The sequence below is a fragment of the Fundulus heteroclitus genome, chromosome 17 (genome assembly GCF_011125445.2).
Source record: "Fundulus heteroclitus isolate FHET01 chromosome 17, MU-UCD_Fhet_4.1, whole genome shotgun sequence".
Classification (NCBI taxonomy): domain Eukaryota; kingdom Metazoa; phylum Chordata; class Actinopteri; order Cyprinodontiformes; family Fundulidae; genus Fundulus; species Fundulus heteroclitus.
In genome coordinates, this window is record NC_046377.1 from 11,965,607 (window position 1) to 12,109,785 (window position 144,179).

General features: G+C 40.6%; 2 protein-coding genes across 18 annotated transcripts in view; both read left to right on the plus strand.

Moving 5' to 3' along the window:
• The first annotated feature begins 8,216 nt into the window (after nt 1–8,216).
• Nucleotides 8,217–112,637, plus strand: wnk1b (WNK lysine deficient protein kinase 1b). 14 transcript variants are annotated; one of them, XM_036149341.1, is made up of 40 exons: nt 8,217–8,842; nt 12,332–13,905; nt 61,501–61,673; nt 66,504–66,724; nt 67,266–67,423; nt 74,208–74,296; nt 74,595–74,734; nt 74,852–74,931; nt 75,049–75,234; nt 75,474–75,528; nt 75,916–76,109; nt 78,441–78,737; nt 81,164–82,564; nt 86,891–86,983; nt 87,293–87,364; nt 88,896–88,973; nt 91,200–91,442; nt 92,179–92,249; nt 92,347–92,497; nt 92,643–92,759; nt 93,406–93,516; nt 94,072–94,123; nt 94,248–94,379; nt 94,485–95,361; nt 96,348–96,676; nt 96,762–96,823; nt 97,383–97,439; nt 99,078–99,161; nt 99,258–99,294; nt 99,375–99,454; nt 100,527–100,799; nt 100,883–101,142; nt 101,233–101,308; nt 101,401–101,530; nt 103,202–103,399; nt 103,701–103,793; nt 108,083–108,124; nt 109,796–109,968; nt 110,713–110,775; nt 111,398–112,637. In XM_036149341.1, the coding sequence occupies exons 2-40, from the start codon at nt 12,970–12,972 to the stop codon at nt 111,812–111,814; spliced, it is 8,301 nt and encodes a 2,766-aa protein (XP_036005234.1). In that variant the 5' UTR covers nt 8,217–8,842; nt 12,332–12,969; the 3' UTR covers nt 111,815–112,637. The 14 variants fall into 14 exon arrangements, with proteins under 14 accessions (XP_036005234.1, XP_036005237.1, XP_036005235.1 ...); XM_036149344.1 differs by having other exon boundaries at nt 103,701–103,772; XM_036149342.1 differs by having other exon boundaries at nt 86,894–86,983.
• An 11,983-nt stretch (nt 112,638–124,620) lies between these two features.
• Nucleotides 124,621–144,179, plus strand: part of LOC105916443 (proline-rich protein 5) — a 21,039-nt gene continuing 1,480 nt past the window's right edge. The window contains exons 1-9 of one of the 4 annotated variants that reach the window (XM_012850976.3): nt 124,621–124,822; nt 126,643–126,725; nt 130,527–130,718; nt 130,931–131,011; nt 132,443–132,549; nt 138,532–138,623; nt 138,696–138,836; nt 142,536–142,680; nt 142,768–143,055. In XM_012850976.3, coding sequence (XP_012706430.2) covers nt 126,700–126,725; nt 130,527–130,718; nt 130,931–131,011; nt 132,443–132,549; nt 138,532–138,623; nt 138,696–138,836; nt 142,536–142,680; nt 142,768–143,055 — 1,072 coding nt within the window. In that variant the 5' untranslated portion in view covers nt 124,621–124,822; nt 126,643–126,699. Of the gene's footprint in view, nt 124,823–126,642; nt 126,726–128,344; nt 128,398–130,526; nt 130,719–130,930; nt 131,012–132,442; nt 132,550–138,531; nt 138,624–138,695; nt 138,837–142,535; nt 142,681–142,767; nt 143,056–144,179 lie in introns of those variants that run through there. The other 3 variants (XM_012850983.3, XM_021309702.2, XM_036149215.1) reach the window with 3 other exon arrangements.

Here is a 144,179-nt window from a genome sequence, read left to right on the forward strand (position 1 = left end):
AAAAGCTCAAAACACTGATAAGTGTATGTAAACTTCTGACCACAACTATCATTCATGCAACAAAAAAAAAGCAGAAAGAAGGTAGCGAGGATAAACATGTGCTTCACAACATGCAATGAATGCCTCACAATGTCAGATTTGGTATTTAATGTTCAGTCTGTTGAACGATACCCGGACCAGCAACAACAGCTATTAGTTTCACGCAGCTCATGAAAAAAACAAAAAACATGCGGCATGCTGTGGTGGCTGTAGTTGTAAGTCTGAAAGTAAAAGTGAGGAAGAAGTGAAGAGATGGAGATGACAGTGCAGAACCCAGAGAGCAGTTCCTCTGTTTGTACTGAAGCAGAAGGCCCTCTTGCATGCATGCAAACGCGCGCAGAAGCTACATCTGACAACCTGAGCTGAGTTTTGACAAGTCCTCCGACCTGCTGCAACTCGTCAGGTTGCACTAATTCTCACAGACATTCACAAATGAGGCAACACTAATGCCTGCTTGTTGACCTGTGAGATTTATGGAGCCAAATGTTTAACATAAGATGTTCTAGGTTGATATTATGACCTTTAGCCAAACGTCTAATGCTATTTTTCGCATTAAAATTCGTCCTTCTGAAGTTGATTGACAGTAGCCGACGGGAGGAGCGGAAAAAAAAAGACAGATTGCATGCAGAAGATGCAGAAGAGCACACATAAATACAAACATGCACATACATGTACTGCTATGTTCTTTGCATATTTTCCCTTGATGTATTCTGAGCCAGGCCTCACTCTTGAGCTTCCTCTTTTGCACAGTTTGTGTTGTTGTGCGGCTTTTGTGCTGTTTGTGACTTGCAAAACCACATTTAAAGTGCGGGTACATTTCCTGAACGTGCTCGTAGACAAATTTACGGCACAAAAAAAGCTGTTAATCTCAGGAAAAAGGCGTACTAGAAGCTGTGGTGCAGCGCGTTGCACAGCAGCCTCACAAATGCAAATGAGATTGATTTGTCTTCACCAGACAAAGCAAATGTAAATATGTTTGAAATGAAAATAGGAATGGTCTAAACCACTCCTTCATACGACCTAAATTTTGATTTTTCTTTCATCTTTCAAAGAAAAAAAATCTAGTTCTTGCTAGAAGTTGCTATTTTAAGCGCACTGTCACATCCTCTTTTGGTGCTAGAATGAAAAGATAATCCTGTAATTAGCAAAAGCATTACCGCTAAGGAAAGGTAAGTAGAGTTTTGGCATGACTTCAGTCATCACTGAAAAGTTGGTCTTGTGAAGGTTTTCATAATGTAAAGCTATTGGGAGTAACCCAAAGTACTGTAGAATTACAAAAGAGAGAAGAAACAAGCTTCCAGAAACTTTAAATCTGAAAAGGCTGCTGTGCATTTGCATTCAGTCGTTTTTACTGTGATGCCCTTGAATAAAATCTGGTGCAACCAGTTTTCTCATGAGTCACCTAATTAGCGAATAGAACACATCTCTGTGTAATTTCAGCATAAATCCAGCTGTTCTGTAAAGTTCTTGTTGGAGAACATTAGTGAAAAAGGTCAGGGAGACAGTTGTGGAGACGCTTATAGAAAGTTTAGGTTAGAAAAGAATCGCTCAAGCTTTGAACATCTTACAGTGCACTGTTCAATCCATTATATGGAAATGGAAAATTTATGGAACAACTAAAAACCTACCAAGATATGGTGTTAACTAGCAGGCAGGGAAAGAAAAGCATTAATCCGAGATGCAGGCGAGAGGCCAGTGATGGCTCTGGAGGAGCTGCAGGGATCCACAGCTCACAATAACATACACTCCACAAATCTATCTTTTATGGAAGAGTGGCAAGAAGAATACCATTGTTGAAAGAAAGTCATTAGAAGTCCAGCTAACAGTTGCTCAAAAGAGATGTAGGGGCCACAGCAAACGTGTGAAAGAAGGTGCTCTGGCCTTCATAGAAAATGCTGTGTGGTGGAAATCCAAAAGCGGAGATTTTTTGTCATAAACTGCAAGTATGATCACGTGTTAGGCGGTGAATACAATTGCCACACTTTCCAGATTGTTATTTGTAAAATATTTTTTGACATTTGTGTCAAAAACTTCACAATCAGACACTACTTTGTGTCAGTCTGCCATATAAAATCCAAATAAAATACATTAAAGTCTGTTGTGTCATGACCAGTGTGAGGATGTTCAAGCGGTAAGAATACCTTTCTAAAACACTGTATATGGACTGCATATGGATTATTCTTTGTCACACTGACTTAAGAACTATTTCAAAAAGTCTTTTATCTAACTCACTCCCCAAATTCTCCCAAAAATGACAAACCAAGCTGTTTAAGGCAGAACAGATTGAAGCTTTGATAGTGGTGTGTTTGAAGGAAGGAGAGTCGGTTTATTACAGAACGCCTTCCAAATCGGTGAGTAAAAGATTATCTTTCAGATAAAAAGATCAGAATCTTCCAAGTCTTACCGCTATAAGAGCTGTCATCTTGTAACTACATGTATGGCCATCATTATACAGTATTCGGAGCTCAAGTATTGCACTGCTGGTCTGAATATTTGGCTCTTGGTAAAGCTTCCTGGTTGTGTAAAATGAAACAGAAGGAAACAGAAGGAAATAGTCGAGCTGACTATTACTGAGTCAGCTCGACTATCTTTCAGAACTGCGGAGTGATTCACTCGGATACGTTCTGCTCTGTTTGACAGAAGGAAACTTCCTCATTCAGGAATTATTGCCAAAGCGGAGAGAGCATCTCAGTTTTTCAAGGTAAGTTTTAAAAAAAACTAATGGGTGGTCAAAGAACTCAAATAAATGTTGTCACCTAATTTTTTTTTAGGCTAGAATTACTTTTAAAAAAGCCATAATTTTTGAAGGTTAACAACAGAAGATTTTTACACAGGAAGAAAATGTTTGCTTTATCTAAATTCTTTGAGCCAAATGTCCAGCTTTTAGTGTTGTTTCCATAAAAGCTAGAATTAGCAAGCTGCTCCAGTCACTATAAAAATTATTTGCTGACTAAACTTGACTCAGTCTAGTCTACCTGTTGCTTTGACCGAGTTAAGTTAAATCAACTATACCTGTCGAGTTGATAACACTTGATACTTGATAGGTATCTTTGTTTTAACCAAACTTAGTCAAAGCAACAGGTACACTAGACTGAGTCAAGTTTAGTCGGCAAATGGGTTTTTACATAGCTGCTGTAAGGATTTTGAGAAGTAGCAGCTAGCATTAGCATTGGAACATGCTGAAATGTTAATTGAAGTTAAAAAAATAAACAGTTGGCATGTTAGCACTGCTACAGAAAGTATGAAAAGTATCAGTTTCAAATTCAAATGAATCATTACTTCCAGTTGTGGCATTATTGATCGTTATCCTATTTCATACGTCCCTATTTCATACAAATTATGAATATGATGAAACAGAATTACATGATTTTCGACAGAAAGATTTGATGATGCTTGTTCTTCAGATAAGAGTCACACCTTTTAACCCCAAAGCAGCAGGGGAACTTGCCTAAGAAACAGCGTGACTCCTTGGTCCACCATTGTGCGTTCAGGCTCAGTGGTAGCCACCTTCTGTTCTGGCTGATGGGTCGTATTAATCTCCAGCACTTCCATTGCTGCATTTGCCTTAGAGGTGCACAAGCAGATTCAGGCCAAGCAGTTGCAGATTATGCAAGAGACCCACTCCTTCACTGGCTCCAGGGATGGGTGCTAATTGCCAGCATGTCCAGCTGGTTTCTGACACGTCGATGAGGATCAACATGTGAATGCTGTAGTTGTTTCATGTAGGACAGCTCTGAGCCATGCCAGGGTTTACAACGCATGCTGTGCCTCCCCTCATTCATCTGCCACAAACATACAAGCTGGCATTCACAAAGGCAATGAGATTTTGTGTTTGAAACTTAAATATGTGGCTTAGAAATTGAAGCGTATAAGAAATGTGTTTAAAATTACCCTTTGAATCTGTTGAGACACATTCCTGCCTCCCATTGGAATTTCCCTCTTAACAAACACGCTCCTTTAATGCAAGTTTTGAGCTGTCATAAAGCTATAAATAACTTGGTTTTTTTTCAGGTTCATAGAGAAATGGCTGTATTGCTTGATTTAACTATATTTTTATTTTTAGATATTTTTTAAGTGATTAGATAAAGTATAGTCCACACAAGAACTATTTTCAACACATTTTATGCTTTATACAAGATGTCATGTGTATGGAGCTTTAGGCAGTGTGCTGATATCAGGAAAGGTCCCATGTTCTGAGAATCTGTATACGTAAAATAAATCACATTTGCAGACGTAACCTCTTCAAACAAGTGTTGCAAGGTTACGTCTTTGTCTACTGTGGAGGTACGATCTGCCCCCTGGCCCTCTAGTGTCAGCACTATATAACATTAGCAACATAGTTGTGTGCTGTCAAGGGAAAATATAAGTTGGCCAGTCAGCTTAATAGATAAGGACAAAGATTGCAACCAACATGCCAAGAGACACATTTTAAAGGACTGTTGTTTGTTATAATGCAATTTTCAATAAGCTGCAGGCTTTTTATGTCCATTTTAATTCCCCCCCCCAAATGTAAACCTCTACTGCTTTAGATTTTATTAAAATTAAGTTCTATTGGGACAATTTTCATTGTTTGAACATTGCAGCTTGCAGCAAAGTAAGTAAATGCAAGTTAAGAACGTTTATTTGTACGGTGCCATTCGTACAAAATGTAATTTAAAGTACTTTAGAGGAAAACAAAGGAGAAGAGGTAAGGACATTTACATTCAAATCAAGAGATATGTTAATAATAATAACGTGCAAGCATTTGACACAAAAAGCTACGCAGATAAGACACGATTGAACTGATAAAGTACATTCTGACCGTTATCGGTGAGCTGGAGTAAAAAGTAGTGTTGCACCGATGCCATTTTTTTGGCCCCGATACCGATACCCGATACCTGGCTGTGCAGTATTGGCCGATACCGATACCATCTGTTTGAAATTGATGTGTGAGTGTATTTATGAAGAACTGCATACTACTTAGGGTAGGAAAACTTTTTATTGCCTACCTGGAATGGGTGACAATAGTTCAATAAACTTTTGGCTCTCAAAAGCCACAATAGTGCAACATTCGTATAATGATAACATGTAAAAAAAAAAAAAAAAGAAAAGAAATTATAACATGTATAATAGTAGTGCAACAGTATGACAGTAAAATTACATTAATAATTGAATAATCTCTTTTAAACCCTGAGTTTTAGCTCTCAAATGCCAAAATAGTGCAACTTTCATGAACTTATATAACATGTATAATACTAGTCGGGAGAGAGAAGGCTGCGTTCAAGTGACATACAAACATCAAAATGGTATCGGTGCCCTATTTGTTGGTACTGGCCGATACCGATACCACCATTTTAGTGCTGGATAGGAGCTCCGTCCGATACTGGTATCGGTATCGGTGCAACACTAGTAAAAAGTAATGTTTTCCGTTTTGATGTAAATGAGGCAACAGTTTCTGCACATCTTAGGTTTTCAGGGAGCTTGTTCTAGAGCTTAGAAATGCTGCTTACCTTTGTTTACTTCTGGTGCTGGGAAGTGAACATGCCACTGATGACCTAAGGGATCTTCATGGTTCACACCTGACAAGCAACTCTGAAATGCATTTAGGTTCAAGAACATTGAGTGCTTTATAGACCAACAACAAGATTTTGAAATATATCCTTACAAACAGGGAGCCAGCACTGTGATTTATGGAAATTATGAAATATGGTCAATTTTCCTGGTATTGGTTAGGTGACAATGACAACGCTTTGAACAAAATATAGCTTCCCTGGAGAGAATGGCCTTCCATAATTTCTCAGACAGTCCATTAACTCATCCAGGAGATCAGAAAGGAACCAAGACAACCATCTAAAGCCCTGCTGGGATCATCTGGTTTAGTTAAACTCTGTGTTCATGATTCAACGATAAGAAAGAGAGGAAAGGAAGTGGCATCTGTGGGAGATTTTCAAGACGAAAACCACTGCTAACCAAAAAGAACACAAAGACCTATCCAAAACTTAATGATTCCCAGGACTTTTACGAAAATGTCCCTTGTACTGAAAAGACAAAATCTGAACACTTCCGAAAGTTTACGTCCTATTACATCTAAATCTTACACAGGATATCGGGACAACAGCATCATGTTGACAGTTCCACTCCTGGGCTAACCGTCTCCAAAATAAAGGTTTTGAAATGGCTTAGTCAAAGGAAGAGTTATATGCATAGCTCTAAAGATGTAAGCCATTTAAAACATTTTACCTGTGGTGTGAAGTGGTTGAGAATCTGTGGGCAATCCACTGAAGAAGTAGTTTTTTTTTATCAAAAATGAGTGTTCATAAATTGCCTTTGAAATAATCTTCCTCTAATATGTTCTGTAATTACGGGTTATTGTGGGATCTCAAAGGCAGTTTGATTTCTGCCGTTTCCAGGGCCAATTTAAAGTGATCTGCGAAAAGAGAAGTAGAAGTGTCTTGCTATGCTCTAAGGTCAGAAACTCAAGATGTTCAACCTACTCGGACAGATTTAGGTTAAAAATCATTGTTCTAGTTTATCTGTATCGTGTCAAGTAAACCAAAGATAACAACGCTCTGACAGAATCCCACATAGTGAGAAGGTAAAGCACAAGAGTTGCAGTCAGTATACACAGTTGCACGATGTGATTAGAGCAACTATTGTATGTAGACCTAGATTCCATGGATTCATTATATATAATTCCCCTTTTTTGCTGTCAGAACATGCTTTTTGCTGTTGCGCAATCCCCATACAGTATACCTTCAGTGCCTTAAGGAGGGAGCAGAATGTACAGCATGTATGTGCCCAGAGAAGGAAAAGAAACACCGAGCAGCCATCTCACACAGATTGTGCACGCTGCTCTCGTTTTTCAGGTCGGGACGCCGGAGCCGACGGACTGATTTGCTGCGCACTCAAACACTCTGACTTATTCCTGAACTGCTGGAATACTAGAGCAGGGGTTGTTATGTGAAGACCCAGGACAACAGGGTCAGGACCCAGTTTGGATTCCTGGTTACTCAACTGGTGCTGGTCTGGACTGTCTATGAAATGAGAATAGCCTGTACAACACTTTATCATATGCAGCCAAACTGAGCAAATCGTCCTCCTGTAAAAAAGAAACATACGTCATAATTAGGCAGTACTATGTGGGAATGACTTGCAAAATTAGCTCATATTTTATAACCAGCAGTTCAGTACATTTTCCCCCCTGTGGTTTTGGAATGAATGAAAGCACATTAAATAATTTTTTTAGACTTAAACTTTTTTGTCACATAAATTATTTAAAAAAAAAATCTGTTATATGGCAAAAAAAAACAACAAACAAACAGTAATCTAAAAAAAATGTTGATAGAAAGGAATCTAAATAATTGAGGACACTAATTTATTGGGAAAAGTTTTGACTTTTCTACTGTTTTATTAGAGGATTACTTTGATAAGAACAACTATTGCTCTCAAATTATACGTGTTTTCTTTGAAAGGAGCTTCTTCATTTCATTTAAAATAAAATAAAATGCAACACGTAACAACAAGATAGTGAACCATAATGATAAAATAAAATAAACATTGATGTCTGATAGACTAAAACGGCATATTTGGGTTCCAACTGGCGCTGTTGAACAACACGACGCCATTAAATTGGAAATGACAACACTACTTCCGCTTTGGACTTTCGGAATTGTAGTCCCAACGCTAGTTGCGTTTCAATCCCATTATAAATAAAATATCCGCGTTCTTTATGAAACAATTTTTTTCTACTGATAAGTTTCTACTATTTACAGCGTAAATTCCTTCATGGCGTAACATCTGTATTAATTTTTACTGGTATATTTAAAATTACTATTTTAATAAGTTATTAACTATATATATATATATATATATGTATATATATATATAGTTAATAACTTATTATGTATAGGTGTGTGTGTGCTAGAGACAAATGTTGCAGAACTTGAGTATTTTTTTTTTTATTAGTCTGTCACATAAACTCTTAAAGAAGTTTGTTGAAGACTATGGTTGTGACGTTTGTGGCGAGGTGCTGAAATATACAGCAATTCTTTAAAATATGTCGATGTTTTAGCGGTTAGCAGCAGTTTTTATTAGTTGCGAAATGTTTTTTTCAATTTTGGCGATTTATTTTGAAAGGGAGAAGTGTTTCCTCCGGGCACGCGGTCGGAACTTGACGCGTCACCTCCGTGTGAAAACCCAGCCATTGCCTGGACTAGTCATCGCCAGAGAGGACCCCAGAGAAGACGGAGCCGCCGCGGAGCAGCTTTGAACGGGGAGCAGCGCCTCATCACCGCGGATTTATTGCATCACACGCGCCTTAAAGCAAGGAGCAAAGCGGCGGTAGCAGAAGCGGACCGGACTTCCATGCAGCTCGTGGTTTAGCATCTTTGAGGAAAGCAGCTTTATTTATTTTTTCTTTTGGAGGTGGGGTGCCTGGACCCGAACGCAGATAACCCCCAAAAAGTAGCACCGGAGCGGCCGCTGCATCGGCGAGCGAAACTTGGCACCTCTGCGCGGCGCGCGGCGTCTTGTCAGTCGGCTTCGGCTTGCTGCACGTACCGCTGGCAGAGAGCTCCTTTTTTTAAGAAAAAAAAAAGGGGGGTTCATGTTTTTGTAATTTCTCCATCTTTGTGTGTGTTCTGCTTCTGCAACCAACTGTGGCTTTAACGTGACGCACCGTGCTGACATCTGTGCGGAGCGTCGGAGAGGACTCCCACTGCAGAGGAGTTCAAAAAAAAAAAAAAGGCTCGACCATTCAAGTTTCCCCCCCTCCTCCTCCGGTCATACTCCAGCGGTGCCAGCGCGACCCACACCAATGTGATAGGTATGGGTTCGTTGGGTTTTATGTCGGTCGGTCGGAACCGGCCAGGCGCTGTTTACGTCTGGCTCGAGTCTGCGTGTGGGTAAAGTTAGCAGCCGAGGCTGCTTTGTGAGTTCCTCAACAGGCTGCGGTGCTGCATCACTTCCAGCACATCTATCAGCTGCGTTCAATGTCATTTTACCGATGCATGCAAAAAACACTTCTGAAATCTCCCACTAGTTTAGTTTTGCGACCTCCCTCTGGTCGCAGTTTTTAATTACGAGGTGCATGTGGTTCATCCGACTCTCTCTGCCATTGTTGCTGATTGCGCTGTTGATTCCTTTTCATTACATCCTGATGCTGCCACCAAATAAAATCCCGTTTTCTATAAGCCAGTGAACCAGCTTTCACCCACTGAGAGTCTCAGGATAAATGCACCGATCCAGCATCTCTTTGGCCTTTACCGATTTTTCTTTCCTGCCAGCTTTGAGTTGTTTTTTTTAATGTTTTCGTGCCTCAGCACTGGAACACACAGAAGGGATTTTAATGCTCTGCTTTCCTCTTTTTATAGAGGTACTAGATTTGAATCTTGCAGTGAACGAAGAAATTAGATTGTTAATCTATTTACTGATAGAAAATGATGAGAGTTCTTAGTTTTGCTGCGTTTAATGAGTTGGTCAGTGAGAGAGTGATTGGTTTCGTCCAACTTTCCTGTGATCAGCAGGTCAGATGCTGAGAAATATGAACTTCCACTATTTTCTTTGTGTATTACAATCAGACACCGGTTGGAGACATATGGTTTGATTCATAAATGATTTTCAGTTTGGTTAAAAACGAATGGCTCTATTAAACACCCTAACTTGTTGTTAGCACTAAAGTATTGTTTTTTTTTCTTTTTATGCATCACCTTTTGAAGGGGAAAAAAACAATCTGAATTGGTCAAAATCAAAATTGGCAGCTAAAAAAAACTGCACATTAAAAATTGGTCTGATCGGTGCGCCCGCAAAAAGACGGCTGTTCCATCCAATTAAGAAATTGAAACCATAACGTGAAAGTAGTTTGCGAGTTTTGAAGCTAAAGCTTTTTAAAACCTTAACAGTGCGTGCATAGTGCATACATAACCAGCCCGCGTCGGCTTCCTTCTAGTTCTTGTGAAATATCTGCAGATCAAAGCAACCGGTTCCTCGCCGCTGCGCCGTCCTCGTAGTACCGTGATGTCATGTGTTTATCCGCGGCGAGTGTTTAGTGAGTCAGATTTAACGTCGTCCCAAATCCGACAGCGAGCAGGAGCCCAGGAGCTGCTCTGCTGGTCGGGCCGCGGCGCACAGACGAACCGGGGCACCAGGAGAGCAGCTGTCCACTCCCAGAGTGCTAGACGGCTGCCCTTGTTTTTCTCCGATCGAGGCGAAACGCTCTCCGCTAGTGCCCTTCAGTGAGATCAGCTCTCTCATTCGTGAGTTGTCTGTCTACTCAGCCTGTCTGTGTCGTCTCCTTCTGGGGGGGGATTACCTCACCTCGTCCGCGTGGGAGCCATTCACGGGAGCGCACCGTGCGGCACCCTGGGACTTGAGACATCTGGCTGAATAAAATTACCTCTCTTAACCTCCGGGGCGGCCTTGTCCAATCCGCGGTATTATGCCTCGCTGATTTGCAAACCTGCTCATTACACGTGTTCCTGACCAGCACGAGCAAGCCGGGGGGGGATTGGACCTGCTGGCCTTAAACGCATCTCTATCAGCTGAAAGATGCGATGTCGCCTCGATGGGCCGACTTCTGAGCAGCATGTTTTAAATTTAGCTCTCTAAAATCGGACATGCTTGTGCCTTTTTTTCCCCCTTTTTTTATGACATAAAACTCTTCTTGATTCGGTAAACAAGAGCGGTTTGTCGAGCTGTTAACTTTACTCACATTCGTGGAGGACTGGTTCGATCGCGGATGAGTAATTGGGAAACATGTCCAGAGAGTTCCCTCATCGCAAACCAGAAGCAGCTGCTGTTCCTGTGCGCCGGCGTTGATACGAGCAGAAGTTATCTGAAGGCTGTTCTGTAAGGCTACTGGGAAACTCACTCGGCATATTCCCTTACCCCTCGCGCTTTCTGTAATTCAGTATGCTGAGTAATATATCGAGCGCGCTATCCTCACTTTTGCATTGTGAGTGTCTCTCCCCCCACCTACCCAACACACACACACACACGTTAAGCTGCTGAGTTGCTACAGGCTGGCCTAACCTTGAGGTCAGTCAGGCTGCTGCTGTGTCTTTGGGCTAAATTTAGAACATGGAGCAATTAGGCACACACTAGTCCACATCACTCTAATGCACTAACAGCGCTTGGGATGCACATCATCTCTTTACATGATGGAACCACTCTATCATACTGCTCAAATTTCCTGATTTGCTTTATGTTAGTTGTATGGATTTCAAGTCTCTCTGTAACGACAACCACGTTACAATAAGCTTTATAATTACTGACCAAATGTTTTGTGTGGAAGGAACCCTTTTTTTGTGATGATCACAAACATTATCATTAAGTTCTTCCTCGCCTTAATCCAGGTTAAAGGTGTTTAAGAAGCCTTAAAATAAATGCATCTTTTTATTGCAGCTCAATATTGACACAAATGGAAAAAAATCCAACTTTTACTTTAAGCAATTTTGGGGAAAAACATCACATTAAGAAATAAGTTTTTCATCAAATCCCATGTACCATAAATAGTACTGCTGTACCTATAAAAAAAAAATTGAAGTTGAATTAGATCAAAATTAGATCAGGAAATACATTGATTGGAAGTACCAAAAAAAAGGGCAACAAAATCTTTATAAATACACATTTAGAATGTGAGGGAATGAAGCTCAATGCTTAACAAAAATAACGACAAGGTTGTAAAGAAGAAACTAAAAACCAAAACCATGTTTATAATTGTCTCAAGGACTCTAGAGTGGTGAAATATCCATCTTCTGTCCTCCGTGAAGAACCTCGCTCTCTTCAGATCAAGAGTTTCCGCCCACACATAAATCCAAGGAGGGGACCGCGTTTGTTTCCCCATCAGCGGATTCATCGTCCTATCAGTCGGAAAGCCCAAACAGTCTTGAAAAATTTGAACTTGGAAATCCCCGACCTCCTGTTTCAGTGTTGTATAAATACGAGACGAGAAAGTGGCCCGTTTCTTTTAATCCGTTCTCCTAATCCGTCCCTGTTAGAAAAATTGTAGCAAAGAGTGACGGCAGGTCTCCGTTCTTCACGCCTACCGATCGTTTGGGAAGCATGTCAGGGGAAAAAAAGTTTCTATGCCACCGTCACAAACAAACTATTAGTGTTTGAACGACAGCACTGGGCAAAAAATGCCTAAAGGTTAATGTTAGAACATTATTCAGTCACTTAATCTGGATTACTGCAAATTATTTAAAGGCTTTTATACTCTTCTTTCCTGGGGATGCCAATAAGCTTTAGATCTGTTGATCAATCAGGTGGTAAATTTCATTTATTTATTTATTTTGTCTCTGTTTTTGACTTTCAGTTACAAAGACTCGAGCAGACCAAGCCGGGCCAGGCCGGGCCAGGCCAGGCCGTGCCGTACCAGACGGGTCGGCTACCTCAGCTGTCAGCTGGGAGAGGGCACATCCTCGTCGCCGCCCACCATTCAAGGTTTAAAGAGATTCCTTTGTGGCCGTCGGCATCTCATCAGTTTCCGGTTCTTCTATGTTGTGGTGGGCCCTGTCTGGATGTCAGCAGCAGGATGGATTCTGGGCTTGATCTGACCGTTCACGCCTCACCGCAGCGTTGGCCGCGCTCCCTCTCCGACCGCCTGTCGTCCCTCTCCTCCCCGGTCTTTAAGCCCCCTCTTCTCACCTGGGGCCTCCCTCTGCGCTGCAGGGAAGGGCCTTATAGGAACTGTAGCGTGTCTTGTTAAAGCAGCCAGGAAGCAGAGCTGATAAGTCCTTACAAACTTTTACACAGAACAAGGGGTTGCTGTGTTCAGTTTTCTGATACGACCAGTTGCCTTTTTTTTTTTTTTTTTTTAACCATCTTTCAAGTTGAGTTCTGAAGTTTACGCCGGTAGCTCTGTCTTATTCCTCGCTTCTTACGCAAAAAAAAAAAAAAATCCTTATTTATGTTCGCTTTTTCGTCCTTCGTGGTCTGAGCCCGCGCGGAAGAATGTCCGAAAGTAGCAGCAAAGCGGTGAAATTCCTCGCCCCGCTTCCCCCGGCGTCCTCCGACTCCCCCTGCCCGTCGCCTCAAACCCCCCACAAGAATGTGAACGGCTCGGCCAGTTCAGACTCGCACGTCGTGGAGAAGATCGGCGAGGAGCAGCCCGAGGTGCGGCGGCGGCGCCACACCATGGAGAGGGACTCCAAGGCAGCCGAGCACCGCTTCTTCCGCCGCAGCGTCATCTGCGACTCCAACGCCACCGCTTTGGACCTGCCCAGCAAAGCCGCCGTGCTGCTCACCTCACCCCCAGACTGTGAAGGGCCCCCCCTCTTTATATCCACGCAGAGCCTCAGGCCTGAGGAACAAGAGCCAGAAGGTGAGAGCACAAGAGGGTCCTATCTGCAAAGCACCAGCCTTCAGCCTTACTCTACCCTCGGCGGGGCGGTTACACCGGGACACGTACAGCGTGCTGAGGGAGATTTGGATCTGAACGTTGTCACTGTGGCTGTTCCCCCGAGTAGTAGTGCTAATTATGGCGCCGCGGGGCCAACGACGGAGCAGATCCCGACAGCATTGGATGTTACGGCGGTAGGCAAGCAGCCCGTCACGCTGTGCTCCAGAGGGATCCAGGAATCACAGCAGGTGGCAAAAGGCGAAAAGGCGGACGAGGCCGCACTCGAGGGGGGCGTTGGCCCCCTGACCGAGGAGAAGGACCGGGAGAAGGAGGAGGAGAGGGGCCAGGCGAAGGCCCGGGCGGAGCAGAGGGAGGCCGAGAAACGGGTGCAAGACGACATCGAGGAGGCCGAGACCAAAGCCGTGGGGACTTCGCCGGACGGACGCTTCCTGAAATTCGACATCGAAATCGGCAGAGGGTCTTTCAAGACCGTCTACAAGGGACTCGACACGGAGACCACGGTGGAGGTGGCCTGGTGTGAGCTGCAGGTAAGCCTCGCCTCTGAAAACTGTCACTGTAGCCTTTTTTTCTAAGTCTGAAACCATCTAAATGTTCCCTCCTCTGCCTTTGCACGACCAGTTTTGACTTTCATGCAGCGAGTGCTTCCTGATCAGATGTTTCTGACCCAGATGTTTCGGTTCACGACGAGAGATCCGTCTGATAACGGAACATAAATGGTGGCGATTACATCTTGGTTGATGCAGTTAGCGTTTTTCAGGGTTTTTAGATCAACCATAAGAGGACAAGAGCTTCTGTGAGCTGCGAAAGTGTTCTTATCTGTTGAGCTCTTCACATTTTGTGACGCAACTACACAATTCAGCGTATCTCATTGTTCTATTTGGTTGACCCACACGCACCGCGAAGAGGAAGGATGAACTGCTTTAGAAATATGATTACAAATTAATATCACAGTATACCAGTTTGGATAAACTACTCCCACACGGTGGTGGCAGCATCATGCTGTGGGGATGCTTTTCTTCAGCAGGGACAGGGAGGCAGGTTCAGAGTTGATGGGAAGCTGTATGAGGCTAAATACAGGGCAGTACTGAAGAAAACCTGTTAGAGAGGCTGCAGAAGAGTTAAGACTGGCAAAGACTAACTGGCAAAAAAACAAAAAACGTCAGTGTCTGGTTGTGCCATGGTGATAAAGACGAGGATCAGTTTTGTTGATTTTTCTCATGGGTTCCATCAGCAACCTTTTTTCTTTTAATCCTCCAGGCAAAAATAAGACAAACTATGTATATAAAAAAACTCTTTGAAAAAGAGGACAATAAAGAATTCCTTTATTGTCCTGCAATGGGGAAATTCAGGTGTGACAATGGCATACACGCAGACAGTTCCATTCAGTTATTAGCAATCATAGTAATTATAATAATCAGAATAATACAGACAAGACTAGTTTGCTGGAAGTGAGATCAAATCTAATCAGATCTAATTTTAGTCCAGAGGAAGATGTGGGACAAATCGTAAAATTAGCCAGCGAGATTGCATCTTTGTATACAGGGTTTTTAGGTTGGGTTTGTTTTTTTTCCAGATATGTGTGGTTTTTGAGACTAAATGCTGTAATTTCAGTGTGGATATTCACTCAGGGTAAGTGAATGCCTCCGCTTTATAATCACAAGCTGCTTTCTTTTTGTCTATCAGCTACATCTCAATAAAAAATGTTAAAGTTTGTGGTTGCAATGTGGGAAAAAGTCTTAGGAGCATTTTTTTTTTTTTTACAAGGCAAAATGTGTGTAGGTCTGCTATGTTTTAACAGGTTCGCTAGTTGCAGAATTACTGCGTCTCTTCCTCGGTGCTGCAGCTGAAACGTTTCTTTTCGTCTTACTCATGGTTTGGAGGATGTGCCCTCAGAGTCTCAGCTGCGACTAGTTGATTTCTTTTTTTTTTTTTGGTCGTTAGTTTTGGTGAACGGAAGTTGAGGTGCAACGCACAACCACGATCACAAGTTTCATGATTGCGTTCTGAAAGGTTTCCAAACGATAGGTGGGCTTGAGTTCCTGATCGTGCCAGGTAATTACTCAACAAAATGTGCTTGACTTGTCTTAAACCTCCTCGGGTGAAGACGGGCAGCTGGGAAGCGTCCACCCCGCCGTCACTCCTGTTGCAGGTGAACGGCACTGGTGTGTGTTTAAATGCCGAGGCAGGGCAGGCCTTTTTTTTGGCTGTTGTTTAGAAGCAGGACCGGCGGCGTGTTCAGCAATCGGAGGAGTAGAATAACAGCGTCTACCAGTCATATGACATTCAGACCGAGCTGAGGTTTTAGCAGGAGAAAGAAAACACACTGACATGCACTCACGTGGACCTGCTTGTTGCCATGCCAAGGCAACAAACATACAGGACTTTAAACAAAGCTGTAGCCCATGTCAATCCTTAATAAACACCCAGTTTCCATCTACCTTATTACAGATGAATTAAAACCAGAAAGTCAGAAAATTGCCCTGTTTTGAAGTTTTGATTTGCTTTATTTGTGGGGAGCACGTGCTTGTTTTGCTGTCATCTCCATCACAAGATCCTCGGCAAGTCTTCCAGAATCCCAGGGGCTCAAATGAGCTTTGCCTGATGTGCCGCGTCAAGGAGATGCTGGTTTGTTTGTCAGAAAACAAATGTCCAACCCTGGCTGAGCTTTTCTGTCACACATCTCTCATTTTCTTTCTCTGTGTGCGTCAGCTTCTTGGGGAAAATGTGGAGACCAGGTGATCGTGTGTTGTGCAATACATCGCTATACTGTCATGATTTGGGTTTTGTTTGGTTTATGTTTATCATTTGATCAGCTAGTCTTGTCTTCCACCTCAGGTTTTGTTTCTGTTCTGTCTGGTTTTAGAGTCTTCAGCTTCTGTACTGTTTTAATTTATCCGGTCTTTGTATTTAGTTCTGATCTCCCTTCGGTGCTCTGTGAAGTCTTAGTTTATCTTCTATCTTAGGTTTGTTCTTCATGGTTATTTATGTTCTAGGGTTGGTCTAGTGTCTGTTCCTAAATTGGCCAGGAGAAAGACCCTGGCCAATTTAGGAACAGACACTAGACTAGCTGATCAAATGATAAACATAAACCAAACAAAACCCAAATCATGACATATACAGTCATATTCAGTCATTTAGAAGTAGGATTTCTAGGAGGCTTTATCAGAATAAAAGCATCTTAAAAAAAACAACTTTTAAGCAAGTGTTTAACATTATTTTTTATTAAGTGCCCATTTCTGCATTAAATTGTTGCATTTTTAATAGGTCTGAAGCAATATAGTATGTTTTTATTAGCTGGTGGTGGAAGAAATGGTAAGAAATTAAGGCTTTAAGACATCATTAGTCTATATAATGTGTTTCTCTTAGTGAATTGAGTTACTGAAAGAAATAAACATTTCAAATATATTCTAATTCACTGAGTATGGCTGTATAGTTTTCGGCTCCCCTTACATTTTTTTTCTTTCAAATGAGCATGACTTTCAAAGTATTTATTCATATATTTTTTTCAAAAAGTTTGTCTTTGTCTTCTGATTGCTGTATGTTGCACATCACAATCAGAATCAGAAATACTTTAATAATCCCAGAGGGAAATTACTGTTTCAGTACAACCGCCATCACATACAAACACAAACATGTAAATCCTTTCAGACAGAAATCTGGTTGTTATGGCTTCGTCAAAGAATCCTGGGAAAGAAATTTGTGTTTGAACTACAAGAATTGTCAGAAAATGTACAAAAGCAAAAAAAGAAAGTTCCAGGAGATAAATTAGGTGTAAAAGAAATACCTTTAGACAGCAAATTCTGTTAATCATCAATAAAAAAGTCAGGTGCATAAAATGCTAAATGCCAGGACTAACTTGTCATGCATAAGCTGGCCATCTCCATTGCATGAACTTTTAGGTTTTGGAACGATTGCCATTTGCATGCCTCAAAACTATTTTTTTATTACTTTTCATACATAAACACAGAATTTGTTAGACAGATGAACAAAACATGTTAAAACAGAAATTAGATGTAAAATGAGTGCTATGCAGCAGGAGTTTAACCATGCACTAGAAGACAAATGGACAATTGAAATATTGTACGTCAGACAAATGGTGTCTTCAAATGTGTGATGTTTTTAGAAATTCAGGATGAGCCCTCAGACACCTGGACATCCTGCAGAATTTTGTTCATAACCACACAGGCCTCTGCCGTGTGCGTCGTACCTCCAGTAGAACCGGGGCAGATCCATCTCCCTTTGATCACCCCTTAGACAGCGTGGGTCCTGCTCCAAAGCGCGCATCACCAATCAGTCACCTGCTGAGAGATCAGTGGCCAGCAGGAAGAGCACCTGTTGTGGGACCTCAGGGTTTCTGTCCTTAAATGCATAATGTTCAGCAGGATTGGATGGTGGGATCGACCCATAGCTTTTTATTTAAGAAAAAAAATTTGATCCTAAAAAGGAAAAACCTCTCTCGCCTGGGGTCACATTGAGGTCGCTTACTGCAGAGATTTGATGACTGTCCTAGCTTCTAATAAGTCTGTAAATTCAAACGCCTAACCTATCAAGATGTAGACAGATTATTCTATTACGTTCTGTCATCTTTTTGGTGCACTTGTATGGAAAGCAGTCACAATTATGGAGATATCAAATTAACGTTTATGTTTCCCTCTGTGGTAGTTGTCATGGTCTTGTAGCGTTTAATGTTTGGTGCAAAAGGTCAGCAGTTAATCACCCAGAGCATCGTTTCATGCTCCCAGGGGTCACTCCTATACATCTTTGAGGTTACTTTTTCAGCCTTTTGAGATTGTTGTGTTTACGGGGTACTTTCCTAGAACTTTCAAGGAACTTAATGGTTATTTACCAGGAACATAAAAGGCTCTTTGCTGTAATTTACCAGCTACATTTACTGAAGTTGCCAGGTACTTTTCTTTAACGTAAATAAATTACTTTCCGGATCTTAGAGGTTACTTTCCAAAACTTACCAAGGGTGACATGCGACATGTTTAGCAGGTTGATTTCCTGGACCCTATTTGGTATTTTTAAGGAAAGTACCTTCTAGTAAGTACCATCTACTAAGTAACCACTAAGTTCTGGAAAAGTAACCAGTAACTTCTGGGAAGGTTTGCGCTAAAGTGCTGAAAGTATCAAATATGTTCAGGTAAGTAACTTTTTGAGTTGTGGTAAACTATGAACACTTCTAATAATCGTGAAAGTCACTGTTTCTGGCAGGTACAAATTGTATTATGTAATTATCTATGTTTCATATTTCATAAAGTCTACACTAATTTAAACTTATGTAACCAATGCAGGACCTGGTGTAACTTTGAGCTATTCTGCCCTGATGTCTAAATTAATGACTATTAGCATTGTAATGACAACTTTAAGTGATGGGAGAGGGGAAAAAAACAAAATATCTAGTTTCTTAAAAGCTAAACTGAAGGAATTAAGGGATGACACAACAGTTGTGCACAGCACTTTAAAAAGTATAATTTGACTTCACTACTTGGGTTACACAAAGTTAACATTTGTGGTTGGCTGTCTAAGTGCTCGCAGGAACAAACAGTTTTCCACACTGCCCTCCTATAATCCCCCTTTAGTGCGTTTCTGTCAAAGATGACAGAGCAACTGTTGACATGTGGCAGAAAGCTGAGACCAAAGTTACATACTTGCGCACACACCCACCCTCCAACCAATCGCATTGGGCATGCCAACTGGAGATCTTTGAGGGCTACGATCACCTGGTGCTGGCTGGATTTTTGAACGTGCATATGTTCTAAGTCCTGCACGTGTTGGTGTTTGTGATTGATGGTCAGATTGAATAATACAGGTTAGCTTCTGTCACCCAGGAGACGGCTGGATGGAGGGGGAACATAGCCGGAGGGTAGCTGACAGTTTGCTTAAGCTTTAAGCAAACTCTGATGATGAATAGACGGTGGGAGTGGTGAGGAGGAGGAAGGTCACCCAGTAGCTTATCTTTACAGGCCTCGTTAGTTTGGATGGGAGCGGGAAGGCAGAGACAGGTGACCTGGGATGAAAAGGATCCCTTAAAATGTTTTATCCGGGGAGTTTTAAATGATGTGTGTTTCTTCTAGTTTCCAAGGCTACTGTCAATTTCTTGGAGTCGGATAGATAAGAAAAGCCTCTGGACGGCAATGTTGTAGTTTAAGTCTATGGCAATATAATATTTTTTGTGACTGCTGAGTTAGATTCCACCTATGGGTTCAACAGAGGGGGTTGAGTACACTGGACTGAATGAAATATAACAAACAAGAACTGATAGTTTTGCATGTTTTTGTTTGGCGGTTGGTCTGATAAATTGGGAAAGCTTCTGAGCGGCGGGTATGGGCAGTGAAAAGTAAACTTAAAATTGAGTAAATGAGGTGTTTTGGAGAAGGGAAAAGAGGGAAACATTGAGAACGGCTAAAGGACAAGGAGTGGGAGGATGATTGGGGGAAGGAATAATGGAGTGAAGATGAAAAAGAGGACTCCCCTGAAAGGAAGACCCATCATCAATAGAAAACGCTAAGATTTCTTTGAGAACCGCAGCAGCACACACCACCGATTAGCTTTCCCCCTGCTCACATGTTCACTTCATTTGGCCTATCGTAGCAATCATTTTACATAGCAGATTTCTGCGATTGATAGTTTAAGTCAAAATTTTACATACACCCATGTGCATGTCGATGCCAGCCCTTTTGAGCTTATTGGGTTATTGTCTGGCTTTTTCCTTTTTGCAGTTTGGAATTATATTGCAACAAAGAAATTCAGTTCAATTTAAAAGCAACAATGACTTAGTGCACAAGATTGAATGGTGCACATTTTTGTTTCAAATTCATAAAGGGTAAAAATTATACATGTACACAACCCAATTATTTTTTAGTAAATTGTTTTTTTTTTTAAAAAGTAGTAGGTCCACCCTATACTTTTTGCAGCCATTAACCAGCTGTTGGCATGATTCAGAAAATGTATTTAGTCGTGGTTCATTTAAATTAGTTAGGTTCCTAGCACAAACCTGGCTTTTAAACATTTAATTGTGTTTGGGCTCATTTGCTATGTTTCCACGAATCTGTCCTGCGACTTTACAGCGAACTTTCGCAAAAAGACAATTAGGTGTGAATTAGGTGTGAAGTATAATTTCGTTCGAAGTTGACGTTACGCATGGCTGTAATAAACAGGAAGTAGAGATTGCAAACTAGCATGGACCACACATCTGAATAAATCATTCCAGAAAACCTCTCCATTTTTCTAACTACTACTAGTTGTAATTGTTCTGTCATGTCAGCTAGTATAGTAGACAAAAAAATAGCTGATAAGTTGTGACTTAAATGTTTGCTATGTCAGAATGGCTCTTATTAGCAAATTTCTTTTTTGAAAAGGCCAAAACCCACCTCAAGCAAGTATAATTTGCTAAATTGAGGAAATAATTTTGAATTGTGCAGTTTCCATCAGCCATTTCTAATGTAATACTTCAAAATGTGCAGAAAAAAACAGTAGATGGAACCACAGCTACTGTCTATCTAGAGCACTCAGTTGTGTGAAGGTTTTAACCGGCTGGATGTCCATGTGAGTTACAGTTGAGATATTTAACATTAGTCCTCTCTCTACATTATATCTAATAACACAAGATAAGGTGGAGCTGACAGTTGGAGCAGAAAGAAGTAGGAACCCATAGCTGCTGTAGTTGATCGCTGCAGAAAGTATGGTGTAAAGTTACCAGAAAGGCAGAAATTGTACAGGGCTGCTAGTGAATGTGTTTGCACTGTAAAAAAAATAAAAATAGGCTGCATGCACCAGATCCATGTTTGTTTTGAAACATTTATTTTTGTTTAGAATGAGCCTTTACTTGTCCCTCTGTAGTTCAATTTTATTGTTTCGATATCAAATGACCAGGCAAATGGAAGCGCACACTGAAGATAAGCTATTATAATAAAACGCAATAACTGCATGACTGAATGAAAGGCAAACACTTCCATAAAGGATATTAACGCGTATGCTATTACTGTTATCTGTTATCTATCTGGTGATTTAATGTAAAGGGCTCGTCCAGGAGAAACATTTCTAAAAGACTAGACCACCATCTGCTGTTTCTTAGCTCATTCGTTTCTGTCGGAACGAGTGCAGGATTACGTGTGAATATTTTGATCCAGAAATTATTTATGAGTACACATGTATAAAAGAATGCAGCGCAGGATAAATCTGCTCAGATTACCCCAGGTCTGCAGAGCGCCGGGCGTTACGGATATCAGAGGTTCAGATTTCCTTGACAAAACGGCAAACTGCAGCAAAGTTAAACCTTTGGCAAAGGCTGCCTTGCCCTGTGAAGCTTGTGGAGTCGGCCTCCACTGAAAACACACAGACGTGCATCATAAAGGAATGGAAACTGTTTGCATTTAAGGGGTATTCTTGTAAATATTTTAAATGCCAGCTACAAATAACTTCCCTTTCCTTCTCACTATCTAAGAAAATGCCTTATATGTGCATGTAAACGAAGGTGTGTGTGCACAGTTGGGATTTGGCTCTCGCTGTGGGTTTATGTTTACTTACTGCTGCTGGCATTTTCCAATCATCGCCTTAATCATAAGTATAAGTCTCACTTGTGATCGATTTTAAAAGAACTTCCAGAATATAGGGACTCTTCTTGGACTTTTTAAGCATCAATACTAATTGCTGAGGTAATTTATGAGCCTGAAAAGAAAAACTAAAGCTGTGACGTCAGACTTCTCAGTGTGGAAACCCCCCGAACAGCTGCCCCGCAGTTGGTAAATGACTCGTACTTTTTAAAAGATTACCATCTAATAGTCATTACAAGTCAATTACGTTTTTATTTATATAGCCACAAACTACAACGCAAGTCATCCGGGGGTACAATAGGGTGGATGTGGGATGAATAACACACTTCAAGCGTCGTTGGTGTTCTCTAATAAATTCAACCGAATGCTACGTTTCAGCCAGCAGCGCCATTGTCTCTGCTGCCTCGTAAACTGCAGGAATGAAGGGGATCTGGGAGACTTTTCAGCACTAGCTGTCATTAATGGGAATGCAGCTGAAGCTTTGGCACACAATGCATTCCAACATCTTGGCGCTGGAACGTGAAGGCGCACGCGACGAGGACGTTTTTGCACGCATGAGCCGAGGCCACTATTTTTTTTATAAAAAATAATAATAATAATAATGATGCTTGGTACGTTGGAACCATGTCTGTTTGAGGTGAAGTTGATATTGGAGGTAGCCCTTCATCTTCAAAAACTCTCCGTGCTGTGTATTGGATTACAATAGAGGATGAACAAAAAAAACACAGCATGATGTTGCCGCCACTATGCTTGACAGTTAGTACAGTTCAATTCAATTTTATTCATATAGCGCCAATTCATGAAACATGTCATCTTGTTTTTTACAAAGTCAAAATCAGTCAGATTATACAGATTGGTCAAAAATTTCCTATATAAGGGAACCAGTTGATTGCTTCAAAGTCCCGATAAGCAGCATTCACTCCTGGAGAAGCGTAGAGCTACAGGGAGAGTCGTCTGCATTGTCCATGGCTTTGCAGCAATCCCTCATACTGAGCAAGCATGAAGCGACAGTGGAAAGAAAAACCACCCATTAGCGGGAAGGAAAAACCTCCAGCAGAACAAGCTGGAGGTTTCTACAAGCAATGTTCGATTTCTAATCCCACTTGGATACAGCTCTGATTTTTGGATAATCTGGTGACTAGCACAAAAAGAGGAAGCAAGGGGGAAAGAAAATCATCACAATGTTGATTTTTTTTTTTTTTTTTTTTTTTTTTTTTTTTTTTTTTTTTTTTTTTTTTTTCTCTTTACTACTTTTGGCTGTCATCCTGCTTTTGCTTGTTGCTTTTTATTGTCTTCTTTCAGTAAGCAGCTGTGGGTTGCAAAAAAAAAAAAAATAGAGGGAAAGAAAAGGGCAGGGAAGGTGGCACTTCCTCAAATGTAAACCATCCCAGTCCTCATCCACTCGTATTTCCTTCTGGTCTAATGTGTGTGTTTAAACTCCAGGGTTTCCCCCCTGACGTTGAGCGGAAAGGTCAGGCCACTCTGCCTTTTGGAACTTCATTAGTATCGATTACAGACTCGAATGGCCCAACCTTCAGGTTGTGTTGCGTCTTTAGCGAGGAGTAAAACCGTAATCATCAATCAAACAGCACAGAGGGTGAATTTGCGTTTTTTTTTATCATGCACATATTAATCAAACTCGATGACTATAAAGGCGTAACAACGTGAGCCAAGAGTGTTATGTAAGTGAACAGAAATGATTGAGCTTTAACTCCTCCCTGTCAGTGTTTATTCAGCAAAACAAGGATTCGTAAAGTCCGGACGTTTGGCCGCAACTGCGAAGCGGTGTGTGTGTGCGCTTGTGCGTTTCAGTTTGATGACGCCGCCGCCGCATTTTGACACCTTCTAAATAAAGTCATGCTGCAAATAAGAGGAGCTGAGAGATTGGAGGAGAGGGAGATGAAAGCTGCAGCAGGAAGTGGTCTGTGCCTCTCAGAATAACTGAACGCGTGCATTTAGCGATGTTGTTTGGGTGATTAGATCTTTGTTTAATTGGAAACGTGTGTGTGTGTGTGAGACGGATAGAAAGGCAGTGTGAGCTGACACATAATGTAGCTGTTTTGTGTGTGCGCGCGCGTACGATGGGGTTATTTGGGGACAGTGAATGCATCTGGCAGATGTTGGATGACTTCCTTTGTGAGACGTTTTTTTTTTATTCGCTGTCTTTTTCTTTTTTTTTTGCCTGTTCTTCATGTATATTTCCTTCTTTGTCTCAGTCTGGATCAATTCCTGTTTTTCTCATTACTTTTTCATCTTGACAGTGTAGTTCAGAGGCTGTGTAATGTATCTGGGTAACAAAGTAATGCATTTTCTTGGGAAAATTATTCGTGCCTCTGGATCAATACCATACATTATATTTATGAAGTGGGAAGGGCAAGACAAAGTTGTCAAAATTTTCTTTTATTTATTTTTTTTTACAAAGAAAAATCTGAACACTGCATTTATATTCAGTCCACCTGAGTCGATCTCTTGAAAACAACTTTCTGCTGCAACTACAGCTGTAGGCGATGCGTCTGCCGGCATTGCCTCATTTTCATTGCACCATAGATCAGCCTCAGTTGGAGGGATGGAGAGAGTCTGTGAACAGCCGTTTTAAAGTCCAGTCGCAGTTTCTCAATTTAATTTAGGTTTGGACTTTAACTAGACCATCCTAACACTTTGATCTAAACCAGAGGTCTTCAACCTCTGGCCCACTATCCTGCAGGTTTTAGGTGTTTCCCTGCCTCCACACACTTGACCTAAATAAATGCCTGATTAGCAGGCCTCTGCAGCCTTTGAGCTCATTTAATTCAGATGTGCTGGAGCAGAGACACATCTAACACATGCAGGATAGTGGGCCCTGTGGACCAGGGTTGAAGACCCATGATCTAAACCCTTTCCTTTATGTAGAAAAGCATCACACAGCACAATGCTGCGACCCACATATTTTGTCTTGGGGATGGTATGTTCTGGGTTTTCTGTTCTTCCCCTTGATTTCTGTCTCCCCTATATGGCTTTTGGGGAAACTGCAACGTTCTTTCAAAAATGGCTTTGTTTTCACCATTTTTCTATAAAGACCATGTTTCCGGAGCACGTAGCTAGGATTTGTCCCATCAGTAAATGCTTCCACCTGAGCTGTGGATCTTTGATCAACGCTGTCCTTACCCATCCATTTGGCTGGACAGCTAATGTCTCGATGGGTTTGCAGTTGTGCCATGCACATTTTTGAAGGATGATTTATTTAACAGGGCTCCATGCTTGGGTAAATTGGTTCATAACCTAATCCTGCTTTAAACTTCCCCCCGGTCTTCATGATGGTGTTTGGTCACTAATTCTCTTAACAAACGTCTGAGGCTGGATTGATACTGAGATTAATCCACAAAGTCTGGCTTTATTGGTGTATTAGTTGACCTTTTAATGTAATTCCGTTTTGTTTATGGGTATAAGAGTAACGTGACAGTACAACAGCATGCAACACTTCTCAGGTTTGATCATAGTCCTTCCACTTCTCAATTGTGCTTCATTATGTTGTCGGCTATACGTTAACATTCCTGTTAAATTTTATCAAAAATCTTCAAATATAATTTGTTTTTTTTTTTCATTTTTCCCCCCCCATATATTTTCTTCTAAACTTTTGCAAGGGACAGTTTCAAATCAGAAGAAAATTCTCCATTTTCCTTTTGTAAGTGCAGCCTGAATCTGAAAGTTCACACTGCGACCCAAAATTCTGCCTAAATGTGTTTTCTTGATTAGGGAAGAGGGGCGGAGTCTTGTGGTGTACGTGCATTGCCAGGACTTCTCTAAACAATAGTGCCATTGTGGGAGTAAGCACTTCCTGGAAACCCAGGGCCATGATTGGCTAACTGCTGCAGATCAGAAACAGGAGAGTAAGTCGCTTTATTTTTTAGCCTGAAATGACAAAATTCAGATCAGACTGAGGGTCTCCTGAAACTGCATAGAGTACAGAAGCTTTAGAGGTCACATCCTGCTCTTGAACTGTCTTGTAGCTGTTATCGAGTGATATTGAAACTGAGATAAAGTTCATAAGGGGTGTTTTACTTTTTCTGCACTCATTTTTTTTGGGGGGGGGGGGGGGGGTGACCCTTTATATCTCAACAAAACCTAATGTGGCCTGTTTAGCACGTGTTTATCAGCAAACTAAGCAAAAAAAAAAAAAAAAAAAAACTGCTTCCAACACGGCAACATTTCATTATCAACTGTTAACCGTTTTTTCTTTAGTTTATCAATGTCGTTTTTGTATTTATTACTCAATAATCTGTTGCATTTCTGTTAATGAGTAAGAAGTTTATTTCTTAGGTGGTGTGACTTCCTTTTTTTTTTTTTTTTTTTTGCACTGGGAATTATCCTTGCATAAATTGCCAGCCCGGTAAGAGAATAGGTTATTTGGTATAGGATTATAAAATTGGGATTTATGGTTATTGGGCTCTATAAACTAAAGGCACTGTTGTTTGATTAAAAAAATCAAATAATGCTTACAGCAGCCTTCCTCTGTTGCCTTATTTAAAGTTAAACAAAACATTTGCTTTGCTTCAGCCCCAGTTAAAGCTATGGGTTCTCTTTTAGTCATTTTTCTTCTGGGCCCTTAATAGAACGCCGTAGTAAGAACCCAGTTCCTCTATGTTTAGGTTCGTCTCTTGAACTCAGTCATTGATGGAGGTATTGTCACCCTTTGAGCTTTGTGCATTGGTCTCTTCTTTTTTTCCCATAGAAAGTATACAGTACATAGCCCAGTACTGGTGTGTTTAATTGAGTCCTTCCTGTAGAGAATAATTTCCAGATCTATTGCTGCCTTTAACTCTGCGGGATTTGCTGGTTTGCCTCACCAGGAATCAGGAAGTGAATGATGTACGTTGTCGTAAATCACAACCCTGTTCAGCTGGGGAATGGCTGAGAGTTCGAAGAGCAAATGACAGTTGTTAATAACGCGTTTTTAAAAAGGTCAAACAGAACGTGTGCGGTTTCAGATCGTGTCGGACCGAGCGCTTATTTAACGAACCTGTGCATCTCCTTTGAAATGTGGCTGGGAGGTGTGTGACCTCGGCCTAAAATAGACAACTGCCAGTTGTCTGAATCAGCGTAAATTGACCTGGGGTGCACACACACAGGCTGCTTGATCTACAACTGTGTGTGTGTGTGTGTGTGTGTGTGTGTGTGGATGCATGGGTGGGTGGGTGTGAGAATCTGTTGTGTGTCGTTTTATTTGTGTTTAGTCTGCTTTTGCTTTTGTCTGCACCCTGACTCTGCACAGGCTGTTGTGCTGTGTGCGCCTCGTTCTGTCGGTCGGCCTATAGGATGTGTGAGCGAACTCCTTTGTGTTAAACCTCTCGTTTTGTGTGTTTGAGGAGGGGGCAGCTCCCTAGTTTCATTGTATCCCTCCCAGATTCCCCACATTCCTCTGATAGGATGTCATTTCTCAGTAAAATGCTTTGGGGTGTGTGGATAAAAATATGACCCCACCGCCCCCCCCCTGTCCATTTTATACTTTCTTAGCCTCCTTTCATTCACTGCTGTAGTATATCTTTGCATTAATGAGCGGATACGTAGCAGAATGGACTGGCTTTTCTTAATCGTCTGTGGTAAAATATACTTTTAGGACCATTCAGCCGTGCTCACTCAACGCTTAGGATGCAAGAGCGCTAATCTAAAATGGTTTTCAGTTAAAAAAAAAAAAGTTCATTTATTTCTGGAAACAGAACTGAAGAGCAGTGAGACGGAGCGTGTCATGTTGATGCACGCTGACTGTGCAAAGATTTTCCTGTATTGTTGTTCTTCTTGTTAGTTTTATTTCCGTCCCTCTCCCTCCCCGCTCCGTTTGTGTTGCTCTGTGTCTGCTCTCCTTCATGACCTTAAGCTTTTGAGGGAGAGACAGAAAGAGGGAGCACAGTGAGAGGGGAGATGGGGATTTTTTTTTTCTCTCCCCTCCCTGTCTTTCTTTTAGCTCCATAAATAGCAGCAGAGCAGTGGAGTGTCATCTGCTGAGCCATAATTGGAGCAGAATGAGAGGGGACAGGGTTTGGCTGCAAACTAGGCTACATGTGTCTTAGAGCCTATTGTTTCCAAGTAGTTGCACTTTCTACACTTTTTTTTGCTTAGAAAAAATACTCACAAAGTAGGTTGGGAAAATATTACAAAGACCTGTTGGAATGTTACTAAACTAAGTGTTTAAATCAAATTAGAACGGTCCTAATTTTACTGTATATTTAATATAATATAATGTATTTATAAATGTGTATATATAGTTGGAGGCATATATATTTGAGCAAAAATACTGACTGTATTCAGCATCAGTTGAAGCTTTCTTGCTCCTACTTGTTGCAGGCTACCATATGGTCAGGGCACAGGAACAGGTGGGCAAATGGTCTATATCAGCATCTGCTGTGCAAAAAATATTCCACTGTTCGCTGACCGACTGAACAAAGGCATCGCCTTACTTTTATTCAGAGGGTTGTTGCTTTCAGTCCAGCCATCGTCTTTGGTCAGAACAACCAACTTTAGTGCACTGGTTTGAACGTATTATCAAAAAGCTTCACACAAAGATGCATGCATGCACAGCGACTGATATTTGGTGAAATTAAGCCTCAACAAGTTGCCACTTGAACACAGGCTGTATCCGTCAACTGCAGAATCCTGGCTTTTGAACATAGTTAGGCTGTTATTTTGCGGTTTTGTTGTGTGTTTGGTGTCGGCGTCCCGCTGAAATGCCAAATGGTGTTCATGTTTAAACTACCTAGCGGTTAAACTGAGGTTATCTTTATTTTTATTTTTTTTAAAGAGCTTGTCATCCCTTTACATTATTTCATCCACTTTGTGCATTACATAGTAGGGCGGGACAATGTAGAAAAAAAAGCATATGGATAAAATAGAAATTGTATTGATCGATAATTATCAAAACATTCAATACATATATTTTAAGTGCAGCCCTGGCCATTTTATGCTGTTGCTTGATGGCCTATTTTTAGATACAGAACACTGAATTCAAACTCAACCCTTTTATTCAACCAACCTGTTACCAAACCTGTAGGTTTTTGAAAAAGAAAAAAAGAAGGCGTGTTCTTTGAACTCTTTAAAGGGGGCGGAGCTTAGTGACAGAGCATTCTGGGCCTGCGTTTATGATTGGTTGGGAGGATGTAATAACTGTGATATTAACCTACATGAATAAACCACACATCTATTTAGCGGTATATATTGTTATTGAATTTTACGTCCAGCCCTATTGGATAGGAACCATTGGTAGCAAATTAGCAATACTCAACCCATAGCATAATTGTTTCACCACTAAACTATTTTCTATTCTTACAAACAGGTCTGATCACTCCAGAAGGCAGTTGGTTTGTTAATCTGGCCGACTGCAGTTCTACGTTGAGTATGAAGGTGTTGATTTTGGAGCAGGAGGCTCTTTCTTAGCCGGCACCATCTCAGTCCATGGTGACGTTAAATTGACGCTGGTGTTCCCGCTTCTTCCAGTGTGTGATAACTTTGAGCCCGGATGGTGTCTGGGTCGTTGTGAACATCCTATCCAAGTTTTTCTTAGCTGACTGTGAGCATTTGGCTCAGAGGGCTGAAATTTGGACAAAGTTACGTGTTCTGCAGGGAAATGAGCCCAAACAAATATCTAAGCTAAGTTTGATATGCTTCTGTAATACACTCGGCACCCTAGTCCTATAAAATATTTATGGACTATCAATCAATGTAAATAAGCACTACTAAATCTGCCTAGGAGAGTGATCAAATATCCAGAGCTATGCTGAAAGTAAGACGGGTACAACAAAAAGTGTGACTAAGGGGGAACTTGACAAAGGACGTTTATCCACATATTAGTTGGATTGTATCTATATGCTATGCTGGATTCCATCGTTGCTAAAAGTCTGAATTACTCCCGACGCTGGACGCCATGCTTAAGTAAGTGGGAAGTGCGTCAAAAACACACGGAAGAAAAAATTAAATCCCAGATGCTGTCGCAAGTCAGGCAGGAAGTTCTCCTCACCAGATTAGGAATCAATCCCTGGTAAGCCACAGCCTCATGATGTAATCACTGCAGAGCAAGATCAACTTGACGGTATGCTAAGCTCAATGGCATTGGGGTTTAGTGGGGGGAAAGCCCCCTTCTGTCTTTAAATGTCTGGGCTGGGGGCAAGGTCGAACAGCTGCACAAGCTGCAATCGTCTACAATCTGCCACCAGTCATTTGTATCACTGCGCTGGCGTTCATTATGGTTCAAAGGAAAAACTTCTAATAATCATGTTTTTTTTAAGTTCAACAATTGTTGAAAATCCCTGAATTTAAGTCTTTGCGAGTGGAACTTTGTACTTTACACATGAGCAATACGTACTGTTTGTGTACCGGTCACTCTCTGGGTTCGTGGACACTCTGGCCGATCAAAGTTTAAAGCTAAAGTTTACTTAGATGACAACAGTCTGGACCCAGAATTTTGTTTACAAGATCGAGCTGACAGGAAGCTTTACAGGGCGAACCCCTGCAGCGGAGCTGTCCTGGAAAGTTTTGATGAGTAATGTGATAAGATGGGAAGCGGGAATATCGCCATGTGGTGTTATCTCAGGATCAAACCAACAAACGCCGGTCCCTCACAGCAGATCATGTCCTGTCTCATTATTTTCCATTATGGAGTGATTCCATGTGGCTGTTTTGGTTTGAGGATGTTGGTGTCATGGACCCTGGCTCAACTCTGCACAGACTTGGATTGATCATTATTATCTAAATGTTTTACAGCTCAATAGATGCTAGCTTTTGCCGTGCAGTGTTTCTAAGACACTTTTATCTCCCCCCTCCCCCCCCCCCTCATATTATAATCACTAAGTTTAAGCTTGTTTTCATTAGGATTTTACGTGATAGATTATAGACCAGCACAATGTTGGTCTATTATCTATCAAAAAAGGATAGAATTATTCTGAAGTTGAATTAAATTAAGTTTTATGTTTTTTTTTTTTTAAACAAATAAACCCCCTAAAAATGCCCTGTGTACTTAAAATTCAGCTAACTTTACTGTGATACCCCTAAATAAGAGTCAGTGCATGCAATTACGTTCTAAAGCCATCTGTTGCTTTGTTACAACTATTAAAATCTAACGGCTAAGCTAAGAACTGGGCAATCAGGTTAGAAAACCTGTTGGAGGCGGCGAAATACTTCAGACCAAGTTGGAAGAAACAGCCAGGCATGCAAATACTAGGCAGTCAGATACTGAATATCAAAGCTTAGTCGTGTGATAGAATGTATTTTTTTTTGTATTGTCTAAAACATTTTTTTTAAGCTAACATTTGCCTTTTAATGTCTACCAATCAGCCTATTCCCACACGCAGAGGAAACCGACTTCTCTGAAGTGTTGGGGAAAAGAAAGCCTTCATCTGAGCCACAAAAGGCTGCAGTTCCTACAGGGCAGACGTACACAAAAAAGGGAATTTCCTGCACAAGATATAAAGTCTATGTAAAAAGGTTTTGCATCCTGGGAAAGTGGCTTGTTCTAAAGGGGTGTTTATTCGCTGAGAAATGTTTATTTCATGAGATTCCAAGGCGGCAGCATTATTTAAATCCTTTTGGTGCAAAAGCGCTGTTGCTCATCTCTTTTTGCTTTTTTTTTTGTCCCGTACAAAAAACAAAGTGCATGCTCTCTTTCTAGCAATGTGGGGGTTTACGAAGAGGTCAGATCCGTTTGCTTATTGTCCTTTCATTGTGTTTGTGAGTGCGTATGGAGCGTGCTGCCCTGTCTGTCCACTGTTTTATGAGTAATAAACGGCTCACCTCTGCCGCCCTGCTGTTGACTCGGGCTTAGTCGGGCTCCTTGGGGGTGGTTCTGAGCCAGGCACACATGGGAAGTAAATACAGGGAAGACTGCAAAATTCAGAGGATTGAGAGAAAAGAGGGAAGAGCTGGAGGCGAGTTTAGAAAGGAAGAGGCCAAGAGTCCGGCTCTTCTTTAGTGGGCTCCTCTGTGTGAGTGTTTGTCCCTGGGCGCGCCTAAAAGCCTCTGTCTATTCCAACCACATCAATATTTGATTCAAAATACTCCATTCTTGACTGCTGAGTGTGGACATGGATACACGTAATGCGATTAGCTAATGTGAATGTAATATAGCCATGCTCCTTACCCTGGATAGAACGCAATATTTTCTTCTTTTAGTGGAAACAGGAGTGCCACCTCTGTATAGGGATGCTCTGGTCAGAAAATCTCTGGTTTTTGTAACTCTTTTCCCTGTCCGTATCGATTTTTGGTCAATTCTGATTTATCACAAAATGCGATCATATGAGAAGCATTTTAAATATTTAAGTTTCCATTTATGTTTTTAAAAAATTCGGTCGCTGTAAAACAATATTACATTTGCTTAAAAGCTACATATTCATAGTCCACACTTCCAATATTTCCGTTTATCAGGGTTAGTTTGAATAGCAGTCCAAAAACAGCATTCTCAGTGTGTTTATTCTAGAGAATTGTAGGTCCTTACCTCGATTCTGAGATTTCAAAAATGCTGACATCATTTCCAAAGTTGCATCACAGATGGGTTGAAATTTTAAAAATGGGGTAAGCCAGATGAGCTTTTTTTGTATTCAGCTTAGTCTTCCTGTTATGTGTTGTAAGTCTTGCTTTGCCACAACCTGAATGAACTTCACATTTATTAACATGTTGGGGGAAAAAATGCAGTTTCCTCAAAGATTCCTCATCTTTGAGAACACGTTACACCCAAAGAAACAGGCTAACACTTGAGTTTTCTTCCCTCTGTAACAGCGCCCACACCAAAGGATTTTGTCAGTGGAACCATTTAATGTGATGCATTCAGTGATCATAAAAAGATTGGATTTTTGAGTGTCAGACTTACCCGGTCGGTATCTGGGCCAACCAAGCTGAAAATCGAAAACCAATCACCTGCCTGAGTCTTGGTGCATTTCTGCTATTGTGTCATAAAATAGGTAATGCGTTTCAAACTGTGTCTCCAAACGCCGTGTGAACAACCGGAGCATGGGCTTCCATTTAGGTCCCATCGAGTGAAATATCGGGGAGCAAATGTGGCAGAATCACAGGTAAAGGGAGGCGAGTCACGCGCAAAAACTTACAGACAAGGACAGGAAGGGAGCCAAACGGAGATAGTAAGGGCTTTTAACAATCAAAGTCAAACGGACTTATAATACTCGCAGAGATAAATAGGGATGTAGCAGTGAGATAGAGACAAGGAGTCGGGGAGAGAGAGAGACGGAGCGATAGAGGGGATTGCAGACAGTGTGAGCGAGGGTGAGACAGGAAGTTAATGGCAAGCTTTAGGACGTAATGGACTGTGGATCCCCTGCGGCCTGACGGCAGGCTTATTCAACCTGTGTACTTTAGGCATTGTCTTCTGCAGCGTCGATCCAATATCCAGATGCTCCCTTGCCCCAGGGCTTTTGCACAAGCGCACAGAGCAGCTCTCGGCTCTATCAATGGGGCAGGCTGCGGTTGGGTTTCAGCTGGAAGACGAATTATTTTACACTCAGAATATCCTTTTAATGCAGTTTGCAAGGTTTATTTATTTTTTTAACGCAGATCCTTTATGTATTGCGCCTGTAGTTTAGATCAACTCTGCTCCTCTGAATTTCTTTGTTTGTGTTGGTAACCATGCACGCACGCATGCATAGCCACGTGTCTTTGCAGAAGAGCAGGTTGGGTATGTTGACATTATTTTGCATGCTGACCAAAAACAGCTTCTGCATTTTAATATCATTTCCTGAATATGTTGGCTCTTTTTTTTTTTCTTTCCTAATGTGTCACAACTGTTCAGAAGTGGTAGTGGTGGTGTTGGGTGGAGCCAGCTCGAATCATCTTCTGCTTATGGCAAATTGAGCAAGAGGAAGGAACACACAACAGGCCCCTATCAGCAGACAACTGTGTGGGGGGGAAGAAAACGTTTATTGGTGTGTTAATGTTGCAGAGCCAAGCTGCAGGTGCCACTAAAGCCCGCAGTCTACTGCACATCCGCAGCCTGTGGTCGCCTTTATGCACACAGACACTTTGCACAGCGCTATTTCTGTATGTTGAAGAATGTGTTTCGTACTATGGTTAGCCACCGGTTATTTGCTTGCTACCTACTCATACCCTTCTGCACAGTACTTTTGCATAACATTCTTGACACATTGGTGCACCATACAATGGTTGTCTTGTTCTTTATTTCATATGTTCAATTCACTGCAGTCAAAAACTTTAGGTTCACTGTATAAAATGCAAAAAGAAAAAGCACAGTAGGATTACGTGTATCCTAAAGACTCCATTTCTTATCAGGGAGCTATCACATCACATCTTTTAAAAACAAAATTAGGAAAAATAAAGGATTGTATTGATCATTAACATCAAGGGCTCTTCCCTATTTAATTAAGTAAAAGTAAGCACAACCTGAACAACACACACAAAAAAATTTTAATTACTGCTACTGGAAAAAAAGAAACAAGGTTCCTGAGTAAGGAATGAACATATCGAAGCTGTTTATTCTCTCGGATCCAGCACACATCTCTGGTTCGGCTTCCCTCTTTACTTCTGCCTTTCTCTTCCCGCTGAAGGGAAATCTGCTTTTCAGCTCCAAACAATAGTTCTGTTTTCCCGGAGGTCACATGGAAAAGGCTGTTTGTTCGGATGCTTTCTCACTTTGAGTTGGAGCCAAATGAGTTACCAGGATGAAAATGAAATTTAAGCTCAGGCTCATCCCCTCAGTTCACTGTGTGGAACTGTTTTACAGGGGGGAAAAAAAAACATGGTATGATGTGAGGAAAAGATCTTGATAGGTTGATCAGTTCTGGGCCTGACCCGTTGGGCAAGGGTTCTAGTAGTTCGGATTTCTTTCGGGATGTTTTCAGCATGTAATCAATTTCCTGCATAATAAAAAAAAAGGCCTACATTTCAGAGCCGAGCATATTAATCACTATTCAAAGTGCAACTAACAATCAATTAATCATGCGTTAACAACGGGGGCATTTTTTTCCACGTGCTTGAAGGAGATGTTTAAATGTGTGTCTGGTCTTCAACCTATGTGGGATTTCTTGCTCCTGTACAAAGTTATGACTTCTTGCACGTCGCCCTGCCGGTTTCAAAACGATTCACTTAGAAATTCATCAGAGAAGTGGTCAAATATTGAGCAATAAGGCAAATATGTATTTGTAAGCAAGCAAGACCGAGCACGTAACACTTTACCATGGGAGGAGCCCGTCAGCCAAGGTAAACATGTGTCAGCTGGTCCAGCTCATGTGTGCGAGTGTTTGCCTTTCAGCCAAAGCCAGTTCTGGTTTACGATTTTCTCAGGAAGTTTCCCAGGTATATTGGAAGCTGCCTGTGTAGGTGTAGGTTTAGTTTTGCTTGGCATCTCTCTCAAAGCTTCTTATTCATCACAGTCCTCCTTTATGTTATCCCGATAAGAAAGCTGTATTATTCTTTTAGAATGCTTATTTATTTTTTATCAACCAAAACAAGTCCTGCGAGTCAATTTTTCTCATATCAGAACAAAACTAAACGAGCAGTAGTTACTTGTTCTTTAAACCCAGCTTTTATTTGATTTGAGCACACACCCACCTGCTTTTATTTCTAGGGTTTGGCAGGCTGACACTGAATTTGTTTGCCATTCTGGAGCCAACTGTAAGGTGCATAGTACTTCAAAAGACGGGTGCAGCATTTACGTGTTTGATGAATGATGTGGAAATGAACGATGTGCCTGGAAGAGCATAAATGGGAGGTAAAAACCCATGGCTTACACTAATAAGACTGATTACTCTGAGTCCATGCTTATATACAGATATATTCAATAAATTAGCATGTTATTGAGAAGTTCATTTATTACGGTAGCTCAGTTAACTAAGGGAAACGCATTATGTAGGTTAACGTAAACTCGTGATGTTTCAAAGCCTTTATTTCTGTTAATTATGTTTTTTCCCGCCTCCTGCCACTAAAAACACATTAGCTTAGAATATTGCATCAGTCCAATAAAAAGCAAACATTTTCATGCAGAAATGGGGATTTAATTTTTTTTCAACAGGTACTTTTAATCCGACAAATTATTCTCTTAGAAATGCATATTCTAATTTATTGAATGTGACTCTATATGCATCTAAGAGCGAATTTGCTAACACTCAATGTGCACATTTTTCAGTCCATTTTATCCTCAAATTGCTCTCAAAAGGAGGATCTACTCCTAAAATGCGACTACCGAGTAAGTTACTAGAGCATGTAGCGTTGCTTTGTGAAAGACCAGAGTTGTACGTACCACTCGGTTTTCAAGAAAAAGTACCGTCTGCTGAAAGTTTGAAGGTTTATGACGATGTTTCGCCCTCGAGGTCGAAGGTGGACTTGGAAATCTCAGACCTTTCAAGTGTTCCTCTGATCCCTTTGATCCTTTCTGCAGTAGCTGTAGTTGTGGCTGTATATCGACGGAAATTGCTAAATTATTCTGGAATTGATGGCTGTGATTAAATCTGCGTAGACTTAGTGCAATTTGAGTTATTAGTCCATTGTCGATTTATAAGATGATGCAAACCTGCAATAAACACAGCAAATTTCATTGCTTCTTGAATTTCCACTTAGTTTCTACTAGAAAAACAATAGTACTTTTAACCCATTAACCCAAGTAGTAAATATAATGAGAGTTACTTCTTTAGCTGAGCTGGAAAGTAAATATCTTTTTCTGTGTTATTGGCGACTTTTCGTGAAAGCACCAGTCGTTCTCCAGTTACTATCTTGAGGCATCAGCGATTGCTGCCGCTAGCCCCTTCCCTCCTCCCTCAGCGCTGTCTCACAGGCAGACAGCTGCTGCCTCGCCCTAAAACCCGCCTGCAAGTGGACAGAACCTGACCTCCACTGCCTCGGCAGCACCAGCTTCGGGCATTGCTGAGTCAGCGCCTTGAGCCGGCGGCTCAAACTGATAAAGAAAAGATTCAACCTCAACCTCTGGTGACGAGGGGGGTGAAAAATCCTCCACCTCAAAAGATCAAACCTGTGGCGTAACTGCTAGTTAAGCTAGCTGCCCCCCAACACCTCCAGCCTTTAAAGAGAATGAGCTCAAAATATAAAAGTTAAACATTTTCCGAGGGGTCAGTCCGTCTAAGGCCAAGTTTAAAGTGTAATTTTCCAGCATTTTATTTCCTACTGTATTAGATGGAGAAACTTATACTTGTTTTTCAAGTTGTTTTAAATTAATAACTAATTCCATTTAAATAGTCATATTACATTAGTTCTTCTGTCCTCTTTTTGTTTCTGTGTCTTTTCTCCTCAAGTGTTTTTAGCCATTCCAGCCATCCTCTAGATGACCTCTGCTTCACCCTGGTGTTTCCTCACCCTACTGTGTCCGTCCATCTTGTTGTTCTCCTATTCTTTGAGTGCAGTGCCTCTCACAAACTGCACATCTCCTCTTCTCTTTCTTCCGATCTCCTTTTTAGTCTGTATTTATTCCCCTCGCTCTCCCTCCAGATGTCTGCGCTCAGTGCTGCAGTGTTTGTCTCCATACTTGTCCTCCTTCAACGGTATCGTTTTGTCCTCCGTCTCATTCTTTCGTTCCATCTCTTTGTCTATAAATAGCATCCCCGTGGGTTGGGGGTGTTAGTGTCTGCAGTGACGGCGCCTGATTCGGTTATTTTTTTCAACCTGTTTTTATAAATCTTCACTGCTGTCAATTGTGGTTTCTTCATTTTACTGTTTGGTCTTTCAAAAACAGTCTTTGGACAGTTAATGACTTCTTTCATTAAACCATCTCCCTTTTAAACTCTCACAGGAACTCCAGCTCACTTTATTTAATATTTATACTTCAAACGGTCTGCCTAAAACAAGAAGTAATGGCTCAACCTTTTTTGTTAAGATGTTGAGTTACAGTCAGAAATGAGGCATTTGAACTGTTCTGTAATCAGTCCTCAGAACGGACTTTCAATGATTTGAAAAGCAAGAACCAGTTGGAATGTATTGTGAATTTTCCTTCATTCATCACCAGGTCAAACTTATACAGTATTTGGGTAGAATTTCCACTGCTGGATCCAAAGCTTTTTGTAGCCATCAACAAGCTCCCAGCATAAGTCTGGCCGGAAGTTAGACCATTGTTCTGGGCTGAAAGGATGGAGCTTATTCAAACTGTTTAGTTTCCAGGCTTTTTGGCTTTCTTTATAAATTGTCTGTGCAGTTGAGGTCAGGGCTTTCCAGAAGCTGATTTTAAGCCTGTGTTATCGACTCCAAAACCAGTATTGATGAGTTTAGAATCGTCATCTTGCAGGTAATACCAAACTGTATCTAGGTTTTATCATTTTGCTCCCATTGTGCACTTGTACCACAGCAAAACAGCACCACAGCATCATGCTGCCACCACCATGCTTGACGACTGCTACGGTTTTCTGAGATTTGGCTTTGAGGATGTTAAGCAGGTCTTGAGAACCTCTTTCAGTCCATGATGATTTGAAATCTCGCTTGACTGGGGCCAGTGGTACTGTCGTTCAGGAGGTTTCTGGTTTATGGCAAGCCTAAGCCTCGTCGGTTCCTGGGCCGTTCATCTAAGGGGGACATTCAACAACAATTGTGTATGTTCCTGATGGAAAATCTGGATAAATACAGCTTTTTATAGTGACTGCAGATACAACGGATAAACACACATGCTCCTGCCAACCTTCATGCAAACATTGATGTTTAAATATGTGTACATATCCACTTAAATACACATACAAATAGAACATGAGAACTCTCATTCATCCAACGGTCAACATGCGCTTTCACATGCTAACCTGCCTGGAATCACACACATGCACCTAATAAGGGAGAGACATTGAGGGTCCCATTGAGTACAAGAGTTTGAGGTCAGGTTTGGGGGTCGACGTTTACGTTATTCAGAGTTTTCATCAGAGGTGTCCTTCAGAATGATGACGGATTAGTTTAGACAGGCAGGAGGTAAAAAAAAAAAAAAAAAAAAAAGTGGAAAGGAATCTCATCTGACATCCTGTGCTAACTTGGTAGCCTGTAAGCCCTCAGTCTGGAAGACATTTTTAGTCTGTGTCTGCAGATGCCAATCCCTCTACACTGTTGTGTCTATATAACCACGCGGTGAACTGATGGGGCAGATGCATTGTCTATAAATCCATCTTTATTTGTTTTATATGTGGTCTTTTCTGTTGCTCATTTGCGCTCATTCATTTGTCAGGTCAATCAATTTGGGAGAAAATAATTTTGATGCACAAATGTGAGCCTACACATTCATTGGAACGACTGGACAGTTGTCCTGCCAGCAGTCTCTTTCACCCTTCACAAAGTCAGTGAGCCACGAAAAGTCATCGCTGAAGAAACGCTGTTTACAAAATTCTGGACCCGGCCACATTATTGCTATGGTAGGTTGAGTGGAATGAACAAGTGTGGTAGAAAACAATGCAGAAGCTACCAGGACAACCACGACCTTGAGAGGATTAGGAGGCAGAAATGTCAGCATGCTGAAAAGTATGCCCATGTAGATAATTTGCATCAACACAACATGTGGTCCGATGCCAAGTCCTGCTGGAAAATGTAATTAGCATCATAAAGCTTGTCAACAGAGGGAAGCAAAGAGGTGCTGTAACGTTTCCTGGTAGGGAACTGCAGCGACTTTAGACTTGATAAAACAAAGTGGACCAACACCAGCAGATGACCCGGCTCCCCAAATCATCACAAAATCCTCACTGAAACGCAGGAAACTCATGATATGCCTCTTCCCTCTTTCTCCAGACTCTTGGACCCTGATTTCCAAATGGAAAAATAACACTTCATCTTTCCTTTTTTTCTCCTTAAAAAAAGAAAGGGCCCACGATACACCTACATGTGGTGACTCTTGATGCCCTGAAACCAGCTTTAGTTCACCCCCTGTGAATCTCCCCCAACTCTTGAATGGGCTTCGCTTTATAAAACCTGCTCAAGGCTGTGATGCTGTTTTCTCTGTTGCTTGGGCATATTTTCCAGTATCCGTTTATCCTTCCTCTCAACTTTCCAATAACATACTTGGTTACACCCAGCTGCCTTAGGAATAACCTTTTGAGCAGATATTGTCCAAAAGGTCTACTGGACAACTGTCAAATCAGCATGTTTTCCCTGTTTCAGTCGTACCGTAAAGGAGCAGAAACTGCGATTTGAATAGCTATAATGATCAAAATGAACAGAAATGTGCTATGTACATCTATGTGATGAATCTGAGTTTCAGTTTTTGTTTGCTAATGAAGTTTTTGATGGCTTTCAGCCATTTGTGTTCCCTGCAGTCTAATTATCAAGCTATGCCCGTTGTTCAACAGGTAACCAGAGTTGAACATTCTTATCTTATGATCAGTCCCGTTTTTACATACAGCCGTGTTTTGAATCGAAGCAGCGCTTCTGTAATGCAAACGGCCACGCAGCACACAAGAGTTGCAACATCCACCTGTCAGTAACGCTGTCATGCCAACAATACCTGTGAGCTTGACTGCCGCGCGATGAAAGATTCACGACTTTTAGCAAACCTTACTGGACCCATCCATCAGGAGCACAGTCAACAAGTCGTAACACTTCCACGCCGGGAGCATGTGACCCACATTGTTTAAAGCTGTGGCCTTGGATCAGCAAACGGTGACAGAAATAGGCTCTGGCTGATAAAAATATCTCACAACAGTCTTAAAATGTTATAAATGTGAACCATTTGTCGGTTCCCACTTCCCAGCTGGCAGTATTGAACATGGCACGGGGTGAGGTTTTGCTCAGGAGATGAACCAAAGCTTAATGTTTTCAAAGGGTGGAGAGCTCAGAGAGAGAGAGAGAGAGAGAGAGAGAGAGAAATGTTTAAATCTCTCTACCCATGATACAGTAAGTGGCTTTTGAAGAGACGCCTACTTCTGATCTGCGGGGAATGTTAAACAGCTCTCTACTGATATGGTGTTTTCATAATTGCTACCTGTGTCAGAGCAAGCGTGTTTGTGTGTGTATTTTTCATATTTCTACCAGGGAAGTGAATGATTCTCCCAGACTTCCAGCCACAATATTTCACGCACGCTGATGTTGCTGTGTGCTTTGGCCCGGCGTTGTGTGTGAGCAGGTGTAGGAAGCGTTCGAAGCTCTTAAGGGTGCTCGTCTCCTCTCTTCTGGGGATTTGGACATGAATGAGTCCAAATCCCGTCGCAATAATTCACATAACCCGCTGCGCGCGTCAAACAGAACGGGTTACTGTATTCTCTCTTATCAAAACCCAAAATCAACACTCGAGGGGGAAATGTCCCACTTCAGCAACACTTTCGCCATCTTTCCCCTGTTTGTAGCTCAGAATGGACAGTATGTCTTTACAGTGGCTTGTTTACAGCCAACTCTGTATCTTTCTTAACTTTTTTTTTTTTTTTTTTTCCTCTTCACCCCTGTTTTTTTGACCTCGATTAAACCGGGAGCTGATGTAACGTTGGGCTCGGGTGTTTTTCATTCCAACCCGAGAGCGTAGTAGAAACATTTTTGTTGACTTTGCCCCCTCTTTTTGTGATCATTCCCTCCAGGAAAGGTTTTCCAGAAATGTCTTTTTTTTCCCCTCTCTCCTTTTACAGGCTGTGTTTGCGTGGATCATCGTACCTGCTGAACTCGTGTTTGCTTGTAGATGTGATTTAATATTAGGACTCATAATATTGTTTCACCCAACTTATTTTTGAACCTTAAAAGGCTTCTATCTCATTAGTATTTTAAGCATAACATCACATGGTCTCTTCCGTCACCCACACTCAAAAAAGTAAACGAGGGCAGTCGACCACTTTGTTAATATTTAATTTCCAGTTAACACATAAATTGTTTATTGGATTAAATCTGGTTTTCTTTCCTAGTAAACATGTTTTTTTTAACCCAGCAAAAGCCTTTTTTAATGCATTAACAGGAAATTAAACATTATTATAAAGACAGCTGCCCGGGGTTTACTTTTTTTGAGTGTAACTGTTCAACCATCACATAAGGCAAGGCAAGTTTATTTATATAGCTCTTTTTGGTAGCAAAACAATTCAAAGTGCTATTGATAGTAGTTTAAGCAGCGGTTTTTGCATGTGCAATAACACTATTGTCTTTCATATAAAAAGAAGGTTGAACACATTTCGTGCTGCGCAGTATTCGGCTCTGACACAGGTTATATGGGGTTAGAGCTCCCATGCCTCTAGTGGTAATAAGCGTTTTGCTATTGTAGAAGCTTATTGTAGCCAGATGTACTTTGTGATGAACTACAATGGTTTCATTCTGCAGTGACAGATTTGTACAATATTGTAATTATCCACCCTCTCTTCACATGAAAGTGTGCCAGCTATTAGACCAATGAAGAAGCAGCTGAAATAACAAGCCCAACTCCCCCCCCCCCTTTAGCTTCAGGCTCAAAATGACTCACAAGTTGGACCCAAGTGGGACCTGAAATCACAATTAGAAGTGTTTTTTGTTTAACTAAACGCAAGGCATGTGGTCCTCTGAAGTGCTTTTGTAGCATCTGGAAGGGTTCGTGAAAGAAGTGAAACCCAAAACAGTATGTTTGTCTCGATTCAGGACTTGCTGTTTGGTTTTGTGCACAGGCAGATAAAGCCTCGCTGCGAGGTCCAATGTTAGGCTACGCCAACAGTGACATAGTTAAAATCAAAAAATGTTCGGTCAGCATTGCCACAGGGTCAGTTCGAGATTCTCTGGTCCGTTCAAGCCCTCTTCTTTTCAGATCCACAAAAAAAAAACGATTTCTTAGCGATGTTGAACCATTGCGTATCACTATATTTCTCTGGATGTTCAGGTCGTTGGATGAATTATGGCAATAATATTGTGAATGACACCAAACTGAAAACCGTGAGCTTCAGATCCTGAACAAAGGTAAAAGGAGGACCTGTGTGCCTAAAACCAAGAAACGAGCTGAATGGGAAACTAAAATAATGATTGAAACCCTAAACTTTGAATCTAAAACTGTGAACCTAACTGAAACATTAAACTGTTTCATGTATCTGGGGAATTTAACCTTCATTAAATGTAATAAAAATTGAGACATTCATTAGTTTGTGGTGTTGGTGGATAAAGTCCCAGTTACGTAATGACTCCTTTTTTTTTTTTTTTACACATCAGCCAGGCTTAGAGTGAACAAAGGTATCGGTAGAACAATGGATTGGGGATTATTCACTCTATGAATAAATGTTATATCTCTACAGAACTGTCTTTGTTTGAAGTTTTAAACAGATGGTATAATGGCTAGCTTCAGAATACCGATGTGTGGGAATTGGTTTGGTCTCATTGGTGAAGGCCTGTTGTCATTATCATACTTATCTTTCCAGAAAACAACATTAATTATGGAGATATAATTGTTTAGCCCTTTGTCTCAGTTGACAGCTCATTAACTGTGGCGTCTTCCCTCCCACCCCATCCTGCCTTTCCTTATATTTCCCAGCCTTGTTCTCCAACATTTCCTCGCCTACCACATACTTTCCTTCTCCCTCCCGGAGCTCCTCTTCTTCTCCTCAGCCATTAGCGTCTGCTGAGCTCCTGCTTCCCTCTCATCTTCCTTTCCTCACCTCCTCCCTATCCCCTGTCCTTCCACCACTTACCTCCTTCTGTTTTATAAATTTCCATCTTCTTTTCAGCTACTGTTAGATGCTGGTCTTCTCCTACGTCTTGAATTTCTTTGACGCTGCCTCTCGATCTCATATTGTCTTCCGCTGTCTGTCTCAGGCAGGTTAGCTGGTTGTTCGCCCGTCATCAGTGTCGGTCCTGATTTTCCATGACAAACGCAGCTTGTGCCACTCGTTGATGCAAGCGTTAGGCCGACTAAGTCTCGGTGGCATTGACATCTTTGCTCTGAGTGGCTCACTAATGACAGACGGGCACCTCAGCAGAAACATGACACCCTGCGTGCGCATATGTGGGGGTCAGTGCATGATGTTCTCACACGTATTGCATCATTTTGCCATTTGTTTCTGTTTTTTTTTTCTTACAAAACATCTAAATTTGTATTTCTAGTCTCTATTATTGTCTGAAAACTTTATCCATGCGTCTGTCCATCCATCATTAGTTCTGTTTTGCTTCATCCCCGTTTCAGATTGGATATTTAAAGGCTGACTTTGATATACCTTAAAGGTGCATAGCCATGTTAATTGACTTTTTTATTTATTTATATGTTGCATACAAAGTTTTTATGAAAGATTATCACGTCTTGCTGGCGTATTAGTCATTATTTTTCTGTTTTGTTTTTGCTCAGTTTGTTAGTAAATAAAGCTTTTCGTGTTTATCTTTTAATAACAGAAGAACGTCGCTGCGCATGCACAGCAGGGCATAGAACAAGGAAGCAGCTAACGGCTATTAGCATCTCCCAGCAAAACAATAAGGAGAGGTCCAAGATGTTAAAAAAAGAGTAAATGTTCCAATGGTTGGTCTATACGTGGCTATATACCTTTAAAGTCATGGTGAACTTTGCTCATTTCTACTCTAAAAATGGCTAAAAGGGACTCAGAACTGTGGAAATGTGAGTGTAAAGGATTATGAACTTTTGACATAAATAATGTGATGAGCTCTGGAGGCTGTTACTGATTTTATTATCTGGCCTGTGCACTCCTGTCGGTTTAGGTCCAATTCTTCTGTCGATGCGTATTAGTTCAAGCACCCAAGTCGTTTTAACCATTTCGTGTGTTTTACTGAGCATTGAGAGCATTCAGCCTGTGGAATATTTTGGTGTCATAACAGGAAAAACTTCAGGGGACAAATATGCTCATTTCCTCTTCCTGTGACTTCACTTCTGCTCCTCAGGTCTCCAGTCAGGCTCCCCTCTGCTCCCCGCTTTCTGTTTAGTCGCTCATCCATTCAGCTTAACATCTGCACAAACAACTCAAGGGTGTTACACTTGCTGTGTTTGTGTTAAAAAAAGAATAAAAGATGAATTTCTTTACAAAGCAGGATTTTAAAATTTAAAAAGATAGATTATAGTTCATTCTCAAGCAGCTCATGTGTCCTAGAAAGGACCATGATTTAAAAATGCTAAAAAAGAAATCCAGGCTCTCATACCAGCGTGTGCTTTGGCACTCTGGGTCTCAACATCTGGAATAAATTAACCTCCAATGCAGCCTGTAACATAACCACAGTCACTCATCACACACATTCACAATGACATGCACATAAACTCTCATGCACACATGTTTGGCGGCTGGGCGCCCTGGAACTGACCCAGCGGTTTCCCCACAAATTGTTTTACGTTCTCTTACGCGACTCTATCTGTAGGCCGTTTAGCTGCACCCCTTACTCCGTCAGAGCTGGAGCCTAAATCAGTTTCCTCCCCTTCGTTTCAAACGAGCAGATGCAGAGGAAACATCGGCCTCTGCCGAAAAGGGCAGACGGAAACTCGGAGAGAGGAGGGAAATTGATTCACGATATTCAGTGTTGGTGGTTGTTGTTTTTTCATCGTATCCTCTCCTCTCCAGTTCTCCGTGTTTTGATGGTTACTCCATAGATGGGAATTGTGGAAATCAGAACAGTTTCCCTTAACAATTTTCCAGCACATTATTGCGAAGCCATTGTTAGTCTGTAAAAACAACACTGCGTTCATTTAGACACACAATCAGTTACAGTCGACCTCAAGTGGATGTTTCAGAGACAAAGCATAAATTTTGAAGACTGTAAATACAGAGGACTCCGCTTTAATTGCTCACTGATGGTCTCCTCCCTCTTAAGTGGCCGTAAATATGTTTTTTTTTTTTCTTTACAACTCCCAACTGGCACGTCTGTAAAACTAAATAAAGGAAAGGTCTCAGGGGTCTAGTTTTTGCAGAAAATTATGTTTATTATAGCCGTTCTTTAGTTTGATCCAGACTGGGGACATTTATAGTACAGCTTCATTGCTGTAATCACAGATAAAACTTGATGTTTATATACACTGTACAAAAAGACACTCTTTTCTCTCACTCTCAGGCTGAACTTCTCGGTTTTAGGGCAGTCGGGATGACCAAAGCTTAGCCTGTCAGAGTGGATGGAAAGATGGACGGCCCTTAGTGCAGGACAATCCTGAAAGAAAACCTGTTGGAGACCGAGAGACTTAGCTGTCTGTAAAATTAGAGTCAGAGCTGCAACTAATGTTTAGATCATTGACGCTGAGGACGTCACATCATCTATAAGAACGGTCCTAAAGACCTAAATCCAATTAAGAATCTGTGGCAAGTCCTAAATTGATGCTAGCAGTCAGTACTGTCTGTCAAAAATGGGTTCTTCAGAATGTGATCAAAAATCTCTTATTATTTGTGCTTATTTATTTACTAGATTACTTCATCTCTTTTGAAACAGAACCTTCTTACAACTGAGAGGATAGAAAATGCTCCTACACTGCAAAAATGAGAACTAAAAGTGAGTAAAATTAGCGTATTTGTCCTCAAATTGAGCAGGTAAATAGGATTATCTGCCAGTGGAATGAGCGTTTGATCCCTAAAATAAAATAGACATACTGCACTTGAAATAAAATAATGGAGTTGAGATCATTTAAACTTATCTGTTCAAATCAAGGACAAATACACTTATTTCAAGACATTTTACTTGCTTGTAGTTCTCTTTTTGCAGTGTGTCAGGGCTTTTTCTGCAGCCCATATTGCTCGACCAAGCTCCAACTATCCGTCTGCCTTCTTCAGCCATCCCTATTGATCCCTATCGAATTAAACACACAAAGTGCAGATATGAGATTGGATGCTGATGGCAGCTAATGCTCTTTGAAATGAAACCTGAGAAGTGCTAAGGGTTGAGTTTAGGTGTTAATAAGTGGAGCCCTAGATTTACTGCAGCGTCGAAAGATAGCCCACCCAGATTATGTAACGGCCTTATCTGAGACGACCCTTGTCTTTTTTTTTTTTTTTTTCCCCTGCTCAGAAACAATCCCTTTGTTTCCCACTAAGCAGATCACCAGTTACTGTTACAGTCTGAAGGTGCAAGTTGTCATTTACACCCTGCAGAATCCAGCCGTGCACATAAACACCAAGGAAGACCTGTTAGAAAACAGCACACAGACATGGGTGTAAGGTTTCTTGGTAATGAACTCCTGCTGGTAGCATCTGTTGGTATTTTCACAGGGTTTAGTCTGGGTTTTATCCATGATCCCCCTTAGAGTCTCTGGGATATTCCTTCTATTCTAGAAACCCTGCAGTCTCACTAAGCTCCTCTGTCGTGTTTTAATTTTTTTTCCCGGCGCTGGACGTGTAGCTCAGTGGGCTGAAGTGATTCGAAGGTCTGAGCTTTGTCCACACACGATTGGAGATGACTAGTGTCCATCAGCATGTCATTCTCTCCGACCTGTTTGCTTTATGATGTGTTAACAGTGAGGCAGGTGGGTTTGCACCGTTTTAGGAGCATAACTTTTTGCACCCAGAAACTCATGCAACCCATAATGTATAAACTAAAAAAATAAATAAAAAAAAAGGCCAAAACTTGACTTCTTTTTATGCATTTAATCTGCAGCTGAGTCTCGCGCAGCTGCTGCACTAAGGCGCGGCCTCCCTGTTTCCACAAAGGGGTCAAGTCCTTAAAAGGTCCGAACACTTTTTGGTGCGTTTGAGGCAGTCGGGGATGGTGATATATGGCACCCATTTCATTCAAGTGTCTTGGGTTTCAAATTAATCTTTGTTATAGTTCAGAGGACGTTTCACAGCTAAATCAAACAGAACCAGAGAAAAGTGAACATTTGGAGGGTTTACTAAGGGTCACTTAACCAACTTAAGTGAGCTAAATAACTCAACCTTTATCAGAAAGGCTGACATGGACTCTGTCACATCAAACTAAGCTTTGCTGGGGTTTTTTCCTCTCTTATAACTCAAAGATGACTTTAAAACATGGACAACATGGAAGAATGAGAGGCAAAGTTTTCCTTCAAAGTGAAGTTGCCAAAGCAAGCTACAATGTGGCTTTCTGGCAAGTTAGTGGTGGTAAAGTTTTAGATCCGATGAGAAAAAGGAATGTGTCAAGTCAAGTTATTAGCTCATGTTTCAGTTTTAGATAACTCAGTACATCAGCGTCTTATAAAAGTGTTTCCACCACAGTTTTCACATTAATCACCCACAAACCTGCAGCCTCCTGCCAGCTTCCCAGTCCCTGCTAAAAAAAAAAAAAAAACGATTACCACAGCACGAGGCGGCCACCACCATGTCTTGATAGGTTTTCACATGGTGAAATAAAATCTCTGTTTATGTCCAACGTCTGCGTTATTGTTTTATAACCTAACTCTGTTTAAAACCTTTCTAGGACTTTCTCCCTGACCTGTCTGCTGTGTTCTTTGGTCTACATCATGCTGTTTGTTCCCAAAGGTTTTCTCCAATCCAATCCAACTTTATTTATAAAGCACTTCAAACAACCAGCACAGTGCTGTACAGTTAAAGATACAAACGAAATACACTGAAAACATACAATACACAAATGTAGAGTGAAATATTAAAACAATATAAAAGAAAACAGTATAGAAATCAACTAAAAATGATTAATATAAAAATGATCTTAAACATATATCATGGTGTTAAATGTTGGGTTTAAAAGATGGGTTTTCAGAAGAGGGTTTCATTAAAGGGGTCTGAATACAAATTTCAAATTTTTTTGATTTCTACTAGTTAAAAACCTTATTATTTTCCTTTCACTTCACAAATAGTCACTGCTTTGTGTTGGTCTATTGTGTCAATCTCGTCACAAATCCCACTGAAACACATTAGGTTAGTGGTTGTAATGTGAGAAAATATGAGAAAAGTTTAACAGATTTGTTTTGTTATAAGGCACTGAACTTAAAAAAAAAAAGTCTCCTAATGTATCCATTAATAACTTGAAATTCATGTGACTATCAGAGCTGCATTTCCTCTTGCTTTTCATTGACAAAGGACACCATTCAGGGCTCCTAATCATTTCACTGAAAACTGTAATCAGTGAGTTAGAGCTTTTAGTCCTGCTTGAACAGATTAGCTCATCTGATTTAGGATCAGGGAGTAAGTTTGGTTTTTGATGGTCACAAAAGGAGACGTCGCATGAGTGCTTCACATTGCCATAGATCTTTTTAAAACCATGCTCAGAGCTGAAGCTTTTACAGCAACTTAAAGGTAGAAAATCATTCACTTGAACTTTGGGAACCTGGCGTTTCAGCACTTTGCTCATTAGCTCCTGGAATCAGGATTTTTTTTTCAGGTATAATAAGGTTCTTTGTGCGCAGCGTGCCGTTAAGGATTAACACTTTACACCAGAAGTTTCACTCATTATCTACAGATTTCCTCTTATAACGCCCCGGGTCAGGATGACCGGATCAAGCGGGGTCTGAAATTGTTTTTATTCTTAGAAACGTAAAAGTGAAAGCTAGACGAAGGCAGAAGCTCAAAAGAAGGGCAAGGGAGCTGATGCGTAGCCATCAGAGCAGAGGGTAACGACTCCGCCGGTGAACGCTTGTTCTGCGTTGTGCAGCCAGGCACAGACTTGAAACAATGGAGCACAATGAGTGACAGGCTGGGATGGGAGCCATTGTTAGACGATGAGTGTGCATGTCCACATGGCCTTGTTGTATCAGTCCAAAAGAATGGCTTTGTCTGTAGTGCCCCATCAGGGGCAAAACACAATAATACATAATGATCTTTACTTTGAAATTGCAAACATCAGAAAAGCTTGTTTCAGATCATCAAGCAAATCCTAATGTAAAGCATCACTTGAGTTTATCCAGAAAGCTGTTTTAAAAAAAAATGTATCCAAACCAACCTGTCACTATTCAAAAATAAAAGGCCCTGGTTATTGCCAGGTCTGTATAATTAAGAAATCCCTTAATTTGAACCTGTCTGGCAGCATGAAATACGCTAAACTGACTAAAAAGGACAAAGCACCGTCTTACTTTTGTCAAAAAGGCATCCTGATCATCCCCGAGCATTTGAGGAAATATTCGGGGAAAATGTTATGGCCTGAAGAGACAGAAATTGAACTGCTTGGAATATTTTTATCTCGTTAAATCTGACATAAAGCACAACCTTTCAAAAAAGATCATACATTCAAACATAGGTGTGGTAGTGTAATGGTCTGGGACTGCTTTGCTGTTTCAGGATCTTGCTTTGCAGCAGGCGAATGATCTGAAACACATAAACAAGTCCACCTTTAAAACTGGAACAAAACTAAGGTTTTAAAGTGGCCTAGTCAAAGTCCTGACTTAAATTCTATTAAGATTTCGTGGCAGTAGCCCTTACACAGGCTTTTCAAGGTCATATATTGAGTGGACCAGAATTTCTTCACCGTAGAAAAGTCCTCTCCAGATTGCGCCACTTAGTCCAAAAGGGTGACACAACCACTTATGAGCTTAAGGGGCAACTGTGGATAGCTTTTTACTTAATAAAATCAGGGTTCGAAAACAGACTTTTATATATACCTAGGTCATCTTTGTCTCACGTTAAAATTTGTTTGATCTGAAACATTTAACCCTGACAAAAAAAAGAGCAAAAAAAGGGAATAAATCTGTAAGGAGGCTAATCCTTTTTGACAGCACGGCATGTCTCACCCCATTTCCTACAGAAACAACCGCCTCTCAGCCACATCCAGTCCAGATATACATGCACTGACACAAGCACGCTGAGACATGGCCCCTTTTACTGCAATATGTGGAGTGGTGATTGATGGGAAACCAGAAACCATCTAAATGGGGGGCATGGAGGAGGGAGGACTGGAGTGTTGTGACAGGGAAACAAAGAGGGAGTTAGGGACTCAAAAAGACGGGCAAAAAGGGAGGGAATTAAGATCAATATGACATACGGGGGGAGTTTGTGACCAAAAAACGAGGCAAATTTTACTGTGTCCCTCCACTTTTTAGCACAAAATGCAAAGTTGTCGTCAAATATCGAGATCCGTCTCCATCACTTTCTCTCCGTTCTGACTTTTACTTGAACTTATTCCTCCTCTCTTCAGTCAGTCTTATTCTCAACAGATGCTCTCTCTCTCTCTCTCTCTCTCTCTCTCTCTCTCTCTCTCTCTCTCTCTCTCTCTCTCTCTCTCTCTCTCTCTCTCTCTCTCTCTCTCTCTCTCTCTCTCTCTCTCTCTCTCTTTCTCTCTCCATCCCTCCCTCCCTCACTCACTCAGCCTGGCTAACCATAACAGGCTGTGGTGAAGGTCTTGGTTTGTGTGTGCAAGTAAAGCAGTACGTGGGTCTTTTTGTTAACGTGTGTAGTTGTGTGTGTGTGTGTGTGTGTGTGTGTGTGTGTGCTGCAGCAGGGCTGTGCTTTGTTGCAGGGAAGTGTTTTCAGACCGTGGGGGGTCTCAGGAGCACACCGGGTTTTTTCTGTACCCCACCATGAGTATTCAACAAACCAGCCCATTCATGCAGCCAGGATGTGATTAGGATTTTTACAGGTCCTGATTTTGGAGTAAAAGACCGACTTTCTGAGAAATCTGGGTCAGAGGTCGATCCGATGAAAGCCAAATTGGGCCGATAAATCAGAAAGCTTGGACCGAAAGTTTACAGTTTGGTTTGAGGATGCTCCTTTAGCTGCGGCAATTAAGGAATAAACTTTTCCTCTTGCTTTCATGTCTCGTACTAAAAGCTTCTTGGCTCTTGTAAAAGAAACACATCCATTTATTTAAGGTGGAAATGTTGCTTTAAGTCAGTAAATATTTTAAACAAAGGAGATTGAAACACACTGACGCGCATGTTTCTGTGAGACTTTACCGTAATCAATAAAAAAAGTGTTACTCGTTTAAACCGTTTACATGCGTGTAGCTTTAGCTATAGCATTTAAATAACTTTAAATATTAGAAGTAAGACTTCTAACCTGAGGATGGCTGAGACTTTTGCAAATTTCCTTTTTTATTTTATTTTAGTCAGCTTTTTAATATGCATTTAGTTTAAAAAGAATTTTGTTAGATTTATTTTTGTTTTTTCTGCTGTTAATTTGAGCTATCATCTGTTTTATATGATTACAAAAGTTTAGCTTCTTAACTGTAGCCATTTTTGTGTTTGGATTTATCAGTATTTTTATCACCACAGTTGATTCTTCTGTTCCTTGTATTTATTTCCACAAAAGGTTCTTTTTCATTATTTTAGAAACATTTAAAGTATAGTTTTTTTTTTTTTGTGTGTGTGTTTCTTTGTAGATATGTGGTAGAAAATGGACCGGGTTTCTTCCACAACAATTTTGCTCACGTCTATTACAATTTAGTGATTCAGGCTCTTCTGATCTCTATAAACCTTGACATGGTTAAGCTGTTTGTTTATAGCAGGGTGATGTTTTTAACCATGTTGGAAACCAACATCGTATTTAACCATTGTATGAAATAGGGGTAGACAATATGAACGTTAAATTTTATCACAATATATTGGGGTTTTATTGTGACAACAATAAAAGGATGATAAGACTGTTTGCAGCTTCTTGCAGTCTTTTTTAGGTAACTGTGTGGCTGTGACTACACGTCAATTATCACCCAATAAACACAAACAGTCAATAATGTAACATATAACACAATTAAACAAAATTCTAAATATATGTAACTGCATTTGATGATATTTATGAATTCATTGATATTTCTGGACGCTCTCAAGAAAACAACAATAGAGAAACTAGCAAAAATAACAATCCTGACTATACTGGCAGGTTTTGGGTTTTCAAATGCCACTAATTGAATATTATCATTGACGAGATTAACTCAAATTCCTATCATAAGAAATTTATCACAATAGCGACAAAATGATATGGTACAGGTCCATCCCTAGTATGGAAGATGCTGTTCCAATCTGATAAATTAATGTCAAAAATGGTTCTGATTTTTCTTAAAACAGGAATTGTTGGGAATGCCAGTAAGTGCAACATGTATTCAGTCTCGTTAATTTGTGTTAAATTGAGGTTTTACCAACCAATTAACAGTTTCCTCTCATCCTGCCTTCATGGACCCTTTCTGTCCCTCATGTAAATAGGAGATAATTGCTTCAATATCATGGCTACCCTGAGAAACACGCAAGGCTTCAGACACAGATAATCAGATGCAATTACTGCTTCTAAATTTAATCTTCCTGGGAGAGATCCCTGTTTTTACCCTCGAACTTTCAGCTATATTGTTATTATTCGCTCATGCGCTAGTTTACCGCGAGAGACTTGTTGTTTGTCGGCACACGCAGCAAAGCGGTCAGCTGTGGCCTCGGTCCATCTGCTGCTGGGATCGCCGCTCGCGCCGGTCGGTGTGCAGCCGACCAGAGAGGGCCAGAGCAGATGATCCCAGAGTGTTAAAACTCAGCGGGACATCCAGACCTGCGTGAACTGATCAGTGGGTATCAGCTTTCCGCCTCTCTGCAGGAAACGGCATAATACTGTAACAGCGCGGATTGTGTTTCTGCCAGCCTCGCGGCCTGTTTGCTTGTTTGTCGGCCTGTCTGCGTGTGCGTGTGTGTGTGTGTGCGTGTGTGTTTGTGTGCTGTCCTTGGTTGGCTTCTGCAGAGCTTAAATAGGCCTTACAAAATTAGAGCTGTCACATACTCCGGGATGTATAGCAGCCTTCTTTGAAGCCCTCAGGTTGGCCGAGGGAAGGCAGCGACAATGCAGAGCCTCGGATTAGAGAGTGTGAACTCCTTATGTCGAAAGGAAGTGTCTGTGTGCGAGTGGCAGATAAGGCGCTGCAGATTTAAGCGCGCAGGCATGTCTGTGTGAGGTGGAAGGGGTTTATGAGAACCTGAAAGAGAGATGATCTTAACTGGAAAATGAGGGGATATTTTTGAGTCTGACAAACTCAAACCTCATGATGTTTTTGAAGCGAGGGAGTGAGGGAAGGAGAAAAACAACCGCTCTCAACAAGAGAACCTATGTATTATGGATCAGATTAACCCATACCCTGAGATCACTTCAGTTTTTTTATCACATACATACAAGCGCCTTGCAAAAGGTCTCATAAAGCTAGAATTACTTTAAATTATTTGCCCCTTTTGTAACAGTGACGTTCATACGAATGTGCAAAGTAGCTCATTATTGTGCAATGGATGGAAAAAGTACAGGATTTTAAAGATTTCTTACAACATCTGGAAAAAAAATAAACTTTTAAAGTTTGATGGCCTTAAAATCCAGTGCAGCCATTGATTAGATGCCACCAAATCAGTCATTTGGTGGCAACATTGTGTAATTTAATCTAATTTTCAATCCAGCTATTCAGTGAAGGTTTGTTGGAGGACATTGGTGAAAAAAACAGAGCTCAGGGAAGATGTTAAAAAGTTCAAAGCAGACATGGGTAAAAAAAAAAAAACAAGAAAAACATCTTGATCAAGCTTGGAACAAGACCCAGGGTATCTCTGGAGCAGCTGCAGAGATCCACACATCAGGGGGTAGAATTTCTTGACATGATGGCTATCAGTCAGGAACTGGACTAACTGGACTAAAAATTGGATGGAAAAAAAGGAATTGTTGAGAGCCGTATAAAGTAATTTTTGTAATTTTCATCAAGCCGTATAAGAAGCACAGCAAATATGTGGATAAAGGTCCAACTTTGTGCTGTTTGGTCCACATGCTCTACACCTATCACCTGGAATATACTATAACCCACCATGAAACATGGTGGTGGCAGTGTCATGCTGTGGGGATGCATTTCTTACGCTGGTCAGAGCTGAGCTTTAGCTGAAGCTAAATATTGGGCAATCTTGGATGAAAATATGTTGAAGGCCTCAAAAGACCTTGAAAATGGCCTGGCCTGATTCCACTTTATAATGACGCACTACTCTGTGTACACAAAATCCCAGATAAACATGTTGAAGTCTGTGGCTGTGATGTCATGAAATGGGAAAAAGTTATAGACTTAGAAAAAGCAAACATTAATGTTGGATTAGTGAGTCCTCTCAGACTTCCTGTCTGCTGTCTCTAGGCATGTCTGTGGATATGTACGCATGTGGTCACATTCAGTCTCTTCAGTGGACTTTAAGTTGACCCACACTGGAGACACGCTGCAACCCTAATCATAGGCACTGCATGTTTGATTTCAGAGTCAAGGTGTGTTTCAAACGAGGATAATTGTTGAGATTTAAGCGTACGCCATATCATTTCTCAATGCTAACAGATTTATTTGTGAGTAATACACACATAAGGCACGAAGAGCTGAATAATTAGAGAGAAGAAAAGAGAAGAGCCGCCCAATGCCCAGAGGAGGGGTTCTAAGTGTTGTGGGTCTTCAGGGTCTTTCCTAAGTGCTGCTCGGAAATGCAGCGTTGTCTGCCAGGCAGTCAGGTGACGAGCAGCTACAGTCATGTGACCGCAACATCGGGGTCATGTGATCGCAGCTGGGAAAAACTAGCCGAAGAAGAAGAAGAGTAGAGGAGTAAAGCTTAGCGAGCCTGCTGGTGGATGATTTGTGTTGTCGGCTGCTAATGGGTCGTCATCAGGAGAAGTGGATTCAGCCGCAGCAGGATGATGAAGGGATAAGCTTTTTCAGGCTGTCTCCTCCACACACATGCATTATTTCTGAAAGCTTCGCTGTGATTCAAAGCCCCTTAATGTGCTGGAGAGTGAATAAGTCATATGATGGAGACAGGGCTCTGGGTTATACAATATGAGCTCATCACCTCAGATATTCCTCTAATCTTGGAGGCGGCTCACAAGGTTTTCTAAAAGCTTAAAAACATTTCAGGAGACTTGAGCGTTGTGACGCCGTTTCCCTGAGTTGGTTATGGGTCTTATGCCCTGGGTGTCGATTCTGAAAGCTTGGATTATGCCGTGTCTTACAGGAGTATTCATACCCCTTTGACGTTTTTTTTTTTAACTTGTTCCAGACATAAACACGTGTTTGATTTTGATTTTGTCAAAGACCAACAAAAAGTAGAACATAAAAGTAAAAATAAAGTTTTTATGACTGCAGTTGAGTCCAAAATGATTTATGTTTGTGGCACATTTAGATCTACAATAATCTTTTAATTTTATCAATGTCTTTATGCTGATTGGAAGCAGTAGTGTTCTTGTTTTGGAGTGGTCCATTCACAGGCCTGACTAGGCAAGGCAAATTTATTTATATAGCACAATTCAGTACAGAGACAATGCAAAGTGCTTTACATGATTAAAATATAGGAAAATAAAACAGAATAAAAGCAAATAGGAATAAAATGTAGAAACAAAAAAGAACATTAAAAACAGTAAAACAGTTTATCTAGAACAGTCAAAGATAATCCTAAACAAATGTGTTTTTAATCTTGATTTAAAGGAACTCAGGCTTTCCGCACTTTTACACTTTTCTGGAAGTTTGTTCCAGATAAGTGGAGCATAGGAACTAAATGCTGCTTCTCCATGTTTGGTTTGTGTTCTAGGTATACAGAGTAGGCTGGAGCCAGAAGACCTTAGTGGTCTGGAGGGTGGATCCACTGATAACAAGTCTGTGATGTATAGACTATACTAGATTCTGATGGAGAGAGATTAGGTTGAGGTCATTGCGAATGAATAGTCAAAAATACCAGTGGGAACATGTTAGAAGCTGGCCCACCATCAAACCCAACAGTCCCCTCAACCCGACCTACCCGGTCCATACCTGTCCAGGAATTGTTAATTTGTTGATCACTGGGACCTTGTTGGGGCAAATCATAAAGATGTCTATATTTGCGAACCAACGCCAGAAGTAGCGCTTGCTCCTCCGCCATGTTTTTCCACGCGGGACGGTCCATGTAGTCAGGAATTTTCTTAGGTACACGGAATGGAAACTTGTGGCCGCGCAGAGGGGCGTGTTAGCCAAAATGACGTAATATGGACGCGCACACATCTCAGATGCGTCAAGCATAAACCAGGCTTTACACTCATACCTAAATAAAATTAATTGCAACCAGTTCAACAGCTCTGAATAGTTTTCTAACTTTTTTTCATATCTAAATCTGGAAGTTGTACCACGTATGTACAGTTCAGCTTCTGACTCAGTTCATTGTCAAACAATAACAATATATATCTGAGATTACTGCTTAAAGTCTTTGGGGGTATAAAAGCCTGACATTTTACCCATTCTTCTTTGCATAACAGCTCAAGATCCATCCATTTGGGTGGAGAGAGTCTGATGTTCTGCTTTCAAGTAGAACTTTGCCAAAGATTGTCAATTGGATTTAAGTCTGGCCTTTGGCTGGGCCACTCCTACACCCAAGTATGCTTTTATCTAAACCGTTTGATTGACATGCATACCCACTCACCCTACCTAGTGTTAAGAAAATTGGTGGCTTATGATTTTATTTAGGTGTTAAATGTAGGCTGAATACAAGTGCACTTGACACTTTTCAAATTTTAATTTGTTAAAAATGTTAGACACATATCATTTCTCTTGCATTATAAAAAAAAATCTGCTACTTTATGTTGGTCTAGCACACATATTCTTTGAGGTTTTGTGGTTGTAATGTAACAAAGGGGTTTGTTTTTTAAAATTTTGTAGACTTTCTATAAAGTCTGCAAATAAACCTTGTCTACAAATCATTGAAGTTGTTTTTTTCCCCTTAATTTTAGTAGTCCACTGAGTGTTTTGTTTTTAATGTCAGCGTCCCGTCAAACCTGGTGGTCTTTTTGTGTTCATAGTTCGACAACTACCCGTTTCATCGTCTAAAAGGGTCATAGACATCCATCGCCATAAAGCATTCAGTTTAATCATTGGTTTTATACATTTTAAAACGTTTTTTTTTCCCTTCCCTAAATCTGTTGCAGCCTTTTTTTCGACAGCTGTAGAAAGTCCATGTTTGGGATGAGGCTTAATAATTTGGAGTCATGGGGGTCAATGCAGCTTTATTTGAACACAAATCCCCTCAGAATTGAGCATCCGTCACCTTATTGTACGGTTTTTAGACAGCGTAGCTCGTGTTTTTTTTTTTTTTTTTTTGGGCCAGTGATGCGCCAAATGTGTAATTTACCAATTTAGGACTAAGACTGAATTGTTCAAATGTAAATGGACATGAACTGCCATGGAGGTATCTGTTTTTTAGTGTGTTTTTTCTTTTAAGTTTAATACACTGGTTTGTATGTACAGTTGTCCCTCAAAGCAACGGTCTGCACACACATCCCAGGACATCTATTTATTGAGCTATTATTGGTACAGACAGAATGCCCATTAAAGTGTGAGTGTTAGATGGAGGAATGTAGACTGTAACTTTGTTTACTTGGCTTATTTTGGTCAAGACCCTGCGTTGCCACAACATACAGAGACCCAACACAAAGCTGAGGTCCAAATATCATAGATTACCTCCTTCCTTTCCCGTATTATTTCTATTATATCTAGAGTACTTAAAAATGTTGGATTATGTATTTCTGACGGAAACTATTGATGTAAAAGCCAAAATCTCTTGCCTTAGTAATGGTCTCTATAATATTGTTTTTTCCTGTTTCCTGAATAATCTGAATTTCAAGGGGAAAAACTTGAACCTTAAAATTTGGCAAAGGTGATTGAATGGAATGCACTGCATATTTACTGCAGTGCATTCTAGTCAGGTTTTTGACCACATCACAGGACTGAAACAACACAAGTTTAAGACGAGGCAGGTTTAGTAGGATAGCACATTTCAGCAGAGGTGGGTAGTAACAAGTTACATTTACTCAGTTACATATACTTGAGTAACTTTTTAAATAAAATTTACTTTTAGGAGTAATTTTACTACACTGTACTTTTTACTTTTACTTGAGTTATAATATTTCTCAAGTATCGCTACTCTTACTTGAGTACAATTTCTGGCTACTCTACCTACTGCAAGTAACTTCATAAATAAAGAACATATTCGTTTTGACCAAAAATACACCAGAGAGACAAAAATGTAGAATTTATGTTAAAGTGAAACTTCTTATTTGTACACAAGCTTTGTTATTTAATGCGTTTTTCTATCTGCTGAGCTCATTGAGCCATGTGGAGGTCAAGTGAACATTTGGTTACCGGTAGATATAGTCATTGGAAGTACTTTGCAATGTTCTAACATACTGTATATACATTAACTGCTTTATGTCTTTCAAGTTTTAAGTTTTAATTCTCCCTAAATTTATTTTTGGAATTATGTTATTCTTTGTTTTTGTTTATTTGCCTTTAAAATACCAGCATTTGCACATAACCTTATATTTTTGTTGTTCCGATTACATCATTTTTAAATATTAACTCATCAGCTGTTATGATTAGTTACTCGGTACTTGAGTAACCTTCTTACTCAATACTTGTTTACTCTTACTTTAGTAATTTCTTGGCTGACTACCTTTTACATTTACTTGAGTAAAAAAAGTTGTTGAAGTAGTGCTACTCTTACTTGAGCACAGTTTTTGACTACTCTACCCACCTCCGCATTTCAGCAACAAAACAATTCAAATTGCTTTACATGATGAAAACATAGGAAAAGAAAAAGCATAAAGTACATTGCAGTGGCATCATAAAGGAAAGTAAACAAAAGTTGGACTGCGGACTAATGATGTTTCAGTTAATAGTTTAAATAGAACAGTGAAAGGCACCTCTAAACAAATATATTTTTAGCCTTGAGTTTAAAGAACGCAGAGTTTAAGCATTTTTGTCAGTGATTAGCGACTATTTGTTTGTTCTGCAACTTGAACCGGAAGACCTGAGTTGTCTGGAAGGTTGATACAGCGACAACATATCTCTAATGTATTTTGGCGTTAAGCCATTCGCTACACTAGTCCTGTAACGCTGGAAATGTTCTTTAGGTGACAGAAGGCCAACCCTGTGACTACCTTTATGTGCCTCTGGAGATTCGGCTCTAAGTTCATCTCTACACTCTGATTTTGGGCCTGGTCAGTGGTTTCTAGACTGGAATGAGTGAAGCTGTGTGCTAACTTTTGCTCCTCCTTCGGTCTAAAAATTAGTGTTGCACCAATACCGGTATCGGACAGGGCTCCGATCCAGCACTAACATGGTGGTATCGGCGAGTACCAACAAATAGGGCACCGATACCATTTTGATGTTTTTATGTCACTTGAACGCAGCCTTCTCTCTCCCGACTAGTATTATAGATGTTATATAAGTTCATTAAAGTTGCACTATTTTGGCATTTGAGAGCCAAAACTCAGGGTTTAAAAGAGATTATTCAATTATTAATGTAATTTTACTGTCTTACTGTTGCACTACTATTATACATGTTATAATTTCACCAATGTTGGACTATTTTGGCCTTTGAGAGCCAAACGTTTATTCAACTATTGTCACCCATTTCAGGTAGGCAATAAAAAGTTATATACACACACACATCAATTTCAAACAGATGGTATCGGTATTGGCCAATACTGCACAGCCATGTATCGGTATCAGGGCTAAAAAATGGCATCGGCGCAACACTTCTTAAAATATCCCTTTGCTTTTGTTTTTATTTAGCTAAAGAAAATGATTGCACATCCACACAAAGTTTGTTCTATGCTCGAATGGGTTCATGGTCTCCTTGTGACATTGTAACCTATACTTGTGTGTCATCTGTGTAGTTTCGGTAATTTATGTTGTTATAATCCGAAGAAATGGGAGCATGCAAATATTAAATAGGACGGTAGATATAAAGTCACCTATTTACACAAATAGGTCACTGTCCTTCAAGTAGGATTCAAACCAGTCAAGTTCTGTACTAGTAAAGACCGATCCAGTTCTCCAGACCCTCCACTAATATATTATAGTCAGCAGTGCCAGATGCTGCACTGAGGTCCAGTGATACCAGCACTCTGGTTCTTCCACAGTCTGCTTGTGTACAGATGTCATCTGAACCTTCACCTTGATGAAGTATATTTAACATTTCTTTTTCCATAATCTACTGATGAATGAAAGATTAGAAATGGGCCTGTAACTTTCCCATAAGTGTCACACATCTTAACACTGATGCATCTGAAACCCATTGTTTTAATCTGATCTGGATTTACAGATTGAAATAATGGGTGACAATTGCTGGCACTGTGCTGACTGGGAATTCCTTTCTGTCAATTGATGGTTAAAAATCTTCAGTGAACAGTCATGTCAGGATTGTCAAGTGGCTTTTACAGGCCATTTTATATCAACATCCACCCCCTAGGGCAGATTATAGATTATTACAACATCTATAACCATATGCCTGTATAGGTTTATTATATTTTTATTGTTTGATTTACAAGTACATGTTACAATTATTTCATGTATTTCTATTCTGCATTATTCATATGGTTGGTTCAATACAAATAAACTTACCTTGCCTTTACATTAAAATGGTCACAACAAGAGCTATGACAAAAACAGTGTTTTACATGTGGAGTTGATGAAATGATGGCTGGCAGAGTGTAAATAATACCTATTTTGACTTGAGAAAACAGTTTGTTGCAGAAACAGTCTAAACAACATGTTGCAGCCTGAAGGAGGCAGAGCAGGATGGAGCCTTAAACTCCCTTTAATGGATGTTTGTGGCTGTTTTGAGTGAAGATTATAGATAATTATTTCTGATCTGTTTTTGTATTTTTAGCTCTGTTTAGATATGGCATCGAAAACATGTGTTTTTTTTTCTTCTAACAATTGACTCGTTTTGTAAAAAAAAATCCTGTTATTCCTTCAGCTTCACCTTTGTCTCCTCTGCTGATTGACTCTTCTCTAAAAATATTTTATTGCAATTGCAGTCGGTATGTTAACGTGTCTGATTGGACATAAGAACCAGAGTCCTCGAATCGGATTTCTAATGTGCATTGCTGTATTTATCTTTGTTTTGCCTCCTCTTTACCTATTGTCCCTCTGTCCTGTGTGCAGGACCGTAAGCTGTCCAAGTCGGAGCGCCAGCGGTTCAAAGAGGAAGCCGGGATGTTGAAGGGTCTCCAGCATCCTAACATTGTCCGCTTCTATGACTCCTGGGAGGGTTTGTGCAAAGGAAAGAAATGTATTGTTCTCGTCACTGAGCTCATGACATCTGGCACGCTAAAAACGTGAGTACAGGAGTCATAGACTGAAGTTTGCAAAAAAGATGAAACCTTTTGTCACTTTTTCTCTTTGTTTGGTACAATTTCTTGAACGTCTTCACATACAGCTACTCAATAGTTGCTATAGGCGTCTTAGCGGTTTCTTTTTTTATAATATTGTTTTGCTCTCCTTACCTGCTCTTTGTTTTAGGTTGATGGTTGTTTGTGGTTGAGCCATGCTCTTTTCTATTTTCAGCTGATGGAGGAAACAGAGCTTTGTGAGCTGTTGTTTAACCTGACCCTGCTTTAAACTTCTCCGCTGCTTTGTTTCTGACCTGTCTGCTGGGTTCCTTTGTCATCATGACGCTGTTTGCTTACTGATCTAACAAACCGGCATAGGCCTGCATAGAAAAGCTGAGTTTAGAATGAGTTCAATTATTCATAAGTGAGCACCATTAACTTATTAGTTGACATTTGAAGGCAATTGGTTTTACTGGAATCAGTCAAGGCAGCTGAATACAAATGCACAACTCATGTATCTTTTTTGTCTTGATTTAGTGCACAACGTTGTGCTGGCCTTGCATAATATCCCATTAAAATGCATTTTGAGGTTCGGGGTTGCAACGTAACAAAATGGGAGAAAATGTTACAGGGTATGGAATTGTTGCAGCAGAGACGCATCTAAAAGTTGCAGGACTTTAAGACCACTGCTTTACAGCGTGCACGTTTGGATGCTAGCAAGCACGACGTCCGTCAGTCTCTGCCAGCCCCTCCTCAAAGCTCACTGTGAAGAATGGACGTGCCAGCGCTGAATGCCACTGTCTGCTGATGAGAATAGATGCGCATTCGTGAACGTCACTGTCACAAAAAAGGCAATAATCCTGCGCCACATGGTGCATCACGGGACACTATCAGCCCACCTGCCAGCTGCTGCTTCTGCTGCAGATTCCTCTCATTCCTGGCATTGTTCCTCTGTGCTGGGGGCAGAGAAGGGCTGATGTACGATTGGACTGTTACAGTCAGAGGGAGACGAACGAATCTTAGAGAGACTCTGTGTGTCAATTGAAAAAAAAAACAAAAAAACAAACACCAAAGGGAAACCACTGACTCACCTGTACCAGAGGAGGGAGAAATATTTGTCACACATTGCTTTTCAGGAGAGGGGCGCCCTCCGCTGGAAGACTTTAAAGGTTCCATGCGCCATTTCTGAACTAACAAAATCAGTATTCAAGTTTGAATTTATGAAATACTATTTGATAGACAGAGCTTTGCTTTGCAATTTCTTATAACATAGTAACAGTTCTTTCGACTTTACATGGGCAGAACTGGTATCTTTGAATGGAAAAAATGCAGATGAATATTATATAAAAAAACAAGAATGCATCACCTCTTATAAACATTAAACCCGTGCATCATTGCTTAAAACAACGTCCCTAATCAATCTATTATCAGGATAAGAACTTATTTCCTGCTGGCAATCTAGACTTTCTGAGGTTGTTTTTGCAAGAGCATACAGCCTGTGTGCTGGTGCGTTTGCGGACAGGATGAAATCTGCGCAGGGGGTTCGGCTTCGGTCCAGATGAGTCCTCAGAAAGGAGAGGTGCTGTGCTGTGCTGAGGCAGTGGAAAAAGAAGGAGAGATGACAGGAGGAAGGGGGGAAGGAGGTGGGACTGATAGGCAGGGAGTAAGATGGTAAAGATGGAAATGCTGACCAGCGCCGCTGCAGTGCATGAAGAGTACATGAGAAGCGCATGTAGATGTTTCTAAGAAATGTTTGGGCTTTTATTTTTTATTTTTTTCACACAGTTAAAAACATTTTCAAAGTATCTCAAAGGTCACATTCACATCGGCGGTACTGGGGGTTTGTGGGCTAAAACGAGAGCGAGGTTGTGCAACTTGTGTGTGTGGGAGAAGCGCTGTGCAGTGTCACTTCGGAGCTGCTGCATGCCACAGGGTTTAACTCGTCTGTCAGCGCTGCTTTGACTCCAGAACGGGGGAGAAATAAAGCAGAGGAGACGGGTGAGGAGGAGGTGAAGGGACGGGAGACGGAGGGGAAACGAGGTGTCATGTTTTTTTCGGAGATATGCGAGAAGTGGAAATAAAAGATGAAACGAGGAAGTCAGTGCAAATGTTCACTTTAAAAGTGGTCTGGAATAGTTGTGTTTAATTTCTTAACATCGTCTGGGATGTTTTAAAAGCTGATTTTTGTAATGTATGCACACCCACCACCTTGTTTGGAGCTTTTACTTTCATAGTGTAAAACATTAGTGTTAAACAAAGTTTTAATACAGTTCAGGAAAGTGAATCTCAAAGTATGACTCAAGAATCCAATTTAAAGTATTTTTGTCACTTATTCTAAAATTTACGAGACACTAAAATGTATTTTATTGGATATTGTGTCTTTTTATGTTGCTGTAAATATTAAGAAATGCTGAGGAGGAACAGTATATTTTATTCTTCAGATAATGTTGCTGTTATTTGTTAGCTGTATAAGTTAGTGACGCATCAGCAAATCCTCTGGTCACTGGAATCGCACCATTTTACGCTCGACATTCCCTGCCTATGATCAGACTGTCCGAAACAGAAACTCATAATTATTATGATCAGTAAACGCCCCACATCAGATCACCACCATGTTGCAGTTATAGAATGCTCTCTAGTAGGAAAGTTGTCTGTAAGATGTTAACAAATTAGGTTAGAAAAAGGCCAAAAGCTTTCAGAATTGTACTAAAAACATAAACTAGTGTACTCCTTGCTGATTAAAAATTGTAAATGCATTTCACAACTTGTTTATGCTGTTTTCAGTGTTTATAAAACTGGTGGCATCTTAGCCTGCACGCCATAACTCAGCTTTGTTTGGCGTGTTGAAGACTAGTTTGCGATTTTCTGACCAACGGTTTTTTAAGCCGTTTTCTCATCAGTTTAGACAGATTTGCAGCTGGAGGCGACCTGAAGCCGTCAGCAGCTCAGAATAGGGAAAGAGGGCAGATTAAGCCTGAACTGGGAGCGGACTTAATGGATCAGATACAAGATTAGTTTTTAGATGTTGAAATCAAATTACTTTAACAAATAAAATCACTCTAAATGTCAATGATCTTTTTTTGTAATGCTGTTTTAATAAGCTAATTTAAGCAAATAATCAAGCCACCTCCCCTATCGTTGTAAGGATCTGAGAGTTCTTCCCAAGCTTTGTGGTCCCTTTCCAAGCCTTGCCTCAGGAAAACCTTTTAAAAAAAAAAAAAAAACAACACATTTAAATTTGTATCCAACATGGCAGAAAACGGCTCGGTAATTAGTTATATGAGCTCTTGAACTGAAGCAGTAGTGTTGTGCTGTAAATCCTCGAGCAGATTTACTAAAAATGAGGGATTAAACCTATTTTTTAAGCTCCTGTTGTATACACGTGGGCTTTCCTCCTTCATTCCAGAGCCGCGGAAACCAGGTGACTCGTCTGCTAACAGGGTGGATCTGTGTTGGCTCTGAAAATCAGTTGGCAGCCGCTCTGTGGGTGTTTGCCTGCTACCACAAGGCGTATGCAGGGAAAGGCTCCAAAATCTTCATATATCATACAGGAATAAATGGTAGAAGCAACGAAGTGTTCAGTAGATTAAAAATGGAGCGATTACACAGTAAATGATTTGTTGTTTTTCAGCGGTCACAGTTTAATGGGTTCAGAATGTGTAGCATGGGAATTGCTTGTCTGTTTGACAGCGTGTATTGAATATTGTGAGACTTGCGCTGTTTAAAACCAAATTAGAGCATCTCCGACAATGTATGAATGGATCACTTAAGTTGTAGCATTGCAATGATCTGCGTTTATATTTGACTGAGAATGTTTGGTTGTTTTTTGTTGTTTTTTACATTTTTACATTTTTTTTCTAAATGTAAAACCTATGCAGTTAGGTGGCTTTAAGAGTAGCCTTTTTTTGTTGGTTTCTCAGGGAAATTTTTTTTCTTTTCAACTTCTCATCTTGAATCAAGACTCTCTATGCAGTCAGGAAAGGGATAATTATGGAAGATTTTATTAATTATTATCTGATTGGTTAAAAGTTTTTATCTGTGTACATCGCTTTGACATAATGAAATCAAAGTGTTCTAGACAAAAAGGTTTCATCCATCATCCTTCCACACATCCCTCTAACTAATGCACCAATTTGTCAATGTTTCCAACTATGAATCTGTCTGCCAATCCATTTGTTGTCTTTCCAATTAATCCATCCATCTCTCCTATTCATTCATAGAAAGGATTCACAGAAATGATTTGCACTTGTACTTTTAAATCTAACGGTATCTTTAGGTACTCTCTTATTTTATAGGCAGAAAAATGTGTTTCAATGTTGCCATACTCTTTTTAAGTTTGTGCATGATGACGGGGGAATTTCTAATGATCTGTTTAGACTTGGACTTGGTCAACAGTGGTTATGTAAGCTTTATTTTTTAACTAATGTGTTATGCCTGTTCCTTCTGCTCCTCAGTCGTTTATTGTCTGCGCTGCCAAACTTGGGACTCATTAATTTTCCTGTCTGTGTCAACGTTAAAAGTCTAGCTCATAACAGAAGGGCAGCTTTGTTGTGACGTGGGTTTTTTCAGATGGTGGCAACCGAGAGGGCGCATTTTCCAGCGACCAAAGAAAAGAAGGCTCCTTAATTACAGTATTTCCAAAAAAATATAAATAAAAACATCCAAGCTATTATTTAACAGTGAATAGTTGGGGTTGAATGAAGATTTTATACCACAAGAAATTAGTGAACAGAGGGGACAGATTGATGTCATCTTATGCAAAGCCACTTCTCCTCTTATGTCATTTAAATTTACCACAAAGTATGACACCATTTGTGATTTCTTTCCCTCTTTCAGATACCTGAAGCGCTTTAAGGTAATGAAAATCAAGGTTCTGCGCTCATGGTGCCGACAGATCCTCAAAGGTCTTCACTTCCTGCACACCAGAGCCCCGCCCATCATCCACAGGGACCTGAAGTGCGACAACATCTTCATCACAGGGCCCACGGGGTCTGTGAAGATCGGGGATCTGGGGCTAGCCACGCTGAAGAGGGCTTCCTTCGCCAAAAGCGTCATAGGTGAGAAACAGGCCTGCACACAAAATAAGAGCTTTAAAGGGGCAGAACGTAAAACAGCCTGCATACCTTGACTTAGCAGGAGCTACTTTAAATGCAAACATCCACACATGCACATTAATTTTACTGCTGGTTGTTAAAGCGAACCGCAGGTATTTGGAAAGTACCTTGAGTAGGTCTGCTGGTGAGTCGGGTTTACGCTGTCTGAGGATGTAATGGCAGCACACAAAAATGGAATAAAAGCTTGGCTTGTTTTCGCTCGAGTAGCCATGTTGCTGACCACAAGTATTTTCTTAGTGATGCCTCTGAATTCCCTCTCCTTCCTCCTCTACCTTTAAGTTAGGTCACGGATTGTTTGTAGTAATTACAGAGACCACAACTATATGGGTACATACAACTTTGTGGTTTGGGATATGTTTTTTTTTTTTTTATCTCATTTTATGGCCTAAATTTCACTGCCAGAAATGGGAACTGTTTCCTGGGATATTTTAAGAAATATTATGGGGATTTAGGCATTTAAACTCTCTATGTTTCTATTTTAAAGGTACTCCTGAGTTTATGGCTCCTGAGATGTACGAGGAGAAGTATGATGAATCTGTGGACGTCTATGCCTTTGGGATGTGCATGCTGGAGATGGCCACCTCTGAATATCCATACTCAGAGTGCCAAAATGCAGCGCAGATCTACAGACGGGTGACAAGTGTAAGTCCTTCTTCTCCATTTGGTCTGAGTTCTTCCATCATGAGTTTTTTTTTGCCTTTATCAGTTGGAGCTGAAAGTCGTGTTTGTCTTTTTGTCTCTGACCTCCATCTTCTGTCCGCTGTTTTCCCTCCACACTTGTTTACAGACTATATTAATAAGTTTGGCATGAGCTGCAGGAGTTTCAGTCATATGATGCTGTTTTTTTGCTCTGATTAGTCCTTTTTTCTATGCACTCTTCCCTCTCACGCCACCTCTATTTTGTTCTTTTGGCAAAGTAGATTTAAAAATAAGAAGGCCGCAACAACACAGAGGCTGATCATGTCGGGTCATAACGGTGTCATCCTAATTAACTGGGCCTCACTTTTAAAGTCTATTTAATATTTTAGCTTATTTTTTTTTACCCAAATGCAAAAAGTGAGGGACAGGGTTCATTAGAAAAGTCAGGATTGTAGTTTTACACATTTAAGCAGTATTGAAAAATAAGAGTATGAAAAAAAACAGACTTTAGGCCCCATGACATTAAAAGACATTTTGGCCACAGCTGATGGTGGAATGTATATGACAAGTAAATTTCACCACTGCGAGATCAATAAAGCCCATCTTATCATATCTTATCTTATCTTATATTGTGTCTAGATACCACTGGTAACTCCTTTTAGAAATAATATGGATGAAAACTTAAAGATAACGGCTCATCAACGGACTTGTAGGGACAATGTTTCCAGTTTATATATTGAGATGTTGATCAGCTACTCCTTGGTGTTAAATAGTCACCTCGTTGCTATAATTATGCATCACTACAATTGACCCAAAGTAACACCAAAGACCCTTTGAACTGCTCAGTATCTAAAACCACAAGGAAGATTCTTCAAAAAGCAATGTTTCAACCAGAAAAAGAAAGAAGAAATGAGAAAGAAACGACAACAAACAGAGCTGCTTTAGAATAGTTGAATCAGTCTGTGTGGATTCGTCAATCCACCCACAGATCAGTCCATCCATCTGTCCATATCTTATTTTTTCAGTCTGTCCATTCATTCAACATTACATCTGTCCATCCCCCCGTTTGTTCATGATTCCATCCAAACATACACTGATCAATCCACCAGTCGATCTATCATCTGTTCATCGATCTGTTAATCAATCACTCTGGCCAGCCATTCAGTTATCTGTCCATCCATCTAACAGTTCTTCCATCCATCTATCCTGTCGTCTCTCTGTCCATCCTTTCTCAGAGTCGGTTGTTTTTCAGGTTTCATATTAAAGGCCTGACCACTATAAAAATATCTGGAACAGATCTATATTGATCTGTGAGAACCTTGGATGGACAGAAGCAGGCACAGGGAGTGAGACTTTCATCAGTGCTTCAGGCCAGCCCGACAAACAAGTAGGCCGATGAGAGAGCAGCATTATCTGCGTGCAGACTCTATTTAGCTCTTTGGAGGCTAACGGTGAATGTTAATGGTCCTGAAGAATTTACCATAAATTAATTTTCTAGTACTCCCTTTAGCTGATTGTTCTCTTTGTCTATTGTTCTCAGTCTGTGTCTTCAAGTACACCTCAAACAAAATTTAAATATTGTGAAATGCTTTTTGTCATTTAAGTCACATATATTATATACATCAGGGATCTTCAATTTTGGTCCTCGAGTGCCGGTGTTCTGCAGCTTTTATTTGTTACTCTGCTTCAGCACACCTGAGTCAAATAATCAGGTCATTAGCAGGACTCTAGAGAGCTTGATGGCATACTGAGGAGGTAATTCAACCATTGGATTCAGGTATGTTGGATCAGGGACACATCTAAGGACCTAGAGGACCAGAGTGGAGGACCCCTGATATAGATCATTAGACAGAAAATTAACAATTTCAAGCCTTGTAAATTTGATGATTAAGGCTCACAGATATTGAAGAAAATCCCAAATCAGTGCCTCAGTAAATTAAACTAATTGTGAAAAAGTTCTATTCATAATTGTTGAAAAGTGACTGGAATGAAAAACTGTGATAGAAAAAGGTGGAACAGCAGTAGGGATCACCATAGATCTTGAGATGATTTTCAACTAATATATATTCTAAAATCTGGAGGATCTTCACAAGTAAGGGACTGGGGCTGGAGTCAACACATCAAGATTTCTCTGTGCAGCACTTTGTGATCTTTGTCTTGAAAAGCGATAAAGTTTTAATCATTTACTTACGCACAGACTGATCACAAACATCGTCTAGAAATGTTTTCAAGCCACGCCTGAACCAGAGACAACTTCAGAAGCATCTTGGCTGGACTAAGGGGAAAAAAACTGGACTATTGCTCAGTGGTCCAAATTCAGATGAAAGTATATTTTGTATTTCATTTGAAAATCAAGGTCCCAGAGTCGGGAGAGGCACAGAATCCACATCAATTGAAGCTCAACGTGATTTTTTTTTTTTATATTTCACAAAGTAATGAATCAATATAATATTACTTTCACTTTTTGTGTGACAGATATTGAGCTTTTTCCTGATATACTTTTTTTTTTAGATGTAGTTATATATGGGATTATTTCAAAACTCTGCTCATTCTTTGATCTTATTAAAGCACATGAGAGCCAGAGGGAGGATTCTTCAAAATCTTATTGAAGATTTATTGAATAAAATTACTTTGATGAAAGTTTAAGAATATTCATGTAACCTTTGGTTGCATACCTTTTTAATGTATTCAGATTAATTTTAAAGTTCCATTTCAGAAAGTATTTGATTTAATTCTAACAATTTCCACCTCTGTTGTTCTGCTTGCACATTTAAATTGAAAAGATTTAGATTTAGATTACCTGTAGAGCTTTGACAAAAAGGAACTTGTCCTCTGTCCTCCACCACCCTCTGTCTGTGAACGTCACAGTTTGATTTAAGATGCTACATGAGCAGAATAAATTCAGAAGGAATGGTTTAGATCTGATGTCTGGCTTCCAGCTCTAACACTCGTTTGCCTTCCGGTTCTTTTTTATCTCACTTTCAATTTTTTATGAGCTTGCTAAAACCTTATTAGGTTATTATGGTGACCCCAGCCCTTGGGATCACTCAGCTGTTTGTGTGTTTGTGGTTGTATAATACCTCCTCAGTAGCGTGATCTCATTTACTTTAATCAGCATGGCATTTTGCAAAACACGGCTCCCAAACCGCCGACTTTATTTTTCTGAATTTGTTGCTGTGTTTATCAGACAATACCTTGTGATAACCACAGGGTGCCTAATCACCAGCTTCCTTTTATTTCTTTGACTTATCCAAAGGTTACCTAAAGAAATGCTTTAACTGTTTGTGGATGTTTCTTTTCTTTTCCAACTTTCTGTCATGGTTTTTAGAGCTGATGATCTGTTCCTGTGGTTATATCACCAGTGTGCAAAAATGTTCAGCTGTCTCTTAAAAGGTTAAAGTCCAGATCATTGAAGGATTTGCTTCAATAGTTTTCTTCAAGCCTGGGTTTTGTTAGCAGCATGATTTGGAAACTTTGATTTAAGTAAAACTGCCTCCTCAAGCAGAGTCCTTAGCCCTAGGCGTGAGCCACTATGAGATTCTTGTGGAACGTAAATTATCTCAGTATTGCGGTATCCCGGCCTGGGGCTGTCCTTGTGCATGCATGGGTTCTCTCTGGGTACTCTGCCACAATCCTGCAAGAATAAGCACATAAACAATGGAGCTTATTTGCTTTTGATGCAAACCCCCCCCCCCCCCCATTCAAATATTTTATTTATTTATTTTTAAAACTACTGTCTGGACGTTGTCCCACTTCCTTTTGGATTTCTTCCACCCAATTATATAATTGTCCTTTGAACAAAGAGATGCATTTAGCTTGCTTAGTCTGAAACCTGATAAGAGGAGTGCTGCACTGATGCCACCAGTAATTAAGCCAGTTGTGAGGGAAAATTAGGGACTTGAGGAGCAGTGGGACAGAATATTTTATTTCTAAATTCAAATGATAAATGGGATTCTAATTAAAATTAAATCAGAAAAACTAGAATAGGGCAGGATGCATATAAAAGCTAGTTTTCCACCCTGACAGTGTTAAGGAAGGTTCTCAGAAATAGCCTTTGTTATCACAGCAACCAAAAACTGATTTCAGATGTGGGAATTAAAACTTGTTGAAGTTCTTAAAAATACCCAAATACTGTTTAAACTCGCATTATGTATAGACCTACTTTGATTGTATTAGTGTGTCAGAACCCTTTTTTGCCTTTGTAACAGCTTTACTTCCTTGTTGCTTAGATTCAACAAGGTGTGCGAAGGATTCCTCAGAGTTTGATCCATATTGACAGGATAGCATCAAATAGTTGAAGCAGATATTTCTCTTGTACATCCATGTGGCAACTGTCGTTCCACAGCAGGCTACTGGAGACCGTTGATGTACAGTGAAATCATTGTCATGTTCATAAAACCAGTTTGAGACGACTCGAGCTTTGTAAAATGGTGTATTGTTCTGCTTGCAGTAACCATCAGAAGGTGTTTACTTAATTTATACATATTTTTTTCAGCTGTGAGTACTCAAAACTGTACAAGTGGGAAATGGCGAAAGGTCAATATGTCAATCATCATTAAGTAACAGTGGCGCTTTTGTGTGTTGGGAGTGGGTAAACGAAAAACAACAAATTTCTTCAGTGCAATCAAGCAGGTGATTAGCATGTTTGACCTTAGCCGTTCCCACTTTTACAGTTTTGAGTATTCATACTCAAAAAGGTCAAATTTAAGTTAGGTGCTGACCAAAATCATGAAAGTATGGGTTACAAAGAATGTTATTTTCAGAGCAACCCAGGTTGCCTTATTCGATCATTTATCCATTGAGCTAGCTTTTGGTTGTAAAGGGATGCTACCAAAAGCTAAAAGCTAGCAAACGTTGTTGACTAACAAGCTAGCTAGCTTTTGCTTATGTAGTTGTTTGAGTTTTTTGTTATTGCTAATTTAGGGCTGATTAAAAAAAAAAGGTCTGCGAAACATTTTTATTCTTTCCTCATGAATTTGTGAATTATTTTATGTTCAAGGCGCTAAAATGATTTTTCTGTTAACAAAGTTTAAAATAGTTTTTTTGTTGTTGTTTTTCACTTTTCTCAGAGGGAACATTTTGTCTAAGAGACCAAATCTTTGGGTTGTGTACCCTTTGTGGCTTATTATCATCGTTTTATACCTTGCCAAGTAGTGTTGTATTGATTTAGTCCGTCTCCATGCTGAACATTCTTTCCTCCCAATTAGCCTTATTTAACTAAAAGCTAGCTTTCTCTCCTTCCCTCCCTTCCCTATACCAGACTTAATGCCATTACGTTCTCCATCAGTCCTAACTCTGTTTGGCCTCTGAATCCCAGTGGTGTGTGCGTGTGTGGAATGGAGAGATGGGGGTTATATAACGCGGGGCAAATAGCAGGAAAGCAACATGCCAAGGAAGAAAAGGAAAACGGGGTGGAAGAGAAGGACAATTATTTTCTGGTTTGAGAGTTGAGATTAACAATCTTTGACTTTATCAACTTGTTGATTCCATGTTTTTTCCAGTCATTTTTCTACTTTGTTGGTAAGTTACTTATTTGTTAAATTTTAAAGCCATCTATCGCTAACATGTACATACGGCATGTATTATGCAATTTAATCATCTTTCTAACATTTTCATTTAGAAGTTAGCTCCAGGTCCTATTTTGGTTGGTTATGCTTTTTAAATTCTGTTATTTACTCAGTAGCGGGGTTTAATGTGATGTTCAGGTCATTTTCAAAACTAAATAAACTTTTTTTTCACTGATAAAAAGACATTTATGTTTTCATTGCACACAGCTCTTCTTAAAACTAAATAAACTGTGTAGATTAGAAATGTTCCTAGAGATGTACCGATACGGTTAAAAGTTATTTTTAAAAAAGGGATAAGGTGAGATATTTTAAAAATGCAATATTTTATAATAAAAACAATATTGTGCGTCTACTGAATTTCTATTGCATAGAAAATGTACAATAATATCACTGTTCTGTGAGGTAGTACAAAACATTACTACATAATCCTCTGTTTTGAAAATGTTCCTATTTGCAAAATTGTATCTGTTCTGTTTTCTTACTTTAGTTTTTTCTTTTCGCCTTTTAAAATGTCAACTATTTTCAATGTTTTATGCTGTTTATTTTAGTTATATTTTATCTTTTTCATGTTAAATGACCTTTAGATTTATTCCGTGTTTTTCCAAAAAAGGCAGTATGTGCGTATGTATTATTATTATTCGGCCCCAGCAATCCTATTTGATGCCAGATCCCTGAACAGGAGTCCTGCTGATTATGTCTGTTTGCGTTATATCTCAAAATGGGTTCTTGACTTCTTAATTGCTCCTGTGATGCTGTGGTTCATTATTTTCCCCTTCAGCCGGCTTTATGTGGAATTTGTCTGGGGTTCAGTCTTTTACTGGGGGGTCTGTGACACTGCAGGTCCTCTGATCAACAAATATAAACCTGAACACCTAATTCAATTTGACTTGCTCGGTTAAACTTGGTTACTAGGATTAGACCTTTCAATCCAAAACTAAAAAACATAGCTACACATGCATTCAAGTTATGCATGAATAGAAACAATATGTACAGAGATAAAAAAAAATAAAATAATAACTGCACATCTGCTCTATAGAGAGAGAGCCTTAATGCAGTCCACATGTATATATGTGTATGAAATAGCTGCAAATGTACCGGTCAATTTTGCCCTGCTGAAAGCAAAGAAAGAACAAAGCTATATATTTCAGCTTTTTCTCCATGTATAATGTCTCTGAAAGCTTCTGTGCTTTCATGGCTCTTCCATTATTTTTCTTGTGCAGGGAGTGAAGCCTGCGAGTTTTGACAAGGTGGCCATTCCTGAGGTGAAGGAAATTATAGAGGGCTGTATAAGAACAAACAAAGACGAGAGGTGAGTCACAAGGACAAAAACTGCCCAAATATGGATTTTCTTTCTGGACTTGCTGTGCTTGCTAAGATTTAATTTAATTTTTTAGCTTGTTCTCCATACTTCTGCTTTCTTTGAGTAGCCTCTAATTTTAATAAAACAGAAACAACACCAGGAAAACAGATTCAGAGCTTATGCTTTCTGTCTAATCTCTTTCTTAATCGATGGACACTATTTCTTTTACATTAACAGGCATTAGCACCCGAAGCTAAACTAGTTTAGAAAAGTTTGGTGTTAATCTTCACGCCTCTGCTGTCTCTAGATATGCCATAAAGACCCTGCTGAACCACGCGTTCTTCCAGGAGGAGACGGGGGTCAGGGTTGAGCTTGCAGAGGAGGATGATGGGGAGATGATTGCTATCAAACTTTGGCTCAGAATAGAAGACGTCAAGAAGCTCAAAGGCAAGACTTGATATGTGTCGGAGCTTTAATTACAGGCTCAAAGAGGAGTGTTCACAGAGCACATATTTGCATAACCAAAAGCTAGTTACTGACCAGTACGATTTCACATCCTTACAGGCAAATATAAAGAAAACGAAGCCATCGAATTTTCCTTTGACCTGAACAGAGACGTACCTGAAGATGTGGCACAGGAAATGGTTTGTTCAGATAAAGAAGCATAATCCTACGCAATATGTGGACGTGTTGTGTAAAATTGATGTTAAAAAAAATATGCAGATGGACATTACCATCGTCTTCTCCCTAACTCCCCCCAGGTTGAGTCTGGCTATGTTGCCGAGGCTGACCACAAGACCATGGCCAAAGCAATGAAGGACCGCGTGTCTCTGATCCGAAAGAAGAGAGAACAGAGGCAGCTGGTGCGAGAAGAACAGGAGAAGAGGAGGCTGGAGGCAGAGCAACAGCAACAGCAACAAGAGGCTTTCAAAGCTTCACGCACCCAGGTTTGTTGCACGGGGGGTCTTTAGATAAAGTGGTTTAGGGTTTTACTTCAAGAATGAAAATACTAAACAATAGGTTCTGGGGTCTTGGTAAGATTTTCTTTTCTTTTGTTTTTTTGAGATTACGTTAGTCAAAGAGATTATTTCATTGCGTTTTACTCATGTTGAATGGATGATGGTCATTTTTGAGGGTACTGCATGCTTGGCATTTCTTTGACTCTAGTGTGTGTTTGTGTTTCCAGTCAAAGACGGAGGAAACTGAGGCAGAACAACTTCACCATCAGCAGGCTCACGCATGTAAGATCAGGAACTGTTTAATATACCTTCTAGTTCACCTTGTTAAGGCTTGTTAAGGCTGATGAATACGATCATGGAAATGTGATTCTTAGAAGTCTAAGTTGGGGTTTAGTAGTCATTATTTTAAAAGGGTCAAATCTACAGTATATTATATTTTAGACAGATTATAAGGTTGCTGATAAAAAATATGCATGTTTATGTTGAATCCACTGGGGTTTTCCATCGTTTAATTGACTTTGCTGCTAAGATGAGTCATCCATCTTTATTCAGAAAACACCCAAAGACTGATTCTTAACTTTTCTCTTTGACTTTGTTTAACTTTGTACTGCTGAAGTCATAAAGCCGCAGCAAAAATAACAGATTACCTCCTTGTCTCTCTAATTTTAGCCGAAGGCGCTTTGGACAGCGGACAGGGTTCATCGGTTTTTTCCTCCGACTCCCCCCACCTGGGTCAGCTGACCATGTCTTACAGCTGCCCCCCGTCCTCCCAGCCCCCCTCCCAACCCCAGACCCCGTACCCCCAAACTCCCTCTGCTGCGTCGCAGCAGCATCCAGGCTATTCCCAGCCGCCGCAGCCGATGGTGAGTAACGGCTTCACGTAAAAGGCCTCGTGGCGGTCACGTCACGTCCGTGAGAAGTCTCTCTGCTCACAGATGTGATAGAGATGACTCATCAGTTTGAAGTGAGCACTCTGGGCTGTGTTGGCGTGAGCTGGAGTGACACTTTGCAGTGTGTGGAAGTGGGAATGGAAATGTCGTTGCAACAATAACTTTAGACCTCAAAAAGCAGAATTTGTTGGGCTGTTCACTTATCCAACGCAGCATGGAGTTTACCACCTTTAATCTAATTTTTACCAGGGAAACAAAGCTTTTTGGCATTACCACTATTTAACCCATCAGTTGGGTAATGCAGTTAGCTGTTCCCTCTAATAGTCAGAAGTTAAGCCACTCAGTCACTTAGTTATCCAGGGGACCAGTAGAGTATGCCGACTACTGTGTCCGTTCACTTTATGTTGAGTCAGTCACTTTTTCTTCACCTCTTTCCCACAGCCTGCATCATTTCTTCTTGAACTCTTCATGACATCTGACAACATGCAAAGAAACCTTGAAACAGGTTTCCCTCATTTTCAAGTGAATTTAGTTGCTTACCCATCTTTTGTCACACATTATTGGATAAAACTTTTAAAAATGGTTTTATTTGTGCGTATAGCAAGGTTAGGGTGATGGAAATATCCAAGATAGGGTGCTTGGCAACACTTTTTACATTTTGTCATGTTAAAACCACACACTCCTATGTGTTTTACTGGAATTCTGGCATCAACACAAAGTGCCACACAACTGTGAAGTGGAATTTTTTATTTATTTATTTTTGTACATTTTTTACATATAAAAATTTTGAAAGTGTGGTAAGAGTTATTCAGTCCCTTCACTTTGCTCAAATTCACGCCTCAGTCTTTAGATTTTTGTAGGTAGCTGTTTTTAAAATCTGTTATGTCTTCAACGTTGCACTACTTTTTGGTGGTTTCTCACATACAGTCCCGATAAATACGTTGAAGCATTGTAGCTATACTGTGACAAAATATAAAAAAAATTAATGTGCAAAATGGCTTACTTGGAAATATAAAGATCCCTGTCACTCTTGGATCCCAGTATTGCATCATTTACACATTTAGATCTTGTTTTGGCTTTTAACAATAATCTCCATTCATGTGCAGTTAGAAGCAACAATGATGCAGATGAGTTCAGCATAGGGCTGGGAAATAAGTCGATTTAATAAATACATTTTAATTTACAATTTTTTAAGGTTTCATTTTTGGAAAATCTTGATTTTTATTTTGCCAATGCACTCATTGGGCTTCCATTGAAGAGAACGGCATACAATGCTAAATATATGTTTAGAAAACTATGGAAACTTGGAAAATTATGGAAACTTTTTTTTACCATAATATGAGGCGCTTTAATTTACTCAGTTATTTTTATTTTTTTTAAGGTGATTTGAAGTTACACAAGAAAACCACTAGCAGCAAACATTTTGTTATATTTCCATTGTTTACGACGGCAGGGCCGCCATCTTGTTCTACAAGCTTGTTTCACAGCTTGTATTTAGTTGCACTTTGAATTCTGGTCAATAATTTCTTTAATTTTTTGCAATATTAAAAGGAGTAAAAAAAATGTATTACTCTGATTTGATATAATAAAATTGGAGATTTTATTTTTAAGTCATATCGCCCAGCCCTAGTTCAACTCCTTTCTTAATGTCTCTTTCAACATGGTAACTTATGGACTAATGAGCCACATTAAACACAGCCATCTTATCCTTGGTTCTGGTCTGACTTATAGGAAAAAGAAAGAAAATACCGGCTCTGATGCAGCTGTTGAGTTTACAGATTAATTAAATAACAAACCTGATTTCACCATCAAAGGTTGCTTGTTGGAGCCGGTAGAGTTTGCAAATTAACTTGATGTATTGGGTTAGAATGTTTTTTTTGTTTTTTTTTTATTCTCAGCATTCAATGGTTAATTATTTAATTTTAATCAACCTTTCAGATGTTTGTTTTCTTCTTCTGTTTAAGATCTAACTTTAATTTTCTTTCACTGGCCTAATTATATGATGATTTATGTCTTTGTAATTTAATATTATTATTGTAGAATCAGTTTCTTTAATGGGAAGCGTTCTTTTGAGGACGCATAAAAATTATTCCCTGTGCAATAATCTAGGTTTAACAGATAAACAGGGAGGTCATTGGGATTTCTGCAAGATGTTTATTAAAAGCTGTTAACCTGCGTTATTTTTCACTTACGTTTCCCTTGGTTCATCCTGTTACTCTTGTGTTCTCTTGAAGTATTTTTGAGTTTTGTTTTGAGTTTCCATGTTAATCTCACCTTCTTCCATCCCCTCTCCTTGGCCTGCAGCCTGCGTCACACGGCCGTCGAAGCCGTAGCATGTCTATTTGCGTCCCCCCTTCCTCGTACTCCTTTTCCCACGCTCCTTTGTCCCTGGCCGTTCCTCCGAAACAGCCCGCCACGCCTCCTCCAGACCTGTCCTCCCACACCTCCATCTCCCCCTGCGTACCTCTCGCTGCTGAGGGGGACACGTTCGCTGGCCGCCTCTCCAAGGCCCTGGAGACGGTGCTGCCCCTTCACCCGGGCTCCTCGCAGCCCAGGGCCAGGCAGCGGAGGGCCAGCCTGCCTGCCCTGTTCTCCACCCCTGTAGGTCCATGTGTATAATCCCCCAGTCATGGGGAGACTCAGAGGGAAGAGAGAGTGAAAGATGAGAAACTTTGATCCATTTAAAATAAACATGGATTGAACTTCTTAGGTTAATTAATATTATGATACTGAAAAGATGCCTTTTAGTGTTTAAAGCTGTATAGTCTAAAGCAGGGGTGTCAAACTCATTTTGGTTGAGGGGCCGCATACAGCTTAATCTGATCTCAAGAGGGCGACATGAGTTAACTCATTGCAAGATTAAATAGAACTAATAAATGTGGAGTTGTTGTTGATTTTTATATTAAATTAATTTCACTTTTACACAATATATTATGAATAACCTCAGCGTTTTTAAGAAAAGTATGTGCAGTGTCAACAATACTTTTACTCAGTTAAACATTTACTTAATGCATAAGAACTGATTACAGTGATTATACAATGTTGAAAAACATTTATTTACATTTTTTGGAACTTAAAAACATTGGTTTGCATGACAAAATACATCAAACAGATAAAAATTAAGAAATGAGTTAAATTTTTCCACACCTGAAGCTTAATCTGCTAATTAAAACACAGCGCCCCTCGTGGACAATATAGGAACTGCATATTTTCAAATAAACAAAATACATGTTTTTTTTCAATAATTGTTTTATCATTCTCTTCCTTTTATCTTGTCCACTTGTGAAAGTCAAATCTGATGAGCTCTTTGTGGCATCTTATTGCCACATTGCCAGACAGGACACTGGAGAAAAAAAATAAAAAAAAATTTTTCTTTTTTTTTTATAATGATAATGCATTTAGCCACAGGGCCGGCCCGCAGGCCGTATGTTTGACACCCCTGGTCTAAAGCAAAGAATATGAATCTGACACTTTTTTTTTTTTTGCTCTCTGATTTTAAAGTCACACCCAAAAAACATCCATTTGATCATTCGTTCACTAAGAATATACTTATAAAGATGTTTTTTTATACTTCAGCCGTTATATCAGCGTTAAAGCTAACAATGGGGAGCTAAATAAGCAGAAAAATACTATCTCAGCGAGATGCATTTAAATTGGCATCTTTTGTTTGGGCTTCAGTTCGCTGGTCCTGGGACTTTCCTGCTCTGCGTGTTTTAATGTGACGGCAGTTTTTTTTCCCCGTGTCGTCTGGCTCCTCCTGCAGTCTCGCTCAGCTCCTCACACATGCACATCCGTTCATGTGAATTTACCGTCAGCCAGCTGCTGATGAGAGATCGCCAACAACATGCGTTAACGAGGTAGGAGAGCTAAAAGGCACTAAATCCCTGATATAACCGGTTTATCTATGACAAATGTGACAATATCCTACAAAAAAACATCAGAAAAGTGCCTCATCTTTTGATTTTTCTTTTCTTTGAAGAATTATTTAAAAAAAAACCTCTGGAAACATTTGACAGAAAGGAGTTAAGCAGTAGAGCTATCAGCAACTAGGCGTCTGCTTTTCTTTCAGCAATTATAACATAGTTTGATATTTACATTTTTTTAAAGTTTGGTTTTCTATTAATTGAAAATAAACTTGATATTAATAGTGAGTTATTAAGTTAGCCTTTAGGTGCTTCAGGGAATGGACTGACGTGTGTCCGAGCTGAGACGCATCTAAAGCATCCAGGGTGGGAATCCCCAGGATCATGGTGGTGTAGCACTGATGTATTTATCTCTCTTTGACTCTCCTCCTCCCTCAAGTTGACCCCCATGTGTTCATATTGAACAAAGACTTAGTGTCATGAGCCGTGATCATGCTCCATGGTCCAAAGGTCTCATACGAGGTGCATCTACATTCAGAGCAAACATCTAATTCTAGATGAAGGGCAAATCAAACTGTGCCGTTTATTCCTAATAATATAAGCACCAGGCTTAGACTGCCTCATGCCTGGTTAATTACGTCAATTTTTTTTTTTTAGCAGACTTTGTTGTCATTCAGCTGCACATTCACAATACACATTTGAGTGAAATGTCATTGTGAGACTAAAGAACAGGACTAAATAGTTTATCTGACTGGAGATGCATCTGGACTTTGCCACGCTTGGAGCCTTTTTGCCGTTTCCGCTTGCCTTCTCCACTTTCTTTCCGACTGTGAGCTTCTGTGTCTTTTCTTGTGTCAGGTCTTTTTTTTTGGCCTGCCTGTCTTTGTTGTGCAGCTGTACCACCGTGATCCATCTACTGTAACCAGCTTTACATCTACGCCTCACCCGATTAATTAGTTTTATGTTTTTTTTTTAGTAAACTTGCCGCTTCCTTACTCAGTCTACTTGTGTTGTGGTGGATGAATACATTTTCTTTTATTCTGGTATCTTTGTTTATAATTTCTACTTTTCCTCTTGCTCCATTTCGTTTGGTCCTTTTTTTATGGTCCTCTCTGCGATTCACTTGCTCTTCATTCTTAAATCAATTGTATCTCATTGTCGCAGCAGCATTCAATGCCACACCCCTTCGGCGGAGGAGCGAGCTCAGCCGGAGGAGTCCCAAGTCTCCCCGAACCTCCTGCTATTTTCTTCCCCTCCATCCCTGAGCGTCCCATTTCCTTCTCTCCTCCTCCCACCGGGCCTCCAAAGGGCTACAACACCCAGAGACGCAAGAGCACCTCCATTCTGGAGGCGCATACCCGGCACTTCCAGCCGGCCTACCCTCGCTACGGGAGCACCCTGCACCCGTTTTCTGGCATGGAGAGTGTCGAGGCTCCGCCTCTCTTTATGGTGAATCCGGGCTTTGCAGCAGCAGCAGCTCAGAGACTCGGCGCTGGCGACTCTCTGCATCTCCCAGGGCAGTCCGAGCCGACTTTGTATGCATATAAAGACATGAGAGAACACGAGGAAGCAGTGAGGCGGCTGAGTCTCAACCAAGCTGCTTTGTTGGACCATTATGAAGCAATGGCGTACGCAGGGTATCCAATGACTGCCCACCAGCTGGGTCACCTGAGCTTTCATCATCAGAGGCAGGCAGCAGCTGCGGCTGCGAGCATGGGCTTTGATCCTGGCCCTCCGCCTCAGCCAGGGTTCATACACCCACACATCATGCAGAGAATAAGCGCGCACAGCCCAATACCTCCACCGCTGCCCCCAATGACTCCATCCACCGGTGGGTCCATCTCCTCCTCATCATCCGACGGATGCTTTCCCCCACAGCACGCTTCCTCATCCTCCTTCCCCTGTTCTGCACCTCCAGTAATGGCTGACGCTCCACCTGCCGGAAGCGTGTTTGAGTTTCATCTAGCTGCAGCCGCCGCCGCCGCCGCTGCAGACCCGAACCTGCTGGCGTCCAGGATCTACAGAGCTCGGCGAAGCTCTATGGACCTCCCTCTGGAGGACAGCTCTGGAACGGGCTCTGGTGGTTCGGGATCCTACAGCAGGCTCCAGCCCGTGACCGAGGAGCTCTACACCTACATGAGTCCAGAGCTTCCATTGCCTCCTGGAAATCTCCTCCTTCACCACATTGGTTTAACCGCAAAGGACAGAAGCCCTGAACCATCTAGCGACTCTCTAGCCTCCTCTGATGCAGGAGAGTTTCAGTCACCTCCTCCCCCAAATCTCCCCGCTCAGTTTGACTCCTCGGCCGCTCAGTCCATCCCTCGCTCCTCTTCTTCTGCACACTGCGATTCCTCAGGGGGAGCGCTTCTCCAGGACCCCCAGGGACATCCGCCTTCAGTCCAGAACTTTTTCCCTCCTACTCCGTCGTCTGAGCTCCCTCCTGGCGTTGCACCGTCAACTCACCTGGAGAGTCTGCAGAGTCCCTGGCCCCAGCAGGGAGGAATGGCGCCAGCCCAACCCAATATGACCTACCACGAGTCGTTGCAGGCTGCGGTTCCCTCTCTGGTACAGAGTTTAGAGCTAAGAAAGTCCAATAGACCTCTGGGTCAGTTGCTAAAGGAAATCATTCAGTTATTGTTTAGCAGAACCTGGATGATTTATTTTCTTACAGGGTTCCTACAGTCTTAAAAACTATGAAAATATGAAAGAATGAAAACTATTAAAGTTGCCATATTATATTATTATCAATGAAGTCTTTCATCTTTGATAAAAGAGTTTTTGTGGGTCTTGGTGATAATTTTGAATTTAGAAGTATTGACAAGAGAAGAAAATGCAGATTTTTTTTAAAAATTAGAGGGACAATTTATTTTTCTTTAGACCTCTTTAGACCCTTTTAAATTGGGGTTTAAAACTGGACCTGTAGTTCCTAAACTGTGGCCGATTTGGAAAAAAAGGTAACGAAAATCAGAAACGGCAGAATCAACCGCGGCTCCTAAAAGTGTGCACACTTCTGTTGAAATGACAACTTTAGTGACATCAGAAAAGAAAATAAGACCTTAATAAAGCTTTTAACACCCCTTTTTTCACTTTTTATGTGAACTGCAGTTTGTCTAAAACACAAATTTATGAGGAAGAAAATTATTGTTATTTTGTTTTTGGGTAAGCACTGCAGCAACCTTTAATTGAATCTTTGCTGAAGCTCTTTTTCTATTGAAAACCAGCATTCAGTCTTTGGTCAAGGTCTTCAGCATACCCGTCTTCTTCAGCTTTTATAGCAAACACCTGATTTTTGGTTAAAACTGCTCTTTAGAGCTATAATATCATTGAATGGGGGGGAAAAACTCGAGTCCATCAGAAGAAAACTAACCCCAGATCATGATGCTGCCACCACCATGTTCTGGTGTTGATTTGCAGTGTTGATTGTGGCCAAAAATATTTAGTTTTATACGGGCCTGGATGTTTTCTTTGAAAGGAGTTGCTTCTGTCTTCAACAATATTCTTTAGGCGAGACAAGCAAAGACTACGGGAGATGGTCCTCACATCTAAAACATAACCAGCATCTCTTTTGGTGTTGCAGTGTGAGCTCCTGGCAAAATATGGCTTCAGCTAAGGGATGCAAATGTGATGAAAACCCTCATAGAACATCTGAATTTTGTTTGATTAAAATCACTGGAACTCAGATTCAAAACTTTCATTAAACAAACCCATTTAAAGGTGACGGAAAAAGTGTGAAATGACGATCATGTTCTGCCAGTTTCACAGGAGTGTGTACACTTTTGAGATCCCCTGGAAGTCGGCAGACAACCTGAAGCTTCATCAGTGTGTTGTTTCATAATTTATTAAACAATAAAATAAGGAAACCTTACACCATAAAGGTGCTGTACTCAAACATCAACAATGTTGTAAGAACTTCTGGAAAAAACCTTGAAATTTGAGTCTGGAAGACTGTGTAAAATCTAAGATTTGTTGGAACCCTGTATTTATTTGTCCTTCGGCTTCTGTTCATTTAGTCCATGAGATTCTTAGCTGTGTCTAAAACAGAGGATGTAAGATCTTAATGCATTTTAATCAAATTATATTAGTAATCTGACCCAGAGGCAGTCATACAGACCCCTGTTGTTTTCATACCCTGCTGACCCAGGCCCTCCCCAGCTGATGCTTATTATTCATCCTGTAGTCTCGCTGTGATTTTAACCCCCTACAGTCATATATCAGCACCGCAGAGAGAGTCTCACAACACTACCGTTATAATGACAAACACGCCCACTCACTGTTCTGTTACCCAGTAACTGTGTGTGAAGCGGGATTTTAATCTAATATAGTTCAATTAGGGCTTAATAGACGAAAGCTTGACCCAGATCAGATTGTTTCTTGTCCAATAGAAGATTCATTATTATTGGTTACATGTGATTAAGAGGTCGTGTTTGAGACCCTCTCTGGTGTACAAGCTTTAGAAACGGTCTAAGCCCCCTCTTTTCTATTCATTTGATGGTTATTTGTTTGCTTTTGTCCTATAAGTAAGTAATATTTTGTCTGTATGTTCATATATGAATGTATATGGAGAAATGTGTGTTTGTATAGGTATACTGGTTCTGTGGTATACTTACATGTGGATCATACAAATCCAAAGTCGGCTTGATCTTGAAAATGAAATAACCTCTGACTTATAAGCTGTTATTCAATAAATGCAACTATATGGAAAAACAGCTAATTTATTGCATTTTAGGCTCATCTGAAAGAAGAAAATAATGGTTATAATAATATGCGAGACTTTGCTGATTTGTATGGACAAACGCACAGAAACATACAACAAAACTCGAGGGGGCTTGGACACCAAGCAGTGTAACCATGTAGAAACCCATTTTATCTGTTTGTGGTAAAGGTTTCCTGTTGTAAATCCTTAGGAAATTTTTTTCTTATTATTTTATTGCAGTGTTCAGATATTTTCCGATGTGTTAAACCCTTAGAAAGCTGGTGTTTACACTGCCAGCAATACTTTGCTGAATTTGCTTCCAACCACTCATTACCACTGGACTATCTTTTAATTTCTACATTTTCCTGTCATTCACTCATAATTGGTTTTCCTGACATTCATCCTAATTAAAAACAAACTTTTTTTTTTTTTATTTCTCAAATTTATTTTGTCCATTGAACCTCGTCAATGTTTTGCCGCCTGTGTTTTTAGGAGGAGGTATTTTATAAACCTTAAGGCTAGCTTTAGGACAGAGTTGCACACGGCCTTCTAAGGGTTCAGTCATCCAAAGGTAGCCTGCAATTGTCTGTAAGATGCTGTCCTGTGATCGTTTTAGATTATGTGAGTAATTTTGAAAAAAGTACCGTTTTGGTGATCATTTTACACGCGTCATCATAGACTTGAATGTTGCATTGATTTTAGGCTTTTAAAGATTTAGACTATTAGGTTTTTTCAAGGGTGGAATGATTTTACCAGACCATTCGCTACATCTTGAAATCAACAGTAGCGAATGCCCAAATTTAAATTAAAATTTGTTATAGATTTTCTCAAACCCTTAATGCACATATACGTATATACATACAGTTGTAATATTTCCTTATATGTCCTGTAATCTGCACGCAGATCGTGCTTCTTGTGCTCATAAAAAAAGCTGCATGCATAATTCGATCTGGATATTTTATCATTCTTCTTGAAAGAGTTTGCAGGAGTATTTTAAAAATGCTGGTTTGTTTATATTAACCTGGCTTTTTAAGCACGGCCCATAACTTTTCAATATAGCCGACCTTTCGGAGGTTCCGGAAAGGTTATTCCAGAAATGTAATATTAACCTGCTTCATTATTCCACCCACTTTGTGCAGCCGTACTGTAACACTGGCAGCAAAAAAAGTCCCACAGCATGATGCAGCCACCAACATGCTTAGCTATTGGTGCCGTATTCCTTGGTTTAAAGCATCACCTTGACTTTTCAAAGAAATGCTACTTGTTATTGAGCGCAACAGTTAATTTTTTTTCTCATTCGACCATAAAGCTCTTATACCAAAAAAAAAAACGTGCGACAAGATCCTCGATTCATCCTTTTTCTTTTTTTATTTGATGAAATCTGTGTGCTGCGTCGTCATTCCACCCTGAAAAAACAAAAAAACAAAGATTGAAACGCGTCATTCAAAGCATAACAGTAATAGGATATTGCTGCCCATGATGTGTCTATGTAAGCTCCTGGCTGTGACTGTATCTTCTTGATCCACACAATTATTGGGGATCAGTAAGAATCAAAGATCAAATATTCGGGTAAATACAAAAACAACCATGACAGTAAATTTAAGAGAGAGAGCTCAAATGTGATGTTTTGGACCAGTAAGACTTTCCCTAATCATTAAAGGTGCCACAAGGAAGGTCATACAGAATGTCTTGCTTTGACTCTTTAGTCTAATATTCTGTTTTTATTAAACTCCAGCCACTGTACTGAGCTTCGTTCACTGCATTATGTAACAGTTATTATCACTGCCAATCCCTTAGAGTCTTACCTGCATGTGAAGTGTCCTACTTACACCCTGCCTAACCCCAGTTATGTGCCTGTACCAGTGCTGTATCTTCATCCAGTAGACGTAGATGTGCACACACGTCCGTCTCTGGATGGTTTGGTGTATATGTGCTGTCTCCGCGCATGTGTGCAAACACAAGAGGAGAGTCTAGCATTAAAGTGATCACAAGAGTAAAGGAGTATCTTGTGTTCGCACTCATGCTTGGTTTGGGTTTAGATCTACAAACATGTACTGATTGTTTCCCTTCTCCCCCTCCTTGTTCTCAATCTCCTCATTTCCCATCTACTTCCTCCATCTTTTGTCCTTCCTGCAACATTGGATCTTTTTCTGCTCTCTGTCTGTTCTGCGGTCTCTTTCTATAAATCTGTTTCTAAGCAGCAGGCTCAGACTCCTACCCCTAAACCAAGTTCAGGACCCCCTCTGGTCCCTTCAGCCACACAGCCTGATCCTACAGGGACGTCCCAACAGGTAGGAAAATGAGGCGAAAGTTAATTTGATACCCTTTTTATTATGTGAAAACCACATACAGTCAGAAAAAAGCTATTTCAATTTTTAAGAATGTCACCTTTCCTCCATGATGTAGCAATCTTTTTAAACAAATGTGCGTGATGTTCAACCCAATTGTGAAGTATTTGTTAGTAACTTGATTTTATTACTCAAGCATGATGATAGCCATTCTGTTTTTTCTTAAAGTAAGTTAAAACATGGAGCACGGTTCCCCTCTTATCTGTTGTTATCACACTATATCTGTATTTAGGTTGTCTCTTTTTATTCCAGGCTGTATTGTCTGGCCAGAGTTCTTCCCTTCAGAGCCCAACACACACAGCACTGCAGCAGGCACCTGCACAGGTACTTGTTGATTTCATTTAACAGGCCTAGACTTGCACTGGTTTTTAGCAGAGAGGTGGACTGCATTTAGTGCATTTAGCATGCGCTCTATAATTAGATTGTGTTCAGCAAATGTGCTACAGTATCTAATGCACTCCAATACAACAAATGAGCTCTTAAATCAGGGGCCGTGAGCTCCAGTCCTCGAAGGCCGGCGTCCTGCAATTTTCAGATGCATCTCTGCTTCAGCACGCCTCAACCATAGAATAAGCTCAATAGCAGAATCTATGAAGAGCATGACTGCGTTTTGAGAAAGTCATTCAGCCAATTTGTTCAGGTGTGTTGGAGCAGGGACACATCTAAGTCCTGTAGGGCTGGAGTTTGAAGCCCCTGTTGCTAAACTACTGTTTATCTAAATCCTTATGGTGCCATTTTTGCAAGCATGCTTCTTGATCACTTTGAGACTTAGGAACGAGTTTATTTACCAAATAAGCTGCATACAGAGCCTTCTGCTCTTATCACTCCTGGTAAAGATGTGGAAAAAGACTTAAAAACATCTATTTTATTAGTTACCTAATGTGACATTGGAAAAACATTTAGAAAAGTCCTCACTTTTCTCATTAAAATATCCCATTCCATGTTAACAAAAAATATTTATTAATACCAGAGGCGACGTCACACCATGTGTGTTAGCGAGAAATCGCTGTAAGATAGGGTTTTAATATTTATAACAAAGGCAAAATTATTAGAGTTGACATTTCTGAACTGACTTAAAATCATCTTATATTACCCATAGCATCACTACAACAGCAGTCTGCAGGTATGCTACTGGGAAAGAACATCTTTACCTTAACTGTGAGAGGCTGACAACATTTCTAGCAGGTTCTACAACAGGCAGGGAAAGCTCAAAAAGAAATAAAAGAGCAACTTTACTGTTAGCTGATAAATGCCACTCTCTCGCACACTTTTTTAATGTATCAAAGAAAATATAGTTTACTTAAAATAGCTTCTTACATCCCTGGGCTGCCTCTGACTTCCTTTTAACCTCCTCGCTGATACTGAAAATTGCTAAATTTGAGTTGGATTATTAAGATTCAAACCAGCTGGTGACCTAACAGGGCCGAGCTAGAACTCCTTGAGCTCCAGTCACACGTTGAAATCACTGTATGTCTTGGAAGGACAACTACTGGCCTAAATATACCAATATCTACAGCAGGAGCAACAAAGAAAGTTGACAAGTACGAGTACGAGGACCCGAGTGTTGCAGATAGATAATTGGGTCTCCATCAAAGCGTTTTTAATGGCTTTTTATGCATCTTTACCAGACTTGTCAATAATACTGTAAGTCCCAAAATGCTAAAAGTTATTTTATGTTATGTGCACATGTATGAGCTGTACAATTGGCAGCTTTGAAGCAATTTCTGCGTTTGTTCTGTAATAGCATGTTGTTTTTAAAAACACTTTAAACTCATTTTTTGTCTTTTGATCCTCTTGGCATGCTGCTTGTGTTTCACCACTGGGTTTGTGTCATCTTTCTGTGGTGCGTGTGTAGTTTTGTGATCTAAGCCCGTCTCCCAGTATAGAGCATCTTTATCTGTTATACCAGGCTGCCCAGCTAGCTCTGGTTCAGGTACTGTTTTAATACATGTGGGTGACCTGTATACCAGTGACTGTCCGTGTGTTTGTGTGTGTGTGTGTGTGTGTGTGTGTGTGTGTGCACACCTTTGAATCTAATTGCACATCAGTGTGATTTGTTGGTGGATCCGTTTGATGTGCCACAGATTACAGGCAGATTCAGCCCCCACAGTTGAATGAACTAACTCTGTCGTCCTTTGTTGGCGTTTGTCCTTTGTTTACCGAAGGCACTCCTACTAACTCCTGTCATTTAAAAGCATGAGTCACAAACGGAGGAGCATATTTTATGGAGATGAAGATGGGTACTACTTTCAGGATCAAAACTGATCATCAAAAGGTGCAATCACCAGGCATTGCGAGCTGTGTCACCTGTAAATGTGAAAATTATTCCCAGTTTCACAAAATAGTGTTCTGTATATCAAAAATTATGACTTACTCCTTTTTATTCATGGCTTTGATTCACTTGCACGTTTCCTCTCTTCTTCGTCACGGTCACAAAATGACGGCATGCTTTCCTGCACATGAAACCTTGTCTGGCCCGTGGTGTATGGGGGATGAACAAAAAGATTTTAGATGAATGTGCAAACATAAGTTGTATAGGAAGCTTTTCTCATTATAGAGTAAAGCGTTATTGGATTCTGGTCTTTTGAAAATGAAGCTAAACAAACAGCAGATCCAGTAATAAAAAGCTTTGTGCTCTAGTGATGTGGGAGTTTGGTAATTACAGCCCCAACCTTTCACTTAACCAACGGTATCACCACTTTCATTCTAACTTAAATATTTGGTGCCAAACACTACTTGTGTTATCTTGAAGATGACTCAAAAAATGTTATTATAGGCTCAAATAAAGTATAAAAAAATATTTTCTTGGACTTAGATATTTTTGCCACCATAGTAGAGGCCTCCTCCTCCACTCAACACTGATGTTGTGGCTTCAGTTTGTGGACTGAGAAACTCTATAGTCGTATAGAGATCAATCACAGATGTTGGACACACCAAACAATGCAGAACATAAGAAAAGATTGATTTTGTTAAAATGGTGCATATTATAGTATCTCTATGTAGTTTCTCTTTGCCTAAATTCATGAAGCATGCCAAACGTAGGACAGCAGCCAGCATAACCATTCCAAGTAAGTGCCAAACGTTCCTGTAGAATAAAATAACTTTTACCTCTTATTCATATGTTGATGCAGCTTAGATTTCATTGTTTTTAAATCCTAACTGATTTTACAACAATCCCAGAACTAGTCCTAAAGTCTAAGACATTCTGTTGTAGACTTCTGACTGACCTTAACGCAACAGCTCTAATCTCCATTTTGAACAGGATCATCTTGTCCAACTCAAGTTTAGTTTTCGGTTTCCTACACGGTGTTAAAAAGTATGAAAGTATAGCTGTATCCTTCGGAAATATTACACAAAAGTATAGGAAAACATTATATTCATGTATATATTACATTATATTATTGGTATAAATCAATTTCTAAAGGATATTTGGTTTACTGTATGAAAAGGTTGGATTTTTTAATTTTCCGGGTCAGAAAAATAAAATGAAACACTCTGAAGTCAGAATATCAACTTGTCAGCCCCAACCTCAAAATCCAATATGGCTGCCTGTCTCATTAAAATTAATGATGGGTGCCATTTAAAAGGTTTATCGCACTTTTCTCAGCGATTTAAACCAAACACTATATTCTCCAACTCCTGCTTGTCTTAAAATGCAGAGAAATTGTCATTGACCTGTATTACTAATAGTATGTTGCCTGGAATTTGAGCACCTCTACTCTAGAATCTAACAGGGTTTTTGCATGATTCGCCTTTTTAAATTGATTAAACCACATACACCTTACGTATCTTTGTTGTTTTTGAACGAAGAGTCGCCAACACTGCATGATTTACCGCTACACTGTGTGTGCCTTGTACACAATTTGCTGTTCAGTCTCGACTCTTCCAAGTCTCTAAAAAAAAAAAAAAACCTGTCCTTCCCAGGTTTTTTTTTTAACCCTCGGTCAGACACGTGTCAGGTTTTAATTTTCATATTTTATACAAGATAAGTCATATGGTAGAGAGACCACGAAGCCTAATATCCATTCTCGCCACATTTCCACTTCTAACCACCTCTTGGGGTTTATCTACCTCCTTCTCGTTCCTTCTATCCTTCTCGTTGATTTTCCTTCCTTCTTCTTGTCTCTGTCTTCCCCTTATCTCGGTACCGCCCTCTCAGCCCAGTTTACCTCCGCCAACCTCTGCTCTTCCCATGGCGACCCTCCCTTCTCCGTCGGCTCTTCCGACGTCGGTCGTGCCCTCCCTCCCCTCTCCTCTGCCAATCCCTGTTGGGGTGGTGCCTCCGCCCGTTCCCACTTCTCTTCCTGTGCCCACACCTGTGCCTCAGCCTTTGGCCACCGTGGTGCCAGTCATCAGCGTAGTCACCGCCCCTCCTGACACTCCCACGGAAGCCCCTCCCAAGGTACTGGTTCTGCTCAAAAGCACCGACTGGAGGTTACGGCGCTGGTGGGCTGCTGCTAAAAATAAACACGGCTCTACCAATAGATGGTTGGTTTACATGTACCCGAAAAAAAATATTAAAACTTATTTTATTTTGTTAAACTTTTTAAAAGTCTCTTAAATAGTAATGAATGAGAATTATTGCTATTTTTTTTTAAAAAAATGACCAGATGAGGGTTTCCCTCTGCTGATGGGAGCTATATACAGTAGCTGGTTTATATAAAATGTGTTGAGGCTCAACATAAACCTTTGCTAAGAGGTTTGTTTTTACAAAAAAAAGTCTTGATTTGGGATTTTAACCATGTTTCTATGCTCATATGTTTTAGTCGTTTATTATAAGGGACTGTGGTTTAAATGGTTTTTGTTACACATCTTGAAATTGGCTGATATAGTCCCCCTTTTGCTTTTATGCGCCATTTTCTGCCCTTTGTTAGTGTTTTGTCCCAGCTATATTGCCTTCTATCATGCATACTCTCTTAATAGCCAGTGTTCATTCAAATTTAAATTCTGCTTTAAAAAAAGTGAAGCTATATAGATACAATTTGTTTGGTCCCTTTTTTTTGGTAGACTGTCTGTTTTTTATGATGGTCTGCTCCATTTTCTGTCCCTACTGTTGTCCCTGGTGTGTGTGGCGATACCTGGTGCTTTTCCATGTCCACATAAGCACGTTGGGTTGTGTGTGTGTGTGTGTGTTTCAGTCGGGTTCACAATCTTCAGAGCTGTCACAAGGCCAGCTGCAGCCGCCTCAAGTTCTCTCCTCTATAGAGAGGTAAAATGTGCCTGCTGATACCTCAACACTCGCATGATTTTATGATTAAAAACCTTTTCTTACAGTTTTTCCTCCCTTGCCACTCTCTCTCTCTCAGCGGCCACTCGGAGACCTCAGGCCTGAGTGACGGGAACGAAGGAGGCGCCGGCCGCCATGATGGTCGCTCCACCAAACGGCATCAAAGGCGCTCTGTGCGAAGCCGGTCGCGCCACGAGAAGCTATCCAAGGCGAAACTTCACGTTCTCAGTGTAAAGGCTCTTATCCTAATCATTGGATTGTTTTTTTTTTTTTAACGCAGCATTTTACAGAATGGGAAGTCATTCATCTCCTGTTTATTTCTTTGTGTTCTGCTCGGTTTTTGTTTTTTTGTCGCCTGTGGTTGGGGGTAAACAGATCTCTAACCGAGGAGACAGGGTGGCAGAGTGTCAGCTGGAGACTCACAACAGGAAGATGGTGACATTTAGGTTCGATCTAGATGGAGACAACCCTGAGGAGATCGCCCAGATCATGGTACATACCACGTCACAGCGCTGCTCACCTGACTGCTTCAGTCCATTTTGTCTTTCTCGGATCATTTTAAGACAAAATGCAATTTATTTTTTTATTTTTTTTATGCTTGTCCTGGCAAAATGCAAAAATAGTATTTTCCCACTGCACATAAAGCCCCTAAATAGCCCGATACAGCCTCCCAAAGGAAGTCTTTTCAATGTATAATTCATGCATGACTTTAATACTATATTTAAACTTAGCACTTCTGTTTTTCTAATTGCACACACTGAAAGTTTAGTCTTAAAAGAAGTTAAAAAACTTTTTTTTTTTACTTTCAGTCTAAAGAAAAACATTCAGGTTGAAAGGAATCCTGTCAGTATCCAGGCAGATTTTTACATCCCAGCTCCTTCTTGTTTCAGTCAGTACACATCTGATCAACCTGGAAATGAGTGATGTCTGAATTTATTTAACCAAATAAACCTTCAGACGTACAATCATGAAGCATCCTCCAAGTATATTGTACTTTTTTTTTAAACAACAATCAAGTTAAAAAGACTGGAATTATTGTGGTGTTTCTCTGTTCCTCACATGGCCAAGAGCATGCAGCGGCTTTTCCCCTTTAAACCAGCAAAGATCTAAATGTGTGTGTTTGTTTGGGTTTTTCCAGGTGGAGAGTGAGTTCATCCTGGAGAGTGAGCGGGAGTCATTCATTGAGCAGGTCAGAGAGGTAATCGAGTATGCTGATCAGAAGGGTTTGGAACGAGACCCAAGCAGCCAGGTAAGAAAATAATTCTGGGTCTTAATCCATTTTAAAACATCTTAAGCTGCTTTCAGATCACACTGATCTACAGACATTCTTCACACCTTGATATGAGCTGAAAGATCCCCACACAGAATGGGGGGGGGGGGGGTTGAAGTAGACCCACCAGTATTATCTCTCTATCTCCGCCTCAGGAAGGACCGTAGAACGATCCTTGCATGGCGATACAGTAGTAAACAAACAGCAGCTGCATAGTCTGTGTGTGTGTGTGAATAGAGAAGAGACAAAGCAGATTAAATAAAAATATGTTAAAAGTGGTGCACAGCAGCTTTCCTTGTATTTTTACAGCACCTGAACTCATTTGGACAATCTGCATGAGGACCATAGCACAAGTAAATCATGTCAAAAAATTATCTTTATACTGAAACGGTGATCTGAGAGGAGCTTTTCAGTCTTTTTGTACATTTTTGCTGACATTTTTGTAACATATGCTCTTAAAAACCAGCTCATTTTCTGAAACGATAAGAATTTCAACCTTCTGAGTTAGTAACACGTTCACTTGTGGGTTTCCAGATGATGGGTGACAAGGAGGAGCAGATTCCTGCCATAAGTAGCCCCATGCCAGGTGGGAACAATTTTGTAAAGAAAACTCTTGTTTTAAAGACAAGATGCACCGAGCTCTAACATTTGTGGGTTAGCTTCTTGTTCTATGACTGATGGAAAGCCACTTATTTTTTTATTTATTGTAGACATTGCTCCCAGTGCAACTGCACAGGTGGTCCATTCAGCAGGACGGAGATTCATCGTTAGCCCTGTACCGGAAGGCAGGCTGAAGGAGCCCCACACGCCTTCTCCCGGCCCTCCACCTCCTGCTGAAACTGGTAACTGGACCGAATTCATTTTTGTCCTGAATCAGCTTGTCTGCATGACGTTTTTTTTAACTGAAGTTGGTTTCCTCGTCTTTTTTTTGGGGGGTGTCCCTTTAGATCCGTCTGCTACTCCCGGCCAAATGTTGGGATTTTCCCATTCTGCAGGAGCAATGACGTTGCAGCAAGCCTTCGCTGAGCTCAGGCAGAGCAAAAGCCAGTATGATGCAGGTCCTAACACGGCTCCAGCCTCCATCCACTCCCCCAATCCCCCCCTGCAGCCTGCAGCAGCGACGGTCTCCGCACACAGCAGCGTAGTCTTTCCCTCTGCGGATCCCAGTCAAAATCAAGTAAAAGAGCAGCTCCTGGAAGCTTCTCCTCCTCCTCACTCCCTTTCCTCATCCTCCACCCCCTCCTCTGCGCCCCCTGTCTCCTTCAGTCCCCCCTTTTCTTCATCTCCCCCTCCCACTCTGGTAAATCAGACCGCCCTTCAGTCTCAGCCCGTGATGCAGGCTGTGTCTAGACCACAAGCCCAGAGTCTGACACAAACTCAGCCCCAGGCTTATATCCAGCCCCTAACCGTTTCTGCTGCTTCACTGCCTTCCTCCTTAACAACAGCCAACATCTCTAGCATCTCCCAGACAGCGCTCACCTCCTCTCTCCTCGGCCAGACCCTCCCATTTGTATCCTCGGCTCTTTCTTCTGCTCTTACATCCACTGAAATCCCGTCAGATCATCCATCAGTCTCTCCCACCTCCTCCCTCACCTCCTCCATCTCTCTGGCCTCCGTTATCCCCACCACGGCCATCGTTGGTCCGCAGCTCTCTCCCTCTTCCTCCGCCTCGCCGGTACCCATGGCCGGCTTCCCCCCCTCTGTGGGACTCCAGCCGGTGACCACAAACGTTCCTCCAGTCCAGCCCACCGTGGTCCACTCCCAGCCTCAAAGTTCAGCCCTGCCGGGGCAGACGCACACGCACTGTGGAGAATGTGACGCGAGGTGAGAGTCCGGAGGAAATGCCAGGTGTTTATAAAGGGTGGGAAAATCTGTGGTCTGCCATGGTTAAAGAAATAACACTATTTGACACAAATTCATCTCTACCAATATTTCACTTCAAAATGTCTTAAACCAGCAGCTTTTATCCTTGTACTCTAAGAGTGTTTAGTCCCGTTAAAACATATTTGCTCGTGGGGATGTGAACATAATAATCGCCCCCAGGGTGGCTCTAAGCTATCGCTCTTCCAAACCAACTCTAGAGCGTTTCGTTTATGCTGTAAAGACATGATCAGACCTTGATCCAATACAGCTACCAGGTTTATGCTGCAAACCTCAGCCAAACGCCCTCCTGTAGCCAGGTTTGCATTGCATTGTGGGAAGCCGCAGAGAAAATGAACCAATAAACATGACTAAAGCTTTTTTGTAAAGCATAAAGCCCTCTGCTGCTTTCAAGAAATAATTTAGAATGTTTTTTTTATAGTTATGATTAGAATAAAAAAAATGTTATTCCTTGGTCAAAACAAAGCATCTGTATCCACATCTGGTTCTCCTGCCCAGGACACATTGGACCTAATACACAGACTCACATGGTTTTTATTGACAGGTTTGGTTCGCTTCTGTGTGAAAAGGAACCGAACAACCGGCAAAAATTTACAAGTTAAACTCATCAACTGATTTGGACCAAAGTAAACAACCTATAATTATGAAAAATACCTGAAATCATGCAACTTTGTTAGGTTCAAAAGTTATAATTGTTCTATATTTCACAAAAAAAGGGGGTATTATATTTTATGGGGGTATTATGTGTTTAGGAGTGGCCTTTTACACAGTTATAGACAATAACCAGCAACCTTTAAGTGTTCTACGTTGGACAAAAGTAAAACGAACCATTAGCATTACGTTTAAAAAGCTGGCAACAACCTATACAAGATAAATTACTAATTACTGTGTTAGCTTCCAAAATAACTCACCTTCATTTTGTCTGTCAGGTCTGAGGCCTCCTCTGAGTCCATAGGCAAGCCGGACGACATCCAGGCTCTGGACAAGAAGCTGCGCTCCCTCTTCATGGACCCCGGCGGAGTGGTGCCGTCCACCCAGGGTGACGTCTTAGCTGCTGACCCCGCCTCTGTGGCCTCTGTGGCAGGCACCACGTCCCCCGTTGGCGCTGGCTCTACCTCCACCACGTCTGTCACCGCTCCTGGCTCCAGCCAGTCGGTCAATCCACCTCTGCCCCCCACCAGCCTGGCGCTGGGCTCTCTGGGGTCATCTGCACCCTTGCCAGGCCCAGGGACTCCTATAGCCACCCCTGCATCATCCAGTATGTAGATGAACATGTTTGTGGAGTTACGCTACGTGTGATGATTCAGTGTTTTTACAGAATCTCTGATTTTCAATTTCGCTAGTCATCCCTGCCTCCTCTTTGGGCCAGACTACTCCATCCAAAACCCCCCTGTCCAGGACAACGGTGAGTTCCCCAGAAGATCGTATCTAGTAAATCCAGAGCTGATGGTATTATTTATTTGGATACACGGGGAAGAAGCATGAGCATGGTTATTTACAGCTAAAAGTAATGTATTTTCTGTTCTAATTGTTTCTTACTACTCTTACAACTCACCTGGCATGTAAGTCCCTTTTTAACAGGATTCCTGCACGGTCTTAAATAAGCACAGACATTTCTTTTATTATTTTCAAATCCCCAGAAAAAGCATTGTTTATCTAGACTCTACAATAGATATGCAGATGGATGCACATCCATCAACTGTTGTGTGCGAATCCGCAAACTACAAAAAAAAAAAAAAACAAATTTAAACATTTGCTCGAAAATGTCTGAAACGGTCTGGAAACTGAATGACATTTTTGAAGATTTGAGTGAGGAAAGGTCTGTAATTTTGATACAAATGTGCAGGAACCCTGTTTTTACATCCTTAGACACGAGCAGTACTTCTGTAATCCTTTCTCCAAATATCGGTTTGTTTTACTTTCTGCCACTTTCTACTCATTTGCATCTCTTTCTCTGGGATTAGGCCACTTCTCCTTCTTCAGAGCTCCTGACACCCTTCCCTGGACCTTGTCTAATACAGGTGTTTGGTTTATTTTATTTTTTTGCCCATTTTAACACTATTGTATCTACTGTAATGCAGCTCTGTTTTTTTTGTCTTTGTTTTAAACGATATAGCCCAACTAATTTGTGTGTCTGGTATGTGTGTGAGGTATAAATCTCCACACCTAACATTTCGGGACAAACTACCATCCATCTTTCTTAAAGCTTAAATAATTTAGTGGAAGTCGCTTATAACAAGTCACTCGTGCCGTTGAGCCAAGATAATAGCAATCTAATTGCCTCTGAGAGTGGAGTGCATGCTTGAATAAGAAGCCATCTAAGCGCGAGGGGGGAAAAAAGGTCCAAAAGTATAAGATAATTGCTGAGGCACCAGCAGAACACGGGGAAGACGAGTCACTTCAGGCTAGAGACAGTCATTTTTTGTCTAGGCTTTTGTTGTTGTGGCTGTGCCCGTCTAAAAATAGACCTTCCTTCAACCAGAACAGCGTACTAAGTAGCGAGACATGATTTGCGGCTCCTTTATGAAAAATCTGACCTGCCTGGTTATAAAACTCACTCCGTGTTTCTTATGCAACTCCCTCTGGGCGAGACCTGTCCTGTTATATTAAGCTAATCGCGCTATAGTCCAGGTTCACCAGGGATCGGATTTTAAATATGTGCTTTTTTTTTTATTGTGACTGAATGGCTCAAGGGATTGGGAAGGCTTTGCCTTTTTATTCTATATTTCTAGTTGTTGTTTTGGTGATAGAAAGGAGAGTTGGTCCTTTATGTAATCTTGAGTCATTAAACAGTTTTTACTTTGAAAATTATAAATATTTTTATATGATATTTTGTCAGTTGTAATGTTGTTTCAAATCATACGTCCCATTGGTAATTAGATTGTGTTTAGTCAGGCGATTATCATTTTTCACTAATCCAACAGGACAGATTGGTGAAAAAATACTTTTTCTTTAAACTTTTGCAGAATATTTTGATTAATTAAGATTGTGCAAAGTTACAGTTTCAAAAACTCTTTTTCTCATTCTAAAAACACTTCTCAATCATAAAAAGGACTAAATTAAAAATAGTCTTGAAACAAACATGATTTGATTTTTTTTCATCAATAGTACATGATATAGAATAAAATCAATAACTTTACAACAAACAAAAAAAGTTGTCCAATTAAGTTAAGTACGTATATGTAAAATATAAATTAAAATAAATAAAAAATAAAATATAGAACAAATCAGCATACAAGCATGTATCAACTAAGATGCTTTTTTGTAAAGATACTAAATATGTCTCTGATTTTGTTGTTTGGAGGTTGTTTTGTTTAACATATACTCTTAAACGTACTAGTAACTAGTGGAGGTGTTATTTCTTTGATTAAGAAGCTTTTCTGTTTAAAAAGATTTGTGGTTTTGGTTCAAATATGTTCATGTTACACAGTCACAAAAGGTGGTAGTAGCTACGCTACTCTGGATATTTGTGTAATCGTATGCTTTAAGCTTATGTAGATATATAGATAGATGTACATCAAAATAGTCATGGTGACAGTACACACCCTTGGATACACTAAACCAGCCTTGGAAAAGCTTTTATTTTGAAAATCTGATTCTTAACACAGTTGCTTTACTAGTGCGTGAATGTCTAATTTTACGTCTACCGACCCGTTCAGTCTCAGCAGCCTCTAGAGGACCTGGACGCTCAGCTGAGGAGGGCGTTGAGTCCAGAAACTGTCCCTGTGAGCTCTCACACAGCGGTAAACGCTCCTTTCACCGCGCTGCATTTTAGTAGCCTAGACTGGTGCTGATGGAGCTCCTCAACCAGTTTATTTCTCTCCCAATACCTACCACAGGTCTCTCAGAGCAGCGTTCCTTCCATTGGACAACCAAGTATGTACAAAGTATTTACGACACACATTAAACAATTTCTTTAATGTGTTATTTGTCTGAAATATTTACCTTTCCTACAGTCCCCTTCTCCCTGGAAGGAGAGAAAGCGCCTCGCCCTGCTCCTCCTCCTGCAGGGGGAATTAAATTAGGAAGATTTCAGGTAAAGTTTGTTTTAGCCTCTCATGGTAAGTCCACGGTTATTGGTACGTCTGGTAAAAATGTGTAAAAGGATTTACCTTTTGTTGCTGCATTTTGAGTACATTCGAGTACATAGCAGAGAAAATCAACTGTCCCCCCTCACAGTTTCTATGAAATAAATGTAACCAAAGCATATCTTTGAAATTATGCTTTACTTTTGATTAGTGATCTATGACTTCTTGTTTCCCTGGGGTATAAATATGATCTGAGGCAGACTCATATCTCTTCAAAATAAGAAAGACAGGAGAACATTCTGATCAGACCAAGATCGAACCATTTTACACAAAAACCCCAGGTGGATTTAAGAGAAGAAATCCTTGATTGTCCCACAATGGGGAAAGTCAGGATTTGGCATGACACTTGTATAAATATGTGGAAAACTATCACAACCCACATGTTAGGCACACCTGAGGTTACCAGGAGTATGTAACATCTTGGTGGAGGATCTGCTGGTCCTGGTTAAGAGTAAATGGCAACACAAACTGTGAAAAATGATTATTTTAATACAAATCTGATCTGGCATCTGCCAGTACAACTAATGGTTCTTTCAGAAGAAAAATTACCCAAAATATTTGTCCAAATATACAGGAATGTTTCACTAAAGACTATATCACTGTCCTTGCAAGCTAAACACAGCCACTATTTTTTTTAACTATGTGGTTTACATGTCTAAAAAAAAAAAAGCACTAAAACGTATGAGTTATGTATATTTACAAAGTAAAAAAAAAGTTCAGTTGTGTTATACACTTTAAACCAGAGTTAATTTAACTTGCCACATAAATAATTTAGTGAATAAATACATAAACCCAGTGATAAAAACCCAACTAAGAACCCAGGTAATAAAAGAAGTGAATTTATGTTGAGGGTTTTTCACACATTTCTGCCAAGAGGTCCAAATCAGTCAGAGAGTGCTGTGCACAGAAAACCGTTTAGGCTTTTGAAATCATTGGGAACGTAAAGCTCATAAATAAGAATACATTTGATGAAGTACAGGAAATTATTTTAGCTCCGTATCTCTATATTTATCTGCTCAGGTGTCCTTGGCTGCCGAAGAGCCGGCTGTTCAGCGTCCGTCGTGCACCGAGTCTTCTTCCACCACCTCCTCCACTTCGTCGTCCTCGTCATCCTCCAGCCTTTCCAGCCCGGAGAACACTTTGCACAAAGACTTCTCGCCCCGTCTGAGAGGGAAAGGAGTAAAAGGCGGAGATGTTGTGGACGGGCTCCCTCAGAAGACTCCAACAGGAGGATCCCACCACGCGTCCCCATGCCACTCCCCCAAACCCCCCACCACCATTGGCCGCTTCCAGGTGTGCATTGGTTCTCTTCTTGTGGCACGCTCTATCACACCTTCAGGTCATATATTTACCTCAGACGCGTGCTTTGAATTCAGGTTACAACCAACCCCGAGACCCGTGTTGGACGGTTCTCGGTCAGTCGTGCCCAGGAGCAGATCCAGGAGCAGACCCCTCCACCTGCTGCTAACGGACCCAGTGATGCTGGACAAGTCGTGTCTCCAGGCTCGCCTCATAAAGCCTCCCTGCCCAGCCTAAACAACAACAACTCCTTCAACAACTCCTACATGAGCAGCGACAACGACTCCGAATTTGAAGATGAAGATTTCAAGCGGGAAATCAGGCGCCTTAGAGAAAAGTAAATAAGACCATAGAACAAGCCAGCTGGTATTTTCTGAAACCCGTTATTACATCCTTGCATTAAATGGCTTCCCTTTTCTTCCTTCAGGCACACACATGAGATTCAGGTCCTCCACTCTCGCCAGAAGGAGGAAATCGAGCGTTTGTTTGCAAGGCTAGGAAAGGTGACCTATTCTAGTTGCACAAACTGTTGCCACTCTTAAATGGACCACATAAATGGTAGATAACAACCAGTCTTCCCTGGGCTTGGGTGAAGGTTCCTCCAGCTGCTGTGATCCCGCCGCTCATCGCCCTGACTGGCAGGAGGCGGCGACCCACCAAAACTAAATCTTCAAAATCATCCAGAAGCAGCTCCACTCATGGCAGCAAGAGCCCTTTACAACCAGGTAGGCTTGTCTTTTTTTTTTGCATCTGTGTGACAGAGCTTCACATTGTGCCACTTATTTATGTAGAATCAGTATCATTCACCACACCTAGCAAAAGTTTTAATCGAAGCTTTTCATATTTTGTCATGAGACAATCACAGATTTCATGGCGTAAGCTTTGGATTTTAACACAAAGTAGAACCCAGTTGTGAAGTTCTAGCAAAATGATGCGTAGTGTTTCATTCTTTTACAAACAAAAAGCTGAAAATTTTGCATGCATTTGCATTCAGCCCCTTAAGTCGATACTTTGTTTTACTTACTAGCTTTACACATCTAGAGGCCGAAGTCTTCCTTGCAGGTAGACCCGATGAAGCACATCTGTGGACAGCAAGCTTTGCCACACACTCATTGTTCTAAGTCATGATTGCACTTTGATCTTAAGACATGTACTTGTAGCTCTCGCTGTATCATTTGTTTTTTCTTTGTCTGAAGTCTTTTTAAGACATATCTAACATGTCAGCTTCTATTATCACTCTGTATTTACATCAATCCATCTTCCTATCAGCTCTTACCAGCGTCCTTGGTCCTGCTAACAATGATGCTGCTAACACCATGTTTTGTCATAGGAATCGTGTGTTTACTGTTATATTCAGTGTAAATTTTCCCCCGTCTAACGAGTTTTGCATGTAGGCCAGACAACTCCACTTTCTTTTAACACGTTTTCCCTAAATGGCTTGTGGCAAATTGCAAAAAAGACTTGCTGTGACTTACTGACAGTAATGACTTTCTTCTTGCTCTTCCAAAAAGGTCAGTTTTGTAAAGTGCACAAATAACGGTGTTCTCGTCAAATCCTCCCACACAAGCTCCTCCAGACCCAGACCTGCTTTAAAACTTCCCAACAGCTTCATCCCTGACACGTCTTCTGTTTCTCTTTTGCTCTTTGTGACGCACTAACAGACCTGATGCTCGCTGCATTTTGCTAACGTACTGGAATCCATTTGCTCATTAGGTGACCCCTGGAGGCGGCTGGTTGCTCTGGATTTCATTTAGCTCATCGGTAATTCGGGGTTGAATACAAATGCACAATACACTTTTCAGATTTCCTTTTGTGAAATGTTCTGCTAAATGCAAATTTGTCTTTTTACTCAGAGTAGCTCTTATCAAATCCGGGTTCAGTCCTACGCACTGAAGTTGGTGCTTATAATGTAACACTGTGGAAATACAGTGTGTTATGATTACGTTTGCATAGATGTGTACATAGAACTGAAGTAAAGGTGTAGGTATATGCTGCTATAAGTTGCGTTGCCTTCATGCCTGCGTGTTTGTAGGAAAAGAGCCCACACGAGGTTCATGTGTTTACACCTGTGCCGTAACGTCACGATAAAAACCCATTTATAAACATTTACTCTGTTTTCACACCTTTTCTATGTCCATGCCTTCATGTGCACATATTTGTCGTGTGGTCATGTGTTCTCGTCACTCGTGCATGCGGCCATTGACTGAATCAGGCTCGAAGCCGGACCACCTCTGACTGCTTCTCCTGTCTGTTTCTCCCTGTGTTTCTGTCTCCGTGCGTGGGCGTGTCCGTCCTTGGGGCGACGCGTCTCTCCGTCTGTCGTCTCTGACGTGTCCTCGTCTGCTTTCTGCGTGTGTGTGTGTGTGCGTCGTGCCGATGCTTCCTGCGATCTCCAGACAGCACTTTATCCGCCCAGAGCGTCCCGGCCGTGTACCCCGGCCAGCTGCCTCCGTTAGCCCCCGGTGGGTTGGCCGACTCGGGCAGCGGCGCCGCGCTCCAGCCCCTCAAACAGTCTCCCTCCAGTGACAACCTGTGTTCAGCCTACACCAGCGAGGCGGCGCTGTCCGTGCCCAGCCTGTGCGCTCCGACCCCGGGTAAGCATGTCACCGAGAGCTGCGGGCGGGCGGCAGCAGACCTCTGCGCGTCATTCCCACCGGCGACTCTTTGCATGCAGACAAAAAAACAAGTGCTGCAAATCAAGGAGCTCGTCTATCCTTCTTGGTTTGTCTTTCTCTGAGTATAAACAGTGTGACAGCTTATTCACTCTAACATCCTCTCTTTATATTCTTCAACTCCTTTCCTCTGTCGTATTTTCCCCTTCTTTTCTCGTCTCTTGTCTCGCCTTCATCCCTGTTCCTGTCCTCTCTCTGCATCTTCCGTCATCCCTCTCTTCAGGCTGTGTAAAGTTCAGCTGGGGTTCGGAGCGTGTGGCCTTCAAGCCGGGCGGCAGGAGGACGCGCTTTCTGAGTACGCCCTGCTTGGCTCTTTGTGTGTAACGCTTTATTTCTTTGCTCTTCTCTTTTATCCTTACTTACCTTTCATTTTTAAAATATCTTTTCTTGTGTACCTGTCAAGTCACAGTCATCATTTCTTCCTGTTGGTTTTTGAACGTCTGCAGCCGATATTTCAAGCGTCAGACATAAATGCGGTCGGACGCGCCGAGATTAAAGGAAAACTTTTCTTTACAGTCGGGATACAAAGCTTTTCTGTCAGGTTTTACATCTAGGGTTGTTGGCTGTTGAAAGGAATAACTTAAAATATGTTGGTTGGTAGAAAGAAAATTAGAAATGAGAATTGTTGGGGCAGATTTACTTAGTTTTAGGAATGTAATCAGAATTTGATGTTTTTTTAGAATTTTATTTTTGACCATTGCCAGAATGAAGCATATAAGCCAGGTGTGGATGTTTTTACTGAGGAAAGGTGTTAGTTGGCTGATTGGAGAAGTGCTGCTGGATATTAGGTAAATATCTGATCTGTTATCTTGTTGATAAATGTGATGAAAGTAGTAGGGGCCATAAATCCACGTTGTTCACTCGCCTCTCTGCTCTTGTGATTCTTCCCATCCTCCCTGTCGCCGTTAGTATCCTGGACATTGTTCTCTCTGTCAGCTGGGATTATCTACTGCAGTGAGACTCCATCTATCAGCTTAAATATTTGGGTTACAAAGTGTGAATTCATGACTTTTTAAATATTCTAGCCAACAAATACTGGATTCCAAAGAGTTCCTATGCGGTCTGATAAAGTAAGCAAATGGATTTAGGGATTTTCCCTATCTTGATAAGTATGGAAAAACATGTCTCAGATTTTATACTCCTGTATCATTCTGTGTTTGTCCATCCATTAGTTTCACACATACATCTATACGTGCATAAATGCCTCTGTTCATCTGATGTAGGGCTGCACAATACATCGCAAATGTATCTTTATCGTAAAATCACAGATCGCGACGGTCATATCGCAAAGAACCGCCTGGAGTGCAATAAGTGTTAGCTAATTGACTTTCAACATCTGTCTAGGGGCTGCAGGTAAAAAATCAGCCCTCTGGCTAACCCTGGCATATTGACAAAAGTTATTAATATGCCTCTCTCCTGTAATAAATAAATTAAAGATAAATAAAAAAGTTAATTATTTAAGAACCCTGCATTCAGGTTTAGTGCCCCTCATATATTTGGTGATAATTGTTGTTTACTGCAGCATAAAAAGTTTGACAACTAAAGATGATGTGAAACTGCAGCTCACTTGCTTCACTGTGAAAACATCACAAGTTAGACAGAGGCAACCTTTTCATTAAAACCTTGTATTTAAGATGGAAATTATGAATGTTTTGAGGTTTTTTAGTAGCAGAATAGACTCTTCATTGTTTGGGGTCTATGTTTGCAATGATCCTACAGCAAAAAGACTGTAACACTTTAAGCTATACTTAAGTAAAAGTGCAACCTTTACTGATATTTCTGCGTATCACAACTTTTCCTAATATGGTGAAGCCCTGATCTGAAGCTTTATCATCTATCCAGCCATCCGTCCATTTTGTGCCCATCACCAACGTTGCAAGGATATTTCAAATACAGTGTACAACCTTTACTTGTAAGTTCTATGAGATGTTGAAATGTCTGCTGACCAATAAAAAAACAAGTTTGTCAGAAACTGGAATCAGTAAATCAGAGTTTTATCAAAACATTAGGCTTTAGAATCAGCCAAGAACACCGCAGTCATCTGCAGAGCAGTTAAAGTTTAGGTGCACCAGCTGAATATTAGCGAATACTAGCAATAAATCTTTTCAACACCAAAACTTTCTACCTGCCGAAATTAGAATAAACGGGAGAGCAAATACAGCTGTGACATGATGACTGAAAACTCAAAATCACTGTTACCCACTTCTTGTAACCATCTATTAATCAGTGACCACAATCAAACTCAGTCAATCAAAATGGTTTTGTTTAGCGTGGACAGCTGACAAATCAGTGCAAAACTGCCACCTTATAGGACTGGACTGTGAAACTGTGGATCATGAGTCAAAGGCCGTAAGGGGAGCATTATTAGCCCCTACAGCTCTAATAGATTTCTACCCACAGATCAGAACCCACGTAAGGTTTCAAAATACATTTTCACCTCTTAAATGTCCACATTTTGCCACTTTTGTAACTACTGTGATTGTTCTAAAGACAATAATTGGATCCTAGTTGTTTTAAAGGAACACAAATAATTGTGAGCTTTCTTCAGTTGCACCGTGAGATAAAGGTAACAAAGAGACAAGATGATATTAAATTAACCTATTGACTTGTTAATGTTCTTTAGTGGTCTGGAAATTAACCAGCAGAATGAGGTTCTGTGAATCAAAACCTAAGTAGCTAAGTTGTTAAATAGTTGCCAAAGTTGTGAAAGTCATCAGACTCCTTGCTGGTCTGGTAAATCTTTTTACAAAACCGTCTACAGGTGGCAGGAGTCAGTTGAGTTGAGTATTTCTGAGCAGCTGCTTTGTTGGAAAATAAAGAGAAGAGCAGCTGTTGCATCTGTTGACTGTGGGACTAAACAAAGTCATGCTCCGGCTATAAAGTCATCAGGCCACGAGCAGCCATGATCTGATTTCTGGGCCATTTGCAGCTTCAGTTTTCCCCACCATAGCAGGACACGGTGGAGCACTGACACGCTGCTCCTACACCTCATTGCCGTTGCTCGTTTATAATTAAACTTTCCAGTGTTTGGATTAATAGCATTTGGAGCTGTTGTCCAGCTTTTGAAATCTGTGATCAAGCAGGTTGTGACACGTATTTTAGATTTAGTCTGCAGCGTGTAGAGACTCTTAGGTGTCCCATCTGGACAAGGCGTGCTTCCACTTTTTACTCTTTTATGTCTATAAAAACAAACAGGAAGTTGTGACTTGGTGACTTGAGTTTGTCTCAGATTTTTTTTTTTTATTTCAATGGAAAATAGACTGTTTCTTTAAATAATTTGGCATTTCGTTAGTATTTTCTAGTTAGCAGTAGTTTTAATTTTTTAGTTGTTGCTTTATGAAAGGATTTTTCTGAATGCTTCTGAACCCTCTGCAGCTCAAAACCCCTCCCCCCTTCCTCCCTCATCATCCTCAACCCCCCTCCCCCCCTTAATCCCCCCCCCACCCCACATACCTTTATCCCATCACTACATCACCGGGGGGAGGAGACACAGACCTGGGTCTTAGTAACTTGATTTGGCTTTAAAAAAAAACTATATGAAATTCTTGACTGAAGTCATATGTGTATATACGTATTTATTGTTTACTGGAACTATCAGAGGAAACTGGAAATGATTCGGACCTCTTAGTAAAAAAAAAAAAAAAAAACTTTAAAAAAACGGTACAGGGCCTCATCACGGCGATTGAACTTTTACAAATTTATGGTGCTTCTGAAAACTTTTATTCAAGTAGGTGTTTACACAATAGACGGCACAATATAGTGCATATTGGTGAATGAGAAAGAAAATGGTATTCTTATATTTTCTTTACAGATAAAACTGAAAGAGTGGCTTGCATTTGTATTCAGCCCCCTTTACTCTGATGGCCCTAGATCCAGACCAAAGCTAACTTTTGGTACATGGTGTTGGCTGCATCATGGTGTGCAGGTTCTTTTTTTTTTTTTTTTTTAGCAGAGACGGGGGAAATGCAGAAAAGCTTTCCCACACCATTATACTGCCACCACCATGTTTGTAGGCAAATTATTGCATCAGTGGTAGGGGCATCAGTGAATGGGACAGAATACAAATGCCACTCTTTAGAACTTTCCTTTCACTTTATATTTTTGCCCTACTATATGCTCCTTTATCTTATTAAAATCCGTGTAAAATACATTCAAGATTCTGTCTGAAATACGAAATATTTGAAAAGTTTCGAGGGGTGTAAATACTCCTGCAAGGCCCTGTATGTTCAGGCATGGACCCAGTTCTGGTGAGCTGTAGAGAGGACTCAGAATCCCATGAGAATCTGTTGTTGTGTCACCCAAATGCATCTTAAAGCTACAGAGAACAGACTTTAGCACATAAATATTTAAAGTCTCTTACTGTGCAATATGCAGCTAAGCTATCGGGCATCTTTGTTTCATTCAGAGGTTGTTGCCGCACTTTCTGGGGTTTTAAGATGATTTACCGGTGACCCTGACACACCCCAATACTGTCTGTATCGTGTATATCAAGTGCTAACAATCATACTCAGATGCACTGTGTTTGATTGTCGGGTGATGTGGACGGGGTTTTAACTCTGACTCTCTCCCAATCCTCCAATTGTTGTCTCCTGGCCCCCCCTACAGGGAAGATGGTGAAAAAAGTCTGCCCCTGCAACCAGCTCTGTAGTAACTATCTCTCTTTTTGGTCTTTCCTCCCTCCATCCATCCCCCCTTCTTGCTTGCTCTTGCCCTGTGTAAAATCAAATTTGACTGTTGGCCAGATTTGGGATCAGATCAGTTCAGTTACTTCAGTTTTTGTCTCGTCTTTTTTTTTTGTTGCGATGACTTTAGAGGATCCGATTTGACCTTGAGTTTTAATAGCTGAATTGATCCTTCGCCACAGATTCAAGCTGACGCTGCATGCCCCTGCAGGCCTTTCCCCGAAAACCTCTGCCTCCTCTCCCTCATCATGGCGTGTAACCTGGACTCCATTAACCAGAATCCCCTGCTGCTGCAGCCATACGTGACTCAGCGTCTCCTCATTCTTGTTTTCCCCCATTTTGTTTTGTGTGAATTGACAGTTTTAGTTGTTAGACCAGCAGTATGGTTCTCTTGCCTTGGGTCCCTGCGTACGTTTCTTGTTTTTGAACAAACAGGCCGTGCAGAGATGTCTCCCTTTTGCTCCTTCTGTCAGCATGGCTCAGACTTCACTCTGTCTCTAAAGCTTGTTTTACTTTGTCTGGATTTGTTAAGCTTTTCTGTGAACAGAAGAGCAATCTGTATATCCCTCAGTAAAATTAGGGGACATTTTTATTCATTCTTATAGACGTGCAGGAAGTCCACTTGCAGTGCATGCTGTATTGATGGTGAATTTGACACTACAGGTCTGGGGAAAGTGTATTTTCTGCTCCACTAGAGCTTGGGGGCCACCTAAAGGTTAATAAAGGGAATTACAGCCTAAGGATAAGATTTACATAATACCCGTTAGAGTTAATGATGGTAATTTGGGACTTTTAAAGGTGCATTTGAATGTTCAGACCGTTTTATAAAATCTTCAGTAAATGGTTTAAACTAAAACTGGATGCACAAGCTTGAATTTAGTTAAATTTCCAACACAAGATCTCAGTTATACACACATCCCTCAGTTAAATGACTTAATTTCTGGCATATTTAAGCAGTTTTATCCATCCTTCAGTTCCATTTGTCCGTTTTACAACAAGATAGAAATATTCTTTACTGTCTCACAGTGGGGAGACATTCAGGGGTACCTGCAGCAATGAGCCCATTCATCTACATGTTATGTACAGTTATTAGTTATTAAAAAGGCTTACTGAAGATTTTAAGGAAGCATTTAAAAGCATTAGTATGAGTGTTTTTAAAAAAAACTGCAAAACAAATGTTTTTAGTGCATCTTTAAAAGCTTTAACTTACTATGATGTTGATCTCTGTAATCTCTATAATAAGTGGACTGGTTGGTTCCCCAGCTGCACGATAAAGGATGGATGTAAAAATAGTCAGCGGATTCAATCAGGTAGGAGCCGAACCAGATTGAGGCACTGTCCTGGGTGCATATATGGGACATATGGTAGATCTGGACTGAACTACTGTCAGTATTTGCCATTATTCCTTATGTCGGTAAAAGTATTTTTTTAATTTAAATGCTGGTCCTAAAAAAAAAATAAGTGTCATCCGTTCATGTTCTTCATCCTTATTTTCCATCGGAGCTAAACGACTGTATATGCTGACTCGCTCTAAAATCCGGCTCTGCATTCATACTCATCCAGAGGACCTAATTTCCTTCTTTCTGTCCAGCGTCTCACTCTCTCTTTCTCTCCCGCTGTGTGTCTCCCCCTGCAGGGACTAACAGCACTAACGCAGTGAGCGGTTCAGAGGGCTTGTGTCAAAGCCAGGGCGGCTCACAGTGTCTGGCACCCAACCTGTCAGCACCTCACCAGAGGAAAGGAACCTTCACTGATGACCTCCATAAACTGGTGGACAACTGGGCCAGGGACGCCATGAACCTCTCACAGGTTGGCAGTGGCGATCGTTTAATCCTCCCTTGTTTAAAATCCAAAATGACAGCTCTAAACTGGCCTCTAAGAGGTGAATATTTCTGTAGTTCTTACTGAGATCTTAATCTTTATTATCTTAAATAGTAAAAAGTGCTCTTTTCTTTCTTAATAGTTTTCTTAAAGGAAGTGGGGGTAGGGTAAAAATGTAGGGGCTCACCAAGTTATTCAAGATTCATGTCTGCAGCATGGTCACTAGCTTCTCAGTTGGTTTTATTCCAGTACGATAAAATGGGACTCAGAAAAATCACGATTCAGGTTTGAAGAATTTAATCATCAGAGGTGATAAAGTTCAGAGGGGAATCTAAATTTGCAAAGCAAAGTGCCGACATAAACTTCTTCGGATTTAGATAAGGCTGTGAGACTCATTGTGGCTCATAGGATGTAAAGCTGATATATTTAATCTTTATATAGGCAGTTAAGCACTTTATTGTACACAGAAAATATATGGAGACAGACAAGACAATCTGTAAGTCGAAACATTGGTGGCATATTTTGACTTCTCCTACTTAAAAACGGACATATTCTCTGAAAAATTGGTTATTTATTATTTCATCACAACGATGCTCATTTAAATACTAAATAGTTTTATGTTGAAGAACCTAACCTAAACAAAAGCTCGACCACTATAGTGAAAAATAATGTGCGTTCACAGTATTAAGGCTGTTAATGATATAAATTGAAGGTTGCATTTTATCTTTTTAGGGTAAAAGGGGTGCCAAGCAGCAGCAGCAGCAGCAGGCCCCAGCACAGGGACAAAGTTATGAGGTTTGTTTAAAAACACACCCTAACACATCATTCAGGATATAGCTTAACCTAGACAGGGCAAAATCTAAAAATGTTTTTATTTGTTGCTTCCAAACCTATTCCTGGCTCATGTGAGTCCATTAATTAACATAAAGATACAAAAACGTGAATAGGCGTTGCGCTTAGATGAATATAAACTCAATGGATATTTCTGGATCCTGAAACTTTTAATCGATTTTCTTGCAGAACCTCAAAGACGTACGAAGACATGATGCTGTGCATATCTGGTGCTTGTTTGCTTTGCTGGCTAGATTTTAAAATGCGTTTTTTAATATTTTAGATTAAAAATAAACTCGAGCTGGTTTCAGTGATAACTGGTGAGCACAAACAAATGTTATTGTTATCCGTCATATTTGTCACATTTTGTAAAATTAGAATAATAATATTTAATGTATTTTAAAGTGGTTCAATGACCAGCTATTGCTGTGTGTTGTTTAAAATCGAAATAATATATATTAAAGGTTGTGGTTAAAGTGGGATGAAACATGAGGAAACGTTCGCAATTTAAAAAAAAAAATGCATTTTCAAGGCACTGTGAAGGATGAGGATGTTTCTTGATCAACGCTGCTGTCGCCCCCTGCAGGTTACCCAGTCCGCCAGTCTGAGCAGGAAGTACTCGGCTCCCGGCCAGCTTTGTCCCAGCAGCATTGGAGGGTCCACCCACCTCCCTGCAAACCCCACCAGTGCTACCTCTTTGGCTTCCAGGAAAGGCTCCCTCTGCCACCCTCCTGCCTCCTCTGCTCTGCCCCAACTCCAGCCGCCCCAGTTTATCCACTATGCCCCCAGTGCCGCCTACGCCGCGCAGTGGTGCGGTCCCGCTCACAGCATGTCCAACACACAGCAAGCACCAACGCAGCCTCTCTTGGTCAGCACCTCTCAGCCACTGGGGCCCTATCCCCCTCCGCAGGGCCAGCTACCAGGACAGGGGCCCTTCCTGCTCGCTGCCACCCTGCAGAAGTCAGTGAGCAGCCCAGGGGGGCCCAACTTGAGGACCACGTAGGGGTTGGCGCCAGGGCCGGTTCTACTGACAGACAGCCCAGCTGGACGGGTGGAAGGTGGCTTGTTTCGCAGCTATTGGAAAAGGAGATGCACTGGAGCGGAGAAAGACAAAAGCGAAAAATATCATCCGTGTGTGTGAGTGAGACGCCCTCCCTGCTTCGGGGGCCGTGACAGACAGCCAAACGATCAAACGTAAAGGAAAAGGAAATGCGGGCTGTGTTTAGTGCATCACAATAAATAAGAATATCTAAGTTCATTTATTGACGTATTTTAAGTCTAAAAGTAAAACACTAACATTATATAGATTCGTTACAATCGGAGTGAGATATTTTGAGTATTTATCTGTAAGGATCGTGGCTTATAGCTGATGAATACCAAGTTGCACACACACACACACACACACACACACGGTAGAGTTTTTCCTCCAGATGCCCTTTCCTGAAGCAACCGGGATTCGATCCCATGTTCTGTGTATCAAAGACGTGGATTTAGCCCGCTACTTTTCAGTCTTACTGTAGACAGATAAAAACAATGAATTTTATTTCAGAAAAGTAGAGCTTCAGCCTTATTAGATCTTAATATCAGAAGTAACTACTGTTTTCCTTCCACTCAACTTCCCATTGGTCAAGTCAGTAAAATTCAATATTTCTGAGAAACAGAATTTTGCGTTTTCATCAGCTATAAGCCAGAATTGTTGCTATTGACAGAAACAAAGGCGTGACGTATATCCCTCTGTGTAAGGAATCTATATAACACATTAGTGTCACATTTTGAATTGAATTCTTAAAGTGAATAAACTCTTTTTTTAGAGTGGTACTCTTTAATTTGACTTTTTCTTTTAAAAAGAAACGGTGAATCCAAAAAAAAAAAAAAGGGGGGTTATAAATTCTGTCGTTTGCATACAAAAACATGTTTATCTTTAATAAGCACAAAAAAAGATCTCCGAACACATGCATATCAAGAAGTTGTAGCTCAGCGCCCTGCGGGATTGTCCTGTTTTTTTTTTCCCCTCTTTCTGATCCGTTCCTGAACAAGATGGGGAGAAACGGGCTGATGAAGAGGACTTGCTGCGTTCACACTGCAGGTCTTGATGCTCAATTCCGATTTTTTTTCCGTGAAATCGGATTTTTTTGCGTGGTCGTTCACATTTCCAAATATATGCGACTTGTATGTGATCTACTGTGTGAACTGAATGCGTTCAACCTAAGTGTCCCGCATGCAACACTCGAGGACGCGATGACGTCACACGTAGCAAGCGTCCTCAGTGTTTGCGGAAGTAAACATGGATTATAATGCTGGCGCGCATTTTGCGATCATTAATTTATTTTCTAACCGGAGCTTTCCCTTCATTGACTGCTCTCCTCATTTTTGTCCGCTATGGGTGTCGTCATTCTTCCCGCTTCTGCATAGCAGGACGCAGAATAGTGTAGCCTGGGTCGCATTTGAAAAAATCTGATTTGTGTTGTTCAGACTGTCATGAAAAGATCAGATCCAGGTCGCATATGGGTAAAAAAATCTGAACTGGGTCACTTCAGGCTGCAGTGTGAACGTAGCCTAAGTGCGTTTGAAGCGGGTTCTCATCGGGCCTCATCTGCTCACCGCCTGGGCCAAACCGCTGCCTCTGCACTCCGGATGCCTCCTCGCCGTCACGTCGTCCTCCTCTCACCTTTCCGTGTCGCCATGTGAAGCAATAACAGCAGTAACCTTTCAGAGGGGGAACAACGACAACAAAAAAAAAGAGCTCGAAATGAGAAAACTAGTGGCCTTGTTATCAGAATAATATCAGTCCTTGAACAGTTTGTGTCTATATTATTTTTTTTTCTCTGAATGTCTGCTTATGATGATTCCATTTTGGTGTTTATTTTGGTTTTGTTGGGTTTGTTTTGCTCGCTGCCGCAACACACACACACACACACACACGTTCACATACACACACCTAAATGCACATACATGCACACAGACGAGGCGTGGCAGCAGTTTAACCGACTTAGACTCACGGATATTATGCCTCATTTCTGACTAGGCTGGTTTCAACGTTTGGGTTGAAATGATCGCAAATGTAAATTACTATATTAATGTTATTCTATTTAAGAAGAGACAAATACAGAAAAAAAAAAAAGCGTGTTCTGTCAACGGACCTGTTATATGTGCACATCGCTGTACGATGTGGAGACACTGTGATTATTCTTGTTTATTCTTAGCAAAAATGTTGTTGGACACCATTAGTTTTTAGGGTGACGCGTCACAAAGAGCATTCAGAAAGCAACTCGGGAGTTGCTTCCTTTTTGTTTTTTTTAGTCCGATGGCTTTTCATCAAAATGTGAAAAAGAAAATTAAGAAATAAAAACTACGCATGTGCCGGTAATTTAAAAGATAAACGTGGTTTTTTTTCCCCCGATCGCTTTAAAACCACCAAAAATCTTTCATCGCGTCGTTCCCACAGTTTCTTGTTCTGAGATGCCAGAGAAAGTCGCCGAGTCAGCCAAGCGTTCTCTGTCCCTCTCCCACAGTTTGCTGCACACTGCTTGTCAGCTGGCTGAAAAAAAAGGCTAATTCAGTTGTTCCACACTTTCTAGAATGATTCGCTGTATTTCTGGTCCCCAGGACCATGGGCAGTCAAATCTTAGAGATAACATTTTAAATATAATCAATATTACTTTCATTTAGCAGCACAAGGAGTAAAACATGATGACGTTCTGATTATGACGGTTATATAATAAAACGGCCCAATTTATTGTAAGCAAGTAAATGTGTCATAGCTACGTGTGGGAGAGGAGCAACAATTTGTTACTCTACGCTTTAAGCAAAGTCTAGCATTTTCTTAGAAATGCTGTCATTCTGGCTCTTTCTCTAGCATATCTCATTAAAAGGACTTTAAATCACGCAGAAGTTGTTTTGCAAACCTTATGGTACTTAAAACCTTGAAACTGATGGCTGACCCATGCCTAGTGAAAATATTTCTTTTTTTTTCTTTTTTTTAAAAGCATCCCGTCATCCATTTTAAAGTTTATACACTGCTCAAAAAAAACTCTTTAAAAACACATCTGATCTCAATTGGTTTAATATTTAAAAATGATGTAATTGGTCAGGCAAAACTTAAATTATGTACAAATTCAGGCATTTTAACGACTAACAAAAGAAATTACGAACCATAGCAATTACAAAGCAAGAAATTCAGGCAAAAAAAAAAAAACCTTTTCTACACGATATCTTTGAACATGAAACTTATGAAACCAAGCAGTTAATGTATGCAGTAAGTTAAGACAAGTGCAACGCATTTCCAATAACAATACCTATACCATTAAAACAACAAAGCTTCAGAACAAACAAGAAGTTTCACCTTAATATAAACTGGAGATGTGTGTCTCTCTGGGGCATTTTTGTTCTTTATTCACTAAAGTTACTCACAGTAGATGGTGTAGCCATAAATTTTACTCAAGTAAAAGTAGTGATATTTCATAATAGTTGCTCAAGTAAAAGTAAGAGGTACAGTGCAGTGAAACTACTCCTAGAAGTACATTTTGTTCAAAATGTTACTCATTTTGAATGGGTGACGTGTTGGGGACTAACTGAGGCCACATCAGATGATGAAAGTGATCAACCTACAGACAGCTTAGTCAGAAGTCATTGAAAAAGTTGAACAGAAAAACTGATGCAGCAGGTTAGTCCAGTTTGCAGCAACTCCAAATGGCCCTCAGTAGTTATAGGGTTGGCAAGTGAAACCCTCAGCTTCACCCTATTCCTTTTTTTGGTAAATTATCGGTTTGTAGAACACTTTCATGTTGTTTCCTTTTCTGTAATGTTGTAAATTTAACCAAAATAAGTTAAAGTGAATAAAGTAGTTTGTTTGGCCCCTGCGTCAGTAGTGACCCAAATGCAAAACTACTGAAAACAGTTCCTTTGGTGCCCCTTTAGTGCACTTCTTGTTAATATTATAAACAGCTGACACCGATTAACAACCCCTTCTACTGCCGGCCTGACCAGATCAATATTCAAGACGTTTAACTGACCTGATGTATGTTTTTTTTGAGCAGTGTATTAAAAAAAAGACCGAATGCCTTATCAATAACTTCTCTGTTCAGCATCGTCACTTGTTGAATTGACAGTGGAAACTGACCTCGTTCCTGCATTTGAACGGCAGGATAGCCGATGTTTAGATAATAAAATAAAGCTAGCTATTTTTATTTTTCTTAATTCAGTACTTGTATATCAGACACTTTAAACACACCCTCCTGTTCCCTTTCCACCCTGGTATTGTTGGATGAATGTGAATGTATAAACCAATGGTGTCCATTTTGATGTACTTGAAAAGAAAAACTGTTTTGTCTTTTTGTTTTCACTATATTTCCCTCCAAATCTTAGAGCCTCTGGTTAAAACCGGGGGAAACTTGTAGTGCCTTGCATCCTTCCTGTTGCTTGCCGGTTGGGTTGAAGGTGGCAGAATGTGTGTGGATTTTATTGAAGCTGATGGCTGGATGTATTTTTGAAGGTGTGCTGGTGGTTAATGATGAGTGTTCAAACCAGGAGCTGTTAAAGGTTAGAAAAGGCAACCGTTAATCGTCAGTGTTGTTGTTGTTTTTTTTCTTGCCGTGTGTCTTTTCATTTTTAAGGAGGGGAGTTGTTAAAGATTGTATCTGAAGCTTGGACCACTCTGTACTCTGCGAGTGCAGCATACTGCTTTCTTAAACTAAACGGTTCGACTTAAGGTTGATTGGCATCAAAAAAGCTAAGTTTGAGACATAAATTTTCACCCGAATACTTTGTATTAGTGAGCGGCTAAGTGGTTCTCCAAAACCAAGTGAATGGAAGCAGCTGGAAGTCTCACTTTCCTACACATAACCAGCCTGTGTTTCAGCAGCGGGGGTTTAGCCGCACTACATTGAAGTAGATGTGTAAACAATATTTGTAAGTAATTTTGGAACAAATCTTCAGTCCAATTTAAGGTTGAATAAAATCCTCCAAAAATATTTTAAGGCATACATAATTTCAACAGAGTATTTCGTATTCAGTTATTAAGGGTGCAGTGGTTGTGTGAAACGTAGCGGTAGTGAATAGAAGCAGCTAAAAGTCTCACTTTCTGTAGTAAGGGTTTACCCGCACTACATTAATGTAGTTTTCAAAATGTAATTTACAAATAAGGACTTAGTCCAGTTTTAGGTTGATTAAAAAATCAAATCCATTTATCAGAAACACGGTTAATGCTTTGGTGTTTTACTGCTTACTGTAAGTTTGTGGAATATTTTAAGAACTTGAGGCTTAGTGTTTTTTTCACCCTAGATTGGTTTGTTTTGCATTTTGTTTCACTAAATAATACATTTCCCTTAAATACAATTTTTTTTTTTAAAAAGTCATCAATTATGAATTTTGCTCACTGGTAAGCATAAAGTTAGAAGTAAAGCCTTTAAAAGTCGGCCACTGAGTTCTTATCCCAATAACATATAAACGTAGTTAAAGCTGCACAAGTGGGAATCCAGCAGATTTTACTCCAGAAATCCAAGCACGGCACAGTTGGTGTAAGCACACTGGTGACTTTGATGGTGGTGTTGCCGGTGAATGTGTTACAAATGGGTGTAGCTCCAAAGCCCTTTTCTTCAAACATTTCAAATATATCTTGAACAAGCAAGGTTCGTATTCTGATACTTTCTTCTACAAACAGTTTTTCCTATGAATTTCTTAAGTTAAAGCTGTGAATGCTCCCTGAGCCAGATTCCTTTAGATCTGTGGATGAGTTGTCCTCCAGACCTGTAATAATACCACTGTGCAATGACATTTGTGCATTTTTAAGGTGACCTTAAAGATAAAAAAAAAAAAAAAAGAAAACGGATTTAGCACCATTTAATCACTGGAGCTGCTTTAGTTGCCATGGGAAAGTATTACAAACTATTTCCACATTTAACATTTGCTTTCCATTAACATAAGTACATACTGTGCAATGCTGTAATGTTAAAGTGACCCCATGTCATTAAGTTTTAAAAGTAGGGCTAAAAAGCACTGCAGCTTTAATACGGCCTCAGCAACTTTGCTTCGGGGGAAGTCTTCTAGCTGTGCTGAAGGACTCTTACTAAGAAAGACTTATTTTCAAGGTTTTGGTTACGTCTTAGTTCATTAGAGTCAAATTACAACCTTGTATTAATTTTACTCTATAAAGCACTTATAAGGATTTTCATCTTCACACAAATACAAGCACACCTTGTCAAACAAATGGTTTCATTTTCCCGTTTCTTTTTAGAGAGTTTGTTGATCATAGCAGTAGTTTTTTCTTGTTACTTAAACATTCTTTTTCCAACATGCTCATTAGGGTCTATCTCTCTAACGCTCTCCTTTTATCATTCTTTTCAAGTCTCCCTTGTTTTATGTGCTGTTTTAAAGCATGTTTGTCTTTTTCCGCACTGTGTTCAACGGCGTACAGGAGTGGTTGATAAAACAGAAAAATGACCCACAAAGAGGCATCAGCCACTTTGAGCGGTATGTTTTGCACTTAGTATAGAGTGTTCAAGCTTCCAATTTAAAAAAAGAAAAAGAAAAAAAGAAAATTTGCGCTTTGTGCTACAACACAATGAAATTTGTTACTTTATTTGTAAAAACCTAAATAAAGTTGTTTAAATGAATGGAAGCGATGCTTTGTTCCATGATTGTGTGCTATAGTTATTTTGGATTTGGTTTCAAACGGATCAATCAAATGGCTGAACTCTCAGCGCTCAGTGAATCAGCTCTGCAGAGGCCTGGTAATTCATTAAATTCAGGTGAGTTGGAGGAAAAGTTGCTTCTAAAAGTTGCAGGAAAGCGGCTCTCCAGGACTAGACTGGGCCACGCCTGATCAACTTTATATTTAGAAAGTAAAATGAACATTAACCATAAATCATTTTATTGACAATGTGTGAATGCACAGCTGGAATGAGCCATGGTCTTACAGGTGAGTTTATTTGTATTAATTTAAAGGCACAATGTGCAATTTTTCTTTTAAGTTGCATTCAGTTGGATAATGATGGTGGAAGAAGTTAACCAAGAGAATAGTTGCCTTAGAGTCCTTAGAGTACTTTTTTACCACAATGGTCAATGCCCATTTGAAACATAAATTGTAATGGATAATAAACTTTTTTTAATAATAATTAAACCTTTTTGTAATATTCATGAAGGCATGCATTATCCTCCAGCACTCTTTCTCAGATGCCAGCAATTATCAAAACACTTGATCATCTGGATGCACAATTCTAACGCGTAGTTCATATTAATTAAATGCGACTGCCATCTGTCTGAACGGTTCAAGTCCCCAAAGAGACCCGCTCTACTATGTGGAGAAATCTGTTCAACTTTAGTACTTCATAAACATTTTTTTGCCCCTTTAACTGGCAGAAATGGCCGTCTATAGTCCTATTGGCACTGTTTCAGTATTTCTTTTACTCCCCACATGGCTTTGCTGCTTCACTTCACCTTATAACCCGCCGCGGTTTCCGTCACAATCTGCATCCTGTTGTATCCAGACCATAAAATAGCTTCTTGCCTCAGATGTAATCAGGAAACTGCTCGTTGTGAGGTGTGAATCTGTGCTTATTATCTGTCGCCATGGATACGGTGGGAATAGCTCGGCCTGCCAAACGAGAGGCCCGGGGAAGGAAAGGAGGAAGGAAAACGAGAATCGCTGCAACATAAAAACAATAAAAATCTATCGCGCGGTTTTCCTGCAACGATATGAAAACTGAACTGCAAAGAAAAACAATCCGTACACGGACTGGGAGTTTTAACTATGTTTTTGTCCTATACTATAGACTTTAAACTTTAGAACACGATGCATGATAACACTTTTATTAGAGTACAATAGGGTCAGTAGATCCCTATAAAACATTTTATTTCTATTTAGCCTTCACAAGTGTTAATATTACAACATTTGATCCATGCAAGTCAAGTGATTGTGCCAAATATTAGTGCAACACCGTTTCACCCATGAAGCAAATTATGTTTCCAAAGGGCAATCCCTTCAGTAATATGTATAAAATACATGAAATTTACTGGGTAAGGTGTGAGTAGATTCATTGTAAAACAATTTGGCCTGAGAGGATGTTATCAGCCCTCAACCTGCCAGAAACAACACGGGCCTGTGCTTTTCAGGAGTGAAAATAAAAAAATCAGCTGGTGAGTTCCAGCTTTGGCCTAATCCAGATAGTTTATAATGTTCCTCAGCAGCCATTAAAGTCCATTTTTAGTTTTAATGTAAAAAATAAATTAGAATCAACAAAGCCAGTAATGGGAACCCGGGGGCTGGCACTGAAATGGGGTGGGTTTTATTTTTAACTTCCAGAACAATTTTAATGCCTGGAATAAAGGAAAATCTGTCTCAGATTTCTGGACATTTTACATCTGGTAACCAACTGCATTAAACAAAACAAGTAGTTGTAGTTCAGTCAACTCCTATCAGGTTTGTTTAGATGTTTTGAGCTTTTTTCCAGGAACTTTCAAAGCTTATGCCAACGATAATCAGGCTGAATTCTGTCTATTGGGAGTTTTATTCAGAAAGTCAGCCTCTATTTGCCTCTGTTCCTTTAAATCTGCACCTTTGTTTCCTAAAACGTGTGAGCTGGCCTTTATCCACAGGTTATCAGGGGCCACTGAATGGTGGGAAGCATTAAAGTGATGTGACATGTTTTCATCTTTCCAGATAATAAACATCTTCATTTATTAAACACCGGTGAGATAGGCTGACACCAATCTGCGCCTTCTAATTAAATGAGGGATATCATTTGGCTGCACTCCGTGGTGTGGTGGATAGAGCAGGCGCCCCATGCACAGAGGCCAGACCTAGGGGAGCCTGTCTGGATTTGATTCTTGGCCTGGCCCACAGAATGATGCTGCCACTACCTTACATCCCTGCAGGTATGGAGTGCACAATGTGATGTGCAGCTGCGGTTTTCCACAACCAGCTCAGCTGCCTTTAAATGAAACATTTAACTTCATGACCACAAATGGAACATGACGAAAGCTGACCTGAACGCACCTGAAGCAAAACTCCTGTCGTAACCCACAAGGAGGGTACAGACAGGTTAGTGTTGATATTTAGAGTTTATGGATGCAGATTGAAGCCTTTATGTTCTCTTAAAATCATTCCAAGCGAATAAATGGAGGTGAGGGTGACAGCTCATGCAAAGATTTAGGGAAACTGTTTTGATGCCAATTTTAAATGAACGCCACAGATGCCTAAATGGAGCCGCAGCTCGTCTGCAGACCATATGTCTGCAAATAAATCAGGCATTTCTGGGAAAGGTTGGTGTCTTTCCATGTATACACATTTGTACCTTCTTAGCAAGAATTCTTGGCAAGATTTTCTAAAGATAACAACGGGTGCTCCAAAATAAATAAAAAAGAAAAACAGTGCAGAAATAAAATCTGTGAAGTAGTTTGTTACTTTCTCATCCTAAAGCTGACGGGATTTACTGCTGTAAGGAAGCATGTGGGAAGAGTGAAATGCAGAGACTTAATGTTGTCCTGAAAACACACGTGAAACTGGTGTGCTTTGTGGTTTTAAACCAGAGTTACATTTGAACCTCGCTAAAAACAACTTTATGGCATCCAGCAACACCGGAATGATGGTCACCACCCAGGAAAAGGACTGATTGAAGGAAATGAGGCAAAAATAGAGATAAAACCAGATATTAAGATGCTCTGTATAAAAAGAAATTGTCGGACATTAAATCACCTTAAACTTTTCATGTTTCTGGTTAGTTAGGATTGCCAAAGTAGTTTGCTAAATGTAAATAAAAATAATAACTGGTTTAATTTATGTGTTGTTTTAGAGAAATATGTACTACATTTTTCAAAAGGTGACATTTACATATTAAGATTATTTTAAATAGCCTAAATAATGATGACACGGGTTTGTAAGTTTCTAGTGGGTTGATTCACAATATTTGAGTTAATTGGAGGCAGAACTGTAGATATGTTTGATAGTTAACACCTCAAGCATACCATGTCCTTGTATAATATCAAAGTCAATCAATCAAAGTTTATTTATATTGCACTTTTCAACAATCCACATGGTGCACAGTGCTTAACAAGTTCATATAAAAACAAGAAGATGTCGAGACAAAATAGATAAAATATAAAAATGTATGAGCAAGAAAATAACAGGATATTGTGTTAAAAAGGCATCGGGAAGAGAACTGTGGAGGTCCACAAGTCCGGATCATGAGTGGATACAATTTCCAGATCCATAAAACCATGGAAATATACAATAATCATGACATTGTGAAAGGAGACTACTTCTTTGGTGGAAAACGCGGAAATCAACCCCACAACCAAAAGCTGAAGATCTTGGGAGGATATTGTCATTTCCTAGAGGTAAACAAGTCTTGTACTGATGTAGGCTGACAGGCCACTCAGCGAGGAAGAAGCCCCCACTCCAAAAGGTGCGTAAACGCCATAAAACGGTTTGCAAATGCACTCAGGGACAAAGACAGAGCCAGGCCCATTTGTGTACACCATGTATTTACATAAAAAAAGGAATTTAGACTCTTCGAGCATGCACAGTTTAGGCTTTCAAAGTTTTTGACACATAGAGGCCCTATACACTTAAGATGTTTATAGCCGTGTATGAAAATGTACCCATTTGTGGCACTTTTGGAACCCCATATTTATGGACATGTAGGAACTTGTAGGAAATTGGTGGGACTTTTGGGACTTGATCAAGAACAAACAATGTTTTGTCAAAGTCTTAATAGAATAGAAATGTGGATGAACACTGTATTCCAGAGATTGAGCTTTTCTGAATGGATGATGGCCCTCTGGTTAGTGGGAAACTTTATGATGCACCTGTTTCCGCACAAGGAGGTTAGACGATGAGAGAGCAAAGGTTCGTCTACTTTCGCAACTTACAGATATGCAAGACTTAATCGTCTTTCTTGGTATATAAAGGAGTTTATGAATCAGGTTTGCCTCATTTTAACCCATTTGAACTGACTCATAGTTTATATTCATGCGGCAATGCTTGAAACTTTAAAGACGTTCAGAGTCCTACATAAGTTTGACTTCAAAGTGAGCAATAAAACTGTGCAAAGAGCAATAAACCATATCAGAAAAAGACGAGGAGTTTCTTTTTTATACCAGCTGTAGTTAATAAATAATCATCAGTGTCAATCAGCTGTTCTTTCACCAGTCAGGGTTAAGGTTTTAACAGCAGTTGACGTTCTCCAAGCAGTTTGTCATAGCAATGATGTTTTTGCCAGAGGTTGGTCCTGCACTTTGATGTGAGGGAAAAAAAAATTTCCAAACACAAATCCAGTTTAGGTGGTGAGGGGGAAAATGTCCCAAAGCTAAAACTGCATGAGAAACCACCCAGACCCATTTACTTCAGGGCTTAGAGCTCAACGGTGGTTGAACATGTCTACTTTTTCTGTCTAAACATGGAGTGATGACCAGTCGCTGCCGTTTATGTCGCTGTAATGGGCAAACGGCGTTTTCCAGGTTATATATCTGCGTACGTGAGGTTTTAAATGAACCAAAGGAACATTGAAGCACTGTGTCCTTGGCCAGTCAACTTTACTGCTATAAACAGGTTCCTTATTGCATTCATAAGGGTGGGGAGGGATGCGTTCAGCCTGCTGGTGTGGGAAACATTATCGGTAGCCGAAGAACAGAGCTGCTGGAAACACGTTTCGCCTCTGCAGACGCAGTTTGCAGAGGCGACGTGGCACAGTGAGCAGGAGCTCTGTGGTTAATGCGTTGATCAAAACATTAGATACTGAGGCTGCTGAAAGACCCAGAACACTAAAGCCATGCAAGATGTCGCCATTCAAACATTGGTGTATCATCCTGGATTTTTTTTTTTTTTGTTTTTTTCATTTTTAGAATCCTGTAGCTTCTGTGCAACATGTTTGTACTTCTGTTCACATGCATTCAAGTGGATACAATGAAAGCTGCTCGCTGGCCTCTGCTTCTGAACTAAAGGAAACCAGAATCTGGGTCAGTATTTCTGTTGCTGAGGAGAAAGTTAAATATAACCTGAACCACAAAAGTTAGACGCATTTCATTAATGTTTGAGCAACATTACACTCCCCCTTCCTCCCCCCCAAATGTTTCAGAGGAAAACCGCCTGAAGGAAGGGTGTGGCGATTAGGTCGGACCAGGCCAAGTATCAAAGCAAGGTGAATTGTGCCTTTTAAGATCGTAGTTTTGGATTTTCAGGCGTGATTGAATAATTGTCCTGCTATAGCTGCTATAGGTTAAGTTATTTTAATGAGTCAATTTATCAAATCTGGCTATTATTTATTTATTTTTTTAGAAGTACAATGCTGTAATTCTCCACAAGCATTTCATGAGAACCATCATGCATGGTGCTGGATTATTTTAAGGACAAAATATTTAGGCTTGTTTTGTTTACAATATATACAATTCACAAAAATATCTATTAAATAATTACTTTACAACATTTTAGAACTGCAATGTTTTCTTGAGCAAGATAAGTTTCTTTTGCAGCAATTTTGGGAGAGGGAAATATTTATACATGTATGGAAATCCAAACACTTTAGCACAAACACGTTAAATCAGCTGTCCACGGATGTTGGACGTTTAGAATGTGGGCTTGCCTTTTAGTTTTCCCACTTCCATGTGCATATACATAAACACACACTAATGATGACTGTACAAACTGGGCTGTAACAGTTTATGTGTTTTAATTCGATTAGAATGTATTTATGGGGGAAACAACCTGCAGCTTGTTATATATCCTATAAAACAGAAAGAGGGTGGACTTTATTTGTACTATACGAACCCGTCTCCATCTCATCCACTGAGGCGAAACCTCAGGAGCGCACGCTCACCTACGCACACACGCGCGCGCCTCTCAGTTTCAATTTTTTTTTTTTTTTACTTCCTCCTTGTCTCTCTCGCTCGCGGACAGAGAAAGCTCAGTTTGACAGCTCGCGGTGGCTCGCGCGCGGGGATTCTGAATATTATAGCGGAGCTTTTCTTTTCACGGGGACCCTTTCACGCGCCGTTAGAGGAACTCATCGGAGCGCGGAAGGTAGGCTACTAGTGTGTTTAATTGTGTTATTTATTTATTTTAGCTCATACAGGCGGCAGATAAGTGAGTATAAAAGTATTCAGACTGAACCTGGGAGGTAAGTTGTCACGTGGGTGTCATTTTGACGTCTCCAGGAGGACACTCAACACTGGAAGAGCGTTATCGTCATACATTGTGTAGTATATCCCTGGAGCTGCCTCGTATAGACGCTGTCACCCCTGAAGGCAGACTATTTTTTTTTTTTTTTTTTTGTAAAGAACACCATTAGTTTGCCTTTTTTAACAGCAGGACCCCCAGCTTGCGGTTTCTGCCAGTAAACCTAACAACAAAGCTCCTGCATGTCACAGACATTTATTTTAGCGCACGTCTGCGTGCTGGGTTATAATTTGCCTGTAGGGCTGCCAGCCCTGTGTTCGCGCTGATTATGGGTGTTCATTTTCAGCGGTGCTGCTGTGCTTTGGCCAACTGCAACATACCCCTTGAACTTCTTCACGTTTTCTCGTGTTACGACCACGAACTACAACCTATATTGTTAATATATATATATATGTGGTGTATGTTGCAGACGAAGAAAAAACGTCATTCATCTTGTTTCGGGGATATTTCAGCTCCCAGGCAAAAGTGTTTCTGGAGAGAACAGAAAGGAGGAAACGCTCAAGTTTATCGTGGCCTCTCCATCCAGGATGACCCTGTTTTTCTATCAATTCTGGCAACCTTCTCTGCGCTCTGCTAAAGAAAATCATTTCCACATGCCCTGAGCTGCGGATCTTTGCAGCTCCTCCAGAGTGACCAGCAGCCTCTTTGCTGCTTCTCTGAGCAACGCTCTGCCCTGTCAGTTTAGGCGGACCACTATGTCTCGTTACCTTTGCTGTTATGCCTCCTTTCAGTTTTGGAAGTTGAGCTGCAAAGGACTCATTTAGACCTTCACAGCTTTGTTGGATTTATTGAATACATGCCACACATTCCAGATTTCCATTTTTGAAACCTTCTCAAAACCTTGCACCATTTTCCTTGACGTTTCCCTCTGAGTTGGCAGGTTTAAAATAACCCACCCTCCAGTTTGTCAAATGCACATATCTTGACAAAGATTAGTCTTAAATATTGAATTTTCTTCCACCAGTCAAAGAAAACTGATCAGCATAGACGATTTCCCTTAAATATCTTTTTGAAAAGAGCTTCAGCAGGCCTGGCTATGTGTTGCATGGTGAAACATGCAGGCTTTGGGACAAGCAAAACAAAAAAAGAAAAGAAAAGAAAACGCAACAGTTTACATATAAACAGACTCTAATCGTCCTCGATCTTGACCTCAGCTTTACCAGACAGGTCACACCCACAACGCCCTTCTCTCAGAGCTCTGAGGTCTCTACTGAAGCTCTGCTTGGTTGCATGCTTTGCAGTCAAACATCCAAAGCCACATCGGTAGCGGTGAAGCGGTTCACATGCAGTTATGCAGACTTTAGGGGGGCTGAGAGAAAGAAAAAAAAAAAGAAGAAAGAAAGAAGAGATTCAGCCTTGTATGGCTAAGGGCAAAAAAAAAGCCCCAGCTTCACCTGGCTTGGTTTGCCTGAAACGTGTGCGCCACTCTATCTGCGAACAGGGGGCATCTGAGTTTGTGGCAGGATCAAATGTCCGTCTGAACCACTTTGCTGTAATTTGATTAGAATGCTGCATGTCGTGAGCCAGGCGTGTGTCTGTCTGTCTGCGAGAGAGAGATCCGCACCAGACAAGCGTGCATCCTCTCGTGTGCACGCTTTGTACATATCTGAAAACAAATATACACGTATAGATGTTCTACACCCGTGTTTTTTTTTTTTTTTCAGATGCTGGGCCGTCGGCTGCAGTTGCACGGTGGTTGTTAGCCATCTGTCGGGGCTGACATGGAGCGAGAGGGCTCACTTAGGAGGTGAGACCGCAAACACGCTCCTCCGCAAACATCCCCATTCAGTTTCACCTCAGCTCCCACCGTCTGCGTCCTCCTGGACGCACCGAGACTCTCAATAATGCACATTGATGCACATGCATTCCTGGATGACCTCATTCGTGCTTTCACTCTTCTTCTTCCTTTGTTCGGCGATTAGGCTGCAGCCTTCCTGTGCAGAACAGGGGCCAAAAACTCCGATGTGTTTCACTTCCTGCTCACATCGGAGCTTTTTTTGTCGTTTACAAATCCAGCAGAAGACACTTTCCTCCCTTGCTCCGATAACATGTCTAGACGGCGATAGCGACTCCGTGCTTATTTTGAGACTCGGTATCTATTTATTCTCCGAGCTTGACGAAACTCTTGACTGAAGTGTGCAAATGTGTGGTAGCCACAAGCATAACTGTGGACCATCTTTTTTGAGACACTTTGGATGTTTTGCAGTGAACAGAGTCTAGTTTGTGTCCAAACATGCACGCGGTTCCTGTTTCTCACAGTGAGCTATTTATGCGGACTGAGGTCCAGGTGGGTGGACGGACCAGCGGCGCACCTTCTCCCCTTTGCCCTTTTCATTCTCTTCCATTTTTTCGACAGCTTTTATTCAAAACAGAAACACAATAATGATCCCAAGTTTCCACCTTAAACAATATACCATATTTATGACATTATCGGTTAAATAACCTATTATTATGATGCTAATTCACAGATTCTGGCTAAAAAGTAGAGGAAACACCTGATACGGGAGCCCCAGGCCAAATTTAAAGGTGATCGGACTGAAATCGTCATTTTGAGAGCTTTCATGCTTGTATTTAGCGGTGTCTAGATGCTAGAGATGGGCGACACTGTATTGTTTGCCATACAGTAAAAAAAGATATCCTGTAAAACAATTTGTCATTCTGTGATAATGACTATAAACCAACTGATGTTTGCAAACCTTTTCTCACCGTTTTTTCCAGGAGACCGTCCTAAAAAGCCGTTTTAAAACATTATTGAACACAAATATTGTTCCATGTCTGCGCAGCGTCACTATTTATTGGGATTTCTGTCAGCTTATAGATCTTTAGTAAAATCTTATAAGCTTTACTCTGATGGGACGTTTGTGACTCTCATTGTAACCCGGAATGTATTTCTTGAGGCCAAAACTTGGGATGTATTTTTCAAACTATTTGTCGTTGTCAACTTTATTGTGATCAGAATAAATACCGCAAAATATGGTGATAAAACTTCAAGTCCAGGCGCACTCCGATCACCAGGGTCTAGTTTTGGTACCATTTGTGAACGAGGGGCAGTGCTGCGTTAACTCTGCTCCATCATCGAAACTTGAATCCAGCTCTGCTCTAAGATGGACAGAGACAACAGATGGAGTGAAACGCGTCACCTTTAAACTCTTCCCTCCCTCTTTGGCAGCCCTTGAACCTCAAAGGGTTCCTTTGTTTGCCCGGCACAAAAAGCTCTCATGGTCACATGGCCACTGAGCTGTCACAGGCTGGCAAAGGGACAGAGACACAGAGAGGTAGAGCGGGTCGGGAAGAGTCGAGCTGGAAAGTTTCAAAAGCTGGAAACAGGGAGGCAGAGGCGCTGCTTCCCTCCAGATAAGTGCAACTCTCGCACATCATGTCATGGAGTGGGGATATGGGATACCCCTTTATGTGCTTGAGTAAGTACCTATCGTCGTGTTTGTGCGAGGATGGGTTGTTGGGGGTGTTATTTCTGGTTCTCTGTCCATTTCTGTCCAGTTTCTATTTGATAAGCGTTTTCATTGTCCTGCACTGGCTTGCACTTTTCAGGCACCACTACAGACTCTTCTTTTTTTCTTCCTGCTCTTTTGTCACCGCTGTTGCACAACCTGCACTTTGTTTTAAACTTCTCGGATAATTTGTAAAACGTAAACTTCCTAATGTTTTTTTTTTTTTTTTTTTACTTGGTTGCACCAATAGCCTTGATGTAGTTTGATTTTACACAGTAAAATGGATTAACCCCGTGTCATGGTGCAGTTTTGGCCTGCCTGTCAGGAACTTTCCAGCAACTTCCTCCTCCCGCCCAGCTCCGACTGCACTCTGCCTAATCATCTTCACCTGTCAGTTCCTAATCAGCCCCCACTCCTCCTTCCACCTGCCAGCCTCTCCATATAAACCCTCCTCAGTCAGTTCTTCCCTGCCGGATCGTCATCAGTCTCCACTCAAACCTCGTCTGCCTGTCAGAGATTTTCCCACGCCAGTCAGACAGAGTTTCTAACGTCTGTCAGGCGGATATTTTCCCACGTCTGTCTGCCAGAGACTTCTACGTCTGCCTGCTCCTGCCGTCATCATCCACCTGCTCCAGCCCGGTAAAGACTCTGGTTCCCTTCCTCCAACCTTCAATAAACTTATTAAACTAAGCTCCGTGTGTGGTGTGTGTTCGGGTACGTCGTGACAAATCATGACACCCTGTTGGTGTTACAGTTGAAGAACTTAGAGCTAGTCACTAATAATTATTTCACTGACGTTGCACTCTACATAACCTGCTCGCCGCTAACCTCAGAATGATGCTGCCACCTCCTTGCTTGATAGTTTGCACAGTTTCCTTGTGGTTTGAAAGCATCACCTTCTCTCCGCCAAACATGCTTCTTTTGATCATTCGTCATGGTGACCAAATAAATCAATCTTTGTGCTGTCTGAGCAAAGGTCTTTTCTCCGGAAGGCATTAGTCTTGCCCATGTAAGCAACTGCAGATTTTAGTGGAGCTTCATGGGGTGGCTCTTTCAAACAGGTCATTCTTTGCGGACATAATCTCTGTCCATGTTGGACGCCCTTGGCAGCATGGCAGAGATGCCGGCGTTGCAGCTTCTTCCAGTTTCATTCAGGATTGAGCCTTAGTGGTTCCAGGGTTGTTTCTGAACATCCCAACCCAAATCCGTTTCTTCTGAGGCTGAGCGTTTTTGTCAAAAAGTTGTAACCTGGACACAAACGGGATCCTGAGGTCATTTTCCTATTTATTTAATTTTTTTAGACTAATTAATCATTTTTCCCAAATGCAGCAGAAAATTGTGGAGAAAGTATTGAGGGTTGATGTTCGTTTTTTTTTTTTTTTATTCAATTTGTTATATTTGGAGAAAATGAATGCAAACCTCAGGTTCTGTCGGGATAAATCCATATTTAGAAGGAAGCCATTCGTGAATTTAAAAGTTATTAGCAGAAAAATAGCTAGACGAAGATCCCCAAGGTTGAAGGCTGGTTGAGGACTGGTTTGGTAATACTGTACGCAATATATTCTCCGGGGAGGCGAACTTGTTCCTGCAGATTACAATCAGAAAAATTTAATGATTTGGAGCCAGTGGGGAGAGTATATCTTGCTTTATACAGCAAAAACTTTGCTCAAGATTTTGTGCCAGCAGTTCTCTACCTTGGTTTAAGGCTACACTGTTGCTGATTAGGCTCAGGTTTACGTCGTTTTCATTTAATCATTTATTTTGTTGTATCTCTTAATTGTATGAGAAACGATTTCATACTTCTGGAGTCCTGAAGGATAAAAACAATGTTGATGATCCTTAAAAGCCGGGGCCGTCTCAGGACACCAACCCCCTAAATGAGAAGCTCTCTGTTCTGCCATGTAATGTGCTCACATACACCGAATCATGGAGGCGCCTTGGAGGGGGTGTTGATTTCCCCAAAAAGGTTTACATATTTTATAAACGACAGTGTCACGGTTGTGCCTGTGGTAACTGTGTCTGCCTGCAATCGAACATGTTTCCCATTTCGTCGCTACGTGTGTCTATAAATGTATCGGTTTTCCTCTTCCTTTCTGCTGGATCTCAAGGAGCCTCCACAACAAACTGCGGCTGGGCACCGGCTCGTCCTCCAGCCTCACCGACCTCTCACAGGCCAAAAGCTCATCAGGAGGCGGGGAGAAGGGAGTGACAGCGGGGGGGCTGTCAGAGGACTGTGGGAGGAGCAAAGAGACCCAGCAGAGGAGGGCCGGTGCCAACGCTACCTGGAACAGGTCAGTGTAATTCGTTTCCATTTTGATTGAAGGAGATGATGTCTATCATACTTTTCTTTGGAGGGAATTATTGCTAGAACATGCAAACAATGATTTCAGGCGTTTCCTTCACATATTCAGCTGCACATCTGGTTAAGTAATGAAATGAAGTTGCATGCTGCTTAATATATCTCTTTTTATGTGTCTAAATGTTCTTTTATGTTCATCTCCAGCATCCAAAACGCGGTGATCTCAGTTTTCCAGAAGAAGGACCTGGGAGTTAATGAACTCTATACCCTGAATGAAGGCGTCAGGTTAGCTCTCCGTCAGAAGCATGCCGCTCTTTTTTATTATTTTTACTATTCAAGGTATATTTACAGAAATGACATTGTTGTTGTCCTCAGCCCTCAATTCTAAGTGCTGCCTATATTCAGACATCTGCACATGCATGGTAACAGTTGCTTCTGTTAAACAAGAGACACCTCATGGTTATTTGATCAGATGGGAACTGAGAGGTTAAGGTTACAGAGGGGTCACTGCTGTTTACTTGCAGCGTAGCTGAGGGTTGTTTAGACAGGCCTGTCCAAACTGTGTGGTGTAAATATTAAAGCGCACAAACAGGTTCCATCTGACGGGCACACGCATTATTCAGAGCAATGTCTGTTCTTCATGGAAACACAAGTCTGCATTTTAGAAAATTACAGCCACAAACCTTAAAGTATTTTTATTGGTAATTTATGCTATCGACTGACATAGAGTAGTACATGATTGTAAATTAGAAGGAAAGTGAGACAATCATTATTTATTTGGATAGGTTTAAATCAAATCCAATGCAACCAATTGCCTTTATATGTCAGATAATTTGTAAATAGAGTTCACTTGTAATTTAATTTGAGCACTAACAGCCCTGAGACCCATTGTGGCACTGGAGGAGCTGCAGAGATCCACAGCTCAGGTGGGAGAATCTATAAGACGGCTGTTTGTTGCACACCCGACAAATCAGACCTTTACGCTGAGTGCCTTTTTAATTTCATGATTTTGTTTAACAATTCATGATTTTAACATCTGATCTTTTTTTTAATGCCACAATTTCATCCTACGTGTTTAAAAAGATGCAGGCCGAAATACATGCTTTCAGTATATAGTCAAACTCCATTACATGACTCAGTTTAGCAACCACTTTCCCCCTGTGTGTTTTTTTTTTAAGTATTCACACTATTTAAAGGTTCAGTAACTAACTAACCCTGAACTAATCCTGATTGAGAATAATAGTGGTCAGTCTGAACACATGTGCAAGCCACGCCTTTCCGATCTTTATTCATAAAAATAATTGTAAATCATCAATAGGTTTCCTTCTGTTGTAGCATATTCAATAAAATCTTCCTACAATACATTCAAATTTGTGGCATTAAGGTGATAAAATGAGAAAATGTTCTGTGGATAGTTTAGTACGGCTCTAAAACATGGATGTAACTATACCATCTAACAGTTTAAATAAAGGTTTTATGCCACCTGTGAGCAGTGAAGCAGCCATATTTATCTCAATGTGCTTTTTCAGATGTTGCTAAAGCCCCTGAACGCAGGGTGCACATCTTTTCTAATTTCCTGAGGCTGTTGCTGTTTGAACACAGCTGTTTGCTTAGGGAATCCTTTTCCATCTGGTTTGGTTTTTAAACGACGACTAACCAGTGACGCGTGTGAGTCTCGTCGTGCTTTATAGGCTCTTGTGTATCTGCGTTTCACAGGCAGCTGCTGAAGACTGAGCTGGGCTCCTTCTTCACCGAGTACCTGCAGAATCAGCTCCTCACCAAAGGCATGGTCATACTAAGGGACAAGATTCGCTTCTATGAAGGTGCGCACAACTTGTAGTTGGCAAAATGTATGTTCAAGTACATTCATCAAAAAAGTAAACAGCATTTTCAGCCTCTGTGACATTTATTTTTGCATCGTTTTAACTATAAATAGTTGAGAAGTTGTATTGAAAACAAGAGATCTAGAGATGAATAAACATCTGCTATCTGCAAACTGCAACTGCTTGCATTTGCAGCTAATAGATTACAGTGTCGGGCGTCATGGAAAGCGTAGCCACAGAAAGTGTCTCTTTCACCTTTTGACTAGCAAGTCATGACGTTTACAGATGGGAGTGTGTCACATTGATTTCAGAAACGTCTGTTTATTTGACCTCAGACAAACAGAGGGTGCTAAAATGTATTTATTAAAACATGTTTAGGCTCAATTGTTGGTTAAAATTGAGTTATTTAGGCATATTTCTTTAGATGACAAAGAAAAGCTTCAAAAGAGGATGAACTTTAGCAACAAAAAAACCCAACTTTTACATTCATTAAATAAAAACCTTGACGTATGTGTGCACTGGTAAACTTTTAATCAGCGAGCAGATCTTTGTCATATGACTCAAGGTGTTTGAGTTCTTCAGTAGCTCATACTTTAATCTGAACTGACGGGGGTTTTTTCAAAGGGGATGTTGCACTCAGGTGTGGAAAAGTGGCCACAGCTCAGTTTCTGGGTATGTCTCAGAATATTAGAATATTGTGGAAAAAGTTCAATATTTTTTGTCACTCATTCAGAAAGTGAAACTCTACATCTTTTTACAGATTCATTACACATCAAGTGAAATATTTCTAACTGTTATTTCTTGCAATTGCAGATAATGAAAAACAAAAATTGGGTATCTTAGAATTTCACATTACTGCATAAGATCAATAAAAAAAATATTTGAAACAGAAATTTTCAGGCATCTTAAAAGTATGTTCACTTCTATGCACCCAATACGGTGTTGGGGCTCCTTTTGCATAAATTACTGCATCAAAGCGGTATGTCATGGAGGCAATCAGCCTGTGGCTCTGTTGAGGTGTCATGGAAGCCCAGCGACCTGCAGGTCATCTGCCCTGTTGGTCTGGTGTCTCTCATCTCCCTCTTTATAATACTCCATAGATTTTCTCTGGGGTTCAGGTCAGGCCAGTTTGCTGGTCAATCAGGGACAGTTACTCCATGGTCACTGAACCCAGCTTTTGGTACCTTTTGGCAGAGTGGGCACTGGGCAGGTGCCAAGTCCTGCTGAAAGTTAAAGAGCACGTTATGCAGAAGGAAGTATAAAGTGCTCTAGATTTTCTGTAGATGGCTGTGTTGACTGTGGAAACTTCAAAATGGACTTTTACCACCGTGGATTCTCTGACTCTCCACTACTCCTCCAGACTCTAGGACCTTTATTTCCAAATGAAGCAAAAACTTTACTTATTTTTTTGAGACATAGAATTTTGGGTTTAATTTTCCGTAAAGCCATAATCATCAAATTTACACGAAACAAAAGCTTGAAATATTTCACTCCGTGTAATTAATCTGTATAATATGAATTTCACTTTCTGAACTGAGTGACAATATCTAACATTTTCACTATATTCTGTACCTGTATGCATGCAGTTCTACATAAAAAGACAGCCATGTTTCCCTTGTTGTTCTGGGTTTGTTCCTGCTGGATGAGTTGCTGAAAGGCCCTTGAGTCGGTCTAGTCCAGGAAAGGTTCACCTCTGATCTACATTTTCTCCCTTTGTGTATAATGTATATCTCTCACGGTGGTTCACTGGTGTCACAAAGCCTTAGAAGTAGCTGTGTAACCTCTTTTTGGCTGATAAATGCCACTTTATTTCTCAAATGTTCTTGGATTTCTTTTGGTTTGGGCATGAGGTGTTGCTTTTTAAGATATTTTAGGCTATTTCAAGTTGTCTGACAGGTTCTGTTTAAGTGAAAATGGATTGCACTGGTCTTGCAGTAAGCTGACTTTGGTTTAGCTATTAAAACTGAGCCAGCCAATAAATGTGGCTAATCACAGAACCCGGTTGGTTCTGGTCACCTTTAATCCCTTAATACATGCAGTAATTGTTTGAAAACTCTGTTATCTTTGCTGATATTAAAACCTGTTTGGTTATCTAAAACATTTGTGACCAAAGAGCAAAAATGAGCTGTGAGTGGGATAAAACTTTAACATGCTTTACAAATGTTGCTGCATCTGATCCACTTTTTAAACTTCTGAGCGCCAACCCTGATGACATCATGGCAGAAGATTGTAATTGAAGGAAATATAATCTAAATAGCCACACTTTCCAAAAAGGTAAAACAAAGGATCATTGCTTTCTTTTCATAAAAAAATTAAATCCTTGGATCATTTCAAGAGAGCCAAGTTAAAGTTACCCATACAAGAGAAAATCTGTTGAGTCCGTTGGGAATTTTGTCTCCATCGTAAGACATCTGTGTCTCCTCGCTTTGATTAATGCTGTTCCCAGTAGCGCTGCTTCATTTCCGGTAAACTCCGAGATCAGTGCTTTATCTTGTTTGGTCTCCGATACGGACTGGCAGGGAAAATAATTTACTACAATGCCAGATGCCGAGCTTACCTCACGAGTTAACCATTAGTGTGAACTGGGAGAGTACGGCTTTCTCTCTCCTTGGTGAATTCAAATGAAGGAGTTTTTTTTCTGACACAAACACAGGGTTACTTCAAAGACTCAGAGATTTAGAGAAAAGAGATGCATAATCAAAATTATCCTATTCCCTCTCCCTCTGTTTGTGGATGCTGTAAAAACTTAATTTGAAGCAGCTTTAAAAAAAAAAGAAAAAAGCAGGAGACTGACATTCAGAAGAGCCCACACTGACTGGGACTCTCAGCGCCGTTGTCACAGAAACCAGACAGGAAGTGATTCTTTACGTCAGTATCACGTCTAAACGGTGAGAAATTCAGGATAAGTCAAACCACAGAAACCCACAGGTCTATTGTTTTCACTACACCTAAAGTGCCCCGGGGTAAATTTACATACGTAGGTGCAAGAGATACTGCACCTTGCAAACGCGTTCATGTCCTTTTGAACTTTTTTGCAACTTGTCACATGAAAACCACAAAATTCTGTGTATTTTGTTGGGATTCGATGCGATAGAGTAACGTCACGGCATTTTGAAGTGGCTGCTCCATGGTTTTAATGTTTTCTGACTAGCAAAAATCTGAAAAAGTGGTGTGCATTTTTATTCAGCCGTGCTGAGTCAAAACTTTAAAGAACCTTTTCCTGCAACTACGGTTTCAACTCCTTTGTGGCACGTACAGACTGAAAGTCTTAAAAATAGCTCAAGCTCAGTGAGAATAGATGGAGAACGTTTAAAAGCATGAGTTTTCAGGTTTTGTCACATACGCTGCTTCTTCATTGCCACTTTCAGCTCTGCACAGCTCTATTCGCTCTGCCCCAGCTTTTCTCTGCTCCCGTGGGTTTTCCACGGAGCCATTATAGCCAAAAGGTGGTGAACGCCTCCTGGGGTGGCTGCAGCCCCACCTCCAGCCATCAGTATTGTGCCGCTATAAAACATTACTGTTTACCATTAACACTTTAAAGAAATCTCAGAGAAATGGTAAAGGATAAAAAAAAGTATTATAAATAAAAACATGCATTAAAAACATACAAGTAATGTTTGTATTACTGTATATGTGAGAATGTGTTGAATATTTTTTTAAGGTTACAAAAATCCACCAAGATAAATATCTGGATCACAGCTTAGCTTGAACTAATATTAAAACAAAACAGAGCTTCTCTCTGCCTGCACAGGTAAGATGTGGGGGTAGGGTGGGGGGGGGGGGGGGGGGACAGAAACAGAGAGGGGAGATGAGACCGATCTGCTCCAAAGTTTGCCTTAAAATGTAGGGCTTTATGAGGATGTTTTTTTTTTTTTGAGAATGTCAATAAGGACTTTAAAGTGCAAAATGTGGACTTTTGACCACAGTGAAATTATTTTTATAGGTTGGACTTTAGATATTTGTCCTGTGCTGATTTGTTCTTCGGGTCAGATCCAGAGCTGCCTCTGCAGCGGCAGGTAGCGGTCCGTTGCAGGCAGTCTGCTCTCTGCTTTCCCCCTCCTCCCACACAGTGATTTGATTAGAGGCCGTGAAGAACTTTTTGAACCAAACTCTTTAGAGACAAAACTTTATAGCTTTCAGTAGAAAATGAGAGAAACCCTCCATGAGCCGCGGATCTGATTTAGGTTATTGAATAGAGCGCGCATGTCTGCCTATAAAAAGCTGAAGTGTCCTTTTTCTTTCTTGTTTCCTTCAGGTGTGGGTTGTGGTTTGAAAATAGTAAAATGATGCTTTGATTTGAGCTACGTTTTCATGATGGTCCTTAACTTAGCCCTACACTTCCTCTGAGTAAACCTTGCTTCTCCTCGCCCGTGGCCAATCAGTGAACCGCAGTCTGTTCATGTCACACTTCGGCCCTACATCTGGACTCTGACTTGGCCATTCTAACACAAACACGGTTTGATGTAAATCATCCCGTTGTTGTATGGGTTTGTGTACTTATCCTGCTGGATGGTTAACGTGTAACTCACCCAGATGGAAGGGCATAACTCTGCCCACAGACACATTTGGAAAGATGCCAGCAAAGTGGGCAGTTCCAGGAAACAGATGAGTGGTGGGAGTTTTAAGCAGGGCTTGTTGCTGTGGCAGTCAGGATGGGGGAAAGTGACCTGTGGAAACATGGAGTGACCAGAGCGCTATCTGGTGGTTTTGCCACAGAACCGTGTTTTGAGGTTTTCTCTTTCACCTTCCAAACACAGGGCAGTGGTGACAAAGGCATGTCCCATTTGGACCAATAGGCAAATTTAACTGCAGTAGCCACCTTTGAGTCCTAAGAGGGCAGCACTAAGACTAACTAAACAAGAACTAAACAAGTTCACATAAAATGATTGCACAGTAACCTTAGAGTAGCACCATAGGCCCAGTTTATACAGTTTATCTGCAAAAACAGTTGATTTTGGGGTAAGTTACACTTTAACCTCTTCCCCAGTTTCAAGTATGTTTTAGCCCAGGGGTGTCAAACTCATTTTGGTTGAGGGGCCGCATACAGCTTAATCTGATCTCAAAAGGGCCACACGAGTTAACTCATTGCAAGATTAAATAGAACTAATAAATGTGGACTTGTTGATTTTTATATTAAGTTAATTTCACTTTTACACAATATATTATGAATAACCTCAGCGTTTTTAAGAAAAGTATGTGCAATTTCAACAATACTTTTACTCAGTTAAACATTTACTTGTGCATTATGCATAAGAACTGATCACAGTGATTATACAATGTTGAAAAACATTTATTTACATTTTTTGGAACTTAAAAATACTGTCCTGCATGACAAAATACATCAAACAGATAAAAATTAAGAAATGATTTGAATTTTTCCACACCTGAAGCTTAATCTGCTAATTAAAACACAGCGCCCCTCGTGGACAATATAGGAACTGCATATTTTCAATTAAACAAAGTACATGTTTTTTTCAATAATTGTTTTATCATTCTCTTCCTTTTATCTTGTCCACTTTTGAAAGTCAAATCTGATGAGCTCTTTGTGGCATCTTATTGCCACATTGCCAGACAGGACACTGGAAAAAAAAAAATATATATATATAATTTTTATTTATTTTTTTCATAATGATAATGCATTTAGCCACAGGGCCGGACTAAATTGTTCGGCGGGCCGGATCCGGCCCGCGGGCTGTATGTTTGACACCCCTGTTTTAGCCTCTAAAACATTTTCTAGCTTTATCCATCTTCCCTTCGACTCTACGCCCTTTAATTCCCTACTGCTGCTACAACCATGTTTCACTTTGGGGTTGGTCTTCCTTGGTCTTCATGATGCTGGTTGTCACTAATGTTCCCGTAACAAGTAAATGCTGCTAATGTGTTACAGGCACCACAGGAAAGCACTAAGCAACTGATTGTATTGTCATTTTGTGACGTGTTAATGACATGGGTGCCAAATTATCATGCTGGTTTCCATCCAAGGTCAGAAGCTGTTGGACTCTCTGGCTGACACGTGGGATTTCTTCTTCTGCGATGTTCTCTCTATGCTGCAGGCCATCTTCTACCCTGTGCAGGTATACAAATTGATACACACTTCCCCGTTGTGGAGCTTCCTTGTTGTGACAGCTTATTATGTGTTTAAACAGGGAAAGGAGCCATCGGTGCGTCAACTTGCTCTCCTCCACTTCAGAAACATCATTGCCCTCAACCTGAAGCTGGACGAGGCATTGTCTCGACCCCGAGCCAGAGTACCCCCCTCCATCATTCAAATGCTAATGATACTACAGGTATCTTCTATCTCTCCTGTTCTCAAGCCCCCCCCCCCCCCACACACACACACACACACACACACACACACTTGTATGAAAAGCAAAATCATATGTTTTTGAGAAGCAGAGCAGAGGTTAGAGGAAGAGGGAGGGTTCTCTTCTTACAACAGGATCTCAGAGGAAGTTCTCTCAGTGTGAACACAGAGCAGGGTTGTCTTCCCATGACCATTTGGTCCCCTCTGCACCCTGCCGCCATGTTTACACTAAAGCAATGACCTCCCCACAAGACCAGAAAAACAGTTTGAGCGTGAGCTTATTAGACCTTCTGATTGGACCTTTGCTTCATGCGTATAGTTGAGGGAAAACATTTAACGAGCTTACGTAATGAAATTATATTTACTGTAAAATGTTTTTGAAGCATATTACTCCCCATTTGTATTTGTTAATGTTACAGTTTAAGCCAATATTTCATGTTTCTTCTATATTGTCTTACAGCGGGATTACCGTGCCTTCTCTTTGATTTGCACTTGCTTGTGGTTTTTCAGTGTGGTTTTGCACTCTTAACGTGCTTTACATATATGAGTAGAGGTTCCTCAAGCTGTTATGATATAATCTTTTTGTGTCTGCCTGTTGTCAGTCAGCTGATATTTGGTACAATTTAATACACATGTAAAAATAACAATACCCTTAGTACTCAGAGTGTTAAGCTGTTCATGGTTCGACTCGTGGCAAACATGGCGTCAGTGGGAGGGTTCCCTGGAAAAAGTAAAAAAAACAAGAACTCAAAAGCGCGTCTCACATTTGCCACTGCCAAGACTTTATGGAAAATATGAAGACTGACGACAAAAAGGGAGCTTTTTGGAAGGTGTGCACCCTGTTACATCTGGTGTAAAAGTACTTCTGCATTTCAGCCAATGAACATTATCCCTACAGTCATGTAGAGGGGTGGTCCAAGGCTGATTTGTTGAGTCTGAGATCTGGACGCCCTGTTGAAACTGATGCTCTGAAACTAGAAAACCCTGAAGGAGAATGTCACACTTTCAGATCATTGTCCATTGCAGCAGGACATTGATCCAAAGCACACAAAAATACCCTTTTCACTGCACTGCACTGCTTCTTCCTTTATTAAGCTGTACTGATGACAGTAGGAAGCATGAGTCTCTCAAATCAAGTCCACCCAGAATGACTTCTTCATAAAGAATAACCCTGTTTGTAATAAAAAAGGATCTACAATAATTACTTGGAGAACCATTTTTTAACAACTGAAATACTGGGTAATTCTTCTTTAGGGCTACAGGGTATACAATGTAAGAGGGGAACCCCGCAGCCCCTTTGACTAAACTCCTCATTAACATGCAATGCCGTCTGCGACTTGTGTTCGCGTGTTAAAAGGTTTATAACCATGCAGGAAAGACTAGAGAAAAAGTGAGCTTAGTGCTATTTGTAGAGAAGGTTTTTTTTATTGAGCTTCCTCAGAGATGGGAGGATTTGTAAATCAGGGGCTGGAATAATGTTGAGACTGCAGTAGACATTAAAAGCAGGAGTTACTGTTAAATTTGGCTGAAATGCTTAATATTCGTTTTATTTACTTTGATTTCTTTTATTTAGACACATCTTGTGTTTTTATTGCGACCTCCTGAACATTTCTTCTTCTTTTTCTTTTGCCAGTAGACTAGACTAGTTTTTGGGGCCAGTGTCGATACAGCTGAGGATGAATTGGAGCCAGGGATTTGTGTAGATCAGTCAGTAACGTTGATCTTAGTTTTTTACCAGCAACAAACTCTGCTTAGGGTCATTGTCTTGTTGAAAGTCAAAACAACAACTCAGACCCAGTCTTAGGGTGACTGCTTTAGGTTTATGTTCACAATCTTCTTATATACTTCCATCTTAATGCTTCCATCTACCACATCGAGATTTCCAGCTCCATATGAAGCAGGCCAGCGGCATATTGGACTGTGTTTTTATTGGTTATAACCACATATCTCCATTCTCCAAACGCATGCAGTGTCTCTTTGGTTTAGAGAGAGACGTGCTTCCAGCATGCAGAATCATTCTCCTGGCTGTCCTTATGCCTCAGTCTGGCTTGAAGGTGCATCTTTAGCAGAAGAGGAATTTTTGTTGCTCTGCAACCTTGCAATCAATTCAGAATCTAATTTCCAGATTGGTTAATCACTTCATTATTACGATGGCCGTTGTTAAGGGAACTTTAGAAGCATTTTTCATGCTTCCTACCTCTGCCAGGCTTTCCGTGCTGTTGAAATGGCTCAATAATGTTCGCCCCACTTCTTGACACTTAGAAATGCTTCTGTAAAAAAAACAAAATCTCCTGCTTTATGAGCTTAAAACAGCTTTTTTCATGTGTTAACAGATTTAATGCACGACATACGCAGTTCAAAAAATGTGTTTCACTTTGGTATTTTTAATAATTTTGACAATTATTTAGCTGTGTTGGGCTCAACTTAATTGGCAGCTAAACATGGGAAAATATGTTTGAGTTTTATATTTCCTCCGGTGTTTCCGCTTGTGTTCTCTGTGCGTCAGTGAGTGGCTGTGTCTCTTGGTTTTTGGGTTAATATGGGGTGACTCACTGACCCAGATCTGCTCCTTCCTCCTCAGAGACCGAGGCCACGGGCATCCAGACAAAACAGAGATGCTGTAACAGGCACATGCATAGAAAGTAGTGCGTATTTTTGTTTCATCATTTGTAATCTTGTTTTTTGACTGTAAAAGAAATGGTAGGAAGGAAGGAGGGCAGGGGAGCAAGAAGCTTAAATTAAGTGGTGAATTCAAGATGTTTTTGCTTCTTCTTGTGCACATCTGATGGTAATTTTCTTTTTATTCTTTAAGACCATGTGACGCCAGTTCATTGAAGTGTGCTCTATTCATGTGGTTTGGATCTGTGTGGTTTTCGAGCAGCAGCTCCGTGATTCAGAGAATAGAAACTTGATTGATTTTTCTCAGGGAGCTGGGTTCTGCAGCAGCAGCCTGGTTTAAGTGACTGACTTTCTGTCCCACAGCTTCAATGGTTTTATGATATTGTTGAAGTCAGCAGACAGAAGAAACTTCATTTTACTGTTTAACTTGTCTGTCGTGGCATCCAAGCTACTAAAATAGACAAAAAAAATTGTTTCCTTGTTTTCCTCTTTTTTTTATTGGGCCAAACGTCCCAAAGGTTGCATTGATTCCCATTCAAATTGTAATTTGTTTTTCCCCAAAAGAGGGCGCTGCCTTTGTGCACGAGCTAAGTACCAAGATGCTTGAATCCATCTCCTCATAGTACATTCTATTACAGTTATCATTAATGCCATTAATCATTTCATCTCGGATACTTTTTACCGTTTTGTCTATATTGTTTAACGTTCTGATGTCTTTTGTTGCTTTTCTTTATAAAATGTCTCTTTTGGTATAATTTGCTCCGTTTTGTCTGACCTTCCATGCAAACTAAGGATTGCTGCTGGTGCTTTTTGTAATCTAACTTTATTTATATTGGCTGTAACGCATCCTGAAAATGTTGCAAATTATGTCAGCACATAAGTCACGTCATTGTTTGCGCGATTTCTTCATAGCACGTTATAAAAATGCCTTTTACGTTTTAAGCAACGATCAAAGAAACACAAGATGTTTGTTTTTTTTCTTTTAAGTAACATTTTATAACATCCAAGAAACTCTAATTTTCAACCAGCCTAATTTTGTTTTTATGTGCCTTTTTGTTTCCAGGGAGTCCACGAATCGAAAGGTGTAACTGATGACTATCTTCGTCTGGAGTCTCTCATCCAGAAAGTAGTCTCTCCGTACCTCGGCACTCATGGTTTATACTCCAGAGACGAGTCCTCCAGTTTGCACTGCTCATCCTGCTTGTTAGGTATGCGTGTGCCTTTCTGCTGTCATCCGCACTGCTTCATTCATGTTCTACGGTACAAAATGTCTCCATCTCCTTCATTCACTGTAGAGAAGAAGTTTCAGTACTCAAAGGCTCCCAAAACAAACAGCACTCCCACGGTGAAGAATCCAGTGGTCCGCTCTAAGAGTTACAACGTCCCCATGCTGACCCCCGTCGTTGAGTATGACGTAGACTCGTCCTCGGGTAGCAGCTCGGGCATCAGACGTCACTCCGTCTGTGAGATGTCGTGTTGCATGGAGGAGAGCAGCTCGGTGTCCAAATCTGCTGCCAGGATGGCTGCTAACATCAGGGCCTCCAACTCCTCCACAGTTTCAACCATCTCTGCTGCACTGACAGGTAAACCAAACAGAAGCTGCCGGTTTCTATTTCACTGCGCCTCCCAAAGGCAATCGCACTCCTCGACCTTTCCCACATAAAAAAAAACACAAACTTCAGTGTAAAGTCTTGGAATTGCATGTGACAAACCAACACAGAGTGTTTTTTATTTTTTTTTTACAAGTACGAAAACTGAAACGTTTACAACTGCAACTTTTTGCCGTATGTTGGAATCAGAATCAGCTTTATTTGCCAGGTATGTGTACACATACGGGGAATTTGACTCTGGGTTGTACGATGATCACGATGTGCTCACATTACAATAATGCAGTAATAAAAATCCAACACAGCCCGCAGTATAGAAAATATATATGAACACTCTATAAACAAGTGGACAAAGTGAGACAATAATGCAATGGTGCAATGAGCAGAGTAAAAAGGATGCAGGAGTAACTATTATTATTATTGCTGTTATTATTAATTAGATGTAGGAGGTGGAAGTAATGTACATGTGCACATACACATAAAAATATACATCCCTCCAGATTGATGAGTACATAGAATGAGAACGCAGCAATAAATGAGTGTTTAATAGTTACTGGGTTATTGCAAACTGCGAGTCAGTGTCATCTGCTCATACCATACTAATTTTATTTATAAAGCACTTTAAACACCAGCAGCACCTAAGTGCTGTACACAATCATAAAATACAAATGATCACTCATAAAACAATAAGCAAAATAGTATATAAAATTAGTAATAAAAGGAAAGTAAAATGCAATAAAACAAAGTCAACATCTCAGATTGTGTTAAAAGCCAAAGAAAGATAGTTGGGTCTTAAGAAGGGATTTAAAATCAGAAATCATTAGAGTGATGGTTTGTGGGAAGAAACTGTTCCTGAGTCCGTTGGTTTTGGTGTACAGTGCCCTGTAGCACCTACTGGGGGGAGAAGTTGGAACATGTTGAACATGTTGACGGGGTGAGATTGATCTGCAGTGAGGTTTCTTGCTCATTTTTCTGACTTTGAAAATCTACAGGTCCTGAAGGGAGGGCAGGGTGGCACTGTCGCTTGTCTCTGCAGTCTACTCCTTTCTTTTTTGGTGACAGAGGAGACTAGACTAGACATATTTCAAAATCTAGAGAGG

Excerpts from the sequence above, each read along its gene's own strand:
- wnk1b (XM_036149341.1), top strand. The coding sequence starts at position 12,970 with ATGTCCGAAAGTAGCAGCAAAGCGGTGAAATTCCTCGCCCCGCTTCCC. Across the intron at positions 67,424-74,207 it reads TCTACAGACGGGTGACAAGT|GGAGTGAAGCCTGCGAGTTT; the intron begins GTAAGTCCTTCT and ends TTTCTTGTGCAG. Across the intron at positions 74,735-74,851 it reads AGACGTCAAGAAGCTCAAAG|GCAAATATAAAGAAAACGAA; the intron begins GCAAGACTTGAT and ends ACATCCTTACAG.